Below are 116,644 nucleotides of genomic sequence, written 5' to 3'. Positions count from 1 at the left end.
TGCCCTTTCCTGGGGCTGCGGGTCATGCTGCCCACCCGTCCCCCCCGCCCCCTCCGCCCACTGGCTCACCTGCCTGGCACGGAGGAAACAAGACCCCGGAAGGGGTGCGTAGGAAGATTCGTTTAGGGTTGGCGAGAAATGTGAGTGACTTGCCTGTGTGTGAAAGGGTCTCTTCAGAGGCAGGCAGGTGAGAGGGCTGCCCTGGGGTCGTACAGTCCGAATCCTGCGATTATCATGTTTTATTTTTGTATTATAGTAAGCCATAAAGACTTCTGGTTCGGCGAGGCGCCACCCAGTGTTCCTGTGTCGACCCCCAACCGCGCTGTCCTATGCTGTAGTCACTGACCGCGTTTGCTCATCTTAATTTGCGTTAACTGAAGTTAAAATCCAGTTCCTCCGCTATCACAGAGCCACGAAAGACATCCTGAAGTAGGGTTAGGATCGCTGTGAAAACTCTTAAAATTACAGTAACTGGCTGGAGTATAAAGACCCTAGATTTTCCAGAACATGAGACGGTTAGCAGCACTCAACACTCAGCTTTAATGGGGTTCCTTTGACTTGGGAACCAGCACAACCAGGCCTTAATGTTTGCTTGAAAGGTGCAGTGGGGGCCCAGGGGATGGCAAGTGGGGTTCACCTGCCCTGCCCAGGGCCGAGGCACGTGTGAGGTATCCCGATCAGCTCCTGCCGCAGGACTCCTGGAGGAAGCAGGGCAGCGGTGGGATTGGCTGTTCCCGCACCTGCCTGTGTGCCAGGCAGTTGGGGGACCCAGAGGGTGGGCGAAGCTGGCTGTTCTCAGACAAGTGCAGGCGGGTCCCAATTCTCCTCCCGTGTAGTGTCCCTGCTCTGCTTGCTGATAGCTGCCCGTGACTCAGACCCTAGATGGAAGCCTGCTGGGTCCCTGGGTGCTCCCTCTCAGAAGGCTTAGAAGTCTGAAAACAAATGCCTTCTTTAGGACTGAGCTCTGAACCTGTGTTCATAATTTGAGTTTCCCTGTCCTCAGGTTTCTGAAGTGGGTGCGAATAAAATCAGAAGAAGGGATTCAGAAGATGCAGAGGGCAGGGGCCAGGCCAGGTCCTGCTGCTGCATGGCCAGGTGAGCTGTGGCTGCCAGCCCTGGAGTCTGTGGGCACCCTAAACTCTCCAGTCTGAGTTTGCAGGGCCTCGGAGTATGTCTGTTACAGAACCTGACGCCTGACATTTGAACAGAAGTGCTGGGCTCCGCTTGGCTGGAGGGATGGACTAGTTCCTCCTGGCTAGGGGCTGAGGTGGTGCTTTCTCCCCTGGGCTCCCGTGGGGATGGGAGCTTCCACTCTTGGTTGCCTGCAGAGGAGAATAAACCTATGAAAGAGTGATCAACAGGCCCAAGAATGCTGTGGGGTTGCCAAACCCCGTGATTTACTTCAGCTCCACCACACACAGCCCTTGACCAAATGGAAAGCAGGACCGTGACGGGCCGGCTAACCCAACAAGTCCTGTCCCTTCCCTCCTCCACTCTGCCAGCTCCAGGGTCCAACACCTCCTGCCTAGGGTAGGGAGCACATGCACTGGGTGTTACAGAGCTGTGCATGGGTGAAAGTTGTATTCAAGCTCAGTGCACACCACTCTATCCAATGTAAGAGTATGAAGTTTATTGATATTGTGTCAGATTCACTCTGCAGCCAACTTTTAAGAAACTATCCCTCATTTAGTATTAAAGACCAAGATATTAAAATATACTTTCTTTTTCCAATCGTGTGTCTATGTGAGGTTAGATTTTCTTATATGCTTCAACCATTCTCACTGATTCTTGTTTTAGGAAACTCATTGTTTTTCATTTTATTTTTTTTGTTTTTCAATTTAAGATGTTAATGTGTGACAGGTGTATCAGTTCAGTTCAGTCGCTCAGTCATGTCCGACTCTGTGACCCTATGAACCGCAGCACGCCAGGCCTCCCTATCTATCACCAACTGCCAGAGTCTACCCAAACCCATGTCCATTGAGTCAGTGATGCCATCCAACCATCTCATCTGTATAGTTTCTAAGTTAATTACAGTTTTTTAAATTTCTCGGTTTTAATTCTCAGTGTGGTCCCCCTTGACTCGTAAAGCCCACATAAACAGCTCTTTGTTGTTGCGGGGGGGTCCTTTAAATTTGTAAGAGTTCCCTGAAGCCAAAAAGTTGAGGAAGTTTTCTCAAAATTCCTAGTACATCCATGAAATAGATGATTGTCTGGCACTTAAGGTGATGTGTATGAAGACAGGAAAAGTGCAAACATGTCACTGTGGGAACGTCTCAGAGGTCTGAGCTGGGGCTCTCTTCAACACCACTGAGGGGGAGTCCTCTCCAGGGTAAGGAGTTTAGGGGATCAAGATTTTTGTCTTTATACTTTGCAGTGATACGAGGCACATTATGTTTGTAACCAGAAAAAAAACATTGTCATAAGGTAATGTCTACTCTTAGTTTCCCCAAAGTGGACTTTGTGAAGATTAAAAACATGCTTTGCAAAATCATAAATTACCACCTGTATGTAAGGTTTTATTGAATAACATGTAGGTTCTCACAGGGCAGGGGCTGGGTCTTCAAATCCATCACTGTTCTGGAGTCAGATACATGTAATAAACACACACTTAACTCGTGTTGAATATACAAATAAGTGCATGGATGTTTTAAAGTTACCAGTTACATAATTACAACTGCTGTCCAGTTGAATTTTGTCCTCCACAGATGTGTTGACATCCCAGGTCTCAGGCCCTCAGAATGTGACCTCATTTGAAACTAGGGTTGTTGCAAGCGTAATTAGTTAAATAATGAGGTCATGTTGTAGTTTGTGTGTATGTTCGTATCTTAGTTGTGTTTGACTCTTTGCGACTCCATGGACTGTAGCCTGCCAGGCTCCTCTGTCCATGGGATTCTCTAGGCAAGAATACTGGAGTGGGTTGCCATGCCCTTCTCCAGGGGATCTTCATGACCCAGGGATCAAGCCCGGGTCTCCTGCATTAGCAGGCAGATTCTTTACCATCTGAGCCGCCAGGCAAGCCCCCATCTGGGAGTGGGGGCCCCTAATTCAGACAGTGGTGTCCTATAAGACAGACACCCAGGGAGAGGCAAAGACCTGAGTAATGTATCCACAAGCCAAGGACAGCCGGTGTCCAGCAGAGCCCCAGCTCAAGTTCCCTATCCCTAGGGAGTCCCCGGCTCATCAGAGCGCCAGCCACTCCCTGGGGGTGGAAATCCAAACACTTCTTTCCCAGAGTCCAAGTCACCAAGGAGAGCTCAAGGCAGCTGGGCTTCACTTAGCAAAGAAGAGACCAGACCAGCTGTGTTGGGGGGGGGGGGGGTCATATGCAAGCTGGGTCCTGCCCACCCACTGGCCTGCATGCACCCCTCTTGGACCTGTCTCCTTCCCAACATGCTGAGTGCTGGGGACACAACCATTTCACAGCAGGAGGGGCCCCCACACAGGCTCTGTGGGACCCCATCTGATGACAAGTAGTCCAGGCCCATGCCTGTTCTTCAGTAGCCCTGCGGGAGTTGGAGAGACTGCCTTTCCCACCAGCCAAGTCTGGGAGCCGGAGGCTGGCCCTGTCCTCGCTTTCCCTCCTCTCCCTGCCGGGCAACCCCTGACTACCAACTGAAAGACACTTCTGAGGCTTCAAGCCCCTGGTTGTGGCACACTGAACAGCATCCTAGAAAACTAATGCAACTGCCGAAGAGCACAGTCGCTTTTCTTCAGCAGGAAGAGAAGCAGCATGTAGGTGCCGACCCCGCTCTCTGTCCCACGCAGCTTGCTGGGCTGGTAGGATGTGTGAGGGGCTGGAAGGAGGCCCACTGGGGACGGCCTCTGCACTTCCAGCCCAGGTGGCCTGCTGCACACCCTGTTCCACTGCCCCCAGGCACCAGACAGCCCCCGCTGTTTCCAGAACACACAGGGTCCTGGAGGCAGAGTGTCCGGTGGTTTAGAACCTGTCCCACTTCCCAAAGGGGAGCCTAACCCCAACCCCTACCCCAGGGTGGGCTGTTAGTGACTCACTTCTGCTTCCATAGCTAGTTCATGCCGCTGGCCCAGGGACCCGCTGCCAAGTCGTGAGGATGCTCAGGCAGGCCAGTAGACAGTCTTGGTGAGGTGAGGCGGCCTCCCGCCAGCACCCATGAGCCAGCCAACATGGAAGTGGGTGGCTTCCTGCCGCAGGCAGCCTCCAGACAGCCAGGGCCTCCACCATTGTCCTGACTGCAGCCTCCTGAGAGGCCCCACACCAGAATGACCCAGCTCCTGAATTCCTGACTCAACAGAAACTGAGGTGATGTTTCTTGTCCTCTGCCACTGCTTGGACTCATTTGTTTCACAGCAATAGGTACTGAGTACAGCTCTAACTCCTCCCCAGAATGAGTCCCACCTATGCTTCTCTGTTAAGAAGTGTGATCGCTCAGGGAACTGAAACGAGCTCTGTGACAATCTAGAAGGGTGGGATGTGGTGGGAGGTGAGAGGGAGGTTCAAGAGGGAGGGGATATATGCATACCTACAGCTGATTCACGTTGATGTGTGGCAGAAACCAACATAATAAACTGTAAAGCAATTATCCTCCAATTAAAAATTTAAAAAGTGTGATCGCTCTTCTGGGAAGGCTTCCCCATCATGTCCTCATGTCAGAGGTTCCATGTGGTAACTGCCCCTCAATGCCTTACCAGAGCCCCCAGAGGGGTAAGAAGCCCTGACCTGTGATCAGCTGCTTCTCTGAGAATTCCAGGGCCATGTGCTTCTGTGTGGTGAGCATGTGCCTGTGAACCCAGATGACAGGCACGCACAACTCACGCCTTCTAAAAGTATTTTCAACGTATTTCTTTCCGCTCCTGCAGATTTCCGATGCCTCCACTTTACTGGAGGCTGTGTGTCCTGGATTCCGACTTCCCCACCTCTCCCTGGGCAGGGGATGGAGGGGAAATGGTGCAAGTTCCTTGGAGCCTGGGAAATAGCCAGGATTGCCCCAGCAGAGGGCTGTGGGTGTGGGGAGAGGTGAATGGGTTTCTCTGGGTCCCGGGGAGCAGGCATCTCTCCAGAGTCTGTCTTTGGTCCAGTGTGGACATCTACCAAACATGCCATCTCCACAGAATTCTGAGGGGTCCCTGTCGGGCACCCCATGTGGCAGTTCAGGTCCCAGAAGACAGTCATGTCAGCCAGTGTGAGTTAGGATGTCTACTTGGTCCCTATGTGCCACTTCCAAGTCCCCGCGTGAGGGCCAGATATGTGTCTGTGAACCATAAGTTGCCCAGCAGGGCCCACAGAGCCACGGGGCACACACTGAGATTCCAGGACCACCCTGAGATTCCAGGACCACCCTCCCTGCCCGGCAAGACCCACAGCCATGGTGAGAAGGCAACTCAGACCCCACGCCGGCAACCTGAGAGCCTGGCCCGCAGGAAGACTCAGCCCTGGGGGAGCCAGGGCAGCCTCCTCCCTCCGCCTCCACCAACTCCTGGGTCTCCAGAGGTGAAAGTGGGCTTGTGTGCTGTTTCTGTGCCTCTTTCTTAAAATTGCCATTGTCACAAGAACGACTCACAGTTGTGATAATACTCAAGGTTGGGGTTTCCAGGAGGAGAGCTGGCTTTCTCACTGATGCACAGGCAGCGAGCAACCCCACAGCTGCAGGACACACTGGGACAGCGCAACCATTTCTTAAACACACAGGTTTTTTTTTAATTGTTCGTTTTTAAGTTCACTTTCACTACGTGGATGAGATGGGTGTGTATGACACTAGGGCTTCTGCTATGAGAGACCTGCCGTGGCTCAGAGAAATCCCACCCTCGGTCCTCTTTCCGCTCCCCTTTCTGAGTCCACAGAAGCCGCCTGTGGGCACTGGTGGGTCCCAACCTGGCGGGTTCCAATCCTGCTTGTCACTCCCTCCAGGGCTGTCTTGGTGGGGACAGAGGGGTGAGCACAGGTCCCAACTTTCCTAAAGCCCACTGCAGAAGTCACTACCTGCCTGTGCTCTCTGGCTTGGCTCTGGGAGGCCACCAGCGGTGACACTGTAGGTTTCTGTGGAATGGAAGCCAGGGGCACTGAGGGCTGCCATCTGGTCTCTGTGGCACTGGCTCTGGGCCCTTCCTGTGAGAAACCCCTCACACTTTCCACCAAGTGGCTGGCCAGCAGGGACGTGGCCCTCAAGCATTCAACCATGGGGCTGGGGCTGCGTGGAGAAAGGGAGGCTGCTGCCATGTCATCAAAGGCCAGCACCGGGGGGTCTGGAGTTCTCCCCAGGCTGAGGGAGGGGGAGGAACCCAGCCAAGGAGGGTCTTGGCAGGAGAGGCCTAGAGTCAGGCCTCCAATCTGCAGGCTAGCCAGAGGGTGCCATCAGCCAGAAATGGAAGGATGGGGTAGGTGGGGAGGCAGCTTGAGGAACCCTGACCCTTACCCTCCAACATCTGAACTTTCAGGCACTGGTCCTCTATCCCCTAATATCTACTTAGGGCTCCCAGAGGGGCAATTGGGGTTGCCACCCTCCCACACCTGGCCACATGAAAGCTCTGTGGCTGGAAACAGATAGGGGCATCTTTTAAACAAAGAAGAGGGCACACAGGAAGGAGCCAGGACTCTAAAGGGCTCTACAGACAGGTCTTCCAAGGCTGCCTACAAAGCCTGGAGAAGGAGAGGAGGGACAGTGGGAGGCCGGCTGTCCCAACAGAGATGCTGTGCCAGAGAGAAGAAGGCCCTTCTGGGAGGAGGGGCTGGCAGGGGTGGCCATGCTGCTCACAGCCCTCTAGACCACAGCAGTTTGCTCACGATCCCGGTGGAGATGGCCCACTCTCCTAAAGACTCTGGCCAAACCACACCCCGTGACCTCTCCAGCCAAGCGCAATGACTGAAGGCTCCCAGGACAGCCAAGGGTGCCAAGCTCAGGCAAAGGGGTCTCTGGGGACCCCTGTGCCACCACATTACAGCACCCTGCAGCTCCTACCCACCAGTTCCAGAAAGCACTGCCGCACACGCAGCTCCCAAGGCTGGCCAGTGACTGGATACCTGCCCCTCACTGCCCAGAGTCCTTCTCCGTTCAAGTCTTTCTTCATCTGCCCCCTCCTGTGTGCCCAGCCCCTCTTCCAGGGGAGGACGTGCAGGTGGTGGTGCCTCTACGTGCTGGCAGAGCTGGCTCAGAGGACGTGCCCTAAGTGACAAGGTGCTCATAAGGACCCGAGTGTTCCTGTCACCATCACTGGCTTTATTGAGGTCGCCACCACGTCTGCTAAGAGGTTTGCCAAGAGGGGACCCAGCCACCGCCCAGCTTGGGCCTGAACTGAGGGACCGTGTGCCACTCCCTGGGGGCTCCTCCAGAGAGAGCCTGTGGTCAAAGCCTTGCCACAAGGACCAGACAGCTTGGAGTGCGGAAAGAGAAGCTGAAGCTGGGAGGGCAGGAGAGGAGGGAGGAGCGGGAGCAAAAGTTGCATCTAGACAAAGTCGAACAAAACAAAACTGAAACCCAGATGTGTTCCTGTCTCATCTCGGGATCCAGGCGTTGCGGAGTCCAGAAGGCCCCTTAGCCGGACATCTCCTCGCGCTGCTCCTTGTTCCTGCGCACCTCGGCCGCGTGCAGCTCCTGCCAGGACAGGCGGAGTGGGCGGGGCCCTGCAGCCGGGAGGGACTGGGTCCTGCCCCTCCCAGTCCTCCTGGGCTCTGCGTGTACTGCCCTCGCCCCCGCTCCCGGCTTGGGGACCCTAGGGTCTTTTCCTCCCTAGATTGGTTCGGTTCGAGGTGCTGCAGATGCGACCAATGAGGACACGCTTAGCGACCAGGAGCAACAGAGGGCAGGGAGAGGCCTGAGAAACCGACTGAAAGTGTGGCTGGCCCTCAGTGAGTCTGGGGTTGTGTCCAGACCAGAGCGTTGTGGCTCAAGGGATTTCCCGGGTGTGCAGGCTGCGGGCCTCCCTGGCACTAACCCAGTCCCACTCGCAGGGAGGGGGCTCCGGCCGGGGCAGGAGTTCCCCTCACCCTAGCCGGCTACAGCAGGACAGGGAGTCATGGGGAGGCCGGACTGTGGGAGTGCTAGTGGTGCAGTGGGCAGGCACCGCCGAAAGAAACATCTGGGGACCCCAGCTTCGGGCCCCGCCCCCTGCTCGGATCCACCCGCCTTTGGCCCCGCCCCCTGCTCGGGCCTGGCCCGCGCGCGCACCTTCTCGCGCAGCCGCTCACGCAGCGCCGCCAGGTGCGCCTCGCGAATCTCCTTGCTGAGCTCCATCTTGTAGTTGAGCTTCTCCTCGGCCAGACGGCTGAAGTTGTTGTTCTCCTCCAGCGCCTTGTGCAACACCTCGCGTTCGTGCTCGCGCCGCTCCGCCAGCTGCTTCAGCACCTGCGCCTCCTGCGTCTGCGCGGCAAGGAGGTGGTGGTGCCGGGCAGGCGAGCGTGAGGGGCGGCCGGGCCCACCCCTCCAGGCATACCCCCCAGCTCTCCGCGCTGCTGTCAGGGACCCGCCGCTCAGCCCGAGCCCACCGGACTCGTCCTCGGTGAGAGCTCAGGCCTACACTGTCCTGCCGTAGGCTAGGGTGACCATCTCATCCCCAGACAAGCCCTTCCTGTCCACCCTCGGCCGCAGAGCTGCCCCTTCCCCGCTGGACTCCGGGCGCCCCCTCTCCATCCCACTCCAGAGTCCGGGCTGCCCTAAAGAATATTGGAGGAGCGGAAGAAGCTCTAAGTTTGTGGGCTGTTACTGAGCTTTCCCTTGTCTCTTCTTCAAAGGTCTGCCCGCTGAGCACAAAGTAGGTGCTTAATACACACCAGGTTCTGAGCTCCCTGAGGGGCTGGGGGCGGTGGAGGGCCCCTCAGGGCCGCTGGGGAAGGGAAGAGTCAGAATGAGAAGAGTGGCGCTGCTGGCGGTCCCAAGGGGAGACCCAAGAGCCCCAGAGGTAACAGCCTCCCTCAGCCTCCTTCAGAAGGCTGCCGGGCGCCACCCAGGAGCTGGTCACTATTGGGTAACACTGAGAAGCCTGGGCCTCTAGGTCTCACCAGCCCTGCTGTAAGGGGGTGGATAGAGCTGCTGCCCCTGCCCAGCAGGCTTGAGCATCAGGACAGCACTCCTGACAGCATAGGGTTTTCTGTGTGTTTCAGTCTGAGACAGTCTGGTGTGAGAAGGGGAGGAGGGGCCTGCTTCTACCAGGGGCACCCTGAGCTCCCCTGCTCAGGAGTCTGCCTACCCAGGCTCCTCTCCCAGCACCCTGCCTGGGGCTACCTCCTGATCTTCCCATCTGGCCAGTATGGCCGAGGGCACCCCTCCCAACAATGACACCCCTCTTCCAGTGGCTGCCACCCAGGAATCCTTCCTCCCTCCCCCGTTTCATTCTGATGGCTCAGAGGGTAGTCCAGGGATATGAGACTCTCTCTGCTACAGGCCCAAAGCCCAGCAGATGCTTGGAGAACCCTGCTCCTTGGGGACTCTGTCTGTGGCTACAAGTCCCCCTGACCATCTTCATCAGGACCCAGAGGGGCGGCTCCTGACCTTCCTCCGCTCCTCAGCTGCCTCCAGCCGCTTCTGCAGCTCTTCCAGGGAGGTGTCCTTCCTCTTGGGGGGGGAGGAGAGCATGGGACTCTCCGGGGACAGGTCGGAAGGGGACTTGAGGATGACCTCAAAGCTCTGGCCGGAGGCCCTCTTGTCCAGCTGTTTCACCTCCATGTCTGCAGGGCAAGAGCAGGTGGGGGCTTCAGGAGGGCTGGGCGAGGAGCGGGGAGGCTGAGCACACATCCAAGTCAAGAGCTGAGAGAAGGGGTGAGGCTTCTCATGTGGGACTCCAGGACAGGGCCCCCAGGACCGGCCCCTCCCCCAGGGACCCTTCTCCAGAAGCCAATCAACCAGCAGGGTTCACAGATGCCATGGGAGGGGGGCAGTGAGGTCAGGTGGCAGCAGGCAGTGGGAGGTCAAGGGCCAGGCACTCACCCCCATACTGGTAGACGGTGTTGGGGTGCGGCTGTGAGTAGAAGCAGGAGCAGATGAGCGACAGCACCGACAGTTCCTTCATCTTCTCCTTGTATGCTGTGGGCATGAGGCCAGGCTGAGCGAGCGCAGCCCATCGCTTCTCTGGCCCCACCTCCCTGGCAGCCCAGGCCCCCCCCCCGCCCCCCCCGCTCTGCCCCCATCACTCCCTTAAGGTGCCTCTCTGGGAACACATGGATCATGCTCTTTTGTGTCCCACATCTCTGACTGTGCATCCCTTCCTCCCTCCTGGATGTTAGTTGTCTTCCCCTGGGCACGCCTCCTTGTGGGTGCCCTGCATTGTTCTGTCTCTGAGTCCCTGCACCTCAACCCCCATGTCTTTGTCTCCCTCTCCCTCCTTTTCTCTTTTTTGGCATTTCTGTCTGTCTCCCCTGCCTCTATCTATCTGTGTCTCTGCTTCCTTTTGTCTTTTTGGCTCTCCATCTGTCCCCACCTCTCGCTGTATCTTTGCATCTCGCTGATTCTTTGTCACTGTGTATCTTCCTGACTCTCACCTCCCTCTGCCCCTCCCTGGACTTCTTCCTTCCTCACCTTTCCCTCTCATGAATACTTGCCCAGTTGGTAGAGAGGTTGACCACCACACTCATGACTGGGCCAGCACAGATGTAGAGCTTCTGCAGGCAGCATTTTCTTGGGCTGTACACTTAGGTGAGGCCCTTAGACCCTCTTGTCCCCGCACCTGCCATGTAGTGCTGCCACCCTGGGATGAAACCTGGTTCTCACTAGACACACACCGGTGCCTCTCAAAGCCAGAGTGAAGGGAGCTGTCCGTTCAGCACCACACCCCTCCCTCTACCCTTGCAGGGCGAGTGCCCCCAGCCAATATCCACAGTACCCAACCAGAAAAGGAGGTAAGCCTGCTCAGGCCCTGGGCCCTGTCAGAGAAGGGGAGATGACCGCTCTCAGAGTGAAAATAACTGGGCTGTTCGTGGTCTCTTCACACAAACCAGGCCCCAAAGTAGACACATGGGTTTGATGCCTCACCCACTGGTTCTCAACAATCCTGTAAGCCATACTGTCACCCCGCCCCCATTCAATCAAAAGTGGGCCCAGATAGCTGGGGTGATTTGTTCAGAGCTTCTCCATGTCAACCCAGGTAGTGTGTGTTCTTTCCAACCCCATACTAGGTCCCAAAGACTAGGGGCCTCAGACCCCCAGACCTTCCTCCCTGGCTGGAGAAGCTATTAGGGGTCTCCAAAGAGACATTCCAAGGAGAAGGACTCTGGCTCTCAAGAGAGAGAGAGCATGCATTGCTACCCACAGCAGCCTTCCATGTGGCAAACAGTTTGGACAGAAAACTTTCTGATCAAATTTCATACAAGATAGTGTTTTAAAATTGAATTAACATAAAATTGGGGAAAGTGTTGGAATAGAAATAGGACTCAGGACAGGAGTGACCAGCCCCTGTCTCAGGTAACAGTATGCTGTGAGCAGGGTCTTCCACCAGCCAGTGCACAGAATGATGGTATTGGATCGAAACATCCTGATGACCCAGACCCTTCTGGAGAGAGCCCAAGGAGCCTTGAAAGGAGCACAAAGGAATCCTGGGCAAGCAGCAGGGAGGGCCTTTGGGGGTCTCAGAGGGGAAACGGCAGAGACACGTGACTTGGTCATTGGCTCAGGAGGCTGAGAAGGATGGCCAGGTAGAGGCAGGTCTCAAAGGTGATTTTGGCCTGACTTATCAATTTTGCTTTTTCAGAAACAGAATCTAGTTGTCTATTACTTATGTCATTAAAAAGTTAACTTTAGGACTTCCCTGGTGGTACAGTGAATAAGAATCTGCCTGCCAGTCCGGGGGGATGCTGGTTTGATCCCTGGTCTGGGATGAGTCCACATGCCTCAGAACAACTAAGCCTGTGCGCCTTGAGCCTATGCTCTGCAACAAGAGAAGCCACCACAGTGAGAAGTCTGTGCACTGCAGCTAGAGAGTAGCCCCCACCCGCTGCAACTAGAGAAAGCCTGCACACAGCAACAGAGACCCAGAAAGCCATAAATAAATAAAAAGTTGAAAAGTAACAGCCCAGTGGAAGGGATGCTCCCCAAGAGAGGACTTGTGTGTCTGGCTGCTGGTGGTGGGAGGGACTGCATGGCAGTTGGGGAACGAGTAAATTGGAGAGAACACCAGTGGGGGAAGCTTGCACCCAGGCTGGAGATCAAGACTGAGCCTAGTCATGTGCAAGATGGGAGAGAGGCTTCAAGTTCCTCTCATTACAGAGGGGAGAGTGGACGGAGGGCCAGGCCTCTCCACAGATGTAGCTCCAACCAGGAAACCCCTGCAGCAGGAACACTCTTCCTTTTCTCTCTTCATAAGACCCTCTCTTCCTTCCCTATCATTGACTTCAGAAGGTCATTTAAAAAGTCTCTACTATGAACTGGATTGCTTTCAGCCACCCCCTGACCCATATTAAATGTTAAACATGCAAAAATGCATATTAGCCTTTTGGATGATGATATCCCAGACAAGCAAGAGTTAGAAGGCACTGGGTCAGCGTATAGCAGCAGCGTGATAACAGTAATAGTCGTCCAAGGGGCCTGGGGTGGGCATGCCACACCCTTCCTCCCAACTGACTCTCAAGACCAGCCACCACAGGCAGACACCCTCATCAACCTCATTTCTACAGAGGTGAAGAAGGCTCAGAGAGGGCAAGTGGCCCTCCCAGAGTCACACAGCATGCCAAGATGGGAGCTTGTCAGGAGCCCAGGCCTCTGAACTTTCCTCTTGGGAGCCTCATGGAGGGGTGGGAAGGTCTTCCAGAACTAGGAGGGAAGTGAGCCCATCATAGATTCTCACTCACCCCTAGAAGGGCCTTGGAGGCTGCTGCTTGCTGCCTCTTGACAGATGGAGCTTGTTGCCACTCAGACTGTCCCTCTCTTGCTAGTCAGAGTCGGGAGCCCAACATGGCAGGTTGTACCCAGTCTGTCCCTCTCTCACTAGTCAGAGTCGGGAGTCCAACATGGCAGGAATTGCCAGCAGCATTCACCTTTTCCTGGGAAATGTGGCTACAACCGTCACATTGCCTGGCATGGACTGGGCACTCACCTCCTGGCAGGCCCAAGCCCAAGCACTGTTTCCCAAAATAGCTCATTCAACCCTTAGAACAAGCCTAGGGGAGGTGCTGGCACTATTACTGCCAGCCAGATGGGGAAATTGAGCCTCTGAAAGGCTAGGTAGCAGGTGCAAATCCTCATAGCTTGCCAGAGTTGCATAAGGGGATGAATATGAACAAGTCTGCAAATGTGCCTGAAGAGCTGAGCACTAGGGAAGGACACCAAGAGGTGGTGTCCTCAGAGTGCAGCCTCCAGGAAGCGCAGCCCAGGGTGGAGGTGACCCTGGAAGGCCACTGAGGCATGGAAGCCTGCTCCAGTCAGAGATATGTTTTCAGAAGGACTCCATAGCTGGTTCACTTTGGCCACAGTTATTGGTAGTGTCATGTAGCCACTTCTGGGCCAGACCTCCCTCCTACCAAATTTTGCTGGGAGAAGCTGTGGTGAGCACAGGCACCTGTACATGTGCCCACACTCTACAGAGGGCAGCACTGATGACAGAACAGGAAAGGCTCGGCCCCATGTGACGTCAGCCAGGGCACTTCTCAAGTGGGCACTGCACCACATCTTTGAAGTCATGGCCAAGCTGGACAAAACTGACCAATTGTACCCATGGTCTCCTTCTGGACACCAGTGGTAACTTGGACACCCAGAAAAATCCTGAGAACGAGTGTGAGTGAGCAGTGCCCCAAAGACTGGCCAAGAAGAGGGTGTGGTGCCATAGGGTCTGAGGTTGGAGGATCTGGACCCAGCCCTGATGGCCATCGAGGGTAAGGCTTCCTCTTCGTCCCTCCCCACCTAACCTAACTCTGCTCAAGTCCGAAGGATGAGAAGGAGGCCTGTTGAGCAGTGTTTTTACCAACAGGGTGAAAAGCTGATAAATGCTCCCTAGGAGTGGTTGCCCATGTCCCCCAGCTCAGCACAGGCGGTGAATGAGGCCACTCAGCTCCACCCCAGGGTGGGACTGGGGCAGCACTGGCCACCTTCATTTGCCCAGTGTCTCTGGGGATGACAGGGAGAGGGCAGGGGGTGGATGAAGTCCAGATGGACAAGACCCCCCCAAGAAGGTTGGGGAGGGGTGTAGTTAATGACGCCCGTGGTCTCTTCCCACGCTCCTGCAGAAGTCACCAGGGGCCAGAACCACCCGCCCTCAGGGGCGGGGTCAGCGCGGTGCACACGTGGGTGGGCGGAGCTCTGGCGCTTCCGGCCTAAGCGGGTGCTCCCGAGAGTCTAGTTAGCTGGGGAGGGGGGATTGAAGAGACTGGTGCCCAGGGGAGAGGGAAGAATGGGCAGGGTGACCGGGTGGAAGTGGGAGCCACTCCACCCAGCCATCTCCGGCACCGAGTGCAAAGATGAAACTGGTTTTGGGGAGACTAGACTGGGCAGAGCGTTTCTAGGGAACGTGACCCTCGCGTCCTTGCGCCGGGGGTTGCCGGGCAGCACCCTCGCGTCCAGTATTTGCCACGCGTTTCCCGCCTTGTCCAGTGCCCGCTCCTCCGCGAGATCCTCGGGCCTGCTGCGGGCGGGGGAGGAGGGGGGTCGTTGCCCTTGAGGGCGGTGGGTCTGCAGCTGGGGGGGGCGGGGCGGCAGGGAAGGGAAGGAGGGGCAGACTCCCATCCTCACCGGAACCCGCAGTATAAAGGGCGGTGGCTTTTTCGACCGGGGTGGGTGGCACCTTGTCACAGAGGGTGGTCTCGAACCCTCAGCGGCGAGGGGAGGGGGCAGCGAGGCGAAATGCGGGCGCGGCTTTGCTCAGGTTTCCTTCCCCCGTCTTCTCGCAGCGTCCCCTCCAGTCCCCCGGCCGCTCCGTTGGCGCAGGGAGGGTCCAGGCCGCGCCGGCCCCGGGCTGGGACTCCTGCAAAGGGTCCTGTGCTCCTCCCTCCGACCCCCGTGAAGGCGTAGTTCCACCAGGGTCTGCGGTCGCCGGACGCCTCCCAAGACCATGCCTGCACCCCTCGAGCGCGCCCACCCAGATTCTCGGAGCCACCCTGTGGTACGGCAGTCGCGCCCGGCCTGGCACAGCGGCGCACGAAGGGGCAACGGAACCCCCAGGCCGACGCCCCCACCCCGAGCGTGGTCCCTACCCCGCGGCCCAAGCCCGCTAGGCTGGCACCGCAATCCCTGCCCTATGGGCATCGGGTCTCCCCATCCCCTGGTCCCCAACCCTGTCTCCTGCAGGTTCCACCCGGAGCTTGCCCGCTCCCTTTCAGGGCGCAGGGTCCGAGATGGGAAAATACTCCACATCCCGCCCAGCAGTAGGCGAGGCCAGACAATAGTCTGTGCTCAGACCTGCTGCCCCAGGACGCCGGAGTCCCGGGTGCCTACCGGAGATGGTGCTGGCCATGGTGCTGGCGGCGGCGGGGTTGCGGGAGGCGGGAGAGGCGCGGGCGGCGGCTGGAGCTGCAGTCGGCGAATGCTGCAGTGTCGAGGAGGGGAGGGAGCTAGGGAGGGCGGGAGGCGGGAGCGCAGGGCAGAGGGAGGGAGAGAGAAAGAAAGAGAGAGGGAGAGAGAGAGAAAGCGCCCGGCTGTGGCTTGGGCTGCAGCCGTCGGAGGGAGGGGGTGATGGGAGGGGACAATGGGAGGGGCTGAGATCTGCCTGGGATGCAGAGCCCTGCGCTGCAGCCAGAGGCCCATCCTCCCACCGCTCACTGTTAGGACCCGCTGCCCCAACTTGGCTTTGTACACTTTCAGGGGGCTGGTGGAGACAGCACTCAATTCCCCAGGGGCTGTGCAGGAGGAGGGGGCAGGCCTCAACGTCAGGGTGGGGTTGCAGAGCTCTTCTGAGGCCAGTGAAGGCTGGGAGGTGCCTTTTTTGTGCCCAGGCTTGTGCTGAGGGAAAGCAAATCATGGATGGTGTGGGTGGGGGCTGGTCTGGAAGGCCTCCAGGGGCCTCCCAGAGGATGAGCAACTCGAGGCAGAGAAGAGGGTAAATCAACGTGCAAAGGCCTAGAACAAAGCTTTGGAGGAAGACAGAGACAGGATCTAATACCCACTCTGACATCTATTTGCTGTGTGATTGAAGGCAAGTTTCTGACCTCTCTGGGCCTCCATTTCTCAGATGTGAGATGAGATAATGGTGTAATCCCCAGTGGTGTAGGAGAAGTGTGCAAATTTGGTGAGTGGTGTCCTGCCTGCTTCCTCCTCAGACTCAGAGTTCTGGTTGATACCCTCAAAGGGAAGGCCTTTCCCGGAGTAAGCATCACCTCTTTGGGAATGGGAAGTCAGGCAGATGGAGTGTTGTTCCCATTTTAGGGACAGAACCACTAGGCCAAGAAAAGGGCTGACCCCCAAGCAACGGAGTCCTGGAGCCAGAAGTAGAACTCTGGGGAAACCCGGAACATGCAGAGACGAAGAAAGCAAAGAACCTTGATGTGCACACTCAGTGAGCATAATGGGTAACCATCTGTCCTGTGGTCCACATGGGGGCTGGTCTACCATGGGAGTCCCACAAAGCCTACCAGAACAGACACTCAGTGCAAGTTCACTGACTTGATTGAAATCTCTGTGCCGGCCTTCTGGGGCTTGCTATGTGGCCTCCATGTCCCTTTCTGCTCATGTCTCAGGGTGTAGGACCACAGCACTTACATGTTATAATTTTAGAAGGCTGGGCAGGTGGTCCTGATGCACAATGTGTGACCAGGGTCCTCAGCTCCAGTTCTGGCCCAGGGTTTGCTGAATCTCTGGGTCCTGGACTTCCCTTCCTTGGACTTCTGTGGGAGAAAATGCCACTACTCTTAGAGGGTGGGGGGTGTGGAGGGTAAGGGTAAGACTCCCAGCTCTGGGACTTGCTGCCATCTTTTCACCTGGTGGCTCACACAGTAAAGAATCTGCCAGCAGCGCAGGAGACCTGGGTTTGATTCCTGGGTTGGGAAGATCTCCTGGAGAAGGGAACGGCTACCCACTCCAGTATTCTTGCCTGGAAAACCCATGGACAGAGGAGCCTGGCAGGCTATAGTCCATGGGGTCACAAAGAGTTGGACACAACTCAGCGACTAACACTTTCACTTTGGGAAATCTACTAACCACTGCCAACAGTGTGCTTCTTTTCCTCACCTGTAAGGAGTGGATCATAGACGCACTTATCTCAGGGATGGTTTGCCGGATGGACAAACATGTTAACTCCTGCATAGATGGCACTGGAAAGTGTGCCAGGTAAACATCCAGCAAGTGTGTGCCAGGTCTCCTCATCTTCTCCAAACTCCCTGCTGAGATAGACACTTTGCCATTCTCTTACTGGAACAGGTGGATATGGGTGGATGCCAGCGTGTGCCAGGGGCTTCCCAAGCATGATTTCAGACCAAGAGCCTAAACACACATGAGGCATTAACGTGCTACCAGCAGGAAAACCTCTGGACATTAAGCGGCCCACGGGACCCTCTAAAATCAGCCTGGCCAGAGTACTGCGGCTGCCACTGCACCGTCAATTTCTTCCTGGCGCTTTCCGGGGCATACTGGGGTCACCTAGACAAACATTTCTAACCACGGAGAGCTGCGTAGACCCCAGGAACTTCCTTGTTGACTGCCAGCTGGTGCCGGGAGCTGGGGATTCAGAGGGCCTGCCCTGACCATTTGGGGACATTGACCGAAAAAGCGGCTGGACCGAGAGGACAGTAAGCAGAAGAACGGATGAGGCTCTCAGGAGCCAAGTCACGGGCAAGGGGCAGCCATTTGCGAAATCTGAGAGTGATCAGCTCAGTCAAGTTTTAAAAAGACCTCTGGGCGTTTCAAGAAAAGGTGCAAACCATAGGAAACCTGTCAGAAGGTTTGTACAGTTGTCCGGGCAGTTGTCTGAGAGGGACTTGGCCCAGGCTAGGCGGGAAGTGGAACAGAGGCCCCCGTGGGGATGACTTTGAGGAGGGAGCCGAGCGGGATCCTAGGTTCGTGCCCCGGGGCGAGAAGGGGCGGGCCCTGGGCTCAGGGTCAACGGAAGGGGCTGGTGGGACCTGGACCGCAGCGCGCGACTAGCGCGCGCACCCTCAGGGGAGCAGTTTCCGGCCGGAGCACTGCGCAAGGGACTGGGAATGGCGGCGCAAGTGCAGAGAGTTCAGGGAAGACGGCGCGCCTAAGCCCGCATACTCAGACTGGCTGCCGGCTGCGGACACGGTGGTGGTGTGTGGGCCGGACTGGGGCGAAGTTCTGGGGACCCCTATTGTGTACGGCTCCCCTCGGAGACCCGGGCACTGGAACCTGTGCTCCAGCAGCGGCTTCCGTCACTGCAACTCCCGGCAGGCCCCGCGCCACCCTCAGGTCCCGCGCTGGCGGTTCTGCCGCGCTGCATTGTGGGGCGCGTAGTGCCCAGCTCTACGCTCGCGGAGTGGGCCGGGCCCGCGGGAAGGGCGGCCGGGCGGGGTTTTGGAGCGCGGGCAGTTAGTTCCAGTGTCTAGGCGAAACCAGGCCTCGGGAGGCGGGTTGGTTTGCGGGACGCCGCACGGATTCGCGTCCCAGGTCAGAGCAGCACACGTGTTCTTTCGCTGCCCGCCTGGGAGGGATGGAGATGGCCCAGAGAACCGAGGGTGGGAGCCGCACGGGTGGGAGGTTCCGAGCCGCCCAGGCTGAGGAGGGGGTGGACGGTGGTGGGGCGCTGCTGGGAACTGGCTCCTCTGCTGTGGCGGAGGTCAGTGCAGTGTCGTTGCGGGTGGAGCACGTGGAACTGCACCTCCGTCTCTTCTGTTGCCTCTCCAGGAGTTCGGTGGAGCTGTGTGGGGCGGGAGAACAGGGCAGGGACGGCACCTCTCCGAGCCCCTTGTGATGGGATGTCACAGGCTCACCTTCGGACCTGTCCGCGGGAGGCACTGCCTGCGGGAACTGATGAAGTGGCCTGCACTCGGGAAAAGCTCGCTAGACACAGGCTTGTTGTCATTTCCGTCTCTGCTGTAGGATCTCGCGTGGAGAGAGGCTCCTTGTCCCCGCAGTGCAGGCTGGCATCACTTGCCTGAAACCGCTGAGACTCTGAGATGTTCAGAGGAGGTTTTGTCTCGCAGATCCACACAGCCTGCACTTCAGCCAACCTCTGTGACCCCCCAAGAGTAGACCAGTATGCCCAAGATAACCCTGAAAGGTGTGACAGTGGACTTCCCTTTCCAGCCGTACAAATGCCAAGAGGAGTACATGAGCAAGGTTTTGGAGTGTCTGCAGGAGGTGAGGCTGCAGACTGAGGGACTTGTACCTGGGGATGGGTCAGCGTGGGTAGAGCCTCTGCAAAGACCTAACGCATCAGTACATACACCTCCTGTTAACTTTGGCCAGGTCCTACTGGTAATGCTGCCGTTATGGATGTGGGCCTTAGCCATAAATAGGGCTCATGTTTTAGGTGGAGTAGGAGAGATGCTGAACAAATAAATTTAAAAAAGGTAATTCTAGATGGTGATGAGTTCTATAAAGAAAGGCATAAGGTGGTAGGCTTAAGAGCACCTGGGGGAACCTCACTGAGAAGGTGGTGTGTGAGCTGAGGCCCAGCGATGAGAAGCAGCCAGCCATCTGAGGATCTGGAGGACGTATTTCCACACAGAGGGGCAGCTGGTATCCAGCCCTCATCTGGGGCGGTCATTAAACCTCATGGGATACAGCTAGGGTCCTGCTGGGTTTCTGGGCATGCCCTCTTGTCTCTGCCCAAGCCCCCAGCCCTCAAGGGCTGCATCTGCAGCTGGGCACGTTGTGTCTGCTCAGGCTCCCCACTCAGGCTCCCAGCTGAGAGCTATGTAGGCCATCAGATCTCATCAAGATCATGTTAATACTTGGATCCAGAATTGTAGAATGGAACTCCTATTTTGAGGCTTGACACCTAATTAATCATTTTCCTATTTATGGCATGTTAGAAGATACTGTGGTGGTGTTTTGGGTAATGCTCTGCAAATTGTTTGCTAACATGTATTGACCTAACCTCCAGCTTTTGGTTTGGGAGTGGAAAGATCCTGTGGAATTTTATGCTCTCTGCTGGCTGCTGGGCTGGTCTCAGGTGGGCTGTGTGGCCTGCGGTGCCTGCCCCCTGCTCCCCCCTGACCCTTTTTCCCCACCCCATTCAGAAAGTGAACGGCATTCTGGAGAGCCCCACAGGCACAGGGAAGACACTGTGCCTTCTCTGCAGCACACTGGCCTGGCGAGAGCACCTCCGAGACGCGGTCTCTGCCCGCAGGATCGCTGAGAGGGCATCAGGGGAGCTCTTCCCCGACCGCACCTTGGCGTCCTGGGGGAACGCCATCCCGGAAGGAGATGTCCCAGGTGATGCTCCTTCTGCCCCACTCCTGGCAGGGAGGTGGGAAAGGAAAGGGGATTTGTAGCTGCCACGCCATTTCTCATCGTCCTAGCTGTAAACCTAGGGTCATAGCCTTACAGACAAATGAGGACTCTGCAGAGACCCACTGCTCTGCTTCCTGGTCACGATTTCAGGCACCTGATGCTTAGCTGTCTGTGGGTGGACTTAGCTTAGTGCCCGTAGCCGTGACCTGTCCTTCTTTGTGCTGGGCAGCCTGCTACACGGACATTCCGAAGATCATCTATGCTTCCAGGACTCACTCGCAGCTCACGCAGGTCATCAGCGAGCTCCGAAACACTTCCTACCGGTGGGTCGGGGGGTGGTCTGCCAGGACTCCACCCTGGGACACCCTTACTGGGCTAGAACCCTGAGCTCCTTGTGGCCATCAGGATGTCAGCTGTAGGTGTGGGTGGGGCAGCGGAGGTGGGGCTCTGCCCTGTGTCGGAGCTCCCGGCACTTCTACAAGAGGGCTGTGTCCCCTTCTTCCAGTGTCCCATGAGAGGAGTGTGGAGGTGGAGGGGCCTTCCAGAGGCCTGCCCTCATTTCTCAGCCTTGCCTCCTCACTTGCCCTGGACCCTGACTCAGGCTGGGCTAAGCCGCAGGGAAAGCCCCTGTCAGTCCTGGGGCAGATTTCTGCCCTGCCTGCCCGCTCTGGTTGCCTGGGCAAGTGAGCCAAGCTTCCCAGTATAACTCTTGGCTCTTGTCGCTGGATGGCACTGGGGCCCCCGCCCTGTCTTCTGCCAGGCCCCGAGTGTGTGTGCTGGGCTCCCGGGAGCAGCTGTGTATCCACCCTGAGGTGAAAAAGCAGGAGAGTAACCACATGCAGGTGCGTTCCCGTCCCTGCCTGTCTCCTGGGGTTCTGCTGCTGCTGCTCTGTAGGGGCTGCCCAGGCTTTAGGGCCTCAGCTGTGCCCTGGGATGTGGGGTAGGGGAGCAGGGTGAAGAGCTGGTGGGGTGCCTGAATGGTGGCAGGGGAGGGCAGGGTGCAGTTGTCACACAAGCCCAGACCTTGTGTCCCCCAGGTCCACTTGTGCCGCAGGAAGGTGGCAAGCCGTTCCTGTCACTTCTACAACAACGTGGAAGGTGAGAAGGCTCATGCGGCCCCTCCTCGCCTCAGTGAGCGTGCTGCAGGGCGGGGAGTGTGGGCGCCTCTGAGGGTCGAGCTCGGCGGCCTCCTATGTGCAGGGGCACCTGGGCTCTGTTTCGTGACATTGGCGAAGGAGCTCATACGGGCTGAGGGACTGGGCTTTTCGGGAGGGTCCCCGCCATGCCCAGTAGGGGAGGTTCCCTGGGCCTAAACTGTCCCTTCTAGGAGTCTGGAATTGAGGTGCCTGTCAGGTAGGAATGCCAGTGTGAGCAGCCCCTAGGACAGGCTAGGTACTGGGTCTCTGGAGAGCATTTCTCTTGGGGTCTTAGCCGCCTTCCACAGCAGCTTGTGGGTCAGCTTGCTCCCTCTGGTGGACCAGCCTTCACCTGCAGGGTCCCTCACCTCACCTGGAGGGACCTTGAGGAGGGAGGGGCCAGGAGGCCAGAGTGGGGTGGGGAGCTGGGGGGAGCTTTTGGCCTACAGAGGAGGTACCCTCGGAGCTGGTGCCTGCTGGTCCCTGGGCTGCAGGCCCCCTCCCACTGCCCTCAGCCTCCTCCCCTGGGTCTCCCGTTGGTGCTCAGCCTCAGCCTGTGGCTGCCTTCTAAAGCACAGAGCAGGGCTCCCTCAGGACTTGGTTGAGGCTTGGTGCCCTCCCCAGGGGCTGCCTGGAGTCATTCCATCCCGGATGACCCCTGTGGTCCAGGGGGACTCGGTGAACCTAAGAGCCTGTGTTCACTCCCACCGTGTCCCCAGAGAAGAGCCTGGAGCAGGAGCTGGCCACCCCCATCCTGGACATCGAGGACTTGGTCAGGAGCGGGACCAAGCACAAGTAAGCTCCCCTCTCGGCCGCCCCAGGCTGGGCTCCCTCCACGTGCAGAGGCACATCCATTTTTTTCCTTTTGAAATCATGAAACTAACGTTGTTCGGTATGAAAGTACATGCCAGTTGTGAGGACTGTGAAGTTCTAAGAAGTGAGACCCTTCTTCCTGGCCCCCAGCCCGCCTCTACTCCCCAGGCATTGAGCTTGTCTTCCACCTGACGTGCCCCCCACCCCCGACATCTGCTGCAGCTTCATGGATTCAGGGCTCTGGTCGTGGGGGCACAGGCCCGGCTGTCCCCTTTCCTCCCGTCTCATCCACCTGCCCAGGAGTGGGCCTGGGGCTTTTGTAGATTTTACACGAGTGAGTGGTCCACTCACACGGTTGAGGACAGATGTGTAAGATGTGTAAGCCTCGCTGCCCGTGCAGTGCCCCAGCACCTCCTCCCCTCCAGGCTATGCCCCTACTACCTGTCTCGGAACCTGAAGCAGCAGGCGGACATAATCTTCATGCCCTACAACTACCTGTTGGATGCCAAGGTGAGGCCTCAGCCTGCGCAGCTGACAGTGCCTGATGGCAAGAAGGTCCCAGGCTCAGAGGTGCCAGCAAAGGAGCCCTTACTGGTTCTGGTTCCAGTATTAGATTGTTGCTGGGAGCTGCAGGCTGGTGCCGGAGGACCAGCCTCCCTCATCAGCAGAGCTGGGTGGGTGGTGGGAGTGAGGGACTGCCCGGGGTCGCTGTCCTCCCACTGGACACCACAGGGCAGCCCGGGCACATCAGCCCCAGCCCAAAGTCCCACCTCTTGCTGTAGAGTCGTCGTGCACACGGCATTGACCTGAAGGGGACGGTTGTGATCTTCGATGAAGCTCACAATGTGGTAAGTGTTTGGGGGCCTCCCAACATCCCCTTCCTCACACAGAACAGCTGGGCCGTCCTGTTCAGACCTCCGTGCCCCACTGTCAGGACCAAGCAAACTTGGGCAAGGCAGGCTTCCAGCCTGTGCCCGCCATTTCCACACAAGACCCCAGAATCCCCCTGCCATCTTATCCTTCTCTTCCCTTTGTCCCTGTTGGCTGCCTCTGTCACCTGCTTGCTCCGCCCCACCTGTTCTGCGGCCTCTGCCAGGGCCCAGGGACCGTGTCTCCAGGCGTGGCGGGCCTTGACCGGGGTGCTGGAGGAAGACCACTTGGGGAGCCTGGCATCCTGGGCCAGAGGTGGTCACCCTCAGCCCCACTTGATTCCAGGCAGTTGTTGCCATGGGGGCAGTGGGCCCAGTGGGCTGGTTTTGACTCGAGAGTAGCTAGAAGCCAGAGTTTAGTGGGAAATTTATTAATAATGGCAACTCAAACAAAATAGTTTTTCAATACTGTCTGGACCAGACGTCCACCTCTGGGCCAGTTTGAGAGCTGGCCTTGAGATCACAGGGTGGGACTTGGGGGGCTCTCACTTCCTCTTCCCTCTGCCCCCCGCCCCACGTCTGCCTCCCGGAGCCCCATGACAGGTGGACTTGGGCTCACAGGAGAAGATGTGCGAGGAGGCTGCGTCCTTCGACTTGACGCCCCACGACGTGGCCTCGGGGCTGGACGTGATTGACCAGGTGTTGGAGGAGCGGACCAAAGTGGCACAGCAGGCCGAGCTCCACCCAGAGTTCAGCGCAGACTCCGCCGGGTCAGGTGAGCTCGCGGTGGGGCCCACAAGCGGGACAGGGGCCAGTCTGCCCAGCACCCTTCTTTCCACTTGGCTTCTGCAAACATCAGCTTCTGTTCGGCTTCTGGAAACATCAGTTTGTCAGGCTTCTCAGCCTCACAGACTAGGGGGCTGGGTAACCCAACGAGTCAGCACTTTCTCAAGTCCTTTCTACCATCTTCCTGGGGCGTGGATCTACTTCTGGGTAGACGTGAAAACCAGGGATGTTAGCTGTAGGGATGTTCAGTAACAACCTGTGAGCATCGTGCGCATGAAATGTTCTCTTCTTGGAGTCCTCACCCCTTTTTCTGTCTGATCAGGGTATGCATAGAGGTGTTGGTGGACGCGGTTAGTGTGTGCACGCGGTTAGTGTGTGTGTGTGGTTAGTGTGTGCATGGATTCTACACGACCTTTGGTAGTTAGTAATCCACGTTTTGCTCACCCAGACCACTTGGTAGCAGGGGTTTCTCTGTTGAGTTGTGGTGGGTTTGTTGCATTCGCACCTGCCCTGTGGGCATCTTCCACATCCCACTGTGTCCTCACACAAGATGCAGCAGGGTGTGAATAGCCCTTGCCTCCCAGTCCCACACGTGGACAGACTCCGGACGGAGCAGAAGCCCCTTCTCCCGTCAGGCTGCCTGCTTCTGCCTGTGAGGGTCCCGGGTCCTCTCTTGTCGTGCTCACAGGCTGTGTTGGGGGGAGAGTGGGTTTGTAAATGGCTTTGTGTGTTTAACACAGAAGTTCTCAGACATGTCAGCTTCAGGACCCTTTAGGTTCTTAAACTTTCAGTTCTGGAAATTTACTAAGCTTTGTTTTTGTGAGTTACATCTACAGATAGTTATCCTGTTAGAGGTGGAAACTAAGAAACTAAATAACAAACTGTTTTGTGTTACTCGGTGTTATGTGTCAGTTTCCCAGGTCTGCCCTAACTAAGTACTACACCCTAGCAGTGCTGGGTCAGGTGTCAGCGGGCGGCCCCTTCTGCGATTCCTGGGGCGTGCGCCCCAGCTCTGGTAGCTGCTGGCAGACCTGAGCTTGTAGACACGTCACTACAGTCTAGCTCCATCTTCACACCATGTCCTCCATCCTTGGGACATCAGTCACCAGATGAAGGCCCAGCCCAGTCCACTAGGACCTCATCCTAACTGACTGTGTCTGCAGATAAGGTCACATTCACAGGGATCAGGGGTTAGGATTTGAACATAACTTTCTGGAGAGTACAATGCAATCCAGAACATGTTAACTTAAATAGCCTTTTTTAATATAAGGTAATTGAATCTTGTAACGTGATAGCACACGTCACAGCTGTGTTCATTTCCCAGTGCTGCTAAAGGAAATACCCAGATGTGGCTTGAAGCAGCACATGTGTTCTTTCATGGCCCCCAGAAGCCCGGGAGGATCTTCAGCGCCGGCTCCACTGTGGGCTGTGGAGGAGACTCCATCTCCTGGCCTTTCCCAGCTTCTTGGGGCATCTTCTCTGACCCTTTGACGACCTTCCATCTTGCTTAGGGTCCCCAGACAATCCAGAGTGATCTCCCCATCTCCAGGTCTCAGCATTATGGCACCTCCAAGTCCCTTTGCCACAGAGCTGACATAGTCAGTGAAGTATAGTAGCCCCTGCTCACCACAACTAGAAAACACCCGCAAGCAACAAAGACACAGCACAGCACAGCACAAAAATAAATAAAAAAGAAACCAAAGATATTTCACAGGAGAAAGTTTTTGCAAATAATATATCTGATGAGGGGTTTGTATCTAAAGCATAGAGAAAACTCATAACAAAAAGACCACCCAACCCAGTTTTAAATGGGCAGAAGATATAAACAGACACAGATGGTCAATATGCTCACAAAAAATGGAGCCCATTGGTCATCAGGGAAATGCAGATTAGAACCATGATTGGTGTGTGTCCCTGGGTCCCTCCGAAGATGACCCCCTGCCCCCACCCAGCTCAGGCTGCTGCTTCCTGTCCAATTGGGACAGCGTGGGTTTCAGGGCCAGCTCTCTTCTGTGGCATCCTGCCCTTTACGCCAGCATCCTGGCTCCTTAGGACAGCCGGTGGAGCTGGAAGTAGGTAGGTTTGTGCATGTGCACTTTTCCCTCCCCAGGGCTGAACTTGGAGCCAGAAGACCTCGCTAAGCTGAAGAGTAAGTGCCTCTCTTTTCCTGCCTGTGCCCTGGACCCCCACAGCCCCAACCTGATAGCCCCCTCCCGCCACAGTGATTCTGCTTCGCCTGGAGGGGGCCATCGATGCTGTGGAGCTGCCTGGAGACAACAGTGGTGTCACCAAGCCTGGGAGGTGAGGGCTGGAGTGGGCAGGTGTGCGGGGAATGTCTTGGGTCACAATGCAGGGAGTCTCCCCATCCTGGAGGCCCTGGAGTGGCTGCCAGCATTTCGTTTGGTCCTTGAGAAAGTTGGGACCACTCGCTGCTCTGGTCCAGCCCTCTGTCTGCAGTTGCCTTTTAGAATGAAGCACCACCTTCTGTTGGGAGGAAGAGCAGGTGTAACTCCTTGCATGCTGCCAGCTGTGCCAGCTCAGGATGCAGGCCCTGAGCCCCGCCTGCTCTGCTGTGCTCAGACCCTCTAAGGGCCCAGTTGCTCCCCACATGGCCCAGCCGTCTCCTAGGCTCGCGCAGGTTTCCTCAGCAGTTTCCACTACCCACCTCCTCCCGACTCTTTTTCCAGAACTGCTCCCTGGATGCCCTGCCCAGAGCCTCCACTCCACAGAGGCCTCCATCTGAGGCCTGAGCCCCAAGCCCAGGTCTTTCTCTGGGTATGCAGGTCTCAGGCAGACTGCTTTCCTCTCCATGGGGGCTTTTGAGGGGAGAGGCCACTCCCCTCCAGCTTTGGGCCTCCCTGGAGGCTCAGAGCTTGTTTGCAGGTGAAGGAAACTTAAAATGCCTTAATGGCTGTTATGTTCCCAAAGTGCAGAGCCGCCTCTTTCTCATAGCTACATCTTCGAGCTGTTTGCTGAGGCCCAGATCACGTTTCAGACCAAGGGCTGCATCCTTGACTCCCTGGACCAGCTCATTCAACACCTGGCAGGACGTGAGTCCCGGCCACGCACTGGGGCCGCCCCTTCCTCTGGGCCACTGACTGCTTTCTGATTGGGAGGCTGAGTCCTTAGAGCGTCTGATGGCATGTATCCCATAATGAGCAGTCTTCCTGGTCAGCCCCTTTCAGGAAAGAGGATTGAGGGGCTGGGTGGCCAATGAACCGTGGGCCCCACCACTCTCTCCTCCAAACCTCCGTGCTCTTTCCACCCAGAGGGTTCCCCAGGACCACTCCCCATTGGTCTCCCTGGGGGCACCCAGCCTTGCTGTGCTCTTGGCCCCTGGGCAACCCCAGAAGCCTTTGTGCTTGTCCTACTGACCCAAAGGAGACCCCCTGGGAAGAGGGGAGAACTGTCTTCTGAGGGTACGCCCCTCACTAACCGCTGCCCCCACAGGTGCCGGGCTGTTCACAAACACGGCGGGCCTGCAGAAGCTGGTGGACATCATCCAGGTAGGGAATGACTGCCGCCAGCAGGTGGCGCCTCTTCTCCCCATGGAAGGTCGGGGCTTTCTCTGTGGGCTGCTGATGGTGCTAGACTGGCAGCAGGGCCAGCTGCCCCAGCACATGCTTCAGGTCAGCCCCACAGTGTGGGGTTCCTCTCACTCTGGGCACCTGCTTCAGGCCTTGAGGATGGGACCAGGCGGGCAGCGGGTCCCCCAGATTTTCAGACAGGCCTGGCCAGCTGTAGGCTCTTCTTGTTTCTTACTGACACAGCTCTTCAGGGGAAAGTTAATGATAAGTGGATCCCAGAGTAGGGGGGAGGGGGGCACAGACACTGTGCCCTGTTATTGCTGGGCCAGCCTCACCCAGAGGGTGCCCAGACATGGATGGGGTGAGTGTGTCCAGGTGACGCCTGTGAGCATTGGTGGGGCCTAGGGCCGGTGTTGGGATCAGTGGTGGGTTGCACATCCCTGGGCCAGGCCAGTCTCACTCTGGGCTTTGGGATCTTGGAGGTGGGGCAGCTGAGGCCCTCTTGGACCCGTGGAGACCCCACCTTCCCTAAGCCAGGGGACCAGGGGCTGTCACGTGCCTCAGGGCCACTGGTGTCCCCACCTCCTGCCCCTGACGTGCCATTCTCCTCGGGCTCGGCTGAGGCACTTCCTCCACTCAAGTGGACAAGCTGGGGCCTGTCTTCTGTTAGCTGGGTAGCTCAGGGCCTTTGTTCCTCCTTGCTGGGCCTTTCAGCAGAGGCCCCTCCCTGGCCATTGGTCCTTGGGACATGGGCACCAGAGGCCCTGTGTGGCATGTGTGTGGCTGCCCATGCCTCAAGGAGTCACGTTGAGGGGGTCCCTAGCTGCGTATGCTCAGTGGGCTCGCGGCCCTCGGTCACCTGCCCAGCAGCGCCTGTCACTGTCACCCCACCTTGTCCCTCTCGCCAGCCCTTGCTGTGTTCCAAGGCCACATGCCCTCTTCCACTCCACTGCATGGGTGGCATCCATGGGGCCCCTGGCCGCACCCACAGGTGCTCGTCATATTGGGATGTGAGATGAGTAACTGCTGGGTCACACTTCCTCCAGCTGGAGGGGACAGGACGTGCCAGCGAAAGAGAATGGCCTGCAGGCAGTTCAGGCAGCAGAAGATGCTGAGTCACCCGCGGGGGCCACTTAGAGCAGCTGCCAAAGGAGATTCCAAAGCCACGGGCTTAGTGGTGTTTGGGCTCCAGAGAGTCTGGGGCAGGGAGCAACCCACTCCGTAAAAGGGTATCCGGGGAGGGGTGGGGCTGCACAGGCCTGGAACCCAGGGCCCTGTGAGGAGGGGCAGGAGGGGTGGGCAGAGAGTGCCACGAGGGAGGGTCTGCTTGGAAGGGCAAGGCCAGGGCCCTGCAGTCAGGACTTGGGACTCCTAGAGACCCAGCAGGCGTGATGGGTCACCGCACGGACGGTGGAGGCCTTGGACGCCCACTACCCTGGCATGGAAGTGCCACGAGGAAGCAGGCAGAGCCCAGGCCTGAAGGACCACCACTGGCGTCCTCCTCTGTGAGCCTGGCTGTCTTTCCAGCCCCATTCCTGCCTCACAGACAGGACAGAGCCCCCAGGGTGGAGTGCCGAGCTGCCGGCAGGCTGGCACCAGAGCCAGCCAGGAGGGAGCCACACCTGGCCCTCCCCCGCAGCCGTGCCTACGTCACTCAGCACAGGGCGACCACACTGGGGTCTGAAACTTCTCCTGTCCCCTGAAGTGTGGGAGCTGCTCTGGGGCCACGGCATGGGTTTGCAAAGGAAGCCATGGCCCCAAAATGGCCTTACCTGCCAGTGTGGCCTCCGCTCTGGGATGGAGTCATGTGTGTGGACCTGTCCCTGCAGGGAGATACTTGGGCAAATTACTAGGCTGGGTGTTTTGCCATCTGGATGATGGAAAAGCTTCTTAAAGCTCCTCTTGCCCTTGGCGCTTACTCCTCACAGGCTGCACGGTACCCACGGGCTGGGCTTCTGGGGTCTCACACAGGGCCGCAGGGTGCCTGCTGCTCCTCCTGGCCCCGCACCCACGTCCCCTGGGCCCTGCTGGAGTTTGCCGCAAACAGGGTGCTGATCCATTTGTAGGAAGGTGTGGTGGGTAAAGCTTCTGCCTCCAGCCGCTGGTGGTGCCGGTCTCCTGTTCTCATAGGAACCGGGTAGAAGTCGAGGTTCTGTGGTCAATGTCCAGCCCAGCATGAGGCCCCTGGGAGCGTGAGGCTGTGGACGCACTGTCCCTCCTACGTGTGTCTTGGCCTTGTCTCTACCGGCCAAGTGTCAGCTTCTTCCTTTTCTGTGAGAGCCTCCTGAGCCTCGGCCAGGACTCCTGGACCTTTGGGCTGTTTTGGGGCAAGCCGGGGCTCTGTAATGTCCAGAGGGCTGCCTGAGGCTCAGTCTCTGCTCTCCAGGGCGGCTGTACCGTCTGTTCTGGAGAAAGTTACATCTGTGTCTTATATATTTCCAGTGTTAAATACTTTCGTTGCTATTGAGAAAGGGATCTTTTTAATGCACCGGTGCTTGTGTATGAGAAACCCATTGACTTGTATCTGTTGGTCTTGTGTGAAGCTGTCTCACTCAGTTTTCTTTTCATTCAAGATGTTTGTCATTCTGTTTCCTGGGTTTTCTAAGTGGACAGTCATGTTGTTTGTAATGTTTAGTGTGCTGTACTTTCTGCCCCAATATTTATGCCTGCTGTTGTTTTTTCTTGGCTTGTTGCGTTCACCAAGAGTATAATTCCACTTGTTTTACTTAGGGATTAATTTCATCTTTTTAGTTCTCAAGTAAACTGAGGTCCTTTGCCCTGGCCCTGAGCCAGCGCTGGGGGGGAAGGGGAGGCGAGCTGCTGACCTGGGCCCGGTGCCCATGAGAGGTGGGGACTGGCGGCCGAGGAGGGGCCAGCAGGACTGCTGTATCGCATGGGGCAGCTCTCTCCCCTCAGCCTCTTGGCTTGGAGGCAGTGGCGGGTGACGACCACGCCCTGAGTGCCCGTCTCTCCTGCGTGGGAGCAGCATGTCAGGAGAGGCAGTCTCAGGTGTGTCCTGCTTACCTCATCCCTCATCTCTGCCTTCCAGATTGTGTTCAGCGTGGACTCTGCCGAAGGTGACCCTGGTCCCATGATGGGGCTGGCATCTCAGTCCTACAAGGTGGGGCTGCCTCCAGGATGGGGCTCCTGGGTGGGATCTCAGTCCTACCAGGTGGGCTGCCTCCAGGATGGGGTTCCTGGGTGGGATCTCAGTCCTACCAGGTGGGGCTGCCTCCAGGATGGGCTCCTGAGTGGGGCCTGGGACACACGTGCACTCCTGGGACACCTGTCCACTCCGCCCCTCCAGGTGCACATCCACCTGGATGCGGGTCACCGGAGGACAGCTCAGCGATCAGATGTCTGGAACACCACGGCGGCCAGAAAGCCAGGTATGGCTCCTCGTGGGCAGGGACACGCTCCCCCTGAACTGGGGTGGCTCCTTGTCCAGCTGTGGGCTCCTGGCCGCCTGTCCATCCAGCCTTATCTAGGTGCCACCCATCTGTCTTCTGAGAGTCCGAACAGAGAAGCCAGAGTGCCCCGAGGCTGGGCTCCTGGTCCCCAGCATCCTCCGTGGTCACTCCTTTCATTGCTGGGGCAGGCTGGCCTGGGGCAGGCTGGCCTGGGACATTATGGGCCCGGGTCCGCCTCCATCCTCCCCACTGAGGGCAGGTCCCATCCTAAAGGTTGGAAGAGCCTTCTCTGGTTCACTTCTGGAAGTGTCACTGCTGGCCTGTGATGTGGCTGTGATCCCAGGGTCACAGTGCCAGCATCCGCATTTGCTGTTCCCATCTCGTTCTGTGGAGCACGGAGGGCAGGGAGGCATGTCTGTCCTGCAGGCGTCTGTAGTGGCTTCCTGCCTCCTGGGACTGTGGGCCCAGGCCCCTCCCTCTTCTGCAGTCCCACCTGGTGTGTAGGGAGGGGACTGGCTCTTCATGCCCTGAGCCACAGGGACCTCTGGGGTTGGAGTGGGCTGATCTCTCTGGAAGTGACCTCAGAGCCCTCCTCTGACCCCGGGGTGCTGACGGGCTTCTCCGGTGTGCTTGCTGTTCCTGGGCTCCCGAGGAAGCACTCAGCCCCAGGCCCAGCTCCTGACTCAGGCAGGCCCCTGGGCAGACTTGCACACCCAGGCCTCAGGGCCCAGCGCCATGCATTGGGAAGGCTGATCACTGTGTGGCTGGCAGCTGGGCCTCATGTGCGTCCCCTGCAGGGAAGGTGCTGAGCTACTGGTGCTTCAGCCCTGGGCACAGCATGCGTGAGCTGGTCCGCCAGGGCGTCCGCACCCTCATCCTCACCAGTGGCACGCTGGCCCCCATGGCCTCCTTCAGCCTGGAGATGCAGATGTAAGGGCAGGTCCTTGTGCCCCCCGGGGGTGGGGCGGCCATCCTGAAGCCAGTCCCCTGCCCTGGGCCGCAGGGTGCTGGGGTTCAGGATTTCACAGGGACAACCCCCTGCCTCCCTCCAGCCCTTTCCCAGTCTGCCTGGAGAACCCCCACGTCATCAACCAGCACCAGATCTGGGTGGGGGTCATCCCCAAAGGCCCTGATGGAGCCCAGCTGAGCTCTGCCTTTGACAGACGGTAGGGGGCCTGGTGGGCCAGCCGGGCAAGTCGGGCAGTGAGTACTGGCCCCTCATGGCAGCAGCCCCCTGGTTCTCTGCAGGTTTTCTGATGAGTGCCTGTCCTCCCTGGGGAAGGTGCTGAGTGAGTGCATGGGTGCCCCCCCAACTCCTTGTCCTGCCTGGTCTTCTAGGGAGGGGGGTGGGTGGAGGGGCTCTCTGGACACCTGTCCCACTGACCCAGGCCATGGCACTTGCAGGCAACATCTCCCGCGTGGTCCCGCACGGACTCCTGGTCTTCTTCCCTTCCTACCCGGTCATGGAGAAAAGCCTGGAGTTCTGGAGGGTGCGTCCCCCCTCCAGTGTTCTCTGGGACGGGTGTGGAGGGGAAGCCCCAAATGGCCAAGAGTCTGTAGGAGGGCCAGGCGCACACCTTATCTGAGAAGTCTCCTCCCATAGGCCCGTGACTTCACCAGGAAGCTGGAGGTCCGGAAGCCCCTGTTCGTGGAACCAAGGAGCAAAGGAGGCTTCTCGGAGGTCCGGGTCCCAGGCCCCCCACCCCCGGCTGCCCTGGGCTCAGGCCACCCTTAGCCCTGCGTGGCTGAGGTCCCGCTGGCCTTTTAGGAAGTTTGGGCTCAGGGATGACAGCAGCAGACCCCACCCCACCCCTCCTGCCCTAGCACCAGACCCTGTGTTTTCTGGGAACGGTAAGCAGATGCTGGGTGCCAGTCCAGATTGGCCTGGAAGCTATGCCGTGAAGAAGCTGCTTGGGCCTGCTGGCCTGCCTCCAGGCTGGGGTGCTTTGTCTCGGAGGGTGATTCCTGGGGCTTGCTCGAGGTGGAGGGGTCAAGGGCCGGGCTGGGCTGACCAGCCTTCCCTTCCAGGTGATGGAGGCTTTCTACGCCAGAGTTGCTGCCCCCGAGTCCAGTGGGGCCATCTTCCTGGCTGTGTGCCGGGGGAAGGTGAGCCTCCAAAGATTGGGTCTCACACGCCTGCCCTTCCTCCCCACCTTAACCCTGTGCCCAAGGAGACTGAGGGCTCTTGACCTGGGGCTGCACCATGGGCAGGAAAGGCTGGTCACATCCCTCAAGCCCCAGGTCCAGCAGATATGGGAAGCTGTGGTCCTTTTGGTCCTAGGGGGTGGGCCCTGAGGTCCTGGAGTGGGCAGGAAGGACAGAGGAGGTTCTGGGAATGAGGACGTGGTTGTGAGGTCCTGGGAGCGGTGGACTCCAAATCCAGCCTGGTTCAAGGTTGGAGGGTTCTTCACCCTGCTCATCCTGGATGCGTGTGGCCATGAGGGTTCAGGCACAGGGAGACCCTTAGGGAAGGTCCCGGGCTTGATGGAGACAAACGGGCAAAAAGTACCTGCTGCCCTCCAGGCTAGTGAGGGACTGGACTTCGCAGACGTGAATGGCCGTGGAGTGATCGTCACAGGCCTCCCGTACCCACCCCGCATGGACCCCAGGGTTCTCCTTAAGATGCAGTTCCTGGATGAGATGAAGGCCCAGAGTGGGGCTGGGGGCCAGGTGAGAGGCGGAGCTGGGTGGGGCTGGGGACCATGTGAGGGGCGGGGCTGGGAGTGGGCTGGGAGTGCTCCAGCTGACATGACAGCCCCTCCCCGCCCCACTTCAGTTCCTCTCTGGACACGACTGGTACCGGCAGCAGGCATCCAGGGCTGTGAACCAGGCCATCGGGCGGGTGATCCGGCATCGCCACGACTATGGGGCTGTCTTTCTTTGCGACCACAGGTGCAGCCCCTCCCACCAAGCTCTGGGGCCAGAGCCCCCACCCCCGACACCGGCTCTTCCCTCTGGCGGGTCTGCCGGAGGAGTGGGCGGTTGGGGTGTGGGGTTCCTAGACTGAGGCCCCACCGCCCTGCAGGTTTGCCCACGCAGACACCAGAGCCCAGCTGCCCTCCTGGGTGCGCCCCCACGTCAAGGTGTACGATAGCTTTGGCCATGTCATCCGAGACGTGGCCCAGTTCTTCCGTGTGGCCCAGAAGACTGTGAGTCCCCAGCACGAGTTGGATGTGCCCTCATGCCCACCCCGAGGGAGGGGCCGGGTGTGACCCCTGACCACCTGTGACTGTCTAGATGCCTGAGCCAGCCCCCCGGGCTGCTGCCCCAAGTCTGGGCGAAGGAGGAGGCATTGTCTCAGTGTCCGTGTCACCAGGCCCCCTCCCCACCAGGAAGGCCATGAGTCTGGACGTGCATGTCCCCAGCCTGAGGCAGCGACACACGGGTGTGTGTGACGGGGTGGCACAGCTGGGTGGGGCCCACAGGGTGGAGGGCAGGCCGCTTCCAGCAAGCGGGTGACATGCTGGGACTGATGACCCGAGTGCCTGGTGAGCATTGGTGGACTTGGCTGCCCACGTGCGTTCCTGCAGGCTCGCCAGTCACCAAGGATACTGAGGGCAGCCTGTGTGTGGAGTACGAGCAGGAGCCCGTCCGTGCCCAGCGGAGGCCTGCGGGGCTGCTGGCTGCCCTGGAACACAATGAGCAGCTGGCCGAGGGGCCTGGCGATGAGGCCCTCCCGGTGGAGGAGGTGAAGGGCTGGGCTCTCTGGAGAGGACATGGATGGCTTGGCCCCTGGTTCCGTGCAAGGGGGCTGAGGGTGCCCTGCTGCTCAGAGCAGTGTCAGTGCTCTGGGGCTCTGAGACCTGGGTCAGACACAGCTGTGTCACCCTCAGGCCTGTGGCTGCCCAACCCTGTTGGGCCCTCGTGAGAAGAGGCCAGCGGAGGAGCAGCGTGGCAGGAGGAGGAAAGTCAGGCTGGTCGGCAGCTCGGTATGTTACCCTTTGGCAGACGTGGGGTTCTGGAGGGGGCCTCTGGCTGTGTGGCTCCGAATGGTGCAAATGGTGCACTGGCCTGACTTGTCTGTTCTTGCTGGGGGGTGGGGTCTGGAGTGGCTGGGGCCCAGGGAAGGAAGCTGGGTAGGCCTGAGGGTGGGTGCAGGGGTGGATGGGGGCGACAGACTCGTGGCATGCACTGCGCTCACCCCCTGTCCCACCTTGGCCTGCTCTGACCCCATCCCAATTCTACTGTGAGAACATCTCGATCTCCACTCAGCTCTCTGAAGCAGCTCGGAGGCCAGTGTGCCCTTCACTGCCAGTTTCATGTCTCCTCCCAGGGTCCCTGGGCACCCCCCCACTCAGGGCACTCCCACCACACTTTGGAGTCCTACAGACTCGTCAGATTCAGGCTTTTCATTTTGCATTTGTTTTGGGTAGTGTGGTGAAGTCCACACAGGCCCATGGGCTCCTTCCCAGAAGGTTCCATCTTCCCCGCTGGGCAGGAGCCAGGCCTGGCCCTTTGGCAGGTTTGAGGTGGCACCTATAATTGGACTGTCTCCCCTGGGCTGGGCTGGGCTGGGCTCGGCACGAGCGTGCAGGCTGACGTGCCTGCGTGTGAGGAGTGTGGTGTTCCCAGCCTCGGATAAAAGCAGTTAAGAGCAGCTGAGTTAAGTCCCAGAAGCTCCGGAAAGCCCCAGATGCCACTACCTCTGTCCATTTTCCTTGATTCTGGGAAGAGCCGGGCGGTGCCCAGGGGACTGACACTGAGGGGGTGGCCTGGGTGCCAGGAGCCTGGGACTCTGCAGGCTGAGCTAGGGGGCAACCTGGGAGCCTAGATGGTCCTGGTCGAGGGTCTGTGGTCAGTACTGGGGTGTGTGGCAGAAGTAGGGCACAGGAATGTTTGACGTCTGGCACATCGAGAAGTGTCCCTTGCTGTGAGCAGATAGTCCAAGCCAAGAGTGCCCACTGCAGCGGCCCCTGCCGTGGGTACTGGGAGCTCTGCAGAGGAGCAGGAACTGCCAGCCAAGAGGGCGAACCTGTGCTGTCCCTCCGCTGTGCTTGGCAGGCCTGACCACCTCGGCTGAAGCCAACCTTACTTGCTGGCCCCTCCTGGCTGCCTTTGGTGACCCCAGCCGGACCAGGCCAGCCAGGCATCCTCCCTGGCAGCCCCAACAGCAGCTTGCTGTCCCTGTGGATGGGCAGGGTCCGCACCACCTGACAGGTGCTGGGCATGTGTGTGCAGGAGGTCCCGGCAGCCAGCACGGACACAGGCAGGGCCAAGCTGTTCATGGTGGCCGTGAAGCAGGCACTGAGCCAGGCCAGCTTTGACACCTTCACCCAGGCTCTGCGGGACTACAAGAGCTCCGATGACCTTGAGGCCCTGGTTGCTCGCCTCAGCCCCCTCTTTGCCGAGGACCCCAAGAAGCACAGCCTGCTCCAAGGTGCCTTGGCCTGCACAGGCTGCCCACTGAGGGTCCTGCCCTGGAGGTTGTGCTGCAGCTGTGGGGTGGGGGCCACCAGGGTCCACGGTTGACCTGCTCCCTGGAAGAGATGTAGGTGGCCCCCCAGTGGTGGCTGCAGCCCTGGGGACCCACAGGCCCAGAGCCCCACTCTCCCCTCCCACAGGCTTCTATCAGTTTGTGCGGCCCCACCACAAGCAGCAGTTTGAGGAGGTCTGCCTGCAATTGACGGGCCAAGGCTGCAGCTCCCCGCACAAGCACGGCCATCCCCAGAGGCAGGGGGCACAACTGGCCCTGGACTCCAGTGGTGAGCTGTCGTCTGCCTGGGTGGGACCCTCAGACTCAGGTCCTAGAGGGGAGGGTTGGTGCCTAGCTCTTGACCTGGGTTCTCACGTGGCCCAACCTCCCGGTTCCTGAGGTCCAGACAGGTGACCCCACTTCAGGGGCCATGGGCCCTTTGAGCACACATGGCGCGGGCCTCATGGAGCCTGGGTCTGGGGAGCCCTGGAGACCTGCCTGCCCCATCTCTACCTGGAGGGGTCCTGCATATCCAGAGCCTGGGAGCTGCTCTCCAAGTGCCCACCTCTGGACGAGATTTCCCCCAGGATAGTCATCACTGGGCCCTGGGATTGAAAATTCCAGCCTGAGTCACCCTCTGCACACCCCACCCTGTGCCTGCCCCCCAGGAAAGAAGCTCCACCTTTCCCAGCTGTTGTGGTGACCTGAGTAGAGTTTGAGGCCAGGTCTCCCCTTGGAAAGACCTTGTCCATCCTGGGGCACCCCTGGACCCTCAGGGACTAATGGGATGGCTGCTTGTCTCTTTTGTTTCTTCAGGAAGGAAGGAGTCTGACCCCAAGCTGACTGTGTCCCAGGGTGCAACCAGGCAACTGGACCCTTGCGAGCAGCTGAACCAGGGCCGGCCCCACCTGGCCTCTGGGCCATTCCCCGCAGGTACTGATCTGAAGAGGTCTCAGGTTAGAGTCAGGAGCAGCAGGAAGACCCTGGGGAGGAGTCTCTGGGGGCCACTGTGGCTCTGATCTCCAGAACAGGGCAGGTTGGTGTGAGTTCCTAGGAAACTGCTGGACTGAGACACGTCACTGTCCCATCAGGAGACCTCAACTGCTCACTGCACAAGGGATCTAGAGCCCCTGGAGCCGAGAAGCAGCACCCATCTACTGTGAGTGCCTACCTTGCCGATGTCCGCCGCACCCTGGGGGCTGCTGGTTACAGCCAGCTTCTGACAGCACTGACCACGTATAAGCAGGATGATGACTTTGAGAAGGTGGTGGCTGTGGTGGCTGCACTCACCACCGAGAAGCCCGAGGACCTGCCCCTGCTACAGAGCAAGTGCCTGGAGTAGGGGTGGGAAGGGGCAGGCAGCAGGGCTGGCAGCGGAACCAGCCTGAGCCATGTTCTCTGCAGGGTTCGGCATGTTCGTGCGGCCACACCACAAGCAGCGCTTCCGACAGATGTGTGTGGACCTAAGTGGCCCAGGCACCCAGGCTCCAGGACCCCAGGAGGGGGGCCCTGCCATGCCTTCTGACCCTGTCTGTGAGGCTCCCAGTCCAGGTAGGGCTGCCTGTTTGGTGCTTCTGCTGCCCTGTCATCCAGTCCCCCTCAACCCTCGCAGGGTGGGCAGGTGGGCAGCAGGGAAGCGCCAGGCACCCTCAGACCTGCTCCATCCTGTCTCTAGGCCCCAGGAAGACCCAGAGCAAGATCTCGTCCTTCCTTATGCAGAGGACAGCTGAGGACACAGGGGCTCCTGGCTCGCCCCTCAGCTTCCCCCGCGGGCAGGCGCAGTTGGAGTGGGGTAGGTCTCCTGGGAGGAGCTACAGGGACTGTTGGGAGTGGGGGCTGGGATGCAGCAGGCCCATGGCGCTCACATCAGACTCCTTGCAGCGGGTGTGGCGTGTGCAGGCTGCAGGGCGGAGGACGTGGTCTTCTTCAAGTGCCCCTCCTGTGACTTCCTCCGCTGCCAGGCCTGCTGGCGACAGCACCTCCAGGTTGGTAGCCAGGCCCTGTGGACATGGTGGTGGCCCTGTGGACACGGCCAGCAGGGGTTGCCCACCATAGTGGGGCTGAAGGGTGGGGGGGTAGGAGGTTCCTGGCAGTGTGTCCAGCCCTTCGTCTCCACAGGTCTCTAGGAAGTGCCCTGGCTGCTGTGCTGCCACCAGAAAGCAGACACTTGCACAGGTCTTCTGGCCAGAGCCCCAGTGAACATGGAGCCCCTCTGGGCACTCTGCAGACACTGAGGCTGCCCTTCCTGGGGCACTGCCTGGACACTTGCCTGTTGGCTGGGGGTGGGCCAAAGAGCCTGCCTGACAGGGAGGCCAGTCCAGTGTCTGTGGTGATGCCCCTGAGATGGCAGTGGGATCTGGGTCCCTGTGAGAGGCCTTGAGGTCACCTTGGGGTCTGGGGTGGGTCCACTGGAATGTGCTTGCCCAGAACTTGAATGGCTGCCAGCCTCTAGGCAGAGCTCCCATAGGAAGGAAGGGAGCCCTGCCCCTCCTGGGGGTTGCCCTCGGCGGACCCGCTGTTCACTAAGGGACAAAGATGTAATAAAGCTGCTGGTACTGCTGGATGTGTCTGCATGTCCTGGGCTGGTTGGAGGGGTGAGGGTGCCAGGGAGGATGGAGGCATCTGGGCAGTCTCCCTTCCACATGTTTTGTCCAAAGGGGAAGCCGCTGCCTCTTCCACCCCGCAGTTGTCAGGCCCTGCCCTTTCCCTGCCCTTTGCCATTTGTGCTGGGGGCCGTCACAGGACCACCCTGGTACTGGCTCTGGAGGGAGGAGTCAAAGCCTAGGTCCCTAGGTCGCCGACCCCTCCTCCTCGGTGGGCGGGGCTTCGCGGGGCGGGGCCAGACCGACCCTTATAGGACGCGGCCAGAGGCCGCTACAGCTCCACAGAGACCATGAGAGCTCCGCCGTGGCCCGTGACTGCCTTGCTGCTGGCGCTCGCGTCGCGCGGGGCGGCGGCAAGCGCGCCCACCTACCCGTGGAGGGACGCAGAGACGGGGGAGTGGCTGGTGTGTGACCAGTGCCCTCCGGGCACCTTTGTGCAGCGGCCTTGCGGCCGGAACAGCCCCACGACGTGCGGTGCGTGCCCGCCGCGCCACTACACACAATTTTGGAACTACCTGGAGCGCTGCCGCTACTGCAACGTCATCTGCGGGGAGCGCGAGGAGGAGGCGCGGCCGTGCGGGGCCACCCACAACCGCGCCTGCCGCTGTCGGTCCGGTTTCTTCGAGCACGCCGGCTTCTGCCTGGAGCACGCGTCCTGCCCGCCCGGCGCCGGCGTGGCTGCTCCCGGTGGGTGAGGGGAGGGGCGGGGCGGACCCTCCGCCGAACTGGGACCACTCGACTCTCCTGACCGCGGCCTCCCCGTCTTGTCCCTAGGCACCCCCAGCCAGAACACACAGTGCCAGCCGTGCCCCCCGGGCACCTTCTCCGCCAGCAGCTCGAGCTCGGAGCGGTGCCAGCCCCACCGCAACTGCACAGCCCTGGGCCTGGCCGTCAATGTGCCTGGCTCCCCGTTACACGACGCCCTGTGCACCAACTGCACGAGCTTCCAGCTCGGCCTGTTGGAGCCAGGGGCCCCGGGTGAGCAGGGGGCGGGGTGGGGGTGCTCAGGGCTAATTAGCTGGTTCCTGGGAAAGGCTTCCGGAAGCGCGGTGGGGGCGGGCCAGGAGACTATTTGGCTGAGGGTTTCAGCACTGGTGGGTGATGCCATTTCCCGCCGGCATTGGGAAACAGGCTTCGAGGGCTTAAACGGTTCGCGGGAGGGCACGGCAGCGAGTGTGGCGGGCCCCCTTCGCATCGCATCCCATTCTCAGCGTCAGCCCACGAGCCGCACTCCTTGCCCGCCACGTTTCCCGCGGTCGCCCCAGACCCTCCGGCACGGCTGTCGCCTCGGCCTTCATGAGTGTGCGGAGACCCCTCCACGGTCCTGTCCTCCCGGGGCGCTGGCACCTGACTGGGTACCCCCTTACACTACCTTCCCACAGGGACCGAGGAGTGTGAGCACGCCGTGGTCGACTTCGTGGCTTTCCAGGACATCTCCCTCAAGAGACTGCAGCGACTGCAGCAAGCGCTCGCGGATCCCGGGACGCAGAGACCGCCGCCGCCGCTGAGGGAGGGCCGCGCGGCGCTGCAGCGGAGGCTATGGCAGCAGCTCATGGAGCTCCGCGAAGCGCGGCCCGGGGCGCTGGGGGTACGGCTGCTGCGGGCGCTGCGCGCGGCCAGACTCCCTGGGCTGGAGCGCAGCATCCGCGAACACTTCCTTCGGGCACGGTGAGCACCCTTCCTGGTATTTATTCACTCCAGTCCGAGCTCCTCGTGCTGCACCAAAGGAGGCTTCGGAACCGGCCCCTGCGGCGCTAAGGTTATTTTTCATAAAGCCGATTGGTAAACGAGTGTCCAGTCTGCCAGTCCGTGCTCTGCACCCGGGGAGGGACACACCTGGGCGCGCTGCCTAGCAGCAGTACCCTGTCCACTGCCTTTCCTCCTACTGGGACTGACCCTCTCAGGTGGTAGGTCACGGGAGAGAACAGCGAGTGACACCCCTCTCTCAAAGTTTCACTGAGCGGTTAGGGAGGTGTGGAGGGAGGGCGGGCAAGTCACTGAGTTCAAGGGCTCCGTTGTGGAATAGGCCAAGTCAGCGTGGTCAGCGCCAGTCTGTGCCCTGAGGTGCCAGGAAGTGTCACCTTCAAGCTGCCCCTCTTTGAGGCTCCACCCTCCTCAAAGCAGCAGGGGATTTCCCAGCAAGGGACTAGCCAAGACCTCTGGGTAGGACAGTGTGTCCCACTCACTTTCTGGGAAACGATGCTTTTCCCTTCTGGGGCAGGTTCAGATGAGGCCTTGACTCATCAACCTAGGACTCCCAGTTCCGGCAGCCCCCACCAGCCCTGGAGGCTCCTGCCTGACCTCCAGGAAGGGCCCCAGGGAGAGGCAGGATCAAAGCACCCCCTCAATGAGTCACCTCACCTGCAGCTGGCACCCACCCCCAGCCCTGACTCATCCTTTTCCCAGCATCTCCTCCCCAGCTGCCTGGGGAACCTGACCCTCAGACAAAGCCACCGGGCCTCTGGAGAATGATGGATGGGAGCCACTCCAACTCTTTATTTTGCCCATGGCTAGGCTCACGGGGTGTCACCAGCTTCCACAAGGGCCACGTGGGAGGGTCCTGAGGACCAGCCTTGCCTGGAGGGCCTGTGCCCCTGGACACAGGACTGGAAAGGGCCCAGACCTGAGAGCAACCCCGGCCTTCACCCCCAGTGGGGAGCACAGGCCCAGCACACTACTAGCCTGGGCTCCTTGGGACCCTGCCGGCCTTCCTCACACCCGGAGCTCGTCTCCAGGTTATTCTGGGTGGGTGGCAGGCAGGCTGGGGGTGGGGGTGAGCAGATGCCCACTTCCAGCACAACCACCTAGCTTTCCCATTTTCACTGGAGATCAAAACAAGGTGGCTGGGGCTCATAGCCTCCCAGGCAGGTCTCCCTGCCTCCTCCTGAAGCTGCATCAGGACAGGGATAGAAACAAGCCCAGGTCTCCCTCAGGTGACACCAACCCCCCCCACCTGAGTCCAAGATCAGAGGGGACAGAGGCCAAGGACAGTCATAGCTGCCTCCATGGGCATGAGACACAGAGCAGCCTTGAGCACTATGGAGGGCCCCACAGCTCTGAAACACCTATTTCTAAGCAGCTCCCCACCAAGGCCCCATGCAGGGCCAAACCAGCAGGCCTGCTGGGGCAGTAGCTCCAAAAGGAGAGGTGGCCCGCGGGGGCCCCAAACTGGGTCTCAGGCAGGTCTAGGCCTGCTATGGCCATAAGTTCTGCTGGTGGTCGGCTGGCATCCCTAAGGCCCCAGCACCCCTAGCAGAAGCCTCCGCTTTTCTGCACACAGAAAAATTTGTCTTAGAGAAGAAACAAAGCAAATGGGAGAACCAAAAGGCAAAGCCAACCCAGCCCCCAGGATTGGTGGTGTGGAGCGGGCAGGAGCTCTTCAGGACAAGCAGTGGGCGCACAGGCAAGTGTGCCTATGTGATGTCCCGTTGCCTCGGCGGCCGGTGCACATTCCGCACGACGCACTTCACCATCCACTCGATGCCCTCACGCACCCCCTTGCTGTGGAGACAATGGGCATGAGGCGGGGCTGGCTGTGGCCCCCGGTGCCCAGGGTGAACCCCACTCACCCTGTGAGGGCCGAGCAGGCCTGGGTCAGGCAGTCCCGCCTGCCAATCTTGGAGGCACAGTCGCTGAACGCAGTCTTGATGTCAGGGATGGAGAGGCAAGTCTGGGGGAGGTGAGGCCGTGAGGGGTAGGCCTGCCACCCTGCCCACCCTCTACCCCTGGAGCAGTTCCCAGAGCTGTGGGGGTAGAGGGCAGGTGGGAAGCTTCCAGGAGGTGCCTCCTGGCTACTGTCCAGGAGGGTACCTGCCTGGTTAGCAGCCTCAGGGAGACACACCCTGGCAGCACGACCCAGATGCTACAGAACATGCCACCCGCCTGTTCAGGGCCCCCTCCATGCGAACGGCTGCCATGATGCCACCTCTCACCAGTGGTTCATGGAGTGGGGCCGGCACAGCTACTGTGCTCAAGGGCAGCAGACAGGTTGGTGTCAGCACTGACTCCCACCCTGAGGTGCTTCTGCACTCTTTCCAGACCTTTACCTGGGTCTGCCCAGCAGGAGGCCCCTGGCTGCAGAGGAATGGGGCACTGCTGCCTCTGGTGCAGAGGTGCCAGCACAGCAGGAAGAACCCAGGGGGTGGGGGTGCTCTGTTCGCCTGGGGCAGCCACACTCAGGGTAACTGAGGAAGGCAGTGGCCCTCCCCTGGGAGAGGTCCCCATCTGGCGGGAGCAGAAGCCCACTTGGCCTAGGGGCTCACCTCAACATCCTGCTTATTGGCCAGCACCAGGATGGGGACACCGTCCAGCGCCTCGCTTGTGACCATCTTCTCTGGGGCGGGCAGAGAGGTGGCAGTGAGCACCCTTCATCCACCTCCACACAGGTCCCCACATCCCTGCCAACCCCACATGGCTGGTGCCCTCCTGTCCTGGCGTGGCCCAACCTCCCCCCAGCCCAGCTCTGGAATGGGAACTGTGCAGACAGAACCCTCCCACTCCCCGCATCCCCAGCCTGGCTGGCTGTACCCACCAAACGCCTGTTTGGATTCAGAGAGCCGCTCTTCATCTGTGGAGTCGATGACATAGATGACACCATGACACTCTGCATAGTACTGGGCAGGAGGAAAACCAGGTGCTGAGCCTCGGGCACTCAGCCACCTCAGGGCAGCCCCTAGCTGGGAGACCCTGCTAGGGTGCTTCCTGGAGGTAGGGCAGAGTGCAGATACACCCCAGACCTGCTGGGACAGGGTGGCCACCTTCCTCACCCACTTCCCAGGTGCTGTGCTCTGAACCCCACTTCAGGATCCACTGCTGAGACCTACCCACACTCCCTGGCCTGTGGAGAGTGGCCAGAGGAGAAAGGATGGGGCTCCAGGTCTCTATACACCTGGGTAGGGGGACCCAGTGCAGACAGCAAGGCAGTAGGAATACCAATAGGGAGCCAGGGAAGGCCTCCTACATGTTCAAGGCAGCTCTGACCCCTGCATGGGACAATAGGGCCAATGACAGAGCCATGCCAGGGAGTTTGGAGCTCTGTAGGCTGGCACCAGCAGGCCAGCCGGCCCTGGGTTCCTGCAGCAGCAGCCACACAAGAAACACCCCGCCTCCACACACACACACACACACACACACAAGCACCAGAGCGCACACACACACACACACACACACACAAGCACTAGAGCACGCGCGCGCGCGCACACACACACACACACACACACACACACACACGCACGCACGCACCAGAGCCCAGGGTACAGGGAGAGCTGTGGGGAGTGAACAGCAGCATCCCTGGGAAAACAGACACATGAAACAAGGCCTGGTGAGTCCACCTTCTGTCCTGATGTTAAGAGGACAGAAACGCCCATGTCGCAGGAGCAGGTGACTGCATCCTTCTTGTCTCCACCCCAGCTCCTGCCCGGCAAGAACTCAGGAACTGGGAACACCTGCACATCCCTCAACATGGGTGGCCTCCTGGTCCACAGACCAACCATGAACCCCAAACCTGAGGCCTCTCTAGTTGGCCTGCTTGGGTGATACGGGACCCAGGAGCTGCAGCCCAACAGTGCAGGCCTCCTAGGCAGACAGGGGCACTGTGGGGTTTGCAGCAAGTCAGTGAGGGAATCACTACTTGCGTCCCGGACCCCTGTGGTGGCAGAGAACTTCAACTGGTGTGTGACTGGGCCCTGGCAGATGGGGGCTGGGTCCACCAGCAGGGTATGACCAGGAAGCAGTGGCAGCTGTGAACCTATGGTGCCCACCAGATCCAGATCCTGAGGACAGTTGTCACCAATGCCCACACTCTGGAGGCTCTCATGTGTGGCCTGGAGAGACGGAGGCCACAAGTCCTCCCTGTGGCAGGGTGCCAGAGGGTCCACAGACATGGCCTGCAGCCGGCACGTACACAAACCTATAAGTACCAGCTTGTAGCATGAGCAGAGGTGCTGGGTGGAGGTAAGGCTGTAGAGGTGGGAGTGAAGGTCCACCAGATGCTGTCGGACTGCAAGGGGGCAGGGACAGGCCCCGGGACATAGTCTCAGAACAAGGGGAGAGCAGGAGACCCACTTTACACTCCTCCTGGTGACTCACACGACTGGGGACATGGCACCCCTGTGCAACCCAGTCACCAGAGGCCAGCAAAGCCCTGGCCTGGCAGAGGCACCTGATGCCATCAGCAGGAGGCAGGGCACCCACTCCATTTCAAGAGTCGGGGAGCATGTGAGAAATCCAGGGCCCATCCTGCCAAGATGGCAGGCTCAGTCCTCGTGAGGAGGCAATGGCAAGGCTATGGCATGAGCAGAAGTGGAAGCTGGGGCTACCACCAACCACCAAGCTGGCTTCCCCTTGGGAGGAGCCAGACCCCAGCCAGAGGCGCAAGGGCAGCAGAGCACCTTCACTGGCTGTGTCCTGGCTGCCATGGTGGGCAGTGCGCCAGCTCCTGCAGGACCCACCAGAGCTACCTGAGTATGTCATAGCTGCCCGCCATGGTGACCTGCCAAGGGGATGGGATCCTAGCCAGCTTGGCCTGACATGGGGCAGCGCCCAAGATGACCCTGCCCCTGACCAGATCTTCATCCCCCACAACACTTGCCAGCTGCTAAACTCTGACACGCCCTGCCCCTGCTACTCTGAGACCCTGGCCTGTAAAGAATGTCAGGTCCCCGTGTGGATCTGAGGTTTGAACAAACAGCCCCTGGCTTGGTCCAACTTAAATGGTCACAGAGAGCCTGTCAATGACCTTCTGGCCATGAAATGGACAGGGTCTTCTTGGCTGGAGGTCAGGACAGGGAGGACACTTTGGGGAGAAAGAGGGGGAAATGACCAAGGACTCCCTGCTGGGGTCAAGCCAGAAACCAAGACTAGGGCATTAGACATCGGCAAGTGCCGGGGTGGTCAGTACCCCTAGAGCTGAGCGAGCCTGTCAGTGCCCCTGGCTGTCCACTGGGTTGGGGAGGGGAAGAGGCTCGTTCCACCCTGCTCTCTGCTGGACCCTGCGCCTGGCAGAGGCTGAGTGAAAGACTAATTGCGATTCTGAGGTCTCAGAAATGCTTCAAAAGGTTGAAAAAAGAGACAGGTGCTGTGAGCCTTAGAGGACATCCTCCCCTCAGTAGGAGGGACCCCATGGGGGAGACTCGGGCCCCGGGGCTGAAGCTGAGAGCCAAAGAGGCATGTGTCTTCCCTGCTCCTCAGGCATCCTTTGTCTCGTCTTGTGCTGATTAGCAACAAAATCTCTAAACCTAAAGGAACCAGTGCATCCCTGCTCTTGGGGGTGTGACTGAGGAACTGGGATGGGGGTGAGCCTCAGGAACCAAGTGGGTCACAGAAGCTGCCAAGAGTAAGGAAAGAAGAAGAATCCTAGGCCTTCTGAGAAAAGGAAGGACGAGACTAAGGTACCACCCGGATAGAGATGGTGCCAGGGAGCCGACGTGGCACCCATCCATCTTACCTTGTCCCACAGAGACTGCAGCTCCTCCTGCCCCCCCAAGTCCCAGAACATCAGGCGGGCCTTTCCCACGTCCACAGTGCCGACTGCAGAGAAGAGACAGGTGAGGCTGCAGTTCTGATCCCTGACCCACCAGCTGCCAGCTCTCCTGGGAGAAGCAGGCTGAATGGAGCAGAGGCCTCACCCGTGGCCTGTGCACACTGCAGCATCCTCAGCGTTCTGCCCCCAACCCACACCCGCAAAGGACCCTTACTGTTTAGGCCCACGGTGGTAGTGATTTTGGACAGACTCATCCCCTTGTAGTTCTTGTTGAATCGGGTCTTTGACTGCTCCAAGAAGGTCTAAGGGCAGAGAGAAAGAGGCGTGAGATAGAATTGCAATAGTTTTCAAACACCCCTCCTGGGGCTTATTCCTTTACAACAAGGCAAAAGAGAACAACATTTGCCTTTTAAATCGGCTGGTTGTAACTATCCTATGACCTTAAGCAGGGTTCAGAGCCTGCCTGGGTGGAGAACACGCAGCTAAAAAAACACCAAAAGGACTGTGGGGGTGGGGGATGGTGCTGACACGGAGCGGCACTCACCGTCTTCCCGGCGTTGTCCAGACCCAGGATCAGGACGCAGTACTCGTCCTTCTGGAACATGTACTTGTACAGGCCCGACAGCAGCGTGTACATCCTGCCCTGGGCACCCGAGATCGGTCACGGACGAGACGGCCCGCACCGTGGACAGAGGGTCCAGCTGCCCGCACGGCCGCTCACAGCTGAAGCCCAGGCCCTCCTGGCTCCGCCTCGCCTCCCCTCCCCTCCTCTCCGCCCGCCTACGCCTCCGCAAATGCTACAGAATCGGCTCCGCGCTCCAGGTGCTCACACGCCCACTCCGGCCCGGCCAGGGCGCTCTGCTCGCAGGCAGAGGGCAGCCCGTCCCGCCCCGCTTCTAGCTGCTCCCCTGCCCGGGCTCCCTTCAGGCTTTGCTCCCCTCGGGTCTCCCTAACCAACGCCCGCTTCGGTCCCCGCCCGCGGCGAGCGCCTCTCAAAGACGGGGCGTCTGAGGACTGGTGACTGCCCAGAGCAGTCGTGAGGCGGGCGGGCGGCGCGGACAGACTGCGGACCGGTCGCCGAGCCTGGGCCCAGCTCCGCCCACCCGCCTCGATGTACCTGCGACCGCCGGCCGGACCGCCGAGCCGCGGAGCCGGGAAACCGCCTCGCGCCTGACCCACCGACCCCGCGCTAACCCCGCGCGGCGCCTGACGGGACGCGCGCTGGTAGGCCGGGGAGGTGGGGGCCTTCCCGGCAGCCCCCGCGCCAGACACTTCCGCCGGCGGCGGCGCTCGGGCGGAAGTGCCAGTGGGCTGCAAGGGCGGAAGTGGGGCGCCGGGCGGCTTTGGCCGGTGAGGCCGGCTGGCCGTCTGTGGCGGGGGCCGGGAGACCGCGCGGAGAAGGGCCTGGCCGGGGGGAGGGGGTCTGGGCAACGGGGCCTTGGCCCGAGGTTGCTGGCCTAGCGGAGACGGGCGGCGCGAGGCCGCAGGTGTGGGCCCGGCCGGAGATACTAGACTTGGACGCATAGACCCCGGAAGAGCTTGAAGGCAGCTCCCGGGAAGGGAATCGAGGCCGTGGGGCCGGCGGCCAAGGGCCAGTTTTGGCTCCTCCTCTCGGAGCTTGAAATCTCTCCAGGTCCAAAGGAAGAGACTGGTTCCGCTGGTTGTCCACCGAGGGTTGCGGTCGGCCAGCGTTCAGTGCCGGCGTTGCGGGGGCTGTCGGTCCCAGACTCATCTATCTTCTCTTCTCCGCAGCTCTGGCTCCCACGCCTCCCCTCTGAGGACCCAGGGACCCAGCCCCGCAGGCCCGGGAAATCGGCCCCTCCCGGCAGGATGGACGAGGAGAGCCTGCAGACCGCCCTCCGGACCTACGATGCGCAGCTGCAGCAGGTGGAGCTGGCCCTGGGCGCTGGCCTGGATCCCTCGGAGCTGGCCGACCTACGCCAGCTGCAGGGGGACCTGAAGGAGCTGATCGAGCTCACTGAGGCCAGCCTGGTGTCGGTCAGGAAGAGCAAGCTGCTGGCGGCGCTGGATGGAGAGCGCCCAGCCCAGGAGGATGCTGAGCCTTTGGCTCTCCAAAATGCCATCGCGGAGACGGCGGAGGTGCCGGTAGCCCCCGGGGCAGAACTGGAGACTGTTCCTTCGAGGGAGACTGGGCCAGGACCCACGGAGCGTGGGCAAGAGGAGGACGACGGGGAGGACGAGGAGGGCGGGGCAGCACTGAGTGGGAGAAAGGTGAACGCCCCCTACTACAGTGCCTGGGGCACCCTGGAGTATCACAACGCCATGATCGTGGGCACCGAGGAGGCGGACGACGGCTCCCCGGGCGTGCGCGTGCTCTATCTCTACCCCACTCACAAGTCCCTGAAGCCCTGCTCGTTCTTCCTGGAGGGGAAGTGCCGCTTCCAGGAAAACTGCAGGTAAGGCTTGAGTTCTCTAGGCCCCTAGCAGTGGGGGCGGGGGGCACGGGGCGCGGGGACTTGCGGACAGAACCTTTGCAGTTCTTTGCAGTTTTGTTTTTCTTGGCCGAGCAAAATGCTGAGAAGAAAACTTTATAGGGGCATGGGGTTCTTCTAGCAGTATCCTTGTTTAGAGGTCTTCTTGGCTTTCCCCCAGGTATGTCAGAAGTACAGAAGGGTTTATGTTGAAAAGAATGGAGCGCCGCCCCCCCACCGTGACCTGTCTTATGCTTCAAAGTGAAACTTCTAAAATTTACTTATATTTTAGATATTTTATTAGGGAAGTGGTCAAACACCCGGTAACTAGGGAGAGTAGCATAGAGACTGCTCACACTGTCTGATAGGTCAATGTTTTGCTACTCTTGTATTCTCTGTTACTCCCCCTGGAGTATTTTAAAGCAGGTTGTAGGACTTACTGGGCATTTTGCCTGTAAGTACTTCAGGATGCCCGCTTAACCTCAGTGACAAGGATGTTATGTTAAAAATTAACCTCCTTGTCACTCTCACACCTCACCAACTTAACAGCAAGACCTTTTTCGTATTTAATCACGAATGTTGTAATGATGTTGTGTTTTCCTTATGTATATTACGTTTAATTTTGCTTCTTTTTCCTTTCCAAGGAATATTTCCTGAGATTTCTAGTAGATGATTTTCTTCTTTAGTCAGTAGTCCAGGGTAACTATTCAATATCTTCAGCTGTTTGATTATCTTATTTCTTTATAGATTTTTGCTGGGCCCAGAGTCTTATTTGGTGCAGTTCCCCTTTTTTTCCTTTTTCCCCATGAGTTTTGTGAAAAGTGTAGTGTACATACAGGAAAGTGCATGAATCAGTCATAAGCCTCCTTGAGCTTCCACAGGGTGGTACTGCCTTGTCCCCCAGCAGAGAGTTAAGGAGCAGAGCAGGGAGCCCTCCATCCTTCCTGCCATGGTCCCTCTGGAGGGTTCCTCCCCGTCCCTGTGCCACGTCCCATGTGGGGATGAGAACTGACATATCCATGTGCTGCTTCCTCTGGGCAGCACTGTTCCAGGGGTTTCACGTGTATTCACTCATCTGGCAGCAAGCCCGCCAGGTAGGCCCTACAGCTGCTGTGGTTGCTGGACCCCCGAGGGGCAGTCGGGCTCTGAAATGCTGCTGCCTGCTGTCAGCTTCAGGCCTGACCCATGCAGCCCACCAACCCCACCACCACCCAGGTGTGACAGTTATTTTGTTGCTTTTACTTTGGATTTTTATTTTAAAATTTACTTATTTAAAATTTATTGTAAAGATAAAGTAGTGTTGAAGTGCCCTGGGACCTGCCTTTCTATCCTCCCCTCCCGGGAGGCTTGTCACAACTATGATGAGCATCTCTCTAGCGTGTGAATCCTTTACAGGCACGTGTGTCTGTGAACAGAATATTCTTGTGCTTTATTTTCTAATTAAACTGTGTTGTACAGCCTGCTTTGTTTTGCAACTTGCTCTTCTCACTGAGTGTGTCTGGGAGAGAAGTTTGCATTGATACTTATAGGACTGTTTTGTGCATTTTAACTGCTATTATTTTTCCTCATTAATATGCCATATTTTATTCTGTCTCCTGGTGTTTCCCAGTTTCTATTTACTAAAAAGAACACACTGGAAGTCCTAGTGCACATCTTTTGTCTCTGTTGAGAATGTCCCCAGCGTGGGTGGCACGAGCATTGTCTTTCCTTGTGCTCTGTCTGCTTCCAAGTCCCTGGTCTGCTCTGTCATAGTCACCTTAGGCACTCTCGGTCACGTTCTCTGACTTGTGGATTCGAACCCACTGAAGTGAAGAGGTGGTCTTGACTGAACTTGTATTTCCTCGATTATTAGGAAGATTGAACATTTTTTCATACGTTGTTCTAACTTTATCGCTCTGTGTTTCAGTATCCTTATCCATAAAACAGAGAGGAGCATGTCTTTTGCAGTTGTTAAGAGGGTGGAATGCATTAATATGCAAAGAAAAACAGTACCTAACATCGAATAAGGACGCAGTGGACTTAAAATTTTTATCTTGTTGTTTTAAAGGTCAAATCCAGGAAGTAAAGACAGCACAAGGGATCACTGTAACACTTGAGTACTCAGCTGAAAACTACAAAGCTGCCAGTTACCCTGGGGTCCTCTGTGCCTCAGCCCAAACACAGCCTTCTCCTTCTTCCAAAAAGAACCACCACCCCAACCTTTATGATAATCGCCTCCTTGTGTTCCTTGTGGTGTATCACTCAGATACGGCTAAGGTATAAATGTTGCAGTTTAATCTTGCTCACGTCTAAAGGCTGCTGTCTGAATCTGACTGTGTACCCCCACCCCTGCCTTTCTTGGCTTCCCAGTTTCACTGTTGAAGGGCCAGACCCTTTAATTCTGACCATCACCCACCGCCCTGGTGCAGCCCAGCACATTCTTGCAGTGACCGGAAGGCTGGCAGCTGGATCCTGGGACCTGCTCACTCTCGGGGCACCACCTGGGCACAACTCAGTGCTCTGCTGCTTCTTGCAGCATGTGATGCTCAGTGCCTGGATCTGCTGGTATGGTGTGGATTGCAACAAGGAGCTTTCAGCTCCATCAGCTCATTTACCAGCTAGGGTGTTTCAGAGACACCTCTCCTCCTGTAGAAGCTGGCTAGGTAGTGGGACAGATTGTATAGAAAAGGCAGGATAATGCCTGATGTTTCTCTTTCATCTGCTTAGTTTCCAAGATAACAAATTGGTTCTCTTTCATCCTGAGGTGATAAATTCACTTTAAAAAATATTTAATATTCTTGTGGACTGATGGACTTAAATGCATTTGATGAATTTCAGTCCACTGAAATGCTGATTTTTATTGAAACTCAAGCTGTCCCACCCTTGCCAGGTGGAGCCTTTTCATGTTGGCACCTCGCCCTCTTGACACGGTCCTGGAAATCAGGATTCCCCACCCTCACCTGTGCTCTTCTTGCCACAGCCCTGAAAGCAGCCAAATCTCTGAGAAGTCCTGGTTTCTTTTAATGGCAAATGCTATTTCAAGACTCACAGTGGAGGCCCTGGGATGCACTTCACTGCAGGGGGCTCAATGCTAGGTCTCTTCAGCAGACAGAGCTAGAAGTGCAGGTGGACACACGCTAATGTCTGTATTAGTGCATCTGTATGTTCAAGGACAAGTGCCTAGTGAGTTCATACTAATTTCTTAATCTTTTCTGGATTGCATCTGTATATCCTTCTCTCCCTCAGGACTCTGGTCTTCAAGGACCAACGTCCCATAATTAACTTGTTTTATCCCATTCTGCATACACAGGACGCTCTCAGAACAGCATTCATTCTTTAGTTATGACGACTGAAAACTGTTTAAAGCATTTTGACGCGCACCTCCCATTCTCCCTGCCATCTGACTGCACTAGACCTGCACAGGTGGCTCTCATGGCTATCTCGGCCCATTGTCTCCCTTCACTCTCAGCATTAGTTCTGGAAGGAACTTAGCGTCTCCTGCTCCCATCTACCCATCTGTCAGGGTCTTCTTAGTCATGTTGGTTGTCTGAGACTTATTTTCTGGTAGGTTCTTTAGGAAGGGCTCACAGGAATAACATTTGTAGAGACCTAGCATGTCTGTTTGGAGAAGGCAATGGCACCCCACTCCAGTACTCTTCCCTGGAAAATCCCATGGATGGAGGAGCCTGGTGCGCTGCAGTCCATGGGGTCGCTAAGAGTCGGACACGACTGAGCGACTTCACTTTCACTTTTCCCTTTCATGCATTGGAGAAGGAAATGGCAACCCGATCCAGTGTTCTTGCCTGGAGAATCCCAGGGACGGGGGAGCCTGGTGGGCTGCCGTCTATGGGGTCGCACAGTTGGACATGACTGAAGCGCTTAGCAGCAGCTTGTCTGTTAGGCTCTGGTTGTGTCTTTCATGAAGACACAATTCAGCAGTTTTGATGAACATGTATACGATTCTTGGTTCATGTTGCTTTCCTTGAATATTTGATACAACTTACTCAATTTTGACATAAAATATCCTTTAAAAGGTTTTTTTTCCCTTGTAAATTATATGCTCTAATGGTACGATGTAAGTATCCAACTTCATTCATTTGCATGTGGGTATCCAATTTCCTGAGGCTTCCCAGGTGGCTCAGTGATATAGAATCTACCTGCCAATGCAGGAGCCACAGGAGATGCGAGTTCGATCTCTGCATTGGGAAGATCCCCTTGAGGAGGAAATGGTAACCCACTCCAGTATTCCTGCCTGGGAAATGCCATAGACAGAGGAGCACGGCAGGCTACAGTCCCTGGGGGCGCAAAGAATCAGACGTATACAATTATGTCATTGACAAACAGAGATACTTTTGCCTATTCTCTTCCAATTCGGCTGGCTTTTATTTCTTTTTCTTGTTTAACTGCCCCACCTAGAACTTCCAGTACTATACTGAATGCTAGTGGCAGGAGCACTTCCTGTCTGGTCCTGATCTTAGGGGAAAGTACCCCTCCTCCCCTCCTTGAGTGTGATGTGAACTGTGGGTTTTCCGTAGATGCTGTTTATCAGGTTGAGTGTTTTTAACAAGCGAGGTCGTTGGGTTTTTCCAAGTGTCTTTTCTGTATCAGTTGATATGCTGGTGTTCTGTTGATGTGCTGTGTTTCATTGAATGGCTTTCCCCTTTTGAACCACCCTTGCATTCCTGGGATAAACCACAGTTATGATGTGCACTTATTCTAAATGCTTGTTTTCTCATTCATGTGTTTACTTATTATTCTAGACGGTGTTATTGATAAATAATTACAATTATTCACAAATAATTATAATTACTCATAAATCATAAGCACTATTCATAAATGTTGTGAGGTAGATGATTAAGTAGGGGTGTTGCTGGAGGTTTGAGTTTGGGAAACATTTAAAATTTTTTCCTTATGAAATCTGTAGTCTGTCTTTTCCTGCCTCTGTAGTAACACCTCTTCTGTCCTGCGTAGACTTTGTCATGTTAGGATCTTTTCCTGGGTGCCCTTCATTCCATTGGTCAGGCTGCCTGTGCTCTTAGTTGATGTTGATTTCATGCACATGCTGTTAACTGCTCCCACGGTTGGGAACTTCGGTTATTTCTGTCTTCCATGTTTGGTTCATACCCTTCTGGCTCAATCTTTGCATATGTCCACCATATGCAAAGTCCACCGTACTCTTTTAGGGTCATTTTATAGACGCACTTGCTGGCTTAAGAAGGACAACAAAATTTAGGACTTCTAAGAGTACTGAAGATTCTTGCAAGGAGGTTTATTGGTGGTGTCTGGGTGTGCTGAGGAGGAGTTTGGCCAAATTCCCCCTGGGTCTGGGTCTCTTTCCTCGGTTGAGCAGGACTTTTCAACCACTGTGCCTGCCAAAAGACACGTGGACTGGTCTTGCATCTGCTGGTGCCACTGGTCACTGGCAGTACCCTGGGTGCCCAAGGACAGGCAGGGGTGAGAAGGAACCTCCCAGAACCCCACCCAGGAAGGTGACTGAAATGCCTTCTCTCCTCTCCTTTCTCCCCACGATCTCCCCACTCAAGGCTGGCTGTGTGTCGGAGCCAGGGCCTGTCTTTGCTTGCTCTTGTGGGTTAGAACGCTTCCTCCCTGAAACGGGGGCACTGCAGGAGATGTGTGCCTGGTGGCTTCATGTCTTTATTTGGCCAGGTTCAAAGTTGCAGCCCTCTGTTCCCACACTTCCTGTCCCACCTCCTCTCCTGGTTTTCGTTTTGGTGTCACTGTTTCAGTGACAAAGACAAGGCAGCACCATCACAGCCAGGTCCTCCTAGTTGGCTGGGGAGGACTCAGCCCTGTGAGTGACGCAAGCAGACCCCCTGTCTTGATGACCTGTTGTGTCCAGTGGCGAGGTCCCGGGGCACTGTTGTCACAAGTGTGTCTCCCAGCCACGTGTGTGCCTGTGTGTGCGTGACTCTAGCCCAGGAGGCTGGAGAGTAACCTGAAGCCTCTAGTCCTCAGGGCACCCAGGTCCCTCTGAGAGTTAGAGCACAAGCACATGTGTGTGTCCATACATGCATTTGTGTGCTTGTGTATGTAAGTGTGTGCCTGTGTATGGTGCATGTGTGAATGTATGTGCCTCTTTGTGTCCGTGCACGTGTGTACATACATGTGTGCATGAGTGCACTTATATGTGTGCCTGTGTATATATGTATGCGTGTATAGGTATGGGTGTGCATTCATATTTATACACGTGTTCAGTTTATGTATCTGGGTGTGTGTACATATGTGCGTGGGTGTATTGCATGTGAATACATGTGTTCAGTGTCTATGTGTAGGTGCGTGTCCATGTGTGGGGGGGTGTGATGTGTGTATACATGTTGAGTGTATATGTGTGGGCGTGTGTACGTGTGGGTGTTGCGTGTATATACATGTTGTGTTCAGTGTAGATGCGCATAATTGTGTATTATATGCCTGTCTGTAGATGTCTGGACATGTGTGTCCCTCTCTCCATTCATGTCTCCATGGGGCTGTGTCCAGGCAGGTAGACTGGATTCTCTGGGCTTGTGGGACCCTGGTGGCCATACCTGAGTTATGCGGCCCTCTCTGCAGGTTCTCGCATGGGCAGGTAGTCTCAGTGGACGAGCTGCGCCCCTTCCAGGACCCGGACCTGAGCTCCCTGCAGGCCGGCTCTGCGTGTCTGGCCAAGCGGCAGGATGGTCTGTGGTACCCAGCACGGATCACTGGTGAGGCTGCCCCGGGGCCTCCCTGACGGGCCCTTCCCAGGAAGCCCTCTCCATGTGTCACATGTGTTAGTCCTGCGTGACTACTTCTCTGGGTGGGTGTTGGGGTCCCACCCCACACATGAGAAGAACAAGGCCCCCTTGGTTTTGGCCCCACCCTGCTCCCACCTTCCAGAGAGGTTACTTCCGTGTGCTGCCCTGCTGCCTCTGTGCCCCTCCAGATGTAGACAGCGGCTACTACACAGTCAAGTTTGACTCTCTGCTGTTGAAAGAGACTGTGGTAGAAGGGGACAGCATCCTGCCCCCGCTGCGCACAGAGCCTGCAGGGTCCTCTGACTCGGACGGCAGCGATGCGGATGACCCCAGCTATGCTCGAGGTATGGCTGCTGCCACCCCCAAGAGGCTCCCAGCTGGCAGGGCCCACACTGTGGTCAGTACAAGGACGCACTCCCGGGGAGACAAGGGTGTGTGTTGGACCTGGGGCATGTCCAGAGACCCACAGACGCAGAAACCATAGTCCCACGCAAGCCACGGGAGGGGATGGGATGCACAGGAAGGGACAGCTTCCTGCAGGGCACAGGGACCTGTTGGCTGGATGAAGGATCGGCTGTCAGTGTCTGGCCTCCCCCCAGGGGTGGGGGTGCCCATGTGGGGTCCGTTAGCCTCATTGTCCATACTGATGGAGGGGAGCACTGCTCTCCACAAGGGAACAGGGAGTGTGGAAGAGGGCCATCCTGTGACCAGGTCGTGGAGACGGCCGGGCTCTGCCTTCTGCTTGTGCCACACGCCCTGGGCAGGGTGCTGGGGATGCTGGGGGCCGGCTGTGCAGAGCTGTGTAGAGCTGAGCTCTTGGCTTAGCCTTGGCTGGAACCCAGGATGCCCTGCATCCAGCTGGGTTAAGCCACTGCCGTCTGATGCCTGCAGTGGTGGAACCTGGTGCTGCCAACCCTGGGACCTGCAGCTCTGCTTTTGCCGGCTGGGAGGTGCACACGCGGGGCATTGGCTCCAGACTCCTCGCCAAGATGGGCTACGAGTTTGGCAAGGGTGAGTGCACGTGTGCTGCATGGGGACAGGAGGGACTCCCCATCATGGCCCAGAGGTCCAGTGGCAGTGCCAGCCTGGCATTCCCCTAGGTCTGGGCCGGCATGCAGAGGGCCGGGTGGAGCCCGTCCATGCTGTGGTGCTGCCACGTGGGAAGTCACTGGACCAGTGTGCAGAGATCCTGCAGAAGAGAACCCGGGCTGGTCAGGCTGGTGTCAGCAAGCCCCCAAAGTGCCGGAGCAGAGGGAGTGGACCTGGGGGCCGCCCACCTCCTCGCAGTGTGTTCGACTTCCTGAATGAGAAGCTGAAAGGCGGGGCTCCGGGGGCCCCAGAGGTGGGGGCGGCGCCCCCTGGGAGGAGCGGCAAGGAGGTATACCATGCCAGCAGGAGTACCAAACGGGCCCTGAGCCTGCGGCTCCTCCAGACCGAGGAGAAGATTGAGCAGACCCAGCGAGCCATCCGGGGCATCCAGGAGGCCCTTGCCCGCAACGCTGGCCGGTACGTGTGGCCCTGCCCCAGGTGCCTCACCCCTGCCCACCTTCCCCTGCGAGAGTTCGGGGGTGGCGGGCCGGGTCTGAGGAGGGGCTGGAGTGGGACGGCAGTGCTGAATGTGGGGCCCTCCCCAGGCACAGTGTGACAACGGCCCAGCTGCAGGAGAAGCTGGCAGGAGCCCAGCAGCAGCTGGGGCAGCTCCGGGCCCAGGAGGCAGGCCTGCAGCGGGAACAGAGGAAGGCCGACACCCACAAGAAGATGACTGAGTTCTAGAGCCCTGCACGTGTTGTGGACAGAACTGAGGGGCCTTGGCTCCTGCTGCCCTTGGGCAGACAGCGGGGATGCCACCAGAAGGGCCAGCCTGCTCTGTGGCTACACCTCACAAAGGGCCTTCTTGCTGGCCTCTGGCATGTGGACACTGCTGAGCAGAAACAGGCTGCAGGGGCCCCTTCCTGATGCTTCCCTGCACACTGAGTCCACCTGCCAGTGTCCTGGGGTGTCTCGTGAGCAAAGACATTAAAGTGACTTTGTCGCAGTGTCTAATTTCATCGGAGGCTCAACTGGCTGTGGGGTCTTTGGGGAGTAGGGGTCTTTGCGCCAGGTCACAGGGCTGGGCTGGAGGGGTCCTGAGTGAGCCTGCTGCCCCTGCCCAAACCCAGAGCCAGGAGCCTCCCTGCTGCTCTCCCAGATGTGGGTCACAGCCTAGGATGCCCCCCAACAGTGCCTGACAGCCAAAAATGGGTGGAGCTGTGGTGGGAGGAGACCTTGACCATGCTGGGCCCGGGGTAGTGCTGTTAATGGGGCAGGAGGACCCAGCGAGCTGGGGGTGTTGTGCATGTCTCCTCACCCGTGCACCTGGCACATCATGGGTGGAGGCAGTGCCGACTCGCCCCACCAAGTACTGTCTAGACCCCAGGCGGGGCCACAGCAGGTGGGGGCGGCTGCCGTGGCGGGGAGATGAGATGAGGCGCACAGGAAGTGAAGTGGGGAGCTGGGCTGCGAGAGACAAAGGCACTGTGCCTCAAGGTGCCCAAGCTGCCCGCCACCCCAGACGGTGGAGCCGCACTACACCCCGGTCTCGGTGAGTGCTACTCTGGCCTCCAGACGGCGGAGGAGCCACACCACGTCCTGGCCTTGGTGAGTGCCCACTCGCTTCCGGCCTGGTCAGGGCCCCAAGCTCCTTAGTGCCTTCCTAGGATAGCTGAGGGCTAGAGTCTGGGAGGACTGGGCCCTACCAAGTCAGGGCATTGGGACCTGGGCCCTACCAAGTCAGGGCATTGGAACCTAGGCCCTCTGGTGAGGAAAGCCCCCTTGCTGGGCCTGGGCAGACTGGCCCCCACCTCCAGAGACTCCCCACCCCATAGCTCTGTGCGACTGGACACCTGCTCCCCCCTGCCCCCGAGCAGCTCTGCCAAGACTCCAGGAAGTGGACATCCAATGGCAGGGGCAGTGGGAGGGGGAGGGGTGGCGAGCCAGGGGGAGAAGGGGAGTCCATGTTTAGAGTAGTCCCTCCAGCCTGCTTGACTCCCCAGCTTCCCAACCCCTGGAGGGCCAGTCTTTAGTGGACGGCCAGGAGGCACCACCTGGACAGGAGCCATTCCTGGGCAGGACGTGGCTATAGGTGAGTCTGTGGCCTGTGGCTTGCCTTCCTGGGGTGTGACCTGCGTCTCAAGTTCAGCCTGTGACCACAGCAGGGCCTTAATCAGGCCCCATGCTCAGCCATCAGTTGGGTCATCCTTGCCAACTCAGGTCCTTGTGGGGGCCAGGCAGAGCACACCTCACACCAGCACCCCGAGGCAGAGATGGGAAGGTGGGCGCCAAGGTATGCCCCCTCGGCCTCCGTAGGAGGGAGGGGCTACCGAGACGTGGGGTTTCCTGTGTGCTGAGTCACAGCGCACAGCGGGGAGGGGACCTCCTGGCAGCATGAGACACAGAAGTGGGGCTGTCAGGTGGGTTCCCAGTCCCCCAGTCCCTCAGCCTCCAGCACCAGTCTTCAGCTTGCAGGCTCGTCCACATCTTCACAGGATGAGGCTACAGGGGTCCTCAGTCCCTCCTGCTCTCTGGGTCCTAGGGTGCCTCACACTGCTCCTCTGGCTGTGGGTGCTGTGCACAACCTGCAACAGGTATGTCCATCCCTGCCTGCCCTGGGTGGGGCCTGGCTCAGCTCTACAGCCAGAGGGGGGGACTCAGGCAGGCCCAGCACGGCTCTGTACATATACTTCCTGACGGGCCTTGGACCGGAGGCTGACATCTCTGACCCGTGTCTCTGCCTCCCTGGGCTGATGACCCTCTGCCACCCAGGAAGCAGGCACGGAGGCAGCCGTCCAGGCTGCAGGGCAGTGCGATGCCAGCAGAAGTGGTGAGTGCCAGAGTATCCCTGGGGTCAGACTGTTGCTGGGGCCAGGGTGGGGCCATCTGGAGGCCGACCAGCCTTCCTTGCCCCCAGTCACTGCTAAGACGACCCCACTGCTCCCTCAGCAAGTCGGACACCAGGCTGCATGAACTGCATCGCAGCCGGCCCTGTAGCAGAGGTGAGCTGGTGGGAGGGCCAGGGCCTGGAGGTGGGCAGGCATCCCCAGACCTCCCAGTAACCTCTGCCCTCTCTCCACCCACAGCCCCACGGCCTGCCAGCATGGATCTCCTACGTCCACAGTGGCTGGAGGCATCCAGAGGCATAACCAGGCCCCCAACACCCTTCTCACACCAGGAGCTGCCCCTGGCTGCGCCCTCCACTGGCCCAGAGGCCACCTATTCCAACGTGGGGCTGGCAACAATCCCCAGGGCCAGGCTGGCAGTTAGCTCTGGGGTGTGGGCAGGGGCACGGCTGACCAGCAGCTATGCCAGGCCTGGGCCTGAGGCCAGACCTGTGGTAGCTGAGTATGCTTGTGTCCAGAAGTTCAGGGGAACAGATCGGGGCCCCCAAGGCCTGGGGCAGGGGAAGGTCGAGGCAATCCCACCCACTCAGGTAACCCAAAGGATATGAGATAGGGTGGGTGGGACTGGGCAGATCCTTCACTGAGTGGATGGCACTGACTCCTCCCTGGGCTGGCTTCCTTTCTCCAGGTGGACATCCTGTATTCCAGGGTCAACAAACCTAAAAGGAGGGACCCAGGACCTGCCACAGACCAGCCAGACCCCAAAGGTGGGGGAGCAATTTTGGCTCTGGGGAGTGACCCAGCCTACGAGGTCCTCCCTCTTGGGGGCCTGGGTATGGACAAGAGCCTCCTGGAAAACGTGTATGAGAGCATCCAGGAGATGGGGGCACCTCTGGAGCCCCCGAGCTCCAGCTCCTATCAGGAAAGGACGTGTGCGGGGCACAGAGACACTTTGCTTCCTGTCTAAGCCTGGGGAGGGGTCTTCATCGCTTCCCTGCCCTGAACACCCAATTACAGATGATCCTTCCTCCAGAGTGGGCTGCGAACCCTTCTTTCCCCCACAGCCTCTCCCCCACATGCAACTGACAACACAAATTCCAGACGGCAGCGCTGCCAGCATGTGGGGTCCCCCGGATCCTGGCTGCCATGTCCTCTGCAGGGCAGGCTCTCAATAAAGCCCCAGATCCCTATACCTCAGCCTGCTCTTCTCACCCTGAGAGCCTTGGGGGTGGGGTTTGGTTCCGCTGGGCGTGCCAGGTACTTGGGCCAGGTCAGCTGAGACTGCCTCTGGTCGGGCTAGTGGGAAGGGGAGCAAGCCCTGGGGGGCGGTCCTCAGGCCGAAGGGTTCCTCAGAGAGGTGAGCTGGGCCGCAGGGTGGCCGCTGATCGCCAGGGAAGGCTCCACCACAGTCCTTGGAGTTACATAAGGGACGGGAGAGGTGGGCAGTCGTACGTTAAAGAATAACCTGCTCCAGGGAGGTCCGCCAAAGATACGAGCAGAGGCTCCCCTCGAGGAATCCGGCCAGCCCTGGGACCCGGGCGCACGGACGCGGGGGCGGGAGCCCGGCCGGCGGGCGGTGCTAGCCGGGACCCCTCCTAGACCGGCGCGGGAGGCGGCCAGCGCGGGAGCAGCCGGCCTGGGACGGGGCGTGACTGCAGGGCGGGCCAATGGGCGCGGGGCGGGGGCGGGACCTCGGGCCGCGGGGAGGGGGCGGGGCCGGTCGGCAGCCTCCAGGCGGCGCGGCGCGGGCGGCGGCCGATCCAGGGCGGGGGTCGGCGCCCCGGCCAGCCCGGCCCGGCCCGGCCCGGGGCCGCGTCCCGAGCGTCCGCCCTAGCTGCTGCAGCCTCGGTGTCCGGCCGGCCGGCCATGGAGGCCGAGCGCCCTCCGGCGTCCGGCCCGGGCTGCGGGCGTCCCCCACTCCGCACCGCCGGCCGGGACCCCGCGACCGCGCCCGTGTCGGTACCCGCGCCGCCGCAGGTACCGGGCGTGGGGCGCCGACAAAGTTCCCGCTGCGAAGATGGCGTCGGGCTGCACGAACTTTGGGCCCCGGGGCGGGGCGGGCGGGGGCGGCGCGTCGCCGCGCGTGTCCGTGGGTCCGGCGGGGCTGGGCTGGCGCCCTGAGTGCTTCCCGCCGCGACGGCCGGGGGCGGGGCCGGGGCGGGGCCACACCGGCCGCAGCCGGTTTGGGGGCGGGCACCAGTGGGTCTGGGTGGCGGTGGTGGTGGCGGTGGCGGTGGCGGTGGCGGTGGGGGTGGGGACCTGGCCGCTCCCCGCGCTGAGCCGGCCGCGTCCACAGGGCCCTGCTGTTGAGTTCGCGCTGCCCCAGGAGCCGGAGCCGCGAGCCGCGGACCTCGGAGCCCCAGGGGCGGGGGCGGCCGGGCCCCCGACACCGTCAGCGCACATCCCAGTGCCAGCGCATAGGTGAGACAGGGCCCGAGTGCCAGGCCAGTGGGGTCGTGTGCACACGTGCGCCTGTGTGCAGGAGTAGTGGATGGGCGCAGGTAGGAGCCTTCTCGACCTCACCCCCGCAGGGGGGCCTCAATGGAGGGCAGGTCAGCGTCCTGAACTGGGTTTCTGTCACCGCCTCCTGGCTCCCCTGCCCTGGAAGAGTTGAGTAGAAATGACCAATGTATTAGCATGCTTTGTTCACCTCCTCCCCAAACCCCTGGGATTCAAAACGCAGATTTTGGAGGTGTGCATGTCCCTGTCTGTGCAGAAGAGACAGTGAGGCCAGCGTGGAATTGACTGTCCGGGAATCCTGGGCCCAAATGACCATCTCCCCATCCCTGTCTGCAGAGAAGCCCTCCCCGGTGCCTGATCCCCTGGGCTGGCGGTGGAGGCAAGGGCCTGATCTGGCCTGGCCCCCTGGGGCCCCAGGACCCGCTTGTTCTTACAGCCCAGTCTCCCTTGGCTGCTGCTGGCTGCTCCCGCCCTCCCAGGCCTGGCTCTAGGCCCACAGCTGCTGTTGCACAACCCTGGTTAATGTGTGATTGGGGGGAGGGCTGGGCCTGGCCAGGCCTCGCCAGGCCTGGCGGCACCAGTCTGGGGCCTCAGACCCCTGTCCAGCACCAGGGTTTGAAGAAGCCACGGTGGAACAAAGGCCAGGCTGCAGAGAAGTCAGGCTTTGGAAGGAAGACCCCAGCCCAAGCCTGTTCCTGGTGGTTCCTGGGGATTTGGGACTTAGCAACTCGAGCTGGGGGTGGGGCTGGGCATCTTGCCCAGCCGGCTCCTGGAGTGAGGGAGCCGGGTGCACACACGTGCCCAGGCCTGCACGTGTGTCAGGCCAGGGGGCAGGCCTGGAGTACTTCTTGGGCCCCACCTGCCCCCTACCCCCATCTCCTCCAGAACCCCCCCAGGAAAAGCCCGACTGGACGAGGTCATGGCTGCCACAGCCCTCACAAGCCTGTCCACCAGCCCCCTCCTGCTGGGGGCCCCAGGTGTGACCTTCAGCACAGGTGAGCTGAGAGACCTGTCTTGGGCTGGGGGTGGTGGCGGGGCTCAGGATCCTACGAGCTGTCAAGCCTGGTGGGGCAGGCAGACTCCAGCTGGAATACCATCTTCCAAGTACATCTCCTGAGTCCTGAAATGGACATCAAGACACCCATTGCCCCTCTCTGCGGCCCAGGACCTGTCTGCCTCCACCCGGCAGGCCAGGCATCTCCGCACCCCAGACTCTTCCACGTTTCCTTCTCTGTGCTGGAAAGCCTTGTTGCCAGGTGGTAGTGGCCGCCACCTCCCTGCCACTGCCGCCTCAAGAGGTTCTTTGTCCTCAAGCTCACCTGGGGCCAGGTGAACAGGCAGAGGCTCTGCATTCAGGGACTTGTAGGCAGCATAGCCTGGGCCCCAAAGTCCTGACACGGGAGCCCTTGTGTGTCCACAGAACCGTGCCTGGAGCCCTGGAGGGAGGCCCCAGTGCAGCCACCGGGCAGCGGCGGGGGCTGGGACCCTGCCAGTGACCAGTCCTCTCCGTCTACACCTTCACCACCGCTGCCCCCTGAGGCAGCCCACTTCCTGTTCGGGGAGTCCGCGCTGAGGAAGAGGAAGGTGAGCCGGGGTGGCCCTTGGGGCGGGGTAGACGTGGGGGATGCCCAGCCTGACTGCCCCCTGTTGCCCAGAGCTCGCTGCAGGGGCTGTTCCAGTGCCTGTGGAAGCGCTGCGGGAAGGTGCTGAGCTCCGCGTCGGGGATGCAGAGACACATCCGCCTGGTGCACCTGGGGTGCGGCGGGGCCGGAAGGGGGGAGGGGCAGGAGTGCCAGGCAGGCTTCTGCTTCAACCCCACCTTCATCCCCCGTTGCTCCCCTGACCCTGCAGGAGGCAGGCTGAACTGGAGCAGAGCGATGGCGAGGAGGACTTCTACTACACAGAGCTGGATAGCGGCATGGACTCGCTGACCGATGGGCTGTCCGGCCTGACCCCAGGGTCCCCCACGGCCTCGGTGCCACCTGCCTTTCCCCACCTGGAGCCGCTGGAGCCTCTGGCCCTGCCCAGCCTTCTGCGCCTGCCTGCCATGCCCCCACCCCCGGTGCTGAGCACCACATCCCCCTCCCAGGTGTGCCCCAGTGACCATGCCCACCAGGTGGGTAAGGCTGCGGGCAGCTCCCAAGGAGCACAAGGCCATAGCAGTGCCTCCTCTCAGGGCTGCCTGGCACCCGTCCGCCTGGAGCCACAGCCTACCCCTGTCAGGGCCTGTGTGCCAGCCCTGCCAGCCAAACCCAGTGCCAACCCAAGGTGGGTGTGTGTAGAGGGGCCAGGGAGGGCGCCAGGCAGGGAGGGGCCCAGCCCTGATAGCACCCATGTATCTGTGTGTTCCCTCAGGAAGCCCCGGGGTGATGCCAAGAAGTGCCGGAAAGTGTACGGCATGGACCACCGGGACCTGTGGTGCACGGCCTGCCGCTGGAAGAAGGCCTGCCAGCGTTTCCTGGACTGAGCCTGCCCAGGGCCTCTCCGAGCTGCAGGGTCTTCTTTTTAAGAGGGGAGGTCCCCACCACTCAGAAGTGCCTCTGAAGAAACCAGCCTTTGGCCTTTTGCACTAAAGCCAAACCTCACCGCTGTCCCCTCGGCCCAGGGTGGCCGCCCCCGAGTCGGCCCTGGACTTGTCAGGAGTGTGACGGGGCCATGCAGGGCGTCCTCGATGCACTTTGAGGGGTGTCAGGGAGGGGCGCCCCTGCCCGCACTTCACCTGACTGAGGGCCCAGGCGCATGTCTGTGCCGTGTTTGCTCAGGTGTCTCACGTCTGGGCTGAACCAGGCGAAGAGTAAAATTAAAGATTCGGGACTTTTCCAAAAGCTGTGTCTGTCTCCTGGGTGGGAAGGGACATGGAACTGGGACCCTGCCATAGGCAGGGGTAGCAGATGGGCAGAGAGGAGGCCAGTAGCCAGGCCACAAAGGGCTGTGGGGTGGGGCGCCCTCTGGCCACCTCTACCCAGGGCAAGGCCGGAGGAGGGGACGCTGTCTGTAACACACACGAGGCGATGGCTCAAGCAGCAATTTCCCGATTTATTGAAAGTGATCGCTTTGCAAGAATATCTAACTAATCCCGTCACAGAGACGAGACCCACAGGGGTCCCAGAGCGCACCCAGCAGATAAGAAATCTCAAGACCACTAGGGAGGAGGTGCTGTTGGCATCGATGGCTCCAGGGAAACAGGCAACAGCCCTGATGTTCCACCGACCGATTACAAAAGACCCTCCACAAATGTGAAACACATTTCCAATACAAACACAGGTTTATAGTCATTAATATAAAGTCGATATAATATAGATTATCCCCAGAAAAAAAATCAACAATCTTCAAACACTGCCCTTTTTTTGTCTGTTTTGTTTTTGTTGACAGGTTGAAAGCATGTTGAAAAAATAAATATTTAAGAAAAGCACACACACAGCGCCCTCACTACAAGGAGTTCTAAAAAGGGCCGGGTACAAAACACAATATAGGATCTAAAAATAAAAACACCATTAAGTATGGCTTTCTTAAGAGTTGCACATGTCACAGAATGAGCGAAAATAAGATTATCTTTCATATAATATTGCAAAAAGTTCCAGTTTTTGCATTTTCTCAAGAGTTCTTTTTTCTAAAAAGGAAGATGTGCAAAGTTGGAAGCAGTAGCTGTGTCCTTTCAATCGAGGTCCCTATCCAGTCCTGGCAGTGTTGTGACTATTCCCAAACCCAGAGTCCAAACATACAACCCCGTCAGGATCCAGAGCTTGATGCAAAATCTTGGTTCTCCGCCCCTCCCCTACCCCAAAGAACGAGCCGCCTGATGGCCCACCTTCCGCGTTGGTGATGCAGACGCCGAACACAGACGCATACACGGGAAGGTACAAAAATGTGAGATGTGATCTACACGCTTTCCGCTTCATAAAAAAATATTTATTAGTTTAAACATTGCTTTGGAAAAAAAAAAAAGACCACGATTAAAAAAAAAAAAAATCTTCATTACATGTCTTTCCCTTCATGTTTGCCTCCATCTCTGAAATCCAGCTTACACGAGAATTAACACGGGCTCAGGGGCGGGAGGTGAATTTCCCAGTGAAGTATCGTTTTGAGGGAGAAAACACCCCTGTGGCACCGAGGGCCCCGGAGGGGTCAGCCAGGGTGGTCCAGAGTGGGAGTGGGCAGGCCCTGAGAGTGGCGCAGAGGTGGCCCTGTACAAAACCCAGAGATGCTTGGTAGCAAAGGTCTGGTTTCCAAATGCATCTGATAGAAAGTAAGTCTTGTTTATAAAAGGGTTTAGAAAGTGGGGGAAAGGTCCACAATGGGGAGCCCCGCTGAGTGGCTCAGACAGGCCCCACTATGAAAGGCAGAAGGGGGCGCGGGCTCCAGAGCCCCCTCACCCTGGGCTCCTGCCCCCGCCGGCCGGCCCTTCCCTCAAGGATGCCGACAGCTGAGGATGGGAGCAGTCCTCTTCTGAGAAAAACATGGCTGATGGTGTTTAAAACAAAACAAAACATGAAGCTGTGACTTCTCCCCTGGGCAGGGATTCAAGGACAGCACCATCCAGGTGCCTGCAGCCAGCCCTGACTGCCCCCCGCCACCCCTACAGCAGCCACCTGGGAGGGGTTGGTGGAATTTGCCTTTCTCCATCGAGAAAGAGGAGCGGGAACCCGGCAGGAACACAGGGAAGCCATGCAGTGCAGGCTAAGGGAAGAGAGAAAACCCAGTCCAGCTCTCCTCCAGCCCCAGCTCAGCACCTCAGGGCCCTGACTTGGGGTCCCTCGGGGGCTCCTGAGAGAGGTGGGTGCAGAGGACGGAATGCATGTGTCACGAGCCTTAAGGAAGACAGGCTGGTGCTGGACTGGCAGCCTGATGGGGACGGGCAGCGGGCAGCGTCCTCACGGCACGAGGTGGGACCCCAGCCCCTTAGAAAAGAGAGAGGAGGGTGGATGAGTTCGTTTACAAGACGGCGAGGCTCGGGAAGAAGCCAAAGGAAAGACAACTCTGAAGATAATGCCAAACAAAACCATTTCACGTGCCGGCCTCAGTTCCCTTAGCGACTCACGGAACTGGGGCCCAGAGCACCTGGGGAGTGGGGTGGCCCCCGCGGGCGGCATGAGCAGCACGGGCGTCAGGGACACCCTCCGGCGTTAGCAGCAAGGAAGGCAAGCCGCCCGGGAGGGTCAGCAGGAGTGGCCTAGGCGCAGCAGGACGGCGGGGCTGAGGGGCAGGCCGGCCCGGCCCTCAGAGAAGTGCACACGGAGAAAGAGGAGGCGCCTGCAGTGGGAGCACCTGGGCCTGTCCGCCCGGCTGCCTCCGTGGGGAGATAGCACCTGGGCGCCCTGGCCGAGGTCGGCAGCTGCTGTATGTTGAGCACCAAAGCCCAGAAGGGGGAGGGCCGCAGGCCTTTGTGGACGCCCGACCTGGATCCCACAGGCTGCCACCGCAGGCACAGCCCTCGAGCCGCCAGCAGTCCCTCTGCAGCTGACAAGGGGTTGGGGGGACTCAGCCCTGGATGGCCGGGGTCAGTGGAACTCTCCTAACAGCCCCGGGACCCAGGCCTCAGGGACACAAAGGAGGCCCTGGCCAGCACTGGCCCCTTCCTGGCCGCCAGCCTCCTGGGCTCCCCTGAGGCCCGCCATGTGCCCCAGGTTGGGGAGATGCTGAGGGCTCTCTCAAGGCTCAAACCCACTCTGCGCCTCCACCCTGTGTGTGACCCCAGCCCCGCTAGCTGGGGCAGCGGCCGCCTCAGAGCCCCAGGTTGCTCTCCACGAGGGGTTGGGGGCAGCAGGAGAAGGGGCCCGGGGCACACACAGGTGAGGGTGGCCGCAGCCCATTGCTCGCCTGGCCTAGGAGATCCAGGCGAAGTCCTTGTCCGCGCCCCCCGTGGGGCTGTGGGGCCCCCGTGGCGAGTCGTCGTCTTCCTTGTCCCCCAGCAGCGTGTCCTCGGGGGCTAGGCCCACGTCATCCTCGTCCTCGCCCAGCTCTTCCTCGCCCTCACCACGTGGGTCCTCAGGGTCCTCCAGGTATGGCCCGTCGCCTGCGAACAGCTCAGGGGAGCCCTCTGCGCCGCCACCATCCAGGGACCCGGCCCCGCCGCCACCTGCGCAGTCGGCACACACACCATGGCGCCGCGAGCCGTGCTTGATGCCCACGCTGGCGGCCGACATGAACACACGGCTGCACAGCTTGCACACGTACTTCTTGTCCTTGCTGTGCACCTGCGGGGGCACGGCTGTCAGTGTGGGGGCGGTCAGTGCCGGGGGATGACAGTCAGTGTGGGAGGACAGAGGTCAGTGAGGGGGGATGGTGGTCAGTGGCGGGGGCTGGCAGTCAGTGCAGGGGGAGACGGATGACTGGGGGGCCCAGAGGGTGAGGTCTGAGTGAGGGGTGGAGACTCGATCCACTAGGCTGCTCACACCCCTAACCCTGGACAGGGGTTGAGGCACAAAGCCAGGACATACAGAGTTGCAGGTGCCACCAAAACTTGTTTCCATTCAGAGGTGTGCTGGGCACCAGGCTGGTCGTGTCCCCCAGCAGGACTGGCCCCAGGCCCAGATCTCACTGGAGGTCGTGCTGCTCCCCACACGTTCCAGCAAAAATGGCAGAGGAGTCACCTCCGCCACACCCCAGCTTTTGCCCCACAAGGGGATGGATGGGACTCTGGTGGCCCCCAGTGGCTGCGGCATGGGGGTATGGTTGATGGCAGTCTTGGGACAGCAGTGACCAGGGGTGACTCGACCACCTGACTTCTGGGACGTCGTCAGGACAGCCCAGAGCTGGGCTGAGTGCCGACCCACAGGGCAGGCAGGGCTAGGGGCTCCGAGGGGAACAGGGAAGCCTTTCTGAATTCTCCGACCGACAGGCCTACGGAGGTTTCCCTTGAGTGCCTGGCCGAGTGCCCTGGACTTCTCAGCTCAGGGGTCCCGCAGACCACCTTGAAGATCTGCCCTACTGTGCTCTTACACTAAACCTCAACCACAAGGACCGAGGACTGCTGCCAGCCAGCCTGGGCAGGCAGGAGGCTGGACGCGGCCTGAAATGGATGTCAGGAGGAACTGGGCCTCCTCACAGAATCTGATTTCAGCACAGAGCCTCAGATCATTAGGTCAGGGGCTCTTCCTGCTTCTTATCATTTGCTACATTTTAAATCTAGGACTTATGCAACCCTCTCCCAACCAGAGAGCTAAGACTTCAGTCTGGTCACAACAGGGTTGGGCGGTGCGGGCAGCTCCTGGGGAGTTGTGGGAGCTGGTCCACCAGCACCAGATGGCCAGACACTTGTCTGAATGGATGCATGGATGGGCAAGGAAGGATGCGGGTGCTATGACGGTGGGCTTGGACTCACTCCCTCCCTCGGCTTACTCTGTCAGGGTCATGCCTGAGATCTCACCTTGGCCTCCCTGGATGGTCAGCCCTGTGCCAGGATGCACCTGGGCCCCTCACCGCAGAGATGTGGCCCCTTTATGCCTCCTGGTGGCTTGCTCTGCTGGCCAGCCCATGCAGCCCTGAGGTGCCTTCATTCACACCACCCAACGTTCTCTCCTGCCCCCAGCCCCCAGCTGCCTGACCTCCCTGTTTTCTCACCCACCCAAGGGTTCCTTGCCCGCTTTTTGTTGACTCTGCCTCGCAGTTTCAAGCATGACCTTCTCTATCACTTCCTGGCCAAGCAAATACATCCACACAGCACCTGCTCCAGAGCTACGAGCCAGGCTGTCAGACCTTCCAGGGGCCGTAGGGTCCCATGGCGACTGCAGGGCAGGAGTGAGAGGGGCACGGAGGAAGTGGCTGTGTGGCAGGAGCCCCAGGCCGGGGGCAGGGTCCTGGCAGGGAAGGAGGCGCCCGCAGAAGTGGAGCTAGGGCAGAGGCAGTCTCAAGGGAAACTTGACGGGTGGGGCCGGGGCGATGTGTCCATCTGCCTTCTGCATCTGGGGCTGGGGGCAGAGCCGGTCAGGAGGGATGTGGGGGTCCCTGCTGTCCTGGTCTTTCCCACCGCAGAGTGGACCCCACTTCAGGGCTTCCCTTGGCACCCTGACACCCCACATCCCCATCCTGCCTGGACAAAGCATAGCCCTGGACCGACCCCTGCTGACCCCACACTGACCCCGTGATGACCCCACACCTCCCTGGCGTGGCCCCGCCCCCAGCGCCGCTCACCAGCGTGTGCCGCTTCATGTGCTCGCGCCTAGTGAACTTCTTCCCGCAGATCTCGCAGGGGTAGGGCCGCTCGCCAGTGTGCGAGCGCATGTGCCGCTTGAGGATGCACTGGTGCATGGCCGAGAAGCTGCAGTAGGGGCAGCGGAACTTCTTCCTGATGACCGTGAACTCGTTCACTGCAAGACAGACAAGACAGACGGCTGCCGGTCAGCCCCAAGCCCCGCCCAGTCCGCCCGCCAGGCCTGGGCCCGGGCCAGAGGGGGCTGTGCCCATGCTCTGAGAAAGTGTGCTTCTTAGATCAGCCGGTACCTCCCACATCAGCCCTGAAACACACGAGTCCACACGCGCGGCATCAACAGACCCATCTCCACATGGTCCACACCTCCACATGGCCACAACAGGGTATACGGGTGCTGCCTGGTGGACGCAGCCTAGCGAGAGGCTGCCAGCCCCCTACACACAGCCAGCAGCCGGCCCCACTTCCCCTCCTCATGCTTCAGGGAGTGACACTGTGGGCCCTAGGCTGGGGCCACATTCTGGGCGGCTCATGGGGGATAGTCCCACTGTGTGAGGCCCACCAGGCACTAGGGAAGCTCATCCTGAGTGACACCCCCTGTGCTGGGCAGTCGCAGACACCACAGTCACCTCCCTGAGCCAAGGGGCACCCCGTACCCAGACCCATGGCTCCTGGGTCGGTCACCCGAGCTCACCAGGGTTGCTGGGAGGCCCTCCCAAGTCCTTGGTGGCACTTCCTCTCAGGAGGGGAGCCCAGGATGGACATCAGTCTCAGGTGTCTGGAATAAGCCCCCTGGCCCTCAAGCCACCCACAACACTCATCCACTGCACCCCAGCACCAGCACGCAAGGGACAGACCAAGGGTCCTGACCATCAGGCCAAAGGCAGGCAGGTGGAATGAATACCAGCAGCAGCAGGACCCCTTGTCAGACCCTGCCAAATACCCGCACCCAGCAGGGCCCAGCCATGATCACGGCTGCTCCTGGAGGCACCAGAGGGAAGCAGACGAGAAGCCAGTGGCCACAGCATGACACAGCTAGCAGGGCGAGGAGAAGCTGGGGAAACTACGGTGACTGAAGCTGGCCTCTCTCGCCCAAGAGAGTCGGCCAGGCTGCTGGACACGTGACAGGACGGCTCCATCCAGCCCAGTTTCCCCAATCCCAGGCCACCTAGCATATCACACGGATCAGAGCCCTTGCCGCCATCTCCATGAGGGGTGCCCCAAGCCACCCATCCATTCTGCTTCTCAGGCCCTGGCCCCAGGTGGGTCGCCACAGAAATGACGCCCAGGGGATGGTGCAGGACGGCAACACCGAGTCCAGAGGCCCTGGACACGCCTATGTCTCCACGAGCATAGGGAAGTGGATGTTGGCCCTGAAACACCCTGAAACACACCAGGCCCTGAAACACACCAGGCAACAGGGAGCAGGACATTTTATTTTGCTTCTTAAACAAGCTGTTACTTTTCTGACAAAGGTCCATATAGTCTAAGCTATGGTTTTTCCAGTAGTCACGTATGGATGTGAGAGATGGACCATAAAGGCCGAGCATAGAAGAACTGATGCTTTCAAACTGTAGTGTTGGAGAAGACTTGAGAGTTCCTTGGACTGCAAGGAGACCAAACCAGTCAATCCTAAAGGAAATCAATCCTGAATACTCATTAGAAGGACTGATGCTGAAGCTGAAGCTCCAATACTTTGGCCACCTGATGCGAAGAGCCAACTCATTGGAAAAGACCCTGATGCTGGGAAAGATTGAAGGCAGGAGGAAAAGGGGACGACAGAGAATGAGATGGTTGGATGGCACTGCCGATTCAATGGACATGAGTGTGAACAAGCTCCGGGAGATGGTGAAGGACAGGGAAGCCTGGCGTGCTGCAGTCCATGGGGTTGCAGAATCGGACACGACTGACGACTGAACAACAACAAAAATCAAGCCATAGATTTTCTCCTGAGACATCTTAAAGGGCATCTAAATAATCAAGCAGCCAGATGCCTTTATTTCCCAGAACACGGTCAGTGAGACTGTCCGCAGGGCCTGCTGGGAGCCTGGCTGACCTCATGGACCCGCACTCTCCCTCTGTCATCTCCCGCACCCCATGGAGTCAGACACCAGGGACACACTGCCCAGGATGACCCCTGTCCATGCACAGGCCGACAGCTTCACCAGGGGAGGCCATCACAGCCCCAAGATGGGCTGTGTGGACGTCATCACAGCTCAGAATCCATGCCACCCCCGGGCTCGCCGCCTGCCCATGTCTGTACACATAGAGGGGCTCCACTGTCCACCAAACCTGGGCATGGCCACCAGGCCTCTCTCAGCATCCAAGCCCGTGCTAAAAAGTAAGGCATTTTCTCACGTCTAGAAACTTCCGACATGTGTGTGGCTGGTAGCTAGGGTGGACGGGAAGGCGCCGGGAGGGAAGTGGGTGAGACCAGGCGGTGAGAGGCGTGAACAGTCACCATTCACTGTCCCTTCACACAGGGGGCCACAATAACATCTGTGAACTACATTTTCACGGTATGATTCTTAACTGTAGGTTCTTAAGTGTGCGGCTACATCACTATTTATTCAACAAACATGGAAGTTGTTTCTATTTTTTTTACCCTTGCAAACAGTGCCTCAATAAGATGCCTACTAGAGAACCTTTGCCCCTGGAGAGAAATCCTGAGAAGCGGCTGCGCCTGCTGTCAGGCCCTGTGTGCACCAGGGGCCAAGGCCATGGTCCATACTGGCTCAGAGGGCCAAGGCTACTCTCTGTACACGCGACACAGACCGTGGTTACCACTGTTAGCAGTACTGCTCCCGGCAAAGCTGTAGGCCCGGGTCTCAGACGCAGGCACAACCAGAGCATTCGGCAGCTCTTGGACCCTAGAGGAAGCAGCCCTTCCTGAGCAGGGCTCCAGCCCCACACGGAGGGCCATTGGACAGGTGGGTCCAGGTGAGGGTCCAAGATAGGACAGAGGGGAGGGCACCCAGCCTGGCACATCTGGACAGGCCACACCTGGCAGCTCCCAAGGAGGAAAACCTCCCACTCCATGTCTCTCTTCCCATCTGAGCACCAGGCCCAGCCTAACCCACCCCTCGATGAGGCAGTAGCAACAAAGCCACCCACATGGGCCTCTGGGCTATTTGGTGCCCAGCACCAAACCAGTTTGCACATTGCATGGAACACAGCAAGTGGGCTACCTGCTCTGAGATGGAAAAGGAGCGCGAGGAGACAGTTTTTAGGTTGTTTTATTTCAAATAACCTTTCTGAGTTATTTTAGACTTTCTATTCTGCTTCTATAAACATAAAAATGAAAATTTGAGTTATTCATTCTAGCTTGCATTTAACAATCCAGACCTACATGTTAGAAAAAATACTTATCTCTGTACACAAGTGCTGTATTTTTCCCCTAGAAAAACAATTTAGTTGCACAAACATGTGACCCCCATCCCCAGGCACACTGAACCTACCCACGATGATGCATTTTGTGGTTTCTTAACCTATTAGTTGCCTGCTAATATAAATGTCAACAATCTGGGCATCTTAAAGCATCAGACACCTGTTGTTTCTATCTTGGAGGACAGATGCCTGAGGTCAAGGTGTTGCTGGGCTGCACTCCCTCCCAAGGCTCCAGGGGAGGGTCCTTCCTGCCTCTTCCAGCTTCTGGGGCTCCAGGAGTTCTCTGGGCTTGCAGCACCTCCCTCCCCGTCTCTGCTTCCATCTTCTTGTAGCAGCTCCTCTGTGTCTGTCTCCTCATCTGTCTCTTATAAGGACACTGGTCACTGGATTTAGGACCAACTGGATATTCCACGGAGAGCTTATCTTAAAATCCTTAATTAAGTCTGGAAGACCTTTTCCCAAATAGGGTCACATTCACAGATCCCAGGAATTAGGACACGCACGTGTCTTTGTGGGGGGCACCGTGAAACCCACTACTTTCATGAACACTGCTGAGAAAAATGTTCATTGACTGCTGTAATTAAAATAACTGTACAGGAAAGAAGCTAACACTTTTGTAACTTGTAGTTTACAGCCTATATATCTTAGAACACCTTTATACATCATGGAGTTTGATTCTCATAAATACCAATAAAGTCTTAAAAATGCAAACAGTGAAAACGTAATTGAAATAAATGAAAAAACACAGATAGCATCAAATTGAAACAGACACTCTCTACCAATCCACCCTGAAAACAGAGCCCTTTTGCCTGGAATTAAGTGGACAAGGCGAATGGCAAGCTTGAAAATGAGGAAGCGAGGTCAGAACTTGGCACCAGATTATCTAAAGTATGAAGTTCAATAACACGGGGCTACAGTTTTGCAGAAATGTATCTACAAAAGTACCACTCAGTGAAGCAGTGTTAGAGGAAGCCACGTCTCCGCTCAGCCCTGCAGAGAATCAGACTTGCGGTAAACTCACTGACCAGGAAACATTCCAGAACCATTTCAGATATCGAACTCGCGCCCCCTGCATTGGAAGTGCAGAGTCTTAACCACTGCACCACCAGGGAAGTGCCCAGATCCACATATTGAGAACTCCACCCACCTCAGCTTCCCCATCACAGTCTGCTCAGACCCTCGTCCACGGCCTCTTTGCCTATCCCTCTTGCCTGCTGCCAGGCTGGGCATCTGCTCTCTCCTATTCTGATCTCCAATGACTGTGTTAATCCCTCCCCCAATTTCTGTATTCTGCAGCATCTGGGGCCTGTGACTTGGCCGGGGCTGCCCTCCTCGTGAGGGAGGAATTTCAAGAGAAGGTAAATAAACTGCCCATGAGCACAGCTTTCATACCGACCACCCCAGAGCCACCCCCGTTCTCCTCTACCAGCTCTCAAATTTGGGTCATGGTCCCCTCCATGATCACCCCATGGCCAGACCAGGGATGGCTCTATGTCCCAGCATTGCCGATTTGGTTCAGAGCAGCCAGTCTAAGCCTGCTCCCTCCACCCACCGACGGCCCTGGGGCATCCTAAAATGCTCTGTTTGATATACTGTTTTTTCAGGAAATTTGCCCATTTCCTCCAACTTGTCAAATGTATTAGCACAAAATTGTTCACGATGTTCCCTTATTATCATTCTAACATCTTTAGTACCTTAGTAATGCTTTTTTTATACCTATTATTGACAATCAGCTTTCCTCTCTTCTTACTGATCACCGTGATAGGAGTTTGTTTTACTAATCTTTCAATGTATTGGTGTTTGGATTGGTTCATTTTTCTGTTGTCCATCTGCTTTTTATTTCATTGACATCTGCTCTCTGTTTCACTCCCTCTGCTTTCTGTGGGTTTAATTTTCTATCCTTTTCTCCCTCCTGACTTCTCAAATTAAACTTACTTTATTTTCTAATAAGTGCAAGAGCTATAAATTTCCCTTAAATAGGACTTTAGATGTAACCTACACGTTTTGATGTGTCATATTTTCATTATCATTCAGTTCAAAATATTTTGTAATTTCCATTGTGACTTACTCTAGTATCTTTCTGCTGCTGATTTTTAAAATTTAACTTCACTGAGATTAGAGCACACACTCTGTATGAGTTCACTGTTTAACATTTGCTTAGATTTCCATTACATTCCTGCTTGGTCTATTTGTAAATGTTTCCTGTGCACTTGGAAAGTTTATGCACTTGTTTGGTGTGATGTATGACTTGGTTGACCATGTTGTTACAAGCCAATACTTCTCTGAACAAAGATGCAAAACTCCTGAACAAAATAGCAAGCTGAGTCCAACATATAGGAAAAGAGCAGCATCTTGTGACTCAGTGGGTTTATTCCAGGTTAATATTGGAAAATTGTGTTCAAATCTTCTCCATCCTTGCTGATATTCTGTCTGCTGATCTATCAATTACCGAGGAAATCTGTTAAAAATCCCCGCTCTAACTGTGGACTTCTTTCTTCCTCCTTTCAAAGCTGTCAGCTTTCACTCCATATATCTAAAACCCCAACCTGTACATCCAATATTCGCATTTCCCTCTGAACTGACTCTCTTGTCCTGTGTAGCAGCCTCTGGAGCAGCACCCTTCCGCATTTCACTTTGCTTGATACAGATAAACTTTTTAGGCTGGTGTTTCCTTGGTTTCTCTTTTTTATCTTTTTGTTGTTGTTCAGTCACTCAGTTGTGTTCAACTCTTTGCAATGCCAGGGACTGCAGCAAGCCAGGCTCCTCTGTCCTCTCTATCTCCTGGAGTTTGCTCAAACTCATGTCCATTGAGTTGGTGATGCCATTCAACCATCTCATCCTGTCTCCCCCTTCTCCTCCTGCCCTCAATCTTTTCCAGCATCAGGGTCTTTTCCAATGAATCGGCTCTTCACATCAGATGGCCAAAGTATTGGCGCTTCAGCTTCAGTATCAGTCCTTCCAATGAATATTCAGGGCTAACTTCCTTTAGGATTGACTGGTCTGATCTCCTTGCAGTCCAAGGGACTCTCAGGAGTCTCATCCAGCACCACAATTCAAAAGCATCAATTCTTCGGTGCTCAGCCTTCTTTAAATTCTTTGCTTTAAACCTTTCTGTGTTCTTATCTGTAACACATGTTATCTACAAACAACAGATTTTCTTTGAAAAGCAGGCTGGTAATCCTTTCTTTTTCCCGTAGTGTTCAATATGTTGGTAATAACAGGACTATTGGTGTATCTGGGTGCTGTTTGCATCTTGCTACGTATGTTCGATTTGTCCTTTTATGCTTTTTGTTGCTTTAACCTTCCCTGCTTACCATTTTTTGAAATCAATCAAGTACTATTCCACTTTTCTCTTCATAAGTCTTTGAGCTTTACACGATGATTTTTGTCAGTGTTTGTTGAGACTTCGTAGAGAAGGCGAGACTCATTCAGACCCCACAGTTGCCCACCCTCCCACCATTTGAGCTGTTCATGCCACGTGTTACTCTACTACTTGAGTCAAAAATCCCACAAAGAGCCATAAACTTTGCTTTAAATGCTCACAGTCTTTCTACAGAGGCTGTTCTCCAGTCTTTCCTGTTGGGTGACAGTGCAGCCCCTGCTTTCTGTTTCTCTGGCAGACGTTGTCTTCATGTGGCCCTGGTCTGTAAGGGGTACATCTGCTGGCTATAGGATTCTGGTCTCGGAGTTTCTGCAGCGCCCTAGAGACTAGCGGCATTGTTTCTGTTGCAAAGTCAGACATCAGTCTTGATGTTGTTCCTTTTAATGTTCTCGTTTCTCAGGCTGCTTCCAAGGTTTCTATTTTTGTCTTTGGTTTTCAATAGTATGACAGCAGTGTGCCCAGTTTGGGTGTTTGGTGGTTGTTTTATTTTGGTGTCGTTCTGCTTTGGTTCCCTGAGCTTCCTGAATCTGTGGAAGGATGTCTTCCATCATCAGTTTGGGAACATTCTCTGTTGTCTCTCCTGACACTGCTCCACTCTGTTTTCTCTCCTCTGGGCCCCAGTGCACATGCACTGGACATTCTCACTGTTCCTCAGTGTGTCTTTGCTTGTCCCCATGCTTTTTCCCCAAGTTTAAGCTGGATCCTGTCCATCACTATCTTCCAGTCCCGTGCCCTGTCTCGGGTGGTACTGACTGCTCTACACTACTCACGCATCCTCAACCTTACACTTTGTATTTTCAGTTCCAGCAGATTCACTGGATTCTTTTCTACAGATTTTTCTGTCCCTCAAGGACTGCAGCCTTCAAGTCCCACCTGCCCTGATGACTCCCCAGGATGTGTGTGTGTGTGTGTGTGTGTGTGTGTCTATGTGTGGCTCTGCCATCACCACTGGCCACCTGGACCCAATGCCAGGCTGCCTGCATCAGAGAGGCCCATACCCAGGTCCACCCCCATGTACCAAATGCCTGTTCCAGTCTGGCAGCCTCAAAACCCATCGTCCACAGGTGTCCATCTCTTGGGGCTCCTTATCTGACTTCAGGGTGGAGCCCTAGGCAAGTCCACCCAGGCTGTGAAAGTGCTCCTGGCCATACAATGAGCCAAAAGGACACCCCGGTCATCCTGGCTAGGCCGGTAGAGCCTGTGGAAACCTCAAGCCCCAGCTGGAATCACCTCCGGAGGGGCCAGTCCCTCAGCCCAGGCCTCTAGGTCCGGGGGTGTTGACCTAGGAGAGACAGATGAGTTATGGGCCATGAGGACGTGGCCGACTTGGGGAGACAGTAGCACAGAGGCGTGTACCTGCTCACCGGGTCCCCGACCAGCCACCACAGGATGACCATCACACTTCCAGAAAGGAAGCCTGAGCGGACATGCGAAAAATCCACATCAGCACAACACCAGCTCCTCCCACTGAAACATCCTGGTTTCAAATGCACAGAAATAGCATTTGATTTATTTCAAATTACAAAACATGTGCTTAAGCTCTCCCTCCTTGAAGATTTTTTCTTCAGGGAAATACCGGAACCTAACAGACCTGTCTTTAAATAACTACCTGAGACATAGGAAGTGGGTCTCAGATGCCTGGTAACAGACACACAGCAGCCAGCACCGCAGCAAAACCCGCTTGAGACCAACCAGCACTGCTCAGGGCTTTTAACCCACTGCTGTAGGAGTCTGTACACTGGAGAAAATTGCCCCTTAGAAGCATTGTAATTTGAATATCAAAGCTGATTTAATGTCACAAATGTTGCAACTATTACTGCAAAGCCGACATCTGCATCACCCTGAGTGACACGGGGCCGAGGGGATTGTGGGGCAGAGGGTGGATGGAAAGCAGCCACGACCACATAGGCTCACCCAGGACATGCTGCATGTGGGTTCTGGGCACTGGGCCCATGGGGATGTGCCCAGTGGACAGGCATCTGGCCGGCAGCCCTCGAGTCTTACCTGGGCTGGGGAGGCGGCCGGCTCCCTGGGCTCCGTCTGGCCGGTCACCAGAGCGGGCATCCGGGGCTCTGAGTGCAGGAGGGCGAAGGGGCCGGAGGGAGGTGACTTGGGCTGGTGCCAGGTCCTGGGGACACAGGAAAGGAGTCTCACCCGCGTGAACGGACACCAGCTGGCAGGCCGTGGAGAGTTCGGGGAGTGTTGTCCTTGGCCATCCTGCAGTGAGCCACACGCTGCCATGTCATGAGGCCTGGGTCTCACTGGACGAGGTTTCTATCTGCTCACCACTCCCAAGCATCTGGGTCTCCGCATGTGCCTTGTCTGGGGGGTGGTCTGGCTACGACGGGGTATTCTATCCAGAAAGTCAGAACCCGCGGCAAGGATACACCACATGCCCAACATTGCCTGGAGCGAGGCTCTTCTAGAAAGTCCTTCTAGGTGTGTGAACCTAGCTATTTACCTATAAGGGTGGTAATACCTAAGTCAAATGCCCTTTCATACATAGGCGAGTGTTTAAGGTCCCATATTAAGCCAGACTCAAGTGAAGGTCCTTAATTCATGTAAATACCAGAAGGAAATATTCTTTAAACCACAGTCAGAACAAAACCCAGCTGCTTCCCTGACCGACACCAGGGGCAGTGCACGGAGAAATGTGGGCGGGGCGCCTGTGGCTGGCCGTCCAGGGTAGACCTCGCCTGCTGCCAACCCAGGTCTGCATTCTCTCCTGTAGGAGCACATCCTTCCATAGAGACAGGACAGCACCGCCACCGCTGTGAGGAGATAGACACTCGTGTGTTCCCAGTAGCCACGACGGCGACATGCACAGGACGTTGGGGTTTCTAGGAGGTTGGGGACGCATCGCCCTCGGGCCTCGGCCTCCAGTGACCAGAGCAGCTGCTTCATCTCCAGTTCGTTCCCGAGAAATAAAGGTTACTTGTGTTCTCATGGCATTTTTCAAAGTCCCTCCCGGATCAACACACACCCACAAACACAGCTCAGGAAACAGCACGTTTGGCACCACAGAGGTGCTTGCCATGGTTTCTATTCAGTGAACAGAGACTTTTAACCAATGGGATGTCAGCCTCCTACTGCAAACATAATAAAAGCAAAAAAAAAAAAAAAAATCAACTTAAACTGAAGCAAAATGAAAAGTACACAAGTCCTCTCGCAGAGAAATCAGTTAAACAGTGGAGATCCACCAACGAAACCATCTGTGGAGCTTAACTGCCAAGCCAGATGTGATCAGGTCTGGGAGAACAACTGAACTCAGTTTTCTTGGAGGCTCCAGAACTGTCCAGAAAGGGCCTTCAGTCACTGCTAGGCATCGCCTGCAGATCTGATGGTTCTCTTAATTAAACATGTGCTGATACCACCCCTTCCTTCTGCAACACTGCGTGTCCAGCAGGCCACACTGACCACAGGGCTCCCCTCTGGAGACTGGGACGACCTGACAGGGCCCAGGAGTCCCACTCAGCACACCGCATACCATGGAGCCACCCTCGTCAGACACCATGATGAAGACGTGCCCTCCCCCAGCTGCTCCAGCCATGAGCTACGGCTGCTGGGATGTCAGCCCAACAAATCCCCCAACATCACAGAAGGCTTAGGCCCAGAAAAATCTCATTAACAAGCACCTCGAGGAGCCTGGGGGTTAGAGTCGGGAAAGAGACCCTACAGCCCCCTCATACCAGACCAGGAATGAGGGACTCCCAGCACCGCGGCACAGGGCCCCATCTTCCTTCTGGGCCTCCCTGGATGAAGCATGGTGGCCTCTGTGTGTCTCTGCATTGCTATCAGTGGTGCCCAGTGTGAAGCCATGCTTCCCTTCCAATGTGTTTTTAGGTCCACAGCGCACACGCCATCCCATGCTGCCCAGGGTGGTGGTCTCCGGGGGCTCAGGCCCGTGCTGGGTGGCACCCTGGAGGGACTCTCCATCTGAACAGGGGACAGGCCCATCCCTCCTGTGACCACATGGTTCAGCACAGAGGGGCTGCCCCCACCTCCTGGGGCCTCTGACACACGAGGTTCACACACCAACTAGGAGAACCCCAAAAAAGCCAGAACAAATGTACTGCCCTGCAGGGGATGCCCCCACCTCCCCACACCCTACCCCAAGCTGCTCCTGCCACGGCACCCACAAAGCTGCCAGCTATCCTTTCAGCTCCTGTGGACTTGCCAACTCTAAACCCCAGATGCTGCAAACGCCCTGGGACCACTTCCTCAACTACCGGTTTTTGCCAACACATTCAAGGTTTGACCTGAGCGGGGAAATGGACTGACGTTGGGGAGTGTTTGTCAGACTGACTTGGTTTATGCGTCCATGTTTTATATTCACAACAGCTGTATAAGTGACACTATTCCCATTTCTCAGATGCAAAGAAATGAGACCTAAACATATTTTCAAAAGTGTGTTCATCAGCCTTGGGGGATTCAGCCCTGGGTCTGACTTCACAGCCAGGTTCTTCGACAGCCCCAACAACTACCTTCCTCGGACTCTGGCAGGAGAAGCAATGAGAATGGGCACGCTGCTCTTCACATCGGTCTTTATTAGCCACAAGCAATTTCCATCACAGATACTCAGGATATTTTGGTGCCCGTGAAAGCAAAGTTGTGAAGATATTGTTTTTAAAATTAGAGTGAAAATTAAAGACACTCCACTGATGCCCAAAACCAGCTGCAGCTTTTCCTTTGCTTCTTTCAGTGGTGCTCAGGGACCACGCATGGCCCCGCCAGCCACACACACTTGGACTGTAGGACCCTGGACCGGCCCCTTGCCCACACCCTCTGCATTCAGCACTGCCCTTTCTGGGGTGTGTCATCCTGCCCCGAAAAGGGAAACAGGGCCACACCTGGCTCTTCCTCACAGACACCAACCTACCAGGGTGGCTGGAGACATAGTCACGGTCCCCTGCGCACCCAGGACAGGGGATGTTCAGAGCACCTGAGCCTAGGGGAAGCAGCTCCCGCCCAGGCTGGCACCCCCCTCGGGGGCTCAGCCAGCACCGCTGTACCTTATGGGCTTCTTGGGTCACTCCGTCATTTGCTTCCGAGCAACTGGAATTCAGCAGGAGACATTTAAGGTGTAAGCACAACACCCAAATCCTTTCCACATCTGAGGCGGGGGCAGCAGCACTGCCCGGAGAAAGGGGATCCGCACGCTGGCCACGCCCCAGGCAGGACGAGGCGGTGCCGGCGGGGCGTGGCCAGCAGAGGGAGCCAGAGTTCGGCCGTCCGGAGACCGCCCTGGCACCCGTCCTCGGCCAGGCACAGCGGTGCACTTGTCAGCTGATCAGGGTTTAGGGTTAGATGCCTGATTTCAGGGCTTCCCAGGCGGCGCAAGTGGTAAAGAACCCGCTTGCCAATTCAGGAGACATAAGAGATACGGGTTCAATCCCTGGCATGGCAACTCACTCCGGTATCCTTGCCTGGAGAATCCCATGGACAGAGGAGTCTGGCGGGCTACGGTCCACCGGGTCGCAAAGAGTCGGACACGACTGAAGCAACTTAGCAACCACGCACGCACGCCTCGACTTCAAGCATGAAACATTCGGAGAAGCACACGGCTGCTTCCCAGTGCCCCCGACAGCCCCCCATCGCAGGCCCCGTGACCCATCGCGACCCGCACGTTCGCACGGCACCCTCAGCACCGTATCATGGGCTGAGGCTTGTTATTCCCGCCGACTCTGGGCGCCGCGGCACTTACGGGACAGGGAATGGGCGCCCTTGGGCAGGTACTCCAGCAGCAGGGAGCTGTCTTCCCCGAGCACGTCCGCCTTCAGGGCCAGCAGGCTGTTCTTACTCATGAGCGCCGCCCGCAGGTTGGCCACGGCGGTAGCCTGATGTAACGCGTCGTCCTTCTCTGGGGTGAGGGGCGCGCCTAGGTAGCTGCCTTCTCCTCCCAGGAGCCCCTCGTCCACGTGCGCGAGGAACTCTGGCCTCTCCCCTCGGCTGTCCGAGCTGCTGGCTTCAGCGATGGTCAAGTCCGCGTCTGGGGAGGAAGACACACGTTAGAGACCTTGCAGGCGACTCGAGGACCTTCGGAACAGCCAGCACGCAAACGTAGGAAAAGCTGGAGCCAGGAGCTTCCCGGCCCCCACCTGCTTGTCATCAAGTCTGATCCCGTCCTGCCATGAGGTCTCAGGACAGCGGTGATGTCACAGCCTAGACTTCGGATGGGGTTCAACCCAGAACACGGCGGGTGGGGGAGGGGGGAGCCCACCCAGAATAAGGGGTGTGCTCTGAGTATCTGTGTACGTTCATCTCTCAGATAAGGGGCAACCGTCAAAATGGATCAAAGAGCCGAAAAGATACAACCCTTAGGAAAGCTCCAGCCTCAGAACTGGGCCACAGTCTCAGTGGTGACACCAAGGTGAGCACTGAAACAGATTAAACTGAACTTTGTCAAAATCAAACCTTCAGAGGCCTCCAAGGACACCGTGAGCAAAGTGTGAGGACAGATCAGGAGCAAATCCCTGCAAACTGTGCCCCGACATGAGATTCCACCCAGACTCTGCACAGGAACCTCAGAGCTCAGTAAGAAGACAGACACCCCAGTTTCAAAGATATTTGAACAGATACTTGTCCAGAGAAAATGCATAAACGGCCAATGGGGGTGCTCAATGTCATTTGTCATCAGGGAAATACAGCTCGGCACATGGAGGCCCCTCACTCCTACCGGTGCCCACGGGGCGTGGGGTCCTGGAGCCCCCCGGGCTGCTGTAAGAATATAAAGTGATGTAGCCTCAGTGCAGGAGCTCAGGTCCTTAAAAAAGAGCGGCCTCATGGCCAACATTCCCATTGGCAGGAGGACGTCCATGCTCAGAATGACAGCACCCATCAGGGTCAAAGGTAGGGCAGCCCGAGTGCCTGCCTACAGGTGAGGGACAAACAGGGCGTGGTCCATCCACGCAGTGGAACGTGATGGAGCATAAACAGGAGTGACACTCTGGCACAGGCTACAAGGCAGATGAATCTCAACACGTTACATAGGGTGAAAGCGAAACAAACACTGTCCTCTGATTCTGCTCACGTGAAAAGAGGCAAACCCATGGAGAATGAAGGAGACTGGGAGTTGCCAGGGGCTGGGAGAGATGGGGGGATCTGGGGGTGACTGCAGGTGCCTCAAGACAGGCCGGTGCCAGATGGACCCCAGGGAGAGCTGCTGCCTGGCCAGGGCTCCCCAGGAACAAGTGGCTACTCGAGAAATCAAAATAGAAACAGGAAAGCTAGTTCCTTCCCGAGACAGAGGCAAGTAGGGGAGGAGGGATGGGCCAGCTTCTCCCACCCCTGCACTGTCCTGGGGGATGGCGCTGGAGGAAGACTGGGTCACCTCAAACGTGAAGCCGTGGGGCAGACACACAAGCTGGTCCTTGAAATGACAGGTCCCTCCTCAGACCCAGGAAGCAGGGGCCAAGTGGAAATCAGAGACTTGGACCAACTTGAGCATCACGCCCCTGATAGGGACATGGCCTCACGCACCTGGGAAGTGGGGGCAGCAGGCACCAGGCCGCACCACAGGGGACCTCCACCTGGATGGGTCTAGCCCAGGGATCCAGACACTCAGAGCCACTGTCCAGGGACCCTTCCAGCTACTGCCAACAGAGGTTTCTGAAGGATATTTTGGTTTTTTCAAACTATAAATCTTTTTAATATTTTTTTTGCCAGTTCTTCAATTTTATATCAGCACTGACTTTGCATTGCTAGCCACTAACTGTAGGGATTAAATAAATTGAAATGAAAGCTCTGTCTCCCTTAGCCTGGCTCCTGGAAAAGACTTAGGTGGTTCTTGTTCCTGGGGCTGGAAGGGCCAGGATCCAGGACTGACAGGGTGGTGGGAGCCTGCTTCCAGCTTGCAGACAGCCACCTCCCCGCTCTCCTTGCCCTGGCCAGTATGTGGAGGGCCTCTGATTACCCCAAGGACTTGCTTGCTGGCCCCACCTCCAAACATAAGGATTCAAGATATGGATTCTGGGGACAGAAACATTCAGCCCACAACAAGCTGAAAACTAAAAAAACACCAGATTTCAAAAACAAAATTTATTGAAATTATATTAACAATTTAAGTTCAAAAGCTTATTATAAAAGAAATCAAAATAAGCTGAGAGATTCCTGCCACATGTGAAAAGCTAAAGGCTGGGTTTTGGGGAAGGATGTCTGGCAAGTGAGACTTTCAATGAAACAGTGAACCGGCTTCCAGCTGCAGTGCAGTGGTTGGTGGGGGGGCGGGCGCAGGGCGGGAGGGGCTGGCGAGCTCTAGCCAGACACATCCCCGGGGTGACCACCCTAGGATGCTTGTGGTGAGCGGCGAGGGTCCACAGGGTGCAGGGCGACAGTGAAGGAGATTAAAGTCATCAATGGAGGATTTCTCTCACGAATGCTAGAGACTCAGAAAAGGCACCACCACCGGCCCAGGAACGCAGTCAGCCCACCTGTGGCGGCTCGATGACCTCACCTAGAGTCCTCGCAGGAACACTGAAGAGCCCACAGCCCCTAGCAGTGTGACAGGTTGAGCAGAAACACCTACCTCCCAAGTCCTCCAGTCTTTCTGCCGGGCACCTACCCGGGACATCTCCTAATATAAGGACCAGGTGGCGCTAGTGGTAAAGAAGCCTCCTGTCAATGCAGGTTAGACATAAGAGACATGGGTTTGATCCCTGGTTTGGGAAGATCCCCTGGAGGAGGGCATGGCAACCCACTCCAGTATTCTTGCCTGGAGAATCCCATGGACAGAGGAGCCTGGTGGGCTACAGTCCATGGGGTCATAAAGAATTGGACAAGACTGAGCAACTTAGCATGCATGCAAGCACCATTCAGTGAAACATGGAAGGAATGGGTCTATTCTGAAGACAGGAGTCATGAAGGAGACCGGGGAGGACGAAGGGTCCCTGACTGTCCAACATCACCTCAACGGTCAGCTCATGGACAGCGCGGCCTAGGATGTATTGTTAAATTGAGAAAGCAGAGCAAAGTGCCCAGAAGGCAGCACGTGAAGCCTACCCTGGGTCCAGGTCCTGAGCCTCCTGCTGGGCAGATGGGCCAGGAGCCTGGCAAGGGGACAGGGGGCCGGAGGTGGAGGCTCAGGCCCAAGAAACGCGCTTATGCCTGCAGGGCTGAGCCAGACACCAGGAGGGAGAGCAGAGCCCCTTCCAGGCCCTTCTAGACCGTAGCTGGATTTAAAAAAAAAAGGATTTAAGATGAGGTCAAAATGAAATTCTACAAACAGAACAGGAAGTTGAAAGCATTGTTTACATTGCAACAAATCCTTTCGTAGATAAAGAGTCTGATGTCACTTAAACCCTTGAAGCAGGCTCTTACTGTTATCAAAAAGCTAAAATCATCCCCAGTGCCCTGGGGGTGGAGGGTGGGGACCTGTGAGGAGCATGGCTTCTGTGGTAACTTGATATTCACCGGTTAGACTCAGAACACGTTTCATGCTGCTCTGAGGAGGATCCCAGCTGGAGCCGGTAGAGCTGGGGCGCCAGGCTTGGACCCGAGCTTCAGGGAAGGCCTCCAGCCCAAGCCACCAGCAACCATGCATGACAGGACTATCCCCAAGTGCCCTCTGGGCAGGGACATCTCCTGAGCGAGGATCTGAGGACCCTGGGAGTCCTTCCTTCAGCTGCTGGAGCTCCTCCACCAAGTGACGACCCTGGAAACTCCTCACCTCACATTTCTCCTCTGAAGAGCCTTTTGTGGCAAACTTAGACTAGGTGACTCAGAAAAAAGCCTTAAATGGTGACGTTAAAAAACTGACAAGCCAGGAGCCAGGCACGTGATGGCCGCCTGGGCTTGGCTGTTAGTCGTGGGCGGTGGACCCCGTCCGGGCCGCCTGGTGACACCCCAGCACCGTTCTTGGACACAGCAGCCCACAGCGGCACTGCCCGGAGCTGGACAGGGAGACCAGCCGCCAAGACGAGGGACAGAGAGTGTCCAGCCTTTTCACACACCTGTGACGGCAGGAAATGTCCCCATGCCAGCCCCCGGGCCAGCAGAAAGCCACTCAGGGCTTCTTCCCCAGCCAAGCTCTCTCTGATAAACAAGGCAACCAGGACAGAAAATATCAACATTTAACTGTAAAAGGCCAAGTGTTAAAAGTAAAGATGGATTCAAGAGCAGAAGACAGGGGCAGGGTTGTTCCTTCTTCCTATAAGTGATATACTGTAAGAGTTGGAAATTTTCACTCAACCTTTAGCTGAAACAGAAAAGAGATCATAATTAAAACAAGCAGAATTTCTAGACAATTAAATTAGATGATGCAGTATGAACTGCAAAGGACCTCTACGTATATATCTATACACATAGACACATATAAACATATACGTACATATGTGTAAAGTGTTGTCACTACCAACTACCTCTCATTGGTGTGTGGTTTAACTTCCCACATAATGGAATACTGTATCCTGTTTAAAAAAAGATAAGGAAGGTCTTTGTGCACTGATGCTGCAAATCTAGCAATAATAAAATAAGTACAATGTGTGTACAATATGCTACTTCCAATGTAAATAGGAAAAAATAATATATTCGTTTCTTTTTCATTCACAAATTCTTGAAAAACCCAAGAATAACTAACAGTGATTTCTGATCTGATAGGTTGGCATCCAGGCAGATGAATGTCAAGGACAGCTGGAAGATACTCATGATATACATTTTTATACTTTTTGGTTTTTGAATCACTCCATTAAATTAGAAAATAAGAAATATCTTTTGAAAGACAGTGCTGAAAATATATGGACATAATACCAATAAAGATACCGCTAAAAAAAAAAAATGATGAAGCAGAGGGCACATGTCCAGGGCCTGGGGTGGGGGCAGGGCCACCCCGCCACTGGGGCCTGGGCGCACAGCCGGCGTTCGGTTGCTAAGATTTCCCCAAATCTCATGCTCCACGATTCTCAGAGCTGCTCTCCAGCTGCCTGTCACAGCCCTTCTGTAGATGCCCAGCCCCACCCAGCCCAACCCGCCACCTCTTGTCCAGGGAACAGGCGCCTGCATCCGCGGCTGTGCACACAGCAACGTGGCAGAACCTTCAGGACAAGTGAAAACCGCAGAGCGGAGACCAGGCCTTACGGCTCAAACCAGACCTCAGTCCTAACACTCTCTAGATCTCATGAACAATATAAAAATAAAGTTAAAAAAACTAATTATGCACCTTGTCCAAAATTTACATTCTTACTTTATGTGTCTAAGGTGTATTATTTCTTAAGTGTCATGCTTTTTATCCATGTTAAAATCAAGTTACTTCATTTTCTATCACTATCCAAAAGTTTCACTTCATAAAAGAAACTCGCTTTAATTAAAAAAAAACAAAACCCTATATAGTCAGCAAGGTAGTTCCATGGGCAGATGATATCAGAACAGCTGGACACCACATGGAGAAGGCGACCGTGAAGGCTAATCCATCACACCCCAGGCCAGTGGTCACACTCAATCCTCCGGGAAAACCACAGGAGAAATCTTTGTGACCTGAGGCAGAGGTTCCTTGGATTAGACCCAAATAGCATGAACCACAGAAAAACAACAAAAAAAATTCACACACCAGACTTCATCAAAATTTAAAATGTGTGCGTGTGTGCTCAGTCGCTAAGTCACGTTGTACCTTGAAACCCTGCGGCCTTCCAGGCTCCTCTGTCCATGGGATTTTCCAGGCAAGAATACTAGAATGGGTAGCCATTCCTTTCTCCAGGGGATCTTCCTGACCCAGGGGTCGAACCCAAGTCTTATGTTCTCCTGCATTGCAGGCAGGTTCTTTACCACTAGTGCCACCTGGGAAGCCCCTTTTCAAATACGTACGCTTTTCAAAAGACACTGTTACTGGAAAACACGAGTCAGAGACTGAGAGAATGTTTTCAGAACGCATGCCTAACAAGCAAACAGACACCTGGAGGACCGTCCGCTCAGCCAAAATGCTTCCCCAGGAGGAGGGTTGATGTCAACTCGGATGCTCATCTTTGGGGTGGGACTGCGGCCAGTGGGATCCCCGGAGTGCAGCGTGCTGGATGGCCCAGTGCTCAGACCTGCCACCAGGCACAGCTCTGAGCAGATACCACTCAAAGGCAGACGGGGAGGCTAGTAAACCCTGAGAAGACTTCTCACCCTGAGAAGATGAAACCATGAGGAGTCACCCCCACACCCTCCAGAATGGCTAAGGTTTAAACACGAACCCAAACCACTGCCTGCGTGACACTGGCACAAGTGTGCCTCACACCACTACCTGGTTCCTCGCACACACACCACCTGACAGCCCAGTCCGGGAGGCATCAAGGCAAATCACACCAAGACTCGTCCTGGGACGTTCAAGGCAGCTTGAGCATCATAGCCGGAAACCACACAAACAACTACATGTCCATCGGCAGTTGTGTTACAGCTGAGAACAGAACACCACTTGGCAGTGAGAGAATCATCTGAGGACTCTCATGGAGGCTGGAGCAAACTCTGAGAACAGGTTGGCAACCACCTGGACAGACCAGAGGTTCCCTAGGCTACGGAGGGAAGCAACCCAGGATCCTCCGGCAGTGACTGAGCAGGACCAGGTCAGTGAACGGGTCACCGTGTGACATGCTCGCTTGTAGCCCCCAGGCTGGCATGAGATGGGTGGAAGGGTCCAGAGGCTGAGGGGATGTTTTGTCATCAAAAGGCACATGAAAGGTGTGGGTCCCAGCCTCAGAAATGCGGGCTCTGGTGAGAAGCTGGCTGAGAACGCTGAGCTGAGGCCCTGCTGTCTGCTGCTCCCTCTGAAATGTGCAAACGAGGTGAGATTGGATGATCAGACAGATAAACATGTAAACACAGCAAAACATTAGCAGATAGAGAATCTCAGGTGGCAGGTGGGCTCACGGTCCGTTTTTTCAACTTTTCTCTGAGTGTGAATGTCTCCCCAATGAAATGGCCAGGAGAGAGACAATAAACTATTCAAACCTTACAGTTAGAATCTGTGCAGCTCGCTGAATGTATACCATCACTGAGACAATAGGAAAGGGGTGGTGGTTTTCTTCAAACACCTTGGTATTGTTTGTCCCCCAACTGTCCCCAGGTGACTGGGGACTCACCTCCAAGACAGTGAATGTGTCGCCTCATATGGCAAAAGGGACTTTTCAGGTCCTTGAGATGGGAGATCACCCTGACCCTCCCTGTCCACACAAGCGTCCATCTCAGAGGAAGAGGGAGGCGGAAGGGCCAGAGCTAGTGAAGGGGACACGGCACCAGAGCTGAGATCTGAGGGATGCGGGGCCCCGAGCCAAGGGTCGAGGAGCCTTTGGAAGCTGGCAAAGGCTGGGATTCACCCCTGAGCCCAGAAGCCAGCCCTGGGGACCCACGGTTGCCATGTGAGGGCGAGAGAGGCTATGGTGGGGCTGTTTCCACCACTAAGTCCATGGTCAGTTGTCACAGCAGCAGCAGGGAGCAGCCCCTCAAAAACACCTCGAGGTCGACTTCAAACACACAGGCACCAGCACCGAGGGTGGCAGCAGAGGGTCCCTCATGTCCCTCTGGTCAGGACAGGGCCCACGGCTCAGGAAGGGCCCCCACCACGGGCTCCACCAACAGCAGACTGATCAGGAGAAACCAGCACCCAGAGATCTGGGGAGGGGTCCCCAGGACAGGTGTGGGGGTGGGCATGGGGGTGTCTGGGCGTGGGTGTGGGGATGTCTGAGGCTGTGGGGGGTGTATGGCGGGGTGGTGTAGAGGTGGCTGGGGGTGGTGTAAGGGTGTCTAAGGGGGTGTGGGGGTATCTGGGTGTGAGTGTGGGGGGTCTTGAGGGCTGGGTGTGGGGATGTCTGGGACTGTGGGGAGTGTCTGGGGGGTGGTATAAGGGTGTCTAAGGGGGTGTGGAAGTGTCTGGTTGTGAGTGTGGAGGTGTCTGCGGGCTGGGTGTGGGTGTGTCTAGGGCTGTGGGGGATGTCTGCAGGGTGGTGTAGGGGTGTCTGGGGGTGGTATGGGGTGTCTGCAGAGGTGTGGGGGTCTCTGGGGATGGGTATGGGGGTGTCTGGGGGGCAGTCAGGCCTCTGCCAGCTGAACAGCTGTGATACGGCCTTTCTGATGTGTATGTTCTGCTTCTGTTTTTAAAAAATTTGAAAAAAGCAGTAGCATAAAAGTTTTCAAATGAACAGTTAAAAAAAATAACATTCACAACTCCTTTTAAAATCTTCATTTAAATGTAAGCTTCCAAGCTGTGCCTTTAAGTGCATATATATAAACGCACATATACACCACTGGGCATTTCAACACAACCAGAGCCCCTTTGTCTCCAGGGTCGGGGGGGCGAGGGCAGTGGGCTCAGACCCCACCCTGTTGGCACCTAGGGGCATCCCCATCACAGTGTCCAAATACCAGAAGAAAACACACACATGGTTAAGAGGACAAAACGCCTCAAGTTCAAATCAAAACAGGACTCATCAAGGTGGCAGAAAAGGCAGGTGGCCTTCCTGTCAGGTCAGCAGTGGTGCTGCCTGAGGGTGAGGTGACCTGAGAGCAGGGAGAGCAGAAACGCACCCTTGGAAGCTCCCAGCCAGCGCCGGCTGTGGAGCGTCCCCAGCCCAACCCCCGCACGTCTGTCCCGAGTGGAACCTTGTGGGTCCCGAGAGGGACCACTGGCCTTGCTCACCTGTCACCCCCAGGGGCCCTGCCATGTCCTGATCACCCAGATCCAGACCCTGCAGCTCAGCTCTTCACGGGGGCAGCGGCCGCAGGGTGACCAGCCTCCACTTCCACATTTGGAAAGATGAGAAGCCTCAGGGCCTCCGTCTTCATGAACTTAATCTTCTAGAAAGTCCAAGAACTGCTGTTTTGGCAGAAACAAAGCTCTGTTGGCCTCTCAGTAAAGCCATGCCCACGGTGATGAAGGCTTAAGTCCAGGTGGTAACTCAGAAGTGTGGCCTTGGGCCAGGGTGAGCCAGCCAGTGAGGCACAGGCCAGGGGTCTCATGGCCGAGCCCTGCCCCACTCGGGCCCCCTCCACAGTGCCCCCGCTCTGCTGGGTCAGCACTGGGTCCCCCAACTCCCTTCTCAGCAGCACGTCTTCCCCTACGTTCCCAACTGAATGACCTGACGAAGCCCACTGCTGAGGTATCCAGGCACCAGCAGCCCCCGACCACGGCTCTGAGGTCGAGCAGATGGATTCCAAGCAATTCTGCTCATTCCTGCAGGGAAAACGTCTGGGGGCCCAGCCAAGGGAGAGGCCACTGGCTTGGAGTTCCGAGGGGCTAAGAAGCGACCCCTCTGACCCGGTCAGGGCAGGCCGGGCCCTGGTCCCAAGCATCTGCTCCCACCCTGAGCTGGATAGCAGCCCTGGGCTCAGAGCAGCCGCGACAACCTTGGGAGGCCACCTGCACCCCTGAACCTGCTCTGCAGTTCTGACGCGCCCTTCACAATCCCGGGATGCCAGGTCCACACTTACCGAGGTCCAGACACGAAGGAGTCCCTCACAAGACCTACACACTTTACTTCAGCTTAGAACTTTGCATCTGCAGATCCTCTTGGGAACCAGTGTGGGATGTTGGGATGGGCTGGCCGGGCTCTCCTGGCACAACCTTTGAACTAGCAGCTATAAACCCACCACACTGAAGGCTTACAGCCTGGGGATCGCGGAAAAAGGGGTGAGGCAGGAGCCTGGCCTGTACACATTGTACTGGCTTGTTTAAACGCTGTTCCCCACAAGCCATCACACAGACAGGCTGTGACCCAGAGGCACATTTCAATGGATGTTTTCTTGGAAGCTGCTGGGTTACAAAGCCTGCTTAGAAAAATCACTCTTAAACACTAACAGGCCCCAGGGTCCCCAAAGCCGAGGGGGACACACAGAGGACAAGGCGGTGGCCCTGCTGCAGGGCTGGGCATCCAAGCATCTTCACCAAGGGCCCTGAATGATCAGCAGGAACCTCCTGACACGTTCCTTGGAAAAGGCCTGTTCTCCTATAAACGGGGTGAGAATAAGCAAAAATACTCTCTTCTAAGATGTAATATCTTTAATGACAGCAAACCCTCCTCCATCGGAGATCGTGATTTATACTTCCAAGCCCCAGCCCAGGGCGGGCGGAGGAATAAATGGCCACTGTGATGGGCAGAGCCGTCCCACGCAGCCCACACCTCAGGTCCTCATCTTAGCAACTCGGGGGAAATCTGGCAGTTGCCTTGGTAACCCGAGGGATTTCAGACAGCAGCAAGAGTACATGAGCCGAAATCACTTGTTGGATTCCAAAAACACCTTCTGCTCGACAACTGCTTTTAAAACATCAAACCCACGGGCTCATAGAGCACCCTCATTCTTAACTTGTTGAGGAACTCTTCGATCTAGAGGCCTCCATCCCTGCTGCCCACCAGTGTATGACAGGAGGGGAAGGCTCTTCAGCTCTGACCCCAACAAGATTCCTAAAGTCAGTCCCCGTGGACGCTCCTCTCAAGGCTTCAGTCAGAGCTAAGGGACATTTACTCGTTACCAAGGGAGCCGACACAACCACCAGCAGGGCGATAAGTGGCCTTTCCAGCAGCTCAGAAACTTAACCTTCTTCTGATTTAGTTCAGTTAAACTCCACTGGTTCTGGAGGGCTGCCCATCTTGGACACAACCAGGGGGTGGGCACTGTTGGTATCCTACAGACCCCAGGACCCCACCTTGCACGGAGCCATCCCTCCGAGGTGGCAACAGACTGAACCTGCAGATGCCCGGCCCAGCACTCAGGGCTGTAAGAGAATGAGAACCAGGGAGACAGGCCACTGTGCCCAGGGGCGATGAGAAAGTTCTGGACACAATACTAGTGATGTATTTAATGCCAATACACTTAAAAGTGTTAAAGGGGTAACATCTATGATACATATGTTTTACCACAATAACAAAGCCAGTGTATCAGGAGCCCCAAGGGTTGCCCTTCTGCTGGGGTGGCAGCAGCTGGTTCCCCCAGGACGCCCACCCACCCAGCACAGGCCTAGCATCAGTGACATCTTTCAGGGCTTATGTCCACATTTTGCTGCCTTCAGTCCACCTCTGTCCAGTCATGAGGCCCCTTCCTGGAGAGGCCTCCCAGTTGAGAAGCCTCCATCCTGCCCTGCCCCACCAGGGCCTCTCCGCACCCTGAACACAGCCCTCGTGGCCCAATGTGCCATTCGGGAAAGCTCGGTGCAGCCGCAGTTATCACGAGCTCCACACCAGGAAGAGCACCCGGCATCTAGTGAACATTTAATTTGTTTACTAGCCTGTCCATGCTAAGTCACTTCAATCGCGTCTGATTCTTTGTGACTCCATGGACTCCATCCTGCCAGGCTCCTTTATCCATGGGATTCTCCAGGCAAGAATACTGGAGTGGGTTGCCATGCTCTCCTCCAGCAGATCTTCATGACCCAGGAACTGAACCCATGTCTCTTAAACCTCCTGCATTGGCAGGAGGGGTCTTTACTACTAGCACCACCTGGGAAGTAGGTGGGAGACACCTAGCCTGGAAGACAGATAAAACCGCCCTCCAGAGGGCGAGGACAGTGTGAAGGGAGCTAAGCTATGAGCCCTCACCACTGATGGACTGGGGTCCAGGAGAGCCCCACCCCGAATGTGGTAACGACCCCCGCCCCTACTGCTCTGAGTGTGGACAACCAAGCCCACACTTGTTAGCAAAGAGGAAATACCCCTTATTGGGATGGGAGCTGGTGGCCTCAAACTGTCACATCCTCCAGCACAAAACTCAGGCACGTGGGTTACAGCCCACAAGCCTGGCCTGGCCTTTCCTTCCACCTATGCCACTTCACTTCAAGGACTTTTTCATCTCTTTAATGCTGTGGTGTTTCCATCTTTAAAAATTAAGGTATCCCAGCCATTGCTTATGAGGCTCCCAGTGTGAGGGAAGTGGCCCCATACCCCACATTGGGCTCCTAGGCGTCACCCCACTTCTCCAGCTCCAGACCCCCTGCTTCAGAGAAGCCCCACCCCAGTTCCCTCTGTGTGTAGGCGGCCCAGGCGCAGCACTGATGGTGACACCAGGAGGTCACCACGGCTGCATTCTAGCTCTCACACCTATTTACTGCAATAATCAGAGAAGCCGCTTATGTGAGCCTGGAAAGGTGACACTTTGTGGACAAAACGAGTGGCCCCAGGGTCACCGACATGCCATGTCTTTGTGCTGCCGTGGCCCCAGGGTGCCTGAGCCCCGCCTGTAACAAAGGAAAGGCTTACTTGAGTCACGGCTGCTGAATGGCCACCCGGACGTCGGGAGGAAAGATGGCAGTGGGGAGCCGGCCCGGCTGTCCTCCTCTACCTGCTGTGTGATGTGTCGGACTGTGTCTTTGTTTTTCCGATTCTTCCTCCGGCCCGTGGGCTGCCAGCCATCCCCGGCAGTCTGCTCCGAGAAGGAGTTCTGGATGGTGCCATCCATGGCAGAAGGTGGCTCGCTGCCCCCATAGTGGGCCGGTGAGAGCGGCTCCTCCTTGACGTGCAGGGGCCCGCAGCCCACGTCGCCAGGCCACAGTGGCTGTGAGGCAAGGTCGTCAGGGCCTTCGGTCTTGGGCTCCTGATCCTCCTTCCCGTAGCTGCTCCCGCCCTCATGGCAGCTGGCAATGGCTGAGTCCCCGGAGGAGTTGGCGGGGCTCGTGCGCCGGGCCAGCCAAGGGGAGATGCTCCTCCCAGCCATTACAGCAGAGATGAGGGCGTCCGCACCACCACCGGGCGGGGCGCCCACCTCAAACGCCTCGAGCTCATCCGAGGCGTCTGGCTTGATGCTGATGTCCAGCGCGGCCTTGATGAAGTCATGGCAGGCCTGCACGATGTCCGTCATCTGCAGGAAGCTGGCCGCGGACATCACCTCGATGACGTTCCTGCTGGTGAGAGCCAGGTGGGCAGAGTACATGAAGTCGATGATGGCCTTGAAGCCCTGGGCTGTGACGATGTCCAGGTGCGTGACTGTGGCCTGCTCAGAGGTCTTCTGCACCTGGCAGTAGAGAGTCTTGAAGTAGCGGCTGCTGCCGAGCAGGACGTTCTTGTGGGCCTTGAAAACCTTGCCCTCCACCACCACACACACGTCACACAGCACTCCGTGCTGCCTCTGCTCATTCAGCTCGCGCAGCAGGTGTCGGTAGTGGGACGCGATTTCCATATCTTCCTTCCGGTTGTTCATCTGGGATCCTGGGGTGGCCTCCTCTATGGACTCTGTGGGGTGAGAACGGAAGGGTTACCCGCATAGTCATACACGCACCAAGGGCTAAAGAGTGTGCAGAGGGAGGCCGCTGGACACAGGGCACCTGAGGGCGGCACCTGAGCCAGCTCCGTCCTCCTGCACACAGCGCTGTACATGCTGCAGCTGACCCTCCAACCAAGCAAATATTCCAGAAAGGAAGAGAAGGCCCATCCGCAGTCAAAGAGACTTTTTTACCCAAACAGAAAGTCTAGGTGAAGAGAACCAGGTGCGCCTTTACCCCCACCCTTTAAGAAGAAGTGTCTTTAACGGCAAAACGACAGCAACATCCTACAGGGTCCGGCCCGCGGGGCAGGAAGGGCCAAGGCTGAATGCCCACAGGCCAGTCCAACCCAGCTGCAGAGGGAGGAGGCCCCTGACTACCTCAGCTCCCCAGGAAGGTATCCAGTGGAGGAGGGACCCAAGGTGACAAGAACCCCCTCTGTTATCCCGAGCCCCCGAATCATTTCTCAAGTTGGGCTCCACCGTGCTGCTCCCCCTGGTTCTGTTTCCCAGCTCTCTGCTGCCCCCAAAGTTTCTGGGGCCACCGGAATGTGTGGCCGAGATAAAAGCACTTCAGTGCTGCCCTGTCAGGAGGTCACAGCCCGAGGCCGTGGCGTGGGCAGGGGTCCCTCTGAAAACCACGCAGGGGATGTCCCGGCCTTTGCTGCTGACCAGCAACCCTCAGTGTCCTTGGCCCGTGCGGCGTCATCCCCCAACCTGTATAGTGTCACTGCGCGTGTCGGTCCCAACATCCCCCACGAGGACATGGTCATATTGGACAAGGCCCCTCCCACTTCAGTACAAGTCCCAGCCCAACCAGGTCAGGTTCTGAGGTGCTGGGGGCGAGGACCTCAATACACGAATTCTGGGGCCGTCGTCACTGCGTGAAACCCCCCAAGGAAGACAGATCTTCCTTTTAAACTCACCCTTTCACAGCTGGTCAGAGGTGGGGACATCGTCCACCTTTCCCACGGGGAGCAGACAAAAGGCAGGCAAGGGAGGGGAGGGTGTGGGACACTTCGTGGTGGAACAGCTTTCCCTGGACTTCCAACACATTTCCCAACGTCACCTGGGCTCACCTGCAGATGGCTGCAGTCCTCACGCCAGGAGAACAAGGCCAGGGAGACTCCAAGTCTTTTGCTCCTTCATATCTCTCGACAGTCCACTGGGCACTGTTCCCGCCAGCCCCCACCCCACCTCAAGACCAAAAGTAAACAGGCTGCTTCAATCGTGAGACCAGTGGGACCAGACCCCAAGGATGGACCCTGAGGAGGAGGGGGAGTGGTCAGAACTGGCCATGTTGGGGGGGGTCCCCACACTCACAGCTGATACTGGGGTGTTTGACCCTGGGTGCATGGGGGCCCCCCAAGGGCAGTCATCACCCAGTCTGCTCTTCCTCCACGGCATGCAAGAAGGGGAGGAGAACAGACAGATCATCCAGGTTGGCTTCACCCCACAGCTGGCATCACACTCAGGTTAACCAGACACTGAGGGAGGACTGGAACACGTGTCAAGTCAAGAAATCAACCATCTGAGTGCAAAACATTGGCTTCATGCCTGAGTCCACAAGGAGCTCCTGGGCATGTGTAGGGGATGGTGGTGGGGTGGAGGGAGGTACTCAGGCACCTAAGGACCCTGTATTCAAATTAGGAAGATGCAGGTTTCATTACCTGACTTCCTGTATGAATAATAAATCTCTTTATTCACCAGTGAAGCATATCCTCTAAGAATCAGGAAGAAAACCGAAAAGGGGGAAATGCCAGAGCCGTTTACAGAAGCAGCAACTACCTCACAGGGTTTGCATTTCTAAAATAATTTCAACTCATATGGGAAGTTCTAAAATAAATTATTATTCAATCAGAGCAGCTTAAAAATCAGTTATGTATTTTACAGAGAATCTGTTGTAAGAAAATACAATTTTCATTAGGGAAAAAAGCTACCTGCATGCTAAAAAGAAGAGGAATCTAAAGGAATAATAATCAAAAATAGATTATTCAGGGTCTTCTCTGGGGGGGCCAGTGGTTAGGACTCCACCCTCCCACTGCAGGGAGCACGGGTTCAATCCCTGGTCAGGGAATTAAAATCCCATGGGCCATGTGGTACAGACGAAAACAAACAAACAACAGATTAGTCTGCTATGGAAACACTAAGCATACACATAATTTATCCAAGCCTACTGAAACTTTAGGGGAATGACTGAATTTGCATTACAAAGTGAGAACATCAGTGAGACATTCATGGGGTCCTGCCCACCTGACCGCAGCAGAAGAGCTGCTGCCCAGTGGCCGTGACCCTAAAAACAGAAGCTTCCTAGTAGTCACATCACACAGCAGTCTGACCAGAAAGACGCATGCTCACAGAGGTTTTTATTTGAGGGCTAGGACAGCAGAGCATCTGCCCTGCCCCAAAGGAGGGTCCTGCCTAGTGGAGACGCACCTGGCCGTGGGACAAACACCTGCTCAGGGAGCGCACGCCAGTGGACCCACACTTGTTCACAGGACACACATGCTAAGTTGCTCAGCCCTGTCCAACTCTTTGTGCCCCTATGGACTGTAGCCCACCAGGCTCCTCTGTCCAGATTCTCCAGGCAAGAATACGGGACAGAGTTGCCATGCCCTCCTCCAGGGGACCTTCCTGACCCGGGACTGAAACTGTCTCTTACGTCCCCTGCATTGGCAGGCATGTTGTTTACCACTAGTGTCACCTAGGAAGCCCCATCGCACACACGCCTGTGGACAGATAACCTGATTGTCATTCTGAATCACCTGTGCTGCTGCATGGACCACAGGGCACTGTCGTGCATTTCAAGGTCCACATGGGCAGTCCTGTGAGGAAGGGACCCTCAAAGAGGAGCCTGTGGCCCTGAAGGGTCCCAGACGCCACTCTGTCAAGAGAAGCTCAGGCTAGTGAGAACAAGGGGGCAGACGGGTTCCCTGCTGCCATACCAGCACCTGCAACTTTGTTAGTGACCCATGTGCCACCTGGAAGCCACTCCATCTCTACGCAGGTTTCATGTCTCCTGGGGTCCCTACTCTCTGTTTTATTTATAGCTCGCTGATCTCAAGACACTTCAGCCTCAGACAGAATCACTTATGACCACCTTGGTGCAAATACAAGTTGAATCCAAGTTCCAGACTAGACTCCAAAAGTGTGCCGATCTGCACCATGCAGATTTCGGAGCCACCCCCAAAGACATAACCCAGGACACGGGGACCATGCAGGTGATGGCACGGCGAGTGATGGAGGGGGCAGCCGAGGCCCCATCCTGCCTGGTGGGAATCTTGCCTGATGCTGCCAGAGCCATTTCTAATACCGACGCCTCTGGGAAAGGTGGAGGTGGTCTCCAAGCTGCCTGGCAGGGAACCTGAGTCTAGCCATCCGGAGCCACCGAGCTCGTGTTGGGTGCCACGGACCTGCCCTGCCCCAAGTCTCACAGTCCCAAGCCAGCTCCCACGACTCAAGAGACCCGAGTCTCAACTCTTCATTATGGTGACCTGGGGTCAAGGTGGGTGTTGAGGTCTCCCCTAAACAAGTTGCACTCAGACATGAGCACGGACCTGCCGTGTCAACCTCCTCTGTGAGCATCAGGGGCAGATGTGATGTCAGGGGCACTCCCGTCTGTCACTTCCAGGGTACAGAGCCTGCAGCACTCCAACCCCAGGGTACCTCATGAACCTTCTCCCCACAGCATCTGAAGGTAAGGAGGCTGCAACAAAGAACCATCTTCAAAAACTACCAGCAGGAGGCCCATCTCTTATTCATCCAGCTTGCCCATGAGACCATGGATGCTCCACTGGTAAAAGCCAAATAAACTGCCAAGTCTCGAAAATCACAAGAAACACAAAACGTGCAGACTGCTCTGAGTTTATCTCATTTGCTGCACTGTAGGTTCAGATTAGCAATTCTGGGAGAAGCGGGTATTCATGTTTTTTCTCTGGTCCCTAAAGAGCTCCACCTTGAAGACAATTGGTTCTAATAATAAGGATGCAAAATAGTGAATGCATTTGGACTTTGTATCCAGCTGCACTCAAAGAAATTCCAGGTGTGGGCACGGATCGGGAGCCCTGGCCGACTGGTCCCTCCCCAGGGTCGGTCACCGAGTCCCAGTACAGAAAAGCCCAATGCTAAGAGGTGAGTGCCTCTAACACCCATGGAACCTCCTCGCCAACCCGACTTCACCTCTTCTCACTCTGTGTTTCCACTGTGCTCCATTTACACTTTCTTGAAATTTTCCTGGAAACATGACCTAACAGGTGAATATTGTTTTAAGGTGGAAGCAACGTACTTTTAGTGCTAGAACCAGACCACCCACTCCTGGTCTGCAGAAGCCAAGCTGCTCTCTGCAGGCCCCATGAAGCCCCATCTCCGCCCTTGCCTGGCCGGCCGAGCACGTCTAAAAGGCCCTTCCAGGTGGACACGGGTGAGTCTCTAGATAATTACACTGTGTGAAAGCAACCGGACAAAGGAGACAGTGCAGTAATGCCTTCCATGAAACTGGAACCTGCAAAGAGACCTACATGGGCAGGAACAGGGGCTGCCTGGCCTGGGGACAGCGAAAGACAGAGAAAGACAGAGATACCGCTGTGTGCAAACCCACCCATTTACCCTCTTCCAATGAGTAGCTTATTGTACGCAAATTATGACCATGTCAACTACAAAACTACTTTTATGGAAATATCCTTGCTCGACTACAAACCAGTGCGTACCCATCACCATTTGCCGTGGGTTGAACCATGTCCCAGACTCACTTGTTGCACATGACCTTATTTGGAAATGGGGTCCTTGTAGATGGAACTGGTTAAGACAAGGTCACTAGGGTGAGCCCTGCTCCAATGTGACTGGTGTCCTTAGGGAAGGGGACCCTGGGACACAGACCTTCATGGAGAGACAGCTATGTGACAGAAGAGATGAGGCCATGGCCAAGGAAGCACCAGAAGCTGGAGGGATGCCTGGGACAGGTCCTCCATCCTGCCCAGCACCTTCAGAGAAGGTGTGGTCCTTGTTCTCTGACCTCTGCCTTCCAGGGCTTCAATGGGATACACCTCTGTCATTTAAGACACTCAGCCCAGGGTTCTGCTAGAAGCCTGGGACACACATGTCTCTTATCTACCAAAGAACCCACCAACACCAGTGGGTGATACAGTCCATATGGCAAGTGCTCGGCTTTTCCCACCAAGGCCTCTGCCCATGGGCAGAACCCAGCCCGCCCCAGGCCCTCCCTGTATGGACACCATGTCCCACATCCCAAGGTTCTGAAAAACCCAAGATCCAAGACACTGAGAACAGGGGACCATTTTATAACCCACACTTTATACACATTGTTTTCTCAGGGTTCCTTGTTGCCTTTTAAAATTTAAAACTAAGCTCCTGACTAGGAAGAAATATTCCACATTCAGTAACAGAAATCATCTTTAGGTGCCCGGGGAGGGCAGCTCTGCCTGAAGTTTCTCCAGTGACTCACAGCCTGACCCTTGGGTGCTGCACACCAGGGTGATCTCATAATGCAAACCCTTGTGGGCCAGGGTGGTTCCCCGCCCCCAGCCCCTGTCCAGCCCCACGCCACCACCACCCTCTTCCCTGTCACAGCCTCTTTCGGTTCCCTTACCTCCATGGGACCAAGAGTCTCCTCCGCCCCCCTCCCTGGACTCTCCTACCTGTCTAGATGTCACTTCCTCTCAGGATGCACACACCCTGACCACAGAGGGCCAGATGCACCCTGTCCCCGCCTGCTTGGCTCTGGCTCTCAGTGTGGAATGACCCACAGAATTCCAAGGTCATAGCTGTGGCCCAGACTTAGTCCCACTGTGATTCCATATCAGCCCCTGAGGGTGTCCAGGAGCCTGGAGCTGTGCTGGGCACTGAGCTCAGGCTGAGGACTGGCCCCCCGCCAGGCCAGAACCAGAGCAGCACAGAGGTGCTATGAGGGCTCTCAGGGAGGGCTTGAGGAAGGGGCACAAGCAGCGAGACTAAGTGAGTGGGGACTGAGTATGGCCACCCCAGAGACCTGGCCGAGGCTCACCTTAAAGGTTCCAAGGCACAGAGCCACCCATGCTGGCGGCCCAGCCCAGCCTGGAGGACTGCGGCCCAACCAGCATCACGTGGACAGAAGAACCACAGAAGTCAGCCCAGCACCTTGGGACACAAGAGGCCTGTGTTTCAGGACGGTCGAGGGCATCGAGCTATGGCCAACACACAGGCAGCCCAGGGAAGACACAGCACCTCGGCGTCTGACGGGAGAGCTTGTGGGACACAGACGGGACGGGGCCAGTGAGAGAACCACAAGGAGCCGGGGTGGTGCCGGCCTGGACCTCAGGGTGGTTGGGGCACCAGCCACCAAGATGGGGAAGCCAGGGGCTAGTACGTCAAGGGGAGACACGGGCTCCCAAGAGAGAGCAGCCCCCCAGGGGTCCCAGATGTCCTGATTGGCAGGGTGCCTGGGGCCCCAGAAACAATTGCAGGGGCAGGGAGAGAACAGAAGAGACCAGGCAGGGAGACCCCCCACGATGCCAAAGCAGAATCACGGCCCCAGCCAGGCATCGACCCAAGAGCTCTGTCGCTTCTGCTGGTGGGAAGCCGGTCCACAAGTTTGCTTTGCGGGGTTGGGGAGAGCAAGGGGAAGAGGTTACGGCTTTACCTGTGCCCCCAGGCACCTCCTGCTACACTCGACCCTCACTGTGGCCCTTTCCTCTCTAAACGACGCACAACTGTAATGGGCAGCTACCAGCTCCCTTCAGTTTAGTTCAGTTCAGTCGCTCAGTCGTGTTTGACTCTTTGCGGCCCCATGAATTGCAGCACACCAGGCCTCCCTGTCCATCACCAACTCCCGGAGTTCACTCAAACTCATGTCCATCGAGCTGGTGATGCCATCCAGCCATCTCATCCTCTGTCATCCCCTTCTCCTCCTGCCCCCAATCCCTCCCAGCATCAGTCTTTTCCAATGAGTCAACTCTTCGTATGAAGTGGCCAAAGTACTGGAGTTTCAGCTTTAGCATCATTCCTTCCAAAGAACACCCAGGACTGATCTCCTTTAGAATGGACTGGTTGGATCTCCTTGCAGTCCAAGGGACTCTCAAGAGTCTTCTCCAACACCACAGTTCAAAAGCATCAATTCTCCGGCACTCATCCTTCTTCACAGTCCAACTCTCACATCCATACATGACCACAGGAAAAACCATAGCCTTGACTAGACAGACCTTTGTTGGCAAAGTAATGTCTCTGCTTTTGAATATGCTATCTAGGTTGGTCATAACTTTTCTTCCAAGGAGTAAGCGTCTTTTAATTTCATGGCTGCAATCACCATCTGCAGTGATTTTGGAGCCCCCCAAAATAAAGTCTGACACTGTTTCCACTGTTTCCTCGTCTATTTCCTATGAAGTGATGGAACCAGATGCCATGATCTTAGTTTTCTGAATGTTGAGTTTTAAGCCAACTGTTTCACTCTCCTCTTTCACTTTCATCAAGAGGCTTTTTAGTTCCTCTTCACTTTCTGCCATAAGGGTGGTGTCATCTGCATATCTGAGGTTATTGATATTTCTCCCAGCAATCTTGATTCCAGCTTGTGCTTCTTCCACCCCAGCGTTTCTCATGATGTACTCTGTGTATAAGTTAAATAAGCAGGGTGACAATATACAGCCTGACGTACTCCTTTTCCTATTTGGAACCAGTCTGTTGTTCCATGACCAGCTCCCTTAGGCTGTGATGAATCATTGGACAATACAAATGTGCTCTTTTTAACAGGTGGATCGAAAGGCATATCCTGCCATGGATGCAATCCCCCCAGCTGCTGACAAGCCGTCTCCTCCTGGAAGTCTCCAGGGGCTCCTCCTACAACAGCACATGTGGTGCCTCTGTCAATCAAGAGATACTGTTTAAACGTCCCAGCTTAGCTCTTGGTAGAAGTAGCAGCGGACAGCACTTTCCTGATCCTGGGTGGGCCTGAAGGTCCCACTTTCACCTCACTGAAGGCCATGACAGACAGTGAGGCCATGGACAAAGGGCCTCTGACCAGCCCCATGACATCACAGGACCACAATTCAGAGCTGACACCACAGGTGTGGCTGAGAGGTGGGCTCTGATGTTCTCCATCAGTCACAGCTCACAGTAAAGGTGGAGGATGGATACAGAGTTACTTGCTTTTGTGGGGTGAATCGTGTCCCCAGAAGACAGTACCTGTGAATGCAACCTTATTTGGAAACAGGATCCTGGTAGATTTAACCAACTTACGATGAGGTCATAACCCAGTGGGACGGGTGTGTCACAAAAAGGGGAACTCTGAACACAGACATGCAGAGGGGGATGGAGGTAGAGGTGGGGCAAGGGGGACGTGGCCACAGCCCAGAGGTGCCTGGGCCACAAGAGCTAAAGAGGTGGGCAGGACCCTCTCCCAGAGCCCCCGGAGGGAGCACAGCCCCACGACCCCTGTTGGGGGAACATGTTTCTGCTGTGTTTGCCACCAGTCTGTGGCACTTTGTTACAAAAGCCACAGGAAAAAGCCACACATCCACTTAAAAATTTTAAGTTTTTCTTAAAAAGAAAACTGATTGGCCTAAGAAGGCAGAAAAATTATATCCAAAGGTTTTAAATCTGAGCTATACTGACTTGAAATGTTAACTCTAACACTTGTACTCCCTCTGCCAAAGAAAAACATCAAATCTAAACAGGAAAGGGAAAAAAACCAGCACCTAGTTCTCAAGCAACAGGATGGAATCCTCTGTAGTCTTTTAACTTTTGTCTTTGAAACACTTTCCAACAGAAGGAAAAGCTGCAAGAATGATTCTTGAGAGAACTCCCTCCTAACCCTTAACCAAATACACCAGTTCTTTAATATTTTGCAACATTTGTTTATACCAAGCAAATGCTAGAATCTTCAAGCTGTCTTTTCTATTCAAAGTTGCATTTCTTGAAAACAAGAGGATCCAGCCAACCCTCTAAGGTGCTACCTAGGAAACCCCATCATATAGGTTTGGACTGGGGCAGAGAAATGTAATGCCCGACTCCCCGGCTGGTGGCGGGAGAGCCCCCATGCAGGCTTGGACCAGAACAAACGTTTGTTCTGGCATCTGACACAATTTTAGCTGCTAATCGGACGTTTCCAAGTCCCCACTGTCATTCTGCATAGGCCTTGCAGACGGTAAACACTCATTAGATGCTGAATAAATGAAGGCTGGGTGGACGGGTGCCGAGTGAATGAGGAGTGTGTGTCTGCAGTAGCAGACAGGCACACACCTGAGAGAGACTCTCACCTTCTCAGGACGCAGAAACCAGGTGACAGTGAGGCGTGAACCCCACTTCCCTCACCAGCTCAGCCAGCGTTCTCCTCACGAGAATCAAGCCCCCTGCCCCTTGGCCATGCAGCTACTTCATCAGCTGCCATTCAAACAGAGGGGCACACGCTCCAGACCCAGGGTTGGCTGTGGATGAAAACAATTTACCTAGTAAAGAACTATGGCAAAAATAGCTCATGGCTCCAAACAATCACTAAAATATTCGAAAGAAATGATCTTGCCAAAAAATTATGCTTACAAAATTCCAAAATGATACTACACTTTATTAAATCTAGAATTTTTCAAATAAAACTTACATAGGTGATAATCATTTTGAACAGATTATGTACAGATCCTTAACAGAAGGTACAAGCATCTTTAAAAGCAGGCACAAAATATAAAAACTATTCATTTTTTAAGTCAGAAATTCCGATGCAGACGTCACTGTCACACTTCAGACACTGAGTACCAGACACGCGGTCCCGGTTGCCTGGTCCTTGAAACAGGGTGGGGCTCCTAACGGTCAGAGAATGCCACCAGCCAGACCACCGTGTGGGACCAACAGGTCTGACTTTTCAACAAACAGCCCAAAACAGAATAAAGCAGATTCCAGAGCCACCGCCCCAAGTGCAACTTCTCCAAATGCAACTCCTGGGTCTGTCCCGATTGCAGCTCAAATCAACCAGTAGTAAAAACTTGGAGGATGCCATCCCTAAGCCTGAGCCCCAATTGGGGGGCCCCAGGAGGTACTCACGGAACCACCCACATGAAGGAAAGCATGGGACAGTGAGACACAATGTCTGTGATTTGCTTTAAAGTAGTTCAGAGCAAAAACAGAGGAACTCAAATGTGAGAACAAAAGGGAATTACTGAAGGAAACACACTTGCTAATTCTGTGTGTGTTTGAAAACTTCCAAAGTAGGGATCTGAAAATACGATGAGGTTACAAAAGAACAAGATCACTTTTACAGAATCAAGGGAGTTTGTGACTAAGGAAGGCTGGTGCTAAGAGACGATGCTTCCCAGGTGGCGCTGGTGGTAAAGAACCCACCTGCCAGTGCAGGAGATGGGAGTTCGATTTCTGGGTTGGGGAGATCTCCTGAAGGAGGGCATGGCAACCCACTCCAGGACTCTTGCCTGGAGAATGCCAAGGACAGAGAAGCCTGGCAGGCTACAGTCCATGGGGTCACAAAGAGTCAGACATGACTGAAGCAACTTAGCACACACACACACGTATGTGCTGAGAGACAAGGCTGGTGCCTGGCCTGCAGACCTGAGTCCAGGACTATGCATGCCAACACAGTGGGGGGGGGGGGTGCTGTCGCACAGCCTGTCTGCTACAAGAGTCACAAGGGTGTGCATAGGGATCTGGCCCCTCCCACCCCAGCAGGGGAGGGTCCTTATCCAGGAGGTGACCCTGGGAGGGGATCAAAGAGACAGCCGTGACCTTGGCCTTCAGAGGGCCTCCAGAGGGTTCGGGTCCCACGGATCAACAAGAAGGGAAACTTCACCTGTGAACGTGGACGACATGCCAGGCATACAACAGCCCTGTCTATACCCACAGCCTTTATGACCACCATGGGACACTCCCATGCTGGTCACTGTAAGAATTATGACTTTCAGACCAGTTACTCAATGAATCTATTTGATGTTATGTGAGCCTCCTCATGTTACTCTTGCATGAAAGGTTTTCTAAATTTTGAAGACTACATTTTGTTTTCCTGCATCTCCTACAAGAAGCAATAAAAATGCTGTCTAGAAAAGGGGCCCCTCCCGCTTCCCAGGAGCAAGAAAGGCCTGGGTCCACCTGGGGGGCAGATGGGCACATGGGTACCCAGTCCTGCAGGGGGGTCAAAGGAGGGGCCGTGTCCTGCTATAGCGCAACGGCACTAAACACCCACCCCAATGGCCCCACCGGACACCCTGGGCTCTGCCTCTGCCCCCACCACACCCTCCCTCCAGGCCCAGCTGCATCTCCTCTCCTCTACAGGCATCGATGTCTGTCTGCTCTGTCACCTCCCCTCTGGGGACATGCGACCCAACACAGCCAGGACCTTGTTGGTGCCTGCGTCCTTGGACCGAGAGCCCCTCCTTGCTGAGAGCGTGGGGCTGAGTGCAGATTTGTGGGGCAAACTCACTAACACCGTGGTCACTGGCCTCATTCGCTCAACCATCAAGGGAAGGGTAGGTATGAGTAGTGATTGCTGGAGATGAATGGGGAGCCCTCATGAAACCCTGGCATTGAGAAATAAATGTGGCAACGTGTCAGGAGAACACAAGCTGTAACGGTGGAGAGGGCTGAATCCTTTCCCCCAAAATGATCTCCTCACGTCTTAACCACAGGAGAATATAACCTCACTTAGAAACAGGGCCTCTGCAGGTGTAATCAAGTTAAGATTAGATCATCGTGGTGGACACTAATTCAAGGTGACTGGCATCCTAATAAGTAGAGGCAGATCTGACACCAGGGTGACAGCCATAAGGGCAGGATGGGAGGCATGAGGGACACATCTTGGCTGTGAGCACCCAGGACTGCCAGCGGCCACCAGAGACTCAAAGAGGCAGGAAGTGTGTCCTTCCCTGGAGCCTCTGGAGAGAGGGTGGCCCTGACCACACCTTGACTTAGGACTTCTGGCCTCCAGGTTGGGAGAGAATAAACCTCTGTTGTTTTAAGCTCCCAGATTAGTGGTCCTTTGCTCTGACAGCTCCAGAGAACTCATACAAACAGCAGACTAACTTACACAGATTGCTCCCTGGTCAGATGGTAGGAAGGCTCTCTGAGATGGGCCTTGAAGGGTTCCCAACCAGGATCCACACAGTCCAATCCACCAGCCTCCCCCGCACCTGACTCAGCAGCTTGTGGCAGGGCTGGAGGTTGTATCCAGATGAAGCTCACCCCATCAAGCCAGAAACACAGCCCACCACTTCCTTCAAGGAAGCCATATGGCAAGGCCGCCCATGTCCAGAGTCTGGAACACGGACAGGTTTCACAGCAGCTCAGCCTCACCCCTGCACCCTGGGCCTGGTGCTGGCCCCCTCCCAGCAGGTGGCAGAGGGGTATGTGGGTAGTTCCCTCGAGACAAAGGGAGAATCGTTGTCTGCCCTAATAGTCACATGTCCGCTTCAGTGTGTATCAAGAAATACATAACTGAGATGCCTGACTCATGACTTCATGGATATTCTTGCTCCTTAAGATGAGGCAAAACAAAGGTAAGTAGATGTGAGGTTGGTGTGACCCTCAGGCAGTAGCATGGGCAGCATCGAGCTGTGCTTGCCCTGCGTGCTCCTCCAAGGCTCGGAGCATCTCCTGAGCTCAGAGGAAGACACTCTTTGAGGGACCACCTGAGACTCAGTGAAGCGGATCTGCTAGACACAGTGCAGGTAGGTCCCCTGGCACTGACCCTTCCGATCCTCTTCTCAGGCTCTCAAGGGCATATGTACACCTGGAAGTGCTTCTGGCTCCCTGGCCTCCTGAGTGCCCTGCTCATCACAGAGGAACCATGGTCACTGCAGCCACGCAGTACACCTGCTGACTGAAACTTCTGCCTTCTCTCTGCTCCTAAGTCCAGGCGCTGGGCTTCCACCCCACAGCAGAATCAAAAGCAGCAGATGACAGAGAAGCCAGAAGGGAAGAGGTTTAAAAGACCCCCCCCACACACCCCAGTGTTTTTCACATCGTCCAGTGGAGCTCAGTGACTTTAATGGTAAGGTGGTCCAAGGACAGTGTCACCTTATCACTCCCTGTTCTGACCTCATTCTGCCAACAATGTTAGAAAGAATAGGAGGACCCCCCCAGTCGTCCAGTAGTTAGGACTCTGCTTTCACTGTTGAGGACGCACATTCAATCCTGGTTGGGGAACTAAGATCCTGCAAGCCACATGGTGCAGCCAGAAAAAAAAAGAAAAATAGGAAAAGTCAACGTACCCAATATTAAAGATCAATTTTCTCAGGTGTGCAGCAGGCCTGTCATGATACATGGTCACTGCCCCCGTGAAGGGTGTGTCTGCTGCTAACTCATGAAAAGTTCTTCAAAACAACGCTGAAGTTGAGGGAGTAAGTCTTCATATAAAATAATAGCAATGAAATAACAATGTCTCTATATCACCAGAGGCAATGAAAAAACACCATGTCCTCATGGAAAAACCTGGAAACTTCCTGCTTATGGAGTTTTCCATGTATAACCAAAAATGAAAGCAAAAGTGACAGTACACGGTAACACACACACTTTAATAATATAATCCTGAAGAGAACTCTAAAAGTGCCAGGAGGGAGCTGACCGGAGAGGTTCCACTCACCGCAGACGAGATGCTCAGCTCTTGGCCAGTTAGCGTCCAAGTGGTGTTAAATGTCCTGCCTCCTTTAGTCTCTATTTGGAAATTAAACATTACGCATGGACACAGCATCAGCAGCAATCACCTCTCATCAGAAGATTGAGCTCCTGTGAGACATTGCTGAGAATATTCAGAAGGTAGGCGACCGTAGCCGGAAGCTCGGGTCTCTTCTTCAACAGCAGGGACTCACGTCCTCAGCTTTCTCTTACCTGAGGAGCTTTGTAAGGGAAATTGCCACTTTTAACTTTCCCCTCATTGCCAGTTCTTACTATTAACACTTTAGAGGTAGATGGAGAACGCTGGTCAGTGGAGAGGGGTCTGAGACGGGCAGTGGAGGCTGCACTCAGACCACTAGCCACAGAAGTCATGCTAAGGCAGTTTTCATGGGACAGGACAGGAACAAAAAGAATAGCTCTGTCCACTCTTCTTAAACAACCCCTGGGCCCTGCCAGTGGGGCCTCACCTTGTCTGATTGACAGGCCCCAAATGAGACCATGTTGGAAGCTCTGGGACCCTCCCCTCCAGGGCTGACAAGCTTTCCCCAGTGTCCTGGGGTCCCAGGGTTCTTGGCCTTGGAGAGGAGAATGCAGAAGGCTTCCCACGCTTTGATCACAGGAGTTCCTAGGCCAGCCACAGACATGGGGCCCCGTCCCACCGGACGGGCGGCCCCCCAACCCTGGTCTGGATGCGAAGACCCACTGGAAAGTCAAAGGCTGCTGTTTAGGAACAGCCAGAGTGTCAGGGACCTCAGGGTGCACACAAGCCGGGTGTGGCCCCCTGCTGAGAAGTGTGAGACTGTGGAGGGGACAGCTGGGGGTGGGCTACAGACTCCAGGTCACGGCCCCAAAGCTCTGCCACCTGAAGCCACTCCACGCTCACCCCAGAACAAGCATTTGACTCTGCGCCCCGCTTCCCCACGTGACCTTTCCTCTGGGGACCTGGGACGTGTGGCCCGCCAGCCTGCTCCACTTTTCGTGTGAGAGAGGATGTGGGCCACAGAGCTGGCTGCCACAGGACTGGCAGGAAGGACTGGCCTTCAAGTGCAGATGGACAGCTTCTTCAGAGACCAGAGGTCAGGGTGGGGCCTAGGCCAAGGGGCCCGATTCCCTGGGAAAGGCGATGGCCACCTGTGTGCGAGACTCTGAGTATCGGGCGTCTCTGACTCAACCTCGCCTGAAGCACAGGGGATGTTGCTGGTCCAGGAACTGAATGTAGAGGACCCGGCCTGAGCAGTCAGCTGGCTCTGCAATTCTGAGACTGTTCCCCCCCAGAGTCAGCCCTCTCCTGCCCCGAAGGAAACAGTAGTGTCTGACCCATTTTCAAACTTCCTAAAGAAGAGGAAACTCCGGTCCTGAAGCTGCACTGCTTAGAATGGGATGGGATGAAAAAACACACCTGTTCCAGACATGAAGGCCCATTTGAGGTGCCCGCCTGACTTGCTCACAGGGGCAGCCCATTTGCCCACAGCCCTGAGCTCCTCCAGTGACCTGGCCCCTCCCCTCGGTCTACAACACACCTGAACGGACACCCGACGTCATCCTGCCCGCCCCACCCTGGGCTTCTGGGCCAGCCTCCTGATGGTGTTTTCCATCATCCATCACTGAAATCAACAACCCAGTGCACTGGTGCTGCCCCTCTGACCAGCGGGCCCAGCCGGGCGTCCCTGAGTGGGTTTCACGAAGCCCATCTCTGTGCATCCTGACACAGTGCCCTTGCACCTTGGCACAGCCACCTCGAACTGAGGGCAAATCAGCACCCGGATGTCAGCCTGGAGAACAGCAAACCCAGCCTTTAGATGGGTGAGGGGTGAGTGGCCAGCCTGAGGGTCCTTGCTCCCCAAGCCGAGTCCCTGCTGGGCTCTCCAGCCCCAGGTCCAGCCGAGGGACAGTGTTCAGAGTGGCCAAAAAAACCTAGGTCAGACCCTCTGCGTGCCAGTGACACACCGAGAGGGCAATCTACCCAAAGCCGCCCAGGCCCCACCCGACATGCGTCCATCTTCACGGCAGCTCTGGTTGCTTCAGGTTTTCAAATCCTCTCTCGAAGACAGAGGCATCTTCTTTCTGCTCCACAAAGAAGGGGTTCCACCCCAGGTCCACTCAGACAAGCAGGGCTGGGCTGCCACTTGGGAGCCAGGAAAAGGACAGCTTCCCTGAGACTTTCCCCGTGAGCGTGACATTTAGGAAGGGATTCATGTGCTGAAACGCGGGCTTTGGAAGGCATCATTTGAAACTACATTGCCTCTCACCCCCAACCCCACAGCCAATCAGCCCCTAAAGCTGCCTGGCCCCAAGGTTTCTGCTCTCTCCTTGGCTACCCACTCTCCATGAAGCAGAAGTTAGAAAATAATTTGCCACATAGGTACTGGAACCAGGGGCTGGCACCACAGGCCCAACCTGGGCCAGGGGAGGGGTCTGCATGGACACCCTTTCCTCCAATAGTCTTCAGAAAGGCCACCAGGTGGGCCACACCCATCCTTCTCTGAGCTCCCATTAGCATCTGTCACCCACATCGGTGGTTCCTGTAGGGCCCCCACTCTGACCCATCCCAACAGGTCAACAGCCCCACTGCAGGAATTCTGTCTCCAATCTGGCCCACAGCAAGCTCTCAATCAGCCAAAAATCATCATGAATAAGAAACTCTGGGAATGTCTCTCTAATGTGACTCAAAAAACACACCTGTCAAAACACAGAACATCTATAAATGCTGTTGAAAAGCACGCTAACACTGTTCCTCAACTTTCTAAAGTGCCTAAGTTGCTAATTTTTTATATCCAAATAATGACATTTAAAAAGGTTTAGTCATTTCAAAATCTCAATAAGAGTTAAACGGCAGTGTTGAGAAACACTGAACGGAAAACTTTCCATCAATCACCCTAAGGTCAGACCTGACTGGTTGAGTTTGTCCTTATCCTTCACTAGAACAACTTTTCAGCTTGTTAGAAAAAGTTGTTTTTCTTTTCCATGACTTCTCCATCTACAAGCATCTGTCATCACCAGAAAACCAGAACCCAGAGCCCAAGTACACATGTGTCAGGCACATACCATACTGAAGCTCGAAAGGCAGAAAAGAGGGAAAATGCCGGTGAACCCGGGGCTGAAGACCCCAGCTGTACTGGCCATTCCAAAGTCAGAGCCAATGGCAGAGGACACAGGGGCCAGGGTAGGACATGACAACTGCGTTGCAAAGACTGAAATGAGTCTTGTGGTCTCAACAGAGATTTTCAAGCATTGTTTATTCTCAGGAGTTGGGCCATTCAAGCACACTTGTAGCAAAAAGAAGAATCTTTTTTGTTCAGGGGAGTGGGCAGGTTCACAAGGGAATTCTTGATAGCCTACCAACACTCAACAGATTTTAAGTAGAATATGTTCTATCAGAGAGAAGGAAAAGCCTCTGTTTTTATGAGTACACGAAACCCCCAGAACAGGGCACAAGAACCCTCCGCCCATATTAACACAGCAGTCAACAGGGCACCTGGGCACAGGAAGCACCAGCAAAGTGAGGCACGAGTTCAAGTTCAAGTTCACAGCTCCAGGCTCTCGGAAGATGTTTTGCGGGGCCTTCGCCGCTGGTCCAAGACCTCTGGTAGAGCACAGCAGGCGCACAGCTGCCCCAGAAACACAGACCACAGGGACGCAGTGGCCCAATTTTGCTTAATTTGAAAAACCCCACAAAAGGACAATGTTGAAAAGTTTGTAATATTTGGTTTAACATGTTTGCAAATAACACATTGTCTGACTGTAAAGTCCTTCCAGGCCCCCAGTGGAGTCTCACCCATCCTCAGTGTCGACCTCACCTTCCAAGTGCTTATGTGTGACCAAGGCGGGGGCAGCCCCCTCCCCCTGGATGGTCGAGTGGGGACACAGAGCACCCAAGAGGGTTGGAGCCCCTGCAGCCGACACTCCACCAGTTCTGAATACCAGAAACTAGACGTGGAAAAAGAGCTCATTTTCAAATCTTAAACAGCTAGAGCTGAACAAAACTCATCTCATCCAAACAAAATTCTTTCATCCAGGGTAATGTCAATGAGACCTAATGAGATCCTGTCCTGAGGCTGGCCTCCAAGAAAGGCTGACCTTGGGGTTTAGCCTAGAGGTGAGGCTGGCCTCCCAGAAAGGTTGATCTTGGGGTTTAGCCTAGAGGTATCGATTCCATACCCCCTAAACAGAACTCTCCCCATAAACACCCACATACACCTCCTTCACTTCAGTAAAGGATATAAAAATAATTACTAGTTTTCTAGGGAAACATAGTGTCTAAGTCAGACTTACACCTAGTAACTTCTGCCTCAACAACCTCTCACTTAGTCCTTTCCGAAACAGCAGGGAGTCTCAAAGTTTTCAGTTCAGAGTATTTATCATGAAACACACCAACTAGAAGCAGTGCACTATAATAAAATTCTGTTGTTTACTTCATCATTCATGTGAAAAACCCTTCCATAAGTTTCCCTTTGGGAAACAAACTATTTCCCCCTCCCGATGAGTGAAAACACTGCCTTCACAGGCTACACGCAGGCCAGCGATAGACCGAATCTACTCTGCTACCCAAAGGGAAGTTAGCTTTGATGATAAATCCAGTATGAAAGATTCTACAACTGACACAATTAAAACGCACTCAAGGACTCCGCACAGGTGTCTGAGCCCAGCGGCTCGCCAATGTGTTGCCTGATTAGCATTTCTTTAAACAATGCTGATAACAATCTTGCCTCCGCAATCCACGACAAACGCTTCGCTGAGACTGGAGCAAGGAAAGCGTAAGGAAAATCGCTGAGAATCTCAGTCAAACTTTCTTTTGTTTGTATTTCCTCGGTGACAGAAAATACCAGTTCTTCGCCCCTTTGGGATATACCCAGGTTCCTCGGTCTAGCCCTACTGTGCGTGGTCCGTTAAACCTACAAATAATGAATTTGTCAGCAGGGCGAGAGGAACCCCAACTAGCCTGAGCCCTCCTCCTGGTGCAGAAAATCGCCCATTTGCCATCCAGATTGAGTTGTCAGACATTGACTCGTGCTACCCTGCGAAACTGACATGTCTATTTACAGAGAAACAAAGACGCGGCTCGCGGCGGACCCCGCTGCCTCCGCGCGCCCCGTCCGCTCCGCGCGCCCCTCGTCGCTCTGCGCGCCTCGTCCCCTCCGCGCTCCTCTAGTTGCCCGGCCTCGAGGCCCCTGCGCCCTGGTTCAGCCAGTAATTAAAATGGAGACGAGGCCAGTGCTGGGCTTCAGGGGGAGACAATGACCCCCAAGGCCCGGCGGAGAGCGGGGACCCGCCGCGCCCACCTCCCGCAGTTCCGACTCTTGGCAAACTCGGCGCGGGCGGGTCCGGGTGCGGCTCGGAGGCGCGGGCGGGGGGCGCGCGGGGCGGCGCGGGCGGGGGGCGCCAGGACGCCCCCAGGCTGCCTCCTGGGGCCGGGCGTTGACGCAGCAGAAATTACCAGCTGGAAAATTCCCCTTTCGGAGGTAACGGGGGAGGGACCGCGGCGGCGGCGGCAGGAGGCGCCGAGGACTAGGGGCGCGGGGCAACCCCGTCGCCGCCTCCGCCTCAGCGCGCAGCCCCGCAGGGACCCCGCGTAGCCCTCGCCGCCCCGCCCCGCCCGCGCCACCGGAGCTCAGGGACCAGCGGGGACAGGGCGGGGGTCTCTACCGCCGCCCCCAGAGCTGCAGCCGGGCGCACCGATCGCCGCCGGGAGGGCGCCCCCGCGGGGCGGGGCGCGGCGGGGCGCGAGGGGCAGGCGGCGGGGGCGCGCCCCGACTCTGAGCGGCTCCGGCCCGGAGCGGTCCGGCCGGCCTGAGCCCCGGCCCCGCCGCGATGCGCCGGCCCGGCCGCGGACAATGAGCCGGCGCCGCTTACCTGTGACCCCATGGGGCGCGGGCGAGGGCGGGCGCCGCGGCCGCCGGACCAGCGCCGGTGATCGCCGCGGCCGCCGGGCGAGCGCTGCGTCCGGGCGGGTCCGAGCTGCGCGCTCGCCTTGGCCGCTGTGTCCGTCTGTCCGTCCGTCTGTCCGTCAGGCCGGCGCGCGCCCCCGCGCCGCTCCAACCCCGCGGCCCCCGCCGCCCGCGCGCGCGCCCCGCCTGCGGACCCTGACCCCGCCCCCCGGCGCGCGCCCGGCCGCTGCTGATTGGCCCGCGCCCCAGCCCCGGCCCAGGCCACCGCCCCGGGCCCCGCCCCGCCGGCCGGGCCGCCGCCCCGCCCCTCGGTCGGCCGGCTCCGCTAGCCGGGCGGAGGGGGCCGCGGCGAGGGTCGGTGCGCCTCCGCCCCCCCGTGGGCGGCTGGACAGCGGAAGTGCGGGCTGGAGCTCGCTGGGCATTGTGGGAAGCCCCCTCCGCGGGGCTGGCGGGGGGCGGGGGTGGCGCGGCGTGGGGTCTCCGGGTGCCCGCGCCCCTTCCCACGGGGACCAGCACCCGGCAGACCATCCGGTCGGACACGTGGGTCGGGACGAGAGCACCCCAACTCTTGCCCGACCGCGCACCTGGCGCTGCCCACGCGCCTATCCCCAGGGCCACAGGCTGTCCGCGTCCCCCGACGCGCAGTCGCGCCGCACGGGTCTCGCAAACTTCGCGCCTTCCTGGCGGTTTGTGCGGCCGCGCGCGGTAAAGCGAAACAGCGGTCCCACAGCGCCCAGGGGCTCGGGGCCGCGCCGTCGGAGACCTCGGCGTCCCCGGGGAGAGGCGCACCTCAGGGCAGGGGCCACGGGACAGTGCGTGCCACAGGGCTTGGATTTGACCAATGGAGGCATCAGCGGCCGCGCGCGCGTCGGTCCTTCCAGCCGCGTGGTATGCCCACGGCTTTGCCGCGCTTCCCCCGCAAGCGATCTCCAGTCCTGCTGCCCGAGAGCAGCCCCGTGCGTCCCTTCTCGCCCCCGCTGTCCTTGAGTCCTCGGGCAGACAGAATGGGAAGCGTGGCCCCGCATTCCTGGCTGGCCTGTGCGGGGGCAAAGGCCACCTCGCTTCCTCTCCCGGCCGCGACGGTGGGAAGGGAGGTGAGCCTGTGGCTGGCCAGCCGCGCAGGGGAGTTGAGCACGACCTGGCCATCCAATGGGAAGGCGCCGCGGACCGTCTGCGCCCGTACCTCCCTGCGGGCCCAGCGCCGCGGAATTCCTCGGGAGGTGGGAGGCGGCGGGCCATTATGGATGCTTTCTCAGGATGTGTAAGGAGGCATTCACTGGGCTGCTGGGGGAGGGCAGCCTGGGGTTGGGTGGGGGGGAGGCGGGAATTCTCCTTGAGTGAACAAGGGCGGCCGCGGTCT

The 116,644-nt window shown here is 56.9% G+C and overlaps 8 protein-coding genes across 27 annotated transcripts; 5 read left to right on the top strand and 3 right to left on the bottom strand.

The window, feature by feature from the left end:
• Positions 1-5,649: 5,649 nt before the first annotated feature.
• STMN3 (stathmin 3) lies at positions 5,650-15,401 on the bottom strand. Of its 2 annotated transcripts, none has more exon segments than NM_001083666.1 (5): positions 5,650-7,565; positions 8,139-8,330; positions 9,459-9,634; positions 9,894-9,989; positions 15,321-15,401. In NM_001083666.1, coding segments are annotated over 5 exon segments (543 nt in total). In that variant the 5' UTR covers positions 15,340-15,401; the 3' UTR covers positions 5,650-7,505.
• A 2,577-nt stretch (positions 15,402-17,978) lies between these two features.
• On the top strand, positions 17,979-38,746 carry RTEL1 (regulator of telomere elongation helicase 1). 10 transcript variants are annotated; one of them, XM_025000377.2, is made up of 36 exons: positions 17,979-18,104; positions 18,977-19,133; positions 20,018-20,213; positions 20,461-20,554; positions 20,992-21,073; positions 21,269-21,329; positions 22,087-22,162; positions 22,606-22,690; positions 22,963-23,028; positions 23,671-23,824; positions 25,946-25,984; positions 26,058-26,136; positions 26,788-26,885; positions 27,286-27,341; positions 30,412-30,483; positions 30,670-30,751; positions 31,570-31,702; positions 31,825-31,938; positions 32,021-32,061; positions 32,177-32,262; positions 32,376-32,453; positions 32,801-32,878; positions 33,296-33,442; positions 33,549-33,664; positions 33,798-33,921; positions 34,010-34,157; positions 34,303-34,460; positions 34,606-34,701; positions 35,951-36,149; positions 36,334-36,474; positions 37,002-37,118; positions 37,277-37,510; positions 37,590-37,736; positions 37,861-37,977; positions 38,067-38,170; positions 38,304-38,746. In XM_025000377.2, the coding sequence occupies exons 2-36, from the start codon at positions 19,032-19,034 to the stop codon at positions 38,382-38,384; spliced, it is 3,801 nt and encodes a 1,266-aa protein (XP_024856145.1). In that variant the 5' UTR covers positions 17,979-18,104; positions 18,977-19,031; the 3' UTR covers positions 38,385-38,746.
• Positions 38,747-39,068: 322 nt separating this feature from the next.
• Positions 39,069-40,578, top strand: TNFRSF6B (TNF receptor superfamily member 6b). The gene is made up of 3 exons (NM_001101306.2): positions 39,069-39,475; positions 39,563-39,766; positions 40,171-40,578. The coding sequence occupies exons 1-3, from the start codon at positions 39,079-39,081 to the stop codon at positions 40,458-40,460; spliced, it is 891 nt and encodes a 296-aa protein (NP_001094776.1). The 5' UTR covers positions 39,069-39,078; the 3' UTR covers positions 40,461-40,578.
• A 679-nt stretch (positions 40,579-41,257) lies between these two features.
• On the bottom strand, positions 41,258-47,491 carry ARFRP1 (ADP ribosylation factor related protein 1). Of its 4 annotated transcripts, none has more exons than XM_025000630.2 (8): positions 47,386-47,491; positions 46,813-46,906; positions 46,483-46,570; positions 46,233-46,315; positions 43,320-43,401; positions 43,051-43,121; positions 42,358-42,458; positions 41,258-42,289 (listed from the first exon to the last, which is right to left on the bottom strand). In XM_025000630.2, the coding sequence occupies exons 2-8, from the start codon at positions 46,903-46,905 to the stop codon at positions 42,202-42,204; spliced, it is 606 nt and encodes a 201-aa protein (XP_024856398.1). In that variant the 5' UTR covers position 46,906; positions 47,386-47,491; the 3' UTR covers positions 41,258-42,201.
• A 76-nt stretch (positions 47,492-47,567) lies between these two features.
• On the top strand, positions 47,568-57,458 carry ZGPAT (zinc finger CCCH-type and G-patch domain containing). 2 transcript variants are annotated; one of them, NM_001024514.2, is made up of 7 exons: positions 47,568-47,618; positions 48,021-48,685; positions 55,247-55,380; positions 55,599-55,754; positions 56,302-56,421; positions 56,511-56,916; positions 57,045-57,458. In NM_001024514.2, the coding sequence occupies exons 2-7, from the start codon at positions 48,099-48,101 to the stop codon at positions 57,181-57,183; spliced, it is 1,542 nt and encodes a 513-aa protein (NP_001019685.2). In that variant the 5' UTR covers positions 47,568-47,618; positions 48,021-48,098; the 3' UTR covers positions 57,184-57,458. The 2 variants fall into 2 exon arrangements, with proteins under 2 accessions (NP_001019685.2, XP_010809737.1); XM_010811435.3 differs by having other exon boundaries at positions 47,574-47,755.
• A 449-nt stretch (positions 57,459-57,907) lies between these two features.
• LIME1 (Lck interacting transmembrane adaptor 1) lies at positions 57,908-60,477 on the top strand. The gene is made up of 6 exons (XM_005214917.4): positions 57,908-58,047; positions 58,443-58,531; positions 58,982-59,033; positions 59,212-59,441; positions 59,526-59,875; positions 59,974-60,477. Exons 4-6 carry the CDS (start codon positions 59,255-59,257, stop codon positions 60,250-60,252), a joined length of 816 nt encoding a protein of 271 aa, XP_005214974.2. The 5' UTR covers positions 57,908-58,047; positions 58,443-58,531; positions 58,982-59,033; positions 59,212-59,254; the 3' UTR covers positions 60,253-60,477.
• SLC2A4RG (SLC2A4 regulator) lies at positions 60,432-64,570 on the top strand. The gene is made up of 8 exons (XM_010811589.2): positions 60,432-60,542; positions 60,885-61,262; positions 61,582-61,706; positions 62,631-62,740; positions 63,166-63,329; positions 63,401-63,501; positions 63,597-64,013; positions 64,101-64,570. The coding sequence occupies exons 1-8, from the start codon at positions 60,432-60,434 to the stop codon at positions 64,210-64,212; spliced, it is 1,518 nt and encodes a 505-aa protein (XP_010809891.2). The 3' UTR covers positions 64,213-64,570.
• A 191-nt stretch (positions 64,571-64,761) lies between these two features.
• On the bottom strand, positions 64,762-116,381 carry ZBTB46 (zinc finger and BTB domain containing 46). 6 transcript variants are annotated; one of them, XM_005214618.5, is made up of 5 exons: positions 116,074-116,381; positions 94,813-95,781; positions 82,365-82,649; positions 69,876-70,051; positions 64,762-67,939 (listed from the first exon to the last, which is right to left on the bottom strand). In XM_005214618.5, the coding sequence occupies exons 2-5, from the start codon at positions 95,747-95,749 to the stop codon at positions 67,568-67,570; spliced, it is 1,770 nt and encodes a 589-aa protein (XP_005214675.1). In that variant the 5' UTR covers positions 95,750-95,781; positions 116,074-116,381; the 3' UTR covers positions 64,762-67,567. The 6 variants fall into 6 exon arrangements, with proteins under 6 accessions (XP_005214675.1, XP_005214671.1, XP_005214673.1 ...); XM_005214614.5 differs by lacking the exon at positions 116,074-116,381 and adding an exon at positions 115,250-115,405; XM_005214616.5 differs by lacking the exon at positions 116,074-116,381 and adding an exon at positions 105,052-105,150.
• Positions 116,382-116,644: the final 263 nt, after the last annotated feature.

Source organism: Bos taurus, chromosome 13 (assembly GCF_002263795.3).
Source record: "Bos taurus isolate L1 Dominette 01449 registration number 42190680 breed Hereford chromosome 13, ARS-UCD2.0, whole genome shotgun sequence".
NCBI classification, from domain to species: Eukaryota; Metazoa; Chordata; class Mammalia; order Artiodactyla; family Bovidae; genus Bos; species Bos taurus.
The sequence above is the reverse complement of the archived record's forward strand: the minus strand, read 5'-3'. Positions and strand labels throughout refer to the sequence as shown.

What these genes read in the sequence shown, in the direction of transcription:
- ZGPAT (NM_001024514.2), top strand. Translation starts at nt 48,099, where the DNA reads ATGGACGAGGAGAGCCTGCAGACCGCCCTCCGGACCTACGATGCGCAG. An exon ending in GGGCTACGAGTTTGGCAAGG is followed by an intron (nt 56,422 to 56,510) that starts GTGAGTGCACGT and finishes GCATTCCCCTAG; the next exon opens with GTCTGGGCCGGCATGCAGAG. An exon ending in CTTGCCCGCAACGCTGGCCG is followed by an intron (nt 56,917 to 57,044) that starts GTACGTGTGGCC and finishes GGCCCTCCCCAG; the next exon opens with GCACAGTGTGACAACGGCCC.
- LIME1 (XM_005214917.4), top strand. Translation starts at nt 59,255, where the DNA reads ATGCCAGCAGAAGTGGTGAGTGCCAGAGTATCCCTGGGGTCAGACTGT. An exon ending in CAGCCGGCCCTGTAGCAGAG is followed by an intron (nt 59,442 to 59,525) that starts GTGAGCTGGTGG and finishes CTCCACCCACAG; the next exon opens with CCCCACGGCCTGCCAGCATG. An exon ending in AGGCAATCCCACCCACTCAG is followed by an intron (nt 59,876 to 59,973) that starts GTAACCCAAAGG and finishes TCCTTTCTCCAG; the next exon opens with GTGGACATCCTGTATTCCAG.
- TNFRSF6B (NM_001101306.2), top strand. Translation starts at nt 39,079, where the DNA reads ATGAGAGCTCCGCCGTGGCCCGTGACTGCCTTGCTGCTGGCGCTCGCG. An exon ending in CGCCGGCGTGGCTGCTCCCG is followed by an intron (nt 39,476 to 39,562) that starts GTGGGTGAGGGG and finishes TCTTGTCCCTAG; the next exon opens with GCACCCCCAGCCAGAACACA. An exon ending in GTTGGAGCCAGGGGCCCCGG is followed by an intron (nt 39,767 to 40,170) that starts GTGAGCAGGGGG and finishes ACCTTCCCACAG; the next exon opens with GGACCGAGGAGTGTGAGCAC.
- RTEL1 (XM_059892454.1), top strand. Translation starts at nt 19,032, where the DNA reads ATGCCCAAGATAACCCTGAAAGGTGTGACAGTGGACTTCCCTTTCCAG. An exon ending in ACTGGCCCTGGACTCCAGTG is followed by an intron (nt 36,475 to 37,001) that starts GTGAGCTGTCGT and finishes TTGTTTCTTCAG; the next exon opens with GAAGGAAGGAGTCTGACCCC. An exon ending in CTCTGGGCCATTCCCCGCAG is followed by an intron (nt 37,119 to 37,276) that starts GTACTGATCTGA and finishes CTGTCCCATCAG; the next exon opens with GAGACCTCAACTGCTCACTG.
- SLC2A4RG (XM_010811589.2), top strand. Translation starts at nt 60,432, where the DNA reads ATGTCCTCTGCAGGGCAGGCTCTCAATAAAGCCCCAGATCCCTATACC. An exon ending in CCGCGCTGAGGAAGAGGAAG is followed by an intron (nt 63,330 to 63,400) that starts GTGAGCCGGGGT and finishes CCTGTTGCCCAG; the next exon opens with AGCTCGCTGCAGGGGCTGTT. An exon ending in ATCCGCCTGGTGCACCTGGG is followed by an intron (nt 63,502 to 63,596) that starts GTGCGGCGGGGC and finishes CTGACCCTGCAG; the next exon opens with GAGGCAGGCTGAACTGGAGC.
- ARFRP1 (XM_025000630.2), bottom strand. Translation starts at nt 46,905, where the DNA reads ATGTACACGCTGCTGTCGGGCCTGTACAAGTACATGTTCCAGAAGGAC. An exon ending in TGCAGTCTCTGTGGGACAAG is followed by an intron (nt 43,402 to 46,232) that starts GTAAGATGGATG and finishes CCTCCTGCCCAG; the next exon opens with TACTATGCAGAGTGTCATGG. An exon ending in TGAATCCAAACAGGCGTTTG is followed by an intron (nt 43,122 to 43,319) that starts GTGGGTACAGCC and finishes TGCCCGCCCCAG; the next exon opens with AGAAGATGGTCACAAGCGAG.
- STMN3 (XM_025000494.2), bottom strand. Translation starts at nt 10,577, where the DNA reads ATGCTGCCTGCAGAAGCTCTACATCTGTGCTGGCCCAGTCATGAGTGT. An exon ending in CACCGTCTACCAGTATGGGG is followed by an intron (nt 9,635 to 9,893) that starts GTGAGTGCCTGG and finishes CTTGCCCTGCAG; the next exon opens with ACATGGAGGTGAAACAGCTG. An exon ending in GTGAGCGGCTGCGCGAGAAG is followed by an intron (nt 7,566 to 8,138) that starts GTGCGCGCGCGG and finishes CTGTCCTGGCAG; the next exon opens with GAGCTGCACGCGGCCGAGGT.
- ZBTB46 (XM_005214618.5), bottom strand. Translation starts at nt 95,749, where the DNA reads ATGAACAACCGGAAGGAAGATATGGAAATCGCGTCCCACTACCGACAC. An exon ending in ATTCAGCAGCCGTGACTCAA is followed by an intron (nt 82,650 to 94,812) that starts GTAAGCCTTTCC and finishes CTTCCTCCCCAG; the next exon opens with ACGCGGACTTGACCATCGCT. An exon ending in ACATGAAGCGGCACACGCTG is followed by an intron (nt 67,940 to 69,875) that starts GTGAGCGGCGCT and finishes GTGCCCCCGCAG; the next exon opens with GTGCACAGCAAGGACAAGAA.